The 138599-nt window shown below is 48.9% G+C and overlaps 8 protein-coding genes, 1 long non-coding RNA gene and 1 pseudogene across 18 annotated transcripts in view; 5 read left to right on the forward strand and 5 right to left on the reverse strand.

The window, feature by feature from the left end:
- Window positions 1-245: 245 nt before the first annotated feature.
- LOC125136429 (olfactory receptor 2H1-like) lies at window positions 246-5046 on the forward strand. Its single transcript, XM_047797237.1, has one exon. The coding sequence runs from the start codon at window positions 1142-1144 to the stop codon at window positions 2075-2077; it is 936 nt and encodes a 311-aa protein (XP_047653193.1). The 5' UTR covers window positions 246-1141; the 3' UTR covers window positions 2078-5046.
- A 4038-nt stretch (window positions 5047-9084) lies between these two features.
- Window positions 9085-38376, reverse strand: GABBR1 (gamma-aminobutyric acid type B receptor subunit 1). 4 transcript variants are annotated; one of them, XM_047797809.1, is made up of 23 exons: window positions 38050-38376; window positions 37539-37620; window positions 36648-36851; window positions 35714-35899; window positions 34341-34361; window positions 32688-32848; window positions 29224-29358; window positions 28683-28853; window positions 27531-27632; window positions 26692-26757; window positions 26073-26264; window positions 19921-20163; window positions 19239-19302; window positions 17714-17791; window positions 15776-15926; window positions 15185-15317; window positions 13773-13889; window positions 13576-13683; window positions 12868-12961; window positions 12053-12180; window positions 11385-11513; window positions 11039-11182; window positions 9085-10476 (listed from the first exon to the last, which is right to left on the reverse strand). In XM_047797809.1, the coding sequence occupies exons 2-23, from the start codon at window positions 37618-37620 to the stop codon at window positions 10303-10305; spliced, it is 2883 nt and encodes a 960-aa protein (XP_047653765.1). In that variant the 5' UTR covers window positions 38050-38376; the 3' UTR covers window positions 9085-10302. The 4 variants fall into 4 exon arrangements, with proteins under 4 accessions (XP_047653765.1, XP_047653766.1, XP_047653767.1 ...); XM_047797810.1 differs by lacking the exon at window positions 35714-35899; XM_047797811.1 differs by lacking the exon at window positions 37539-37620 and having other exon boundaries at window positions 38050-38099.
- A 17335-nt stretch (window positions 38377-55711) lies between these two features.
- Window positions 55712-68099, forward strand: MOG (myelin oligodendrocyte glycoprotein). Of its 5 annotated transcripts, XM_047797756.1 has the most exons (8): window positions 55781-55998; window positions 57385-57732; window positions 62778-62891; window positions 64435-64455; window positions 64794-64814; window positions 66541-66657; window positions 66946-66966; window positions 67265-68099. In XM_047797756.1, exons 1-8 carry the CDS (start codon window positions 55914-55916, stop codon window positions 67276-67278), a joined length of 741 nt encoding a protein of 246 aa, XP_047653712.1. In that variant the 5' UTR covers window positions 55781-55913; the 3' UTR covers window positions 67279-68099. The 5 variants fall into 5 exon arrangements, with proteins under 5 accessions (XP_047653715.1, XP_047653712.1, XP_047653710.1 ...); XM_047797754.1 differs by lacking the exon at window positions 67265-68099 and having other exon boundaries at window positions 66946-67065; XM_047797758.1 differs by lacking the exon at window positions 66541-66657 and having other exon boundaries at window positions 55816-55998; window positions 67265-67281.
- ZFP57 (ZFP57 zinc finger protein) lies at window positions 65948-88046 on the reverse strand. Of its 3 annotated transcripts, none has more exons than XM_047797749.1 (6): window positions 87930-88046; window positions 84883-84958; window positions 72510-73002; window positions 71332-71458; window positions 70812-70892; window positions 65948-69523 (listed from the first exon to the last, which is right to left on the reverse strand). In XM_047797749.1, the coding sequence occupies exons 3-6, from the start codon at window positions 72909-72911 to the stop codon at window positions 68250-68252; spliced, it is 1884 nt and encodes a 627-aa protein (XP_047653705.1). In that variant the 5' UTR covers window positions 72912-73002; window positions 84883-84958; window positions 87930-88046; the 3' UTR covers window positions 65948-68249. The 3 variants fall into 3 exon arrangements, with proteins under 3 accessions (XP_047653705.1, XP_047653704.1, XP_047653706.1); XM_047797748.1 differs by having other exon boundaries at window positions 87906-88046; XM_047797750.1 differs by lacking the exons at window positions 84883-84958; window positions 87930-88046 and adding an exon at window positions 74899-75048.
- Window positions 88047-88075: 29 nt separating this feature from the next.
- On the forward strand, window positions 88076-92893 carry POLR1H (RNA polymerase I subunit H). Its single transcript, XM_047797761.1, has 5 exons — window positions 88076-88248; window positions 88371-88526; window positions 88751-88851; window positions 89188-89297; window positions 92650-92893. Exons 2-5 carry the CDS (start codon window positions 88391-88393, stop codon window positions 92672-92674), a joined length of 372 nt encoding a protein of 123 aa, XP_047653717.1. The 5' UTR covers window positions 88076-88248; window positions 88371-88390; the 3' UTR covers window positions 92675-92893.
- Window positions 92894-94267: 1374 nt separating this feature from the next.
- Window positions 94268-94944, reverse strand: LOC125136878 (uncharacterized). Its single transcript, XR_007137236.1, has 2 exons — window positions 94594-94944; window positions 94268-94404 (listed from the first exon to the last, which is right to left on the reverse strand). It is a non-coding gene; the product is annotated as an uncharacterized LOC125136878 (long non-coding RNA).
- PPP1R11 (protein phosphatase 1 regulatory inhibitor subunit 11) lies at window positions 94922-98062 on the forward strand. Its single transcript, XM_047797760.1, has 3 exons — window positions 94922-95222; window positions 96331-96439; window positions 96808-98062. Exons 1-3 carry the CDS (start codon window positions 95154-95156, stop codon window positions 97008-97010), a joined length of 381 nt encoding a protein of 126 aa, XP_047653716.1. The 5' UTR covers window positions 94922-95153; the 3' UTR covers window positions 97011-98062.
- Window positions 97996-103898, reverse strand: RNF39 (ring finger protein 39). Its single transcript, XM_047797752.1, has 4 exons — window positions 103145-103898; window positions 101397-101419; window positions 101103-101194; window positions 97996-99385 (listed from the first exon to the last, which is right to left on the reverse strand). Exons 1-4 carry the CDS (start codon window positions 103508-103510, stop codon window positions 98808-98810), a joined length of 1059 nt encoding a protein of 352 aa, XP_047653708.1. The 5' UTR covers window positions 103511-103898; the 3' UTR covers window positions 97996-98807.
- A 6871-nt stretch (window positions 103899-110769) lies between these two features.
- Window positions 110770-110867, forward strand: LOC125137092 (uncharacterized; annotated as a pseudogene).
- Window positions 110868-129591: 18724 nt separating this feature from the next.
- Window positions 129592-138599, reverse strand: part of TRIM31 (tripartite motif containing 31) — a 13411-nt gene continuing 4403 nt past the window's right edge. The window contains exons 5-10 of the mRNA XM_047797751.1: window positions 137970-137992; window positions 137303-137418; window positions 134691-134765; window positions 133347-133412; window positions 131447-131626; window positions 129592-130354 (exon numbers count right to left, since the gene is read on the reverse strand). Coding sequence (XP_047653707.1) covers window positions 129828-130354; window positions 131447-131626; window positions 133347-133412; window positions 134691-134765; window positions 137303-137418; window positions 137970-137992 — 987 coding nt within the window. The 3' untranslated portion in view covers window positions 129592-129827. The remainder of the gene's footprint in view (window positions 130355-131446; window positions 131627-133346; window positions 133413-134690; window positions 134766-137302; window positions 137419-137969; window positions 137993-138599) is intronic.

Consider the following 138599-nt stretch of genomic DNA (forward strand, 5'->3'; position numbering starts at 1 on the left):
ATGGGGCACGGGGTTTCTTTTGGGAGTGATGAAATATTCTGGAAGAGATACTATTGGTGGACACAATTTATAAATATACTAAAAACTGCTAAATTATACATTTTAAAAGGGTGAATTTTATGGTATGAAAAATATATCTTCAGGAGTTCCTTTATGGTGCAGTGGGTTAAGGATCCAGCATTGTCACTGCAGTGGCTCCAATTCTTTGCCCGGGAATTTCCACATGGCATGGGCGCGGCCAAAAAAAAAATAATAATCTGGTCACCTCTTCTGGGAAGCTTAGCTTGATATGTGCACCCAAACTGTTCTTTCACATTCCTGACCTTTTCCTCTAATTACCTCAGTATGTTGGTATTACTGGCCTTTATCTTGGAGTCTTTAACAATGTTCCCTTGAACTTAGTGGTTCACGGAGCCACCGTCACCTCCTGCCTGTAAGCTTCCCATGTAGGGACCAGGCGTGTGGACCAAGCATGTGGATGAGTTTCCCCACCAGGACTGCTGATCAGTGACTCAGGCAACCAAACCAAGCTGTCTGTGGACAGGTCACTAGATGCAAAAGGAAAACACATCTCATAGCTAAAAACATTCCATCTCTGATAAGCTGCCCTGCAAATAAGCATAAAATATATGGGAAAAATTAGGTAGCTTTAAAAATTCATTGGACCAATAGAGAAATGATCGACTCTACAGAGGTCACTTATACTCAGAAAATTTATTCAAAATATATTACCTTCCTAGTCTTGTGTTAAATACATAAGGTAGAATACAGCCCTTAGAATAGTGCTCCAAATTTGGTAGAACTCAATACACAGGCGCTGGGTTAATGAATTAGTTAATTCATCTTTTACATCAGCCTCCTTTAAATTCAGCCAGTGTGTCTGAGGAACCAGTGTGAGGCTCCACCTGTTCCCAGCGCATTCAGTTTCCTCAACAGTGACCTGGAGGAAGAGGGGATGAAGGAGCTGCTGGCGATGTGCCTGAGGCGGTGATGTGCACGCTGAGGATGCCGGGCGAGAGGACCGGGAAGAGAAACGTCTGCCTGCTGTGACCTGGCAAGTCCCCAGTGGGACTTTTCATAAGATAACTTGACACACTCCCCCGACAGCCCTCATCCCTCTAGGTCTGGACGGGAACAGGCCATGGTCAACCACAGCTCCCCGGCAGGCTTCCTCCTGGGCTTCTCTGAACACCCAGAGCTCGAGAGACTCCTCTTCGCGGTTGTCTTCGCTTCCTACCTCCTGACTCTAGCTGGCAACACACTCATCATCCTGCTGTCCACACTGGACCCCAGGCTCCACTCCCCGATGTACTTTTTCCTCTCCAACCTCTCCTTCTTGGACCTCTGTTTCACCACGAGCTGTGTCCCCCAGATGCTGGCCCACCTGTGGGGCCCACAGAAGACCATCAGCTTCCTTGGCTGTGCTGTCCAGCTCTTCATCTTCCTGCTCCTGGGGACCACTGAGTGTGTCCTCCTGACAGTGATGGCCCTTGACCGCTATGTGGCTGTCTGCCAACCCCTCCACTATGCCACCATCATGCACCCCCGCCTGTGCCGGCAGCTGGCCGCGGTGGCCTGGGTGATGGGTCTGGTCCAATCGATAGTCCAGACACCACCCACACTCCGCCTGCCCTTCTGCCCCCACCGGCAGATAGATGACTTTGTATGTGAAGTCCCTTCTCTAATTCGACTCTCCTGTGGGGACACCACCTACAATGAGATCCAGATGGCTGTTGCCAGTGTCTTCATCTTGGTGGTGCCCCTCAGTCTCATCCTGGTCTCTTACGGTGCCATCGCCCGGGCAGTGCTGAGGATCAGCTCTGCCACAGCATGGAGGAAGGCCCTGGGGACCTGCTCCTCCCATCTCGCTGTGGTCACCCTCTTCTACAGCTCAGTCATTGCCGTCTACCTCCAGCCCAAAAGTCCCTATGCCCAGAGGAGGGGCAAGTTCTTTGGTCTCTTCTATGCGGTGGGCACGCCTTCGCTTAACCCTCTCATATACACCCTGAGGAACAAGGAGGTCAAGAGGGCGCTTGGGAGGTTGCTGGGGCAGGACGAGGACTCCAGGGAGAGCTGAAGGAGAGATGCTTCATGTACTTTAAAAATGAGAGGAGCTTCTTCACGGTTTTGTCAGGAAGTTTGTGCTCCTACCCCCCCTCTTCCTCACACCCATCACATCGCAGAAATGGATAACACCCACGTGTGTGTGCGTACGTGTGAGTGTGGGTGTATGTATGTGAGAAAAAGACAGAGACTGAAAATGTGTTAAGGGGAGGTATGTATCTCTGTGTGAAACAGATGAATCAAATGTAATACTTTCTGTTTTTAATGGTCTTCACCTCCATGATGACGTCCCTAATTTTTTCATCTCCGTTTCAATATCACGTCTCATGTCATCACTATTTCTTCACCTCCATTTCTATTTTCTACTGTATATTCTTTACTTCTCCCCCAAGCTTTTTCCACTTCCTCATGTGTGTGTTTTGCATTCTCACTCTATTATCCCCTCAAATGACAGCAGGGAGTGGGGGAAGCTGAAGCCTAAGAAGAAAGTCAGTCCAGAACACACGGTGTTAGGACTAAAACTCACACGGTGTTAGAACTAAAACTCAGGCCCCCGTGACTTCCAGCCGGGCAACTTCTCAAATACATGCTGTTGTTTTCATACGGTCATCAAACATTTCAGTGTCCTTAGGCTAAGAGCCAGAACAGAGCCTCAGGAAGAAAGCTTAACTTTTTTCTTTGACAGCACTCACAAATCACAGAGAAACAGCTCAGACATCAACGTTGATGCCTGCGGGAGAGCTTTGACAATGCAGACTTTGGTGCCATCTAGTGGCAAAATGGGGGTTTTGCATCTGGCATCCCAGACTCCTAAGGCCTCTCCATGTCTGTCATCAGTCCTGTGCTCTTGTTCAGAAAGGTGATTATTATGGTATTATCAGATATTTATATACAGGTTTTGATATCCCAGCGGCCATTTGAAGTAATTTACACATATTGGCTGATTTAATTAGAGTGTTTTAACAGAACACAGAAGCAGATAATATTGTTATCGTTTTTCAGATGCAGTGTAAGTAGCCGCTTAAAAATGTCAGAGATTTGGACCCAGGTGGCCTGATTCAAGTTTACTGAGATTCAAGTTTATCAATCAAAAGATTGATACAAATAGTGTCTCCCCAGTCCTGGTGAGAAGTCTCAACCTCTCAGTAAACTTTGAGGAAATAATTTCAGTCTAGAAATATGTCTAATTTGATCCCCTAGCTGAAGGAAGTTTGCTTCCTTCCCTGGAATAAGAGTTTATCAAATGCTCCACCTGAAGTACCCCATGAGAAGAAGAAACACAAGCCTGCTCGGAGGAAGTCTCGGTACAGCGCGTGATGGGCACGCCTGGCCTCCTTCATTCACTAGATCTGACTCCTGGAAGCAAGGCCTGGAATGTTGCGGAAAATTGGCCCCCAATTAGGTCTAGAAATGAATGAATGTCTCCAGAGAAGGTGTAAAGTGTCCTGGGTTCCTAATCTCACAGATGCTGTCTCCCAGCTTTCCCCTGGCAATGACAATACCAAATTCTCTTGGGTGCGACGCTGATGAAATAAGAAAAAAGAAAATTTAAAAAAAAAAGAAAAGAAAGAAAAAGGAAAATCCGAGTTTTGTTCTAGTCCCAACGCAAAATAGCTTTGATTCAACATTTACTCTGGCATCAGCACAGAACAGCAGCATTAACTCTATTTTCAACCTAATCTTCATTTTTGCCTCCATGTGCTAATCTTCTTGTCTCCTCGGCCTCCTAATTAGATTGTACCCTAATCTCAATAGGGATCCCCATTTTCTATTCAATACTAATCTCAACCACACGAGGAATGCTAACTCTAATTCCACTTCTCAAATCACTTATGTAACACCTTCTTCTTGTGACCACCTCTGTCCTCTTCCCCTGGGACCTGGAAACCTCTGCTCTTTGTGCCGGTTCCTCAGCTCCCTGTGCCCTGGGGCCTTAATGTCCTCAGACTGCAAAGTCCTTTCCAGATAGACTCACATGGAAATACAGCAGAGAAGTCAATGAAGCAGTGTAAAGAATTTCTTTTAATGAAAACCGACGTGTTGAATAAATGTTTTAACAGGCTTTAGGACTGATGCCTTATTCTGAATCCTTTCAGCCTGTGTGGACAGTTGTCTACTCTAGAAGAAAATCCAGCCTGAGATTGTTCAGTCACAACCCTCAAAGTGTCCAAAGGCCATCACGTTGGTCAGAGACATAACTGCCACGTAAGTAACTGCTACACAACTGAGTTGGGGGCAATTAAGAGGCCAAAGTCATACAGAATGAAAGAATAAAGTGTTTGGGCAACGTGGGTGGGCATCAGAGAATTCTCCTCACAGGGTTGAAACACAGCAGAGGGAACAAAATTAATAGACATATTTGCTGATTTACTGTGGGGAAGTGCAACGGAGCAGGGCCCTGTGGGGGTCCTGAACACAAAAGCCTTTCTGCGTCCCTTATTTCTTGTTTTTGGGAAATGGGCCTCTTTCCGCCTCCCTGAGCTTTCCTGAGTTCCAAAGGGCAGGTTCACGCAGTTGCTAATCAGGAAAAGGAGGGGATGGGTGACCAGGGAGGAGCAGCCAGGAAACAATAGCACAGCCTTGGGGTGGGGTCTCGGTTCCCCCTCAGGGTGTATACATCACAATATCTTCCGGTTCTGCAGAACTAAAAGCCCCAACAAACGAAAGCAGTTAACTCCTTGATGTAGCATCCTTCACTCCAGAAGGAAGGAGGCCCCCAGAACCAGTCCCAGGGCCACTAAATGCCAGCTTTGAAGAAGAATGCAAGTGTACATCTACCCTGATCCTTATCTGTGGCTTTATGATCCACTCCCAAACTGTAAGACTGATAGGGATGGAGTAGGAACAGGTAGTTGTGGAACAGGTAGTTGTGGAAGTAAAGGACCCATGGATAGAGAGGGAAACCTATGGGACATTGGGAGATCACTGTAAGTTAACAGTGGCTCTGGAAGGCCATCAGAGCCAGGCAGGCTTGCTTGACTAGAGGCGGTGCCAAATTGCCTCGGGTCATTGGGTGGGGGATGGGATAAGGCCTGCTTTCAGATTCAGACCAAGGGCAGGGGTTTGAGGACTGCCCCTCCTCCGGCTGATTTGAATACACACCTTTGATACTTAGGAGGAGCCACTCCTCACCTCCCAAGAAAGAGAAAGAGGTGGTCCTTTCCGACCCCCAAGCTCCTTGGATAATAAAACTGTAGCCTACTAATCCTGGGGGCCTTCTTGCCTGCCTGCTTGCATCTCTCACAAGCGTCCTATCTTTTTGTTTGTTTGTTTGTTTTAGGGCTGCACCGGCGGCATATGGAGGTTTCCAGGCTAGGAGTCAAACTGGAGCTACAGCTGCCGCCTACACCAGAGCCACAGCAACACCGAATCCCTAACCCACTGAGCGAGGCCAGGGATCCAACCTGCAACCTCATGGTTCCTCATAGGATTCATTTCCGCTGGACCATGACGGGAAATCCTTATGGATTTTTTTTTTTTTTTTCCTGCACCCGTGGCATATGGAAGTTCTGGGGCCAGGGACCAAACCTGCTCCATAGAAGTGACCCAAGCCACTGCAGTGACGACAGCCGGATCCTTAAACCTCTGTGCCAGAGAACTCCCTGGCTTATGAACTGTTTTAACCTAAAAGCCATTGAAAACCAGCAGCTGCAGGAAAAGCTCTACAACAGGGCACAAGTTTTCTTTCTGTAAATATACATTTATAAAGGCATCTCCCTCTCCTGTACCAGGAAGAGGAGGACTCTTTAATCTAAGGAGAAGGCACAGGCTTAAATCTGCAAAACAAACCTTACTAACAACCCTGGTTTACCACTTTTCCTGACCATTTTCCCCAAACTTGCCTCCACCACCCAGAAGCCCCAAACCCCTTGTCCTTCGTTTTGCCTAAAATGGTCTCTAAGCTCCGGTTCTAACCACCCCATTGGGTTCATCACTGAATTTCCCTGTGTTTTCACGATGCACGTGTTTTTCTGTTTTTCTCGTGTTAATCTGCCTCCTGCTGGCCTCACTTACAGGGCCCCAGCTAAGTCAAGGACCTGAGAGAGTGGAGAGAAAAGATGATCTTTCCTCCCTCCGCCGCAGAGAACTCTGTGTGCTGCTAAGTGTCACTTTCCGCACCCCATGGTGTCACAGCCCCGCATGGCACCCACCACAGAAGCCTCCACGAGGTTCCCCGCAGTGGCTGGCTCAGCTCCCGTCATGGTCTCTAGCAAACCCTTCCTTGCTCCAGGGGCTGTGTATGTGGATGCCCCTTTCATTAAGTATTTTGAGTTTTTTGGTGGTGGTGCAGTTTTTCTGGTTTGGGGGGGGGGTGCTTTTTTTTTTTTTTTTTTTAGGGCCTCACCTGTGGCATATGGAGGTTCCCAGGCTAGGGGTTGAATCTGAGCTGCAGCCACCAGCCTACACCACAACCACAGCAACAAGGGATCCAAGCCGCATCTGCAACCTACACCACAGCTCACGGCAATGCCGGATCTTTCCCCATTGAGCAAGGCCAGGGTGCGAATCTGCGTCCTCACTGATACTAGTCAGGTTTGTTACTGCTGAGCCACAACAGAGACTCCGGGGTTAAGTATTTTGAACATCACCCATCTTTGGGGGAGCGGGGGGAGCTGTCAGATATGAAGCCCACCCTCTCATCCCCTCCACATGGACCGTGAAGTGCAACGTAACATAAGTCTGTGCTTCAAAAACCCAAGTGTATAACCTCTATGCAGAGGGGCCTACATTGCAGTGGATGGAGGGAGGAAAGCAATGGGCAGAAGGGGCGGGGCGTGGGACTGCCAGTGGTCCTGAAGCGTCCAGAAGAAACCAAAGACCTTGGGAAGAGACTGAAAGGCAGCGACTAGACAAGATTGGGTGCGAGTCTGGGAGGGCAGCCAGGGGCCAGGCCAGGCGCCGTGAACACTTGCTTTGGAGAAGGCGGACCAGATGGGGTGGGTCCTTCTCTCCAAAGAAAGTGATGGCGAGGTATTTATCCCACCCCACGGGCTCTTTGCACAGCAGACTGAGGGTCAGCCCACCAAGAGGTGGGGGCCATGTCTCCTCTCCTTGAATCTGGGCACAGCCTTATGACTGCCTGGCCAGTGGGATACAGCAGAGGTGGTGCTACGGCTTCAACCTAGCTGGCTCTCTGGTTTGTGTGTGTGTGTGTGTGTGTGTGTGTGTGTGTGTGTGTCTCTCTCTCTCTCCCTCGGGACACTTACTTTCCCATCAAAACTTGACGATTGCAAAAAATAACAAAAGTAACATAGCAGCAAAGAGCTCACAAAAAGCTCCGTTAGTAAGTGACTGGGGCAAAGAGGCCAAGTCAGGGCAAAGCAGGGGGCACCGAGGCCTGGCAAGCAGCCTGGGGCCCAAGGGCTCCACAGTGGGAAAGCAATCTGAAGCCTGAGGGTGAAGCCCATCCTGACTGAGGCAGGGCTGGAGGGGCTGAGGGGGTGCCCCCTCCCAGAACTGAATGGTGGCTGCAGCACATGGCAAGACCTCCCCTTCACACCAGGGTCTCTGCTGGCCCTACCATTTGACTTGGTCCCTTTGCTCCTGCCTGGCCCAGCCTTGGCCCCATAGAACTTCGGTCCCTTTGCTCCTGCCTTGGCCCCACAGAACTTCGGTCCCTCCGTGTGTAATCTGCAGCCCCACTAAGTTCAGACAAAGTTCGAGGAGGTAACTCTGGTCTTTTCGGTTCTGCCCAGGGCTGAGATATAACTCCTGCTGCTGCTTCTGAAGCCAACTCTTTTTTTTTTTTTTTCTCTTTTGTCTTTTTAGGGCCACACCCACGGCGTATGTAGGTTCCTGGCTAGAGGTCTAATCAGAGCTGTTGCCGCCGGCCCACACCACAGCCACAGCAATGCCAGATCTGACCCGAGTCTGCAACCTACACCACAGCTCATGGCAATGCTGGATCTTCAACCCACTGAGCAAGGCCAGGGATCGAACCCACAACCTCATGGTTCCTAGTCAGAATCATTTCCGCTGCGCCACAATGGGAACTTCCCAACTGTTCATTTTCCACACTACCGGCTTACCTACTCCACAGGCTTCTTCCCCTTTCCTCAAGGATACTCCATTGTGGGAAGAGGGGAAACTCGAATCAAGTCCTATTGGTCTAATGTGAATAATCCCAGTGCACGGTTTCCCAGCTTGGGTCCAGAATTAAACCTCTGAAGTTCCCGATTCCCCATGCTCTCAGGCAACTTCAGCAATTGGCTCTTAAACAGGACAATGAAATGGCAGGGCCCATCCGATCCTTGCAGCTCTTTCACAAAAACGTGAAAATCCCCCCCCCCCCCAAAAAAATTATAGTAAAAGAGAAAATTGAGTTTCAAAAAGCACTTCAAGAGGACACAAAGAATTAGAAAAGTCTCAGGCAAGGTTTGGTTTGGTTTGGTTTTCCATTGGCCAGTCAGCACTTTCTTTCATTCAGATAGCAAGTTCCTTCCAGCGCTCAGAGTTCTCCAAGACTTGAAAGGCTGGAAATGCTCAGGGGCCATCTCCAGTGCTGCCACCTAGCAGCCGTAATTTTCTTGTTATTCTTAATTCTGGGAAGAAGAGCCCTCACAGCTGTTCAGCCACATGCTCCAGGCTCCCAAAATGTGCCCATCACTGTCAGAGAACTCATTAAACAGTAGTGATGGTGGCTAGTGTTTACCCAACACACCCCAGGAGCCAAGAACCATGTGCAGCCACCCCTCGGGGAGAGACTGGTGACAGACCGCGGTGGTGATGACGACGACTCTCTTCTCAAAGGAGGACTCGGGGGACAGAGAGGAAGGAATTTTTTTGGCATGTGGTGGAACCCGAAGCTCTGGCCGTTGGACGCCAGGGCCCACACACTTACCCTCTAATGTCATCTCTCACTAATGGCACCCCATCGAGTCCTGCTAAGCCCTCCGTGGGGCAGTAAAACACCTCTTCCTTCTCGCCACTTCAGTGCCTCTTCCTCACCACGGAGCCCGCCGAGCCTCCCTCCTCAGACTGAAGCCCACTCTGGTCAGTGAGGGACGAGGGGCCGAGCCACTCTGTTCACTGGTTTATTGGGACGCGGGGAGCTCCTTCCCCAAGAGACAGCAGCCCCGGCCGCCCCACAGGCCCATGTGTCCATCTCAGCAGTCAGGGGCCTTCCTTTGGTCAGGAGCCTCACCAACTATCCACTGGAAACAGTTCCCCAAACCTGCCCCCCATTTCTTCTCTCTTGCCCCCAGAAAAACCCAAAAGCAAAGGGAGCATTCTTGGGAGGGATGATCTGCTTGTGGACCAAGGTGGTCCCTGAGCACAAAGGAGGGGAGGGAGGCTGCGAGCAGAAACCCAGCGTGACCAGGAGAGGATGCGGACTGTGCCGCCACACGTGAACCGGGGAAAGTGCTAACATGTGCAGGGTGAGTGCACACACCTCTGCCAGAAAAATCCAAGGATTGTAAGGTGCAAAGGGAAGAGGGTGCCCGAGAGCACCCGGGAAAGTGCATGGATAAACCTGATGTGTGCACATAGGGAAGACATGCTAGACAAATGGCACACGCCGCCCACACACGCCCTCACAAGGGCACACCCGTGACCATGAGCAGGGCATGCACAGCCATGAGTGACAGGAATTCAGCAGAGCACACGGGCCTCGGCGGGGGCTGTGAAGAAAGCACATGTGAAACACATGCCTGCACAGGAGCCGGTCTGGGGGAGGGGAGGACACAGGCGAGATGGAGGCAGGGTGGACAGAGAGGGGGAGTGCGAGAGCCTTGACCAGAAGGAGTGCCCTGGAGAAGCAAAATTCAAGAGGGACAAAACCTGTGGCTGTGCAGAAGGGCAAGGAGGATGAAGGAGATGAGGATGCGGGGAGACATGGGGAGGCCCCACTGGGGCAGAAAGAGCACTTTGGGGAGATCCCTGCTGGGTGGGAGCAGAGCACAAAGGCGAGGGAGCTGAGGGGTTGCAGTGGCAACAAGGGGAGGGGGGGATATATCCTAGTGAGGCTGCCAAGGAGCCAGTGAGTGAGACGCTTCAAGCCGGGTCCACGCTGGATTATAAAGTAGGGATGGGAAAGGAGATGAACGAATGAGCGAGAACACGGCCTGGCTCCCAGAGACCCGGACAGCCCGGGGGGCGCAGAGGGCAGGTATTTACAAGAGATGGGATGGAGTAGCGCGTTCTTCCCACCTGGGGTGGTGACCCCCGCTCCTCCCGCCCCTCCCCGCTCCCTCTCCTTCCCTCCTGGCCTGTCCCACCCTCCCCGCACCCCCTCCCTCACTTGTAAAGCAAGTGGACTCGACTCCCATCACAGCTCAGCCGGTCGGGGGGCTCGGGGGGGCCCCTGGGCAGGCCCCCCGAGGGGTCTGGGGGTGTCGGAGGGTGGCGCCGGGAGCGCAGCTGCTGCCGAGACTGGAGCTGATGGCGCAGTTCAGAGACGCGCTCCTCTTTCTGAAGGAAGAAAACAATTGGGCGAGTGGGAGAGAGGAAGTCAGGAGAGGGTGGGAGGAGGGGAAGAGGGGCGGAGAAACGGGGGTGGGGGGCGTTGTGGGGGAAGAACTAGGAGAGAACGCAACACAGGGCGGCATCAGCTGAAGGGGGGGGGCGCGGAGAGAAGGGGGCTCGCCCAGGCCTCCTTCCCGCAGCCTGCCCTCAGCCCCTCTTGAATACCCGGGCCCCTAACTGCAGCCGGGGGCACCCTGGGGACCTGCTCAGGTCCCTCTCCCTGAAGGGCCCACTCAACCCCCAGGACAGGGCCCCCGGCCCCGCCCCCGCCTCCAGCAGGTCAGCCCACAACGCAGGTCTCGCCCCAGAGCCCCCAGCGACCTGCTGAGCCCAGCACTAGGGTTTTACCTAAGGCGCCCTTTCCCTACCCTCCTCCGCTCACTCCCTGGCAGCTTGTCTCCTGAGACCCTCCCTCCATCACTCACAGGCACCTGAACCCCGATCTCAGAGCAATCTCAGGCTCTGCTCCCTCGCCTCCGCATGCCACCACCCTGCCTCCGCCACACACCTCGGCAATGATCTTCTCCAGTTCACGGTTCTCCTTCTCCAGCAGCCGGGACTTCTCCTCCTCGTTGTTGTTGGTCGAGGACCCTGTCTTCATGGTGTCCTGCGCCTCCGACTGCCACTCCCCTCGGGTGATCAGCCTGCGCATCTGGGGACAGGGGTTTGGGGCGTGGATGGCGAAGCAGGGGCTGTGTCAGCAGTTAGCTCACGGCGGGTTGCGGGTAGAAGGAATGAAAATAAGAGGGACAAGCCAGGCCCAAAACAAGGGATGATGTGGGAGCAGGAGACATAGGAAGAAGGGCTGGAGGGGACATGGGCTGGGGAGGGTGGGAGAACACCCAGAACCGCACCTTGGGCACGAAGAGCACGACCAGGGTGATGTAGGAGGAGAAAACAATGGCGAGAGAGGCAAAGGCGAAGGCCGCGTCCTGCTGGCTGGACAGGATCATGGTGACCGGGGCGGTGATGAGGCACAGGACCTGGGGGCCGAGCATGTTTGGGGTCACATCTCTGCAGGCTCACGGGAGCCAGGGGCTTCTTCCTCCAGGAAACAGTCTGGGAGGGCGGGTTCCATTTGCAAGGACCCAGAGTCAGGCTCATCCTCCCTCCACTCTGGGTTGATAAAAATCCCAAATACCATCCCAAAGCAGGTCCAGCTCCAGTCAACCCTTCCCTCCCAGCAGGAGCTCCCAAGAGTCCCTGACGGTCAGTCCCCAGCCTCCCTGGCAGGAAATCTCCGTTCAGATCATAGCCCGTGAGCCACAGACAAGTAACAGAACCTCCTCCTGCTTCCTCACCGAGCTAGTGAGGATGCTAAGATCCACTTCACCGGCCTTTGTATGAAGATTAATGTGTGCCTCACAGACTGTAAAGTGCTTACAGATCTCAGGCATTGGAAAAAAAAGGTTGAAGACTTCCACCTAACCGACCCCAGATCTGGCACCTGATTCGTCCCAGGCCGCCCCACCCGGGTTGCTGCGTCAGTTCCAGACCCAGGGCCAGGTGACCAGGAGCTCACCGCCACGTTGTAGATGGCCATGCCCACAGCCCGGTGGTCATTGATCTTCTCAGTGGACACACTCTTGGTCTCATAGGCGAGAAAGATACCCAGCAGCAGCAGCAGCCCCTTGTAACCGTAGAAAATGCCTAGGACGCAGGAACGGGTCACCTGGACAATGGGACCTCCACCTCCTCTCACCGCCTCCTCTCTAGGCCCCTCACAGCTGCTGCTCCTTCTGATAGCTCCGCGGGGCAGGGGGGCCTCCTCTCCACTCCACCCTGTCCCACCCAGCACACCCCTCCTGCCCACTGCCCCCAAGGCCCACCCGGCCGGCGCAGACCTCACTGTTTCTGCGAGGGACCAAGAGCCACGTCACACGGGAAGATGGTGGATGTGAGCGCCTGCAGCCAGCAAGGGCCTAGGCCGCCCCCAGGGCCTCACCCCTTCCCCTCCAGGAGGGAAGACGGCTTTCCACGAGGAGGGAGGTGTGCCATCTGTGCTCACGGGTCAGAGCTGTGTTTAAAAGGCCAAAGGCGGCCTAAACCCCCAGAGCAGCTGGGTCTTACTCCAGGGAGCTGACTGCAGACGAGGAAGAGCCATCCCCAGTGGTCCCTCTGATGACCGCAGGCCCTGCCACACCCCCTGCTTTGGACCCTCAGCTTCTCACAGCAAAAGACCAAGTCTCCCCGTTCTCAGAAAAGATGAGTGCAGTGACAAAGAAGAGGACGTCGGAACTGGGTTGACATAAGCTCTCTGCCTCTTTTTCCAAAGCCCCTTCTCCCTCCAGACCTACTGTCCTGGCCCACCCACCCCACCCCCCACGCCCCACACACCAAGCCACGTATTCATCTTCTTGGAGCTGCAGTGCTCCAGCTGGGGCAGAATAGACACGTCAATGTCTTCCTTCGGTTCCTCTTTGGCAAAAGTCTAAGGAGAGACAGTGAGGATGCTAATATCAGTGAGGAAAGATGTTTGCCCTCCTCCCCTCCTCTTGGTCCCTCAGTTCTGATGCCAGACCCCACTCTTGATCCAGGAGCATTTGCCTGAACACCTTGGAAGTGCTCGTGCCCTGCTTCATTTTTTTTTAGGGCCCCACCTGCAGCATATGGAGGTTTCCAGGCTGGGGGTCTAATCAGAGCTACAGCTGACAGCCTATGCCACAGCCACAGCAACTCGGGATCCAAGCTGTGTCAGCAACCTACACCACAGCTCACAGCAACCCCAGATCCTTAACCCACTGAGCGAGGCCAGAGATCAAACCCACATCCTCATGGATACTAGTCGGGTTCGTTACCGCTGAGCCCCAACGGGAACTCCATTCCCCACTTTTTACGATGCCTGAAAGTCTGCCCATCTTTCCCAGATCCCCACCCCTCCCCTTCTTCAGGTGAGCCCCCCTCTCATGGGGCTCCTTGGGGGCAGGAGGTAGAGCCGCTGAGGTGTGCAGGGCTGGAAAGCACCTCCCACGGCGGCTCTTCTCCTCAAGGCCACACCCAGCCCTGCCCGGCCGCCTGACCCCAGCGCCGCCTCCCCAGCAGTACCTCAATGGTCCGGTGCAAGGGGTCCACGATCTGCCAGATGGCGAGGGTGAGGACGTCCATGCCCACCAGCAGGCCCACCGTGGCGTACAGCTTCCAGGGCTCCAGGGTCTGGGCGAACACACAGCACGGGCGTGTCGGGCCTGAGGGGGGTCGTCCAAACCCGAGAGCCAGGCGCCCGGGGGCGGGAAGCTGCTCACCTTCCTCCACTCCTTCTTTTCCTCCTTCTTTGTGAAGACCGTGTGGACCCACCAGATCTTGGTGAACATGGAGCCGTAGCCCAGACTAAAGCCCAGACCCAGGAGCCAGAGGCGGGCCTAGGAAAGGAGAGAGGGCAGGAAAGAACAGGGCCGGGAGGCAGGTGGGGCTGTGGCCAGGCTGGGGCGGGGCTGCAGGAAGGACAGCTGACACGGATGCAGGATGGCAGGATGCAGCCAGGAGCGGCCAGGGAGGGGTAGCGGCCGGGCAGGGCAGAGTCTCCCCATCTTTCACAAATTCCTCCCTTCCACCCTCTACTTTGCCACCTGTGTGACCTTGCCAAAAAACCCTGGGTTTTAATGCCAGTCACTTCTGGCGGGTCCCCAGTGCCGACAGGTTGCAGCCCGAACACCTCCGGCTGTGGCACAAGACCCTTCATACTTGGTCCCACCCGCCTTTCCGGGCTTGTCTCCCCCAGGCCCTCACCTGCCCCCCGCTGCAGCCATGCTGAACTGCTCGTTCGCCCTTGACCTACTCTCTTTTGAGTCTTTTCTACCCACAGGACGTTCCCCTGCCCCTGGAATAACCATCCATTATGTCTCCAGCCGACAAAACCCCCCGCGCCCTTCAGTCTCCAAATGCCGCCTCTGGCGAGGTCGGCCCAGCTGCTCTGGGAGCGGCTTTCTCTTTGCTCCCACAGCAGACCCCTGCTCCGAGACCTCTCAGACGTCACTGCAGCTAATCGTTTACCTCTCCCCCAGCACGGGTCTCGCCGGGACAGAGAGCCTCTGAGGAAGTGCCTGTGCGTGCAAATGCCACATGCACAGATGCACCACCAGGGCGGGCACGGGCCAGAGCAGAGGAGTAAAGGTGAGCAGGGAAAGGACACGTGTCTCCCACCACCGTAACAGAGAACCACACAAATCTCACTGCTGAAGCCAGCCCTCCTCCGCAGCCCAAGAAACTTGCATGTATCTAGGGTCCCACAGGGTCTCCTCCTGGTGTCAGTGGTCCCCGCCCCCAACCCCTGCTCTCCCTTCTGTTGCTTCAGATCCCCGCCTCCGTCCTTCCAAACCGCAGCTAAGGCTCCCACGGGAAGATGCCAATTCTTGCTCTCGGCCCCCATGCCACAGACAGGCCACCATTGTCCAAGGGTGCTTTGTGCAGGCCCCCTTCCGTGGCCTTCAGTACCTCCCGCCTCTCCTCTGCAAGGCGTGCCATGGCAACCTTGGAAGTGACAGGCTAGTGACAGAATGAAAAAGTCTGGAGGCACAGAAAGAAGGGACGGAGCCAGACAGAGACCAGAGGGGCCATGTCGGGAGAAGGAGCAGGGACAGGGCGGGGAGAGAAGAAGAAGGAAAGGCAGGGCCTGCAGGGCCCAGAAGGTACTCCTGGGGGTCCGGAGGGTCCTCACCTGGCAGACGAAGGGGAACTGGCCTCTCCCGATGTGGTAGCCATCCAGGCCGAGGGGGAAGACGGCGGCCAAGGCCAGGGAGCAGCCCACGGCAGTCAGATTATTCAGGTTGGGCTGGGAGTTCTGGATGTAACTAGGGCAGAGGCGGGGAGGGGGGGAGAAGAGCAGGCTCGCCCCTCCTCTCCGGGGAGGCTCCAGACCCCAGAGGCCCCGCAACAGCCTGACCCCCACCTCAGGGCCGGGGGACAAAGGCAGGCAGGCTCGGAGCAGGCAGCGGGGGCCTCGAGAGCAGGCCAGCTGGGCCACGGGCTGGCGAGGGCGGCACTCGCTCCATTTAGAGCCCTGCCCGGCGTCCCCTGGCCCCTGAGGCTTTTTCACTTTTCTGTTAGCCGCGTTGGAGCAGAGATGGCAGTTAGAGCTGGTCTCCCCCTTTTCGTGCCCAGTGGTCACTGGGAAAGCGGTAATTCAGAGCGGAGACCTCAATGACACATGGCCCCGGGGGTGACATGGGTGTCCTTGTCACTCCCTTCAAGCAACACGATTGCCTTGGAGCGGCAGACAGAACAGGGAAAGGTCAGAAGAGAAACTTACCGGACGTGGGAGTTATAGATGTTAAAGGACAGACAGACAACAGCTAGGACGATGCCCAGGCTGGAGAGGACGGAGACGGAGATAAAGAGTTTCTGTGACAGGAAGCGGAACGTCTTGATGACCAGGGTCTGGTCAGCTGGGGGGGACCCTCCTGCATGGCACAGGGGAGGGGGGAGAGAGGAGGGAGGAGGGAGGACAAAGGCATGAAGGTGGGACAGGGAAATGCGGGGAAGGACAAAGTTGCTGCACACCCGGCTCTGAGTGCTGAGGACAGGAGGCCCTAACTGCCCTGACGAGGGGCTGCTGCAGGCAAAATGCTCTTTGATGCTGGGGTTCTTAGGAAGCAATCAGAAATGAGACAAGGCATTCCCTGGTGGCACCACATGTTAAGGATCTGGCATTGTCACTGCAGTGGCTTGGGCTACCATGGGTTCCATCCCTGGCCCCATGCCTCAGACTCGGCCAAAAGAAAGAAAAGAAAAAGGAAAGGAAAGGAAAGGAAAGGAGAGGAGGAAGGAAGAAAGAAAGGAGATGAGAAGATGGAGCTACAGGCTGGGCTGTATCTGCAGGTTTTTTTTTGGTTACTATTTGCTCTTTGTGTTTCTCCATCTTTCTTACAGTAAAGGAAAATGGAAGGGAGAGAAAGGGATACTGAGAAATAAATTTTATGAGGTCTCTTATAACAAATCAAAAGCTGCAAAAGACAATCATAAATTCATAACGTTAAGGTGCCTCAAAGTACCTACTGGCCTCCTAACCTCAGGAGGTTGAAAAAAAAACTAATCTGATTTTAGCCCTGGCAGGGTGATATTCCCAGAGGTGTTCTTAAGTTATTATTAAAGGGGAGCTCCAACTTGTCAAAGAGTTCACACACACAAAAAAAGACTAATTTCAATTAGCTTAGCTTAAAAAAAAAAAGCGTAATTTAGGGCATACAGCATTTATAGCAGTACAGGACACTGTCCTAAATTCAAATTATTAAAAAAAGAAAAAAAAAAGTCAAAGCTCCAGCAGTGCTGAGAACTACTAGACGTGAGCTGGGAGGGCAGAAGGCAGCTGTGTCCATGGCCGAGCCTGCCCTCCGTCCTTAAGATGCCAAGCCATGGAGTTCCCATCATGGCTCAGTGGTTAAGGAATCCAACTAGGAACCATGACGTTGCGGGTTCAATCCCTGGTCTCGCTCAGCGGGTTAAGGATCCGGCGTTGCTGTGAGCTGTGGTGTAGGTCACAGACGCGGCTCGGATGTGGCATTGCTGTGGCTCTGGCGTAGGCCGGCTGCTACAGCTCCGATTAGACCCCTAGCCTGGGAACCTCCATATGCCGAGGGAGCAGCCCTAGAAAAGGCAGAAAGACCAAAAAAAAAAAAAAAAAAAAGACGTCAAGCCTTTGCTTGCTCACAGGAGCCCTCCGTTTGCCCACCGTGGGTATCCTCCCCGTTGCCTATTATTTGGCCCACGAAGCAGAGAGAACACACTTGCTTCCCTTTTCTCTTTAAAAAGCACCTTTTAGCAGAAGACAATTAAATGAGGTTCTGCATCCTCTCCTACGGTTTAAGCAACAATTTCCTGACAAAGATGAAGAGGTAACTGGAGGCTCAAAGTAGCTGTTCAGATACATCAAGTCAGCCGAACATCTGGGAAACCCAAATGGAGCTTCCATTTCCCACCCCTGCCTCTGATCCGCAGTCGTCCCAGCAATGTACTATTTTTAAGAGTGCATTGCTACCAACTGCCTATTCCCTCGCCAAATACGCCAGCCTCCCCCACCCACGTCTTGGAGGTTTTATTCTCTTTCTCTTAACTCCAGCCCCTAGCCCTTCCCCCTGGCACTTTTCGACCTAATGGCAGCTACCATCCCACCTTCACTCAAACACATGACTCTTTTTCTTAATTGCTCAGAGTGGTTGAAGGAACAATATAATAAACAGGATCCACGTACCAATCCACTTATCCGTTTTGGACCAGGAAAGGTCATCCTTGGTGCTGTCATAGTAGCCAATCTTCTTGTAGCTGCCACCTGGACAGATGGCCATAGAAGGTGTGACCCATGGGTAGCTAAAGAGTCGACCCCAAGCATCCTCAACCTCCCACCTCCCTAAAGCAGTCCTTCGTGTCTGTATCCGATTTTCCCTTTACCTGAGCCCCTGAAGGATACTTGGAAGGACCTGGGAGTCACCTGAATCAGCAACCTGACTTCAAAGCACTATAGGGTGGACCCCAAGGCAACGCAAAAAAATAAGAATATCTTATATGCTTAACACCCTTCAGCGATGAAGGCTCCACAGGGTGTCTGCCGCCCATTCCACGGGCTCACACTTCTCAGCAAGATGTCTCTCGCTGTGATTCTGGCTTCTAAATCTTTAAACATGTTTCTGCTTACTCTCCCTCTCATGATAGGAAGAATCACAGGATCTTTTTCCCCAGAGGCTTTCATTTTAATTTTAGAAATTTCTCTTCCGTTGACTTGGCTTCTAATTCCTTAGACAAGTTTGCATCTGCCTCTTAAAAAGCCACAAAGTGAAATTCAGTCACTCCTAAGATTTCTCGAGCTGCCCCAGTTACCATAACTTTTCCTTCTAAAGGCAGCTCACACCCCTTTGACCATGGCTGAAGTCCATTCCCTCTTGACCTGGTTACAAAGAAGATCTGAGAGGATGTGGGAGGGAGGGAAAAGGAAAGAAGGAAACTTTTCACGGGAGGCCAAGAAATGGTTCTTCTGGCCCTGCTGAGAGCAGGATTGGAGTTGAAAACTAATTCAGAAGTTTTGCAAATCTGTTAAGTGTGCTAAGTTATCAGAAAATACCATCTACCATCTAAAGAAGCCAAACTATATGTACTACAGAAAAATTAGAAATAATTTGTTCACATATCAAGGAAATGCAATGGATTCCCTTTAAAATCAACTCAAGCCACTGAAAGAAAATTTCTCAATTTTGTTTTTATTTTTATTTTAGGCCTGCAGTTGTAACATATGGAAGTTCCCAGGCTAGGAGTCGAATCAGAGCTGCAGCAGCTGGCCTTCACCACATCCACAGCAACGCCAGATCTGAGCCTCATCTGCAACCTACACCACAGCTCACGGCAACACAGGATCCTTAACCCACTGAGTGAGGCCAGGAATCGAACCCACATCCTCATGGATACTAGTTGGGTTCATTTCTACTGCACCACAACAGGAACTCCTGGAAATTTCTCAGATTAAAATGGGAGCCACTGGAGGAAGGGAGTAGCTGTTTTCAATTTGCATCCCTTCTCAAGAGCACAACCACTGCAACTCCAAGAAACCCACCCATAGCTAAGCTTTTTATCATCATCATCACTGTTATTTAAAAGCTTGATGAAAACAGTTAAAAGAATGGGCAGAAGGTAGGAAGGTACCAAGGCAATTTTTGACGTCTCCTGGTCCCAACCCAGCCCCAGCCCAGCCCCTGACCTCCCCGTCCCCCTCACGCCCCAGCGCTCACCCTGCAGCTGCTCGATGAGCGTCCATGCCATCCGAGAGCCACTGGCATCAAAGACCACATGGCCCTGAGGGGGAGAAACATGTGGAGGAAGGCAGAAGGGATAAAAGCAAGAGCGAAAAGAGAACATCAGGGACTCTTTGAATCCTTATGTTTTTGATGTAATTGAGCTTCTGAATGAATTCTATTTATGGCATCTGCCTGCATATAGGACATACCCCAGATGCCCATACCCTAGATTTGAGAAACATGATTCTTTTGAAAAGAAGCTTCACCCAGGAGATTTGAATGAGAAAAATCCCCAGATAGAGCATCAGGGGACTGGCTTCTGGATGTGTGACCTGAGCAAGTCACCAAATCCCACCCAAATCAATACCGATTTCCCTACTTTTAAAAGAATAAGACAATCTTTCAGGCTGTTTCCTCTTTTAAAATCCTATCATTTTCATCTGACTCGTAAATATCTGGATGGAAAAGAAGTAAAGGGAGAGGTTGAAAGAAATGGAATAAACCAGTTCCTTTCCAGGTTTCTGGGGAGTTTTCTGGCTTGGGGGTTCCCTGGTCTGAGGCTGCTTACTGCAGAGAGGTCGCTAAGATGCAGAAGGTATGTTTCCAAGAGAAGGGGCCTCGGAGAGGCCTCTCCGGATGGGAGGGCAGGGTGAGGGAGGGGGCCGCTGTAACTCACAGAGACGCCCTCGAAGGACGAGGAGTTCATTGCCCGATAGATCTGGTCAGTTATGGTCTGGTTGTTGTAGTTAAAGTCTTCCAGGCGCACTCCCGAACGGCCACCCCCTCCAGACGTCTTGTTCAGAGCCAAAGCCAAGGCCCAGATGGCATCATAGGCCAGAGGTGCCTCCTGGAAGCCTCCTGTCTCCTCAGGGTGTCTTTTTAGTCTCTTGGTCAGTTTCTCCACAAACTCCTGGGATGTCTGCGAAGGAAAGAAAAAGGAGGAAAAGGACTGGAGGAGGTGGGCTTCTGATTCTGGCTCCGGCACTTGGACTTGAACAGGTGGTTTGTGTTAAGGCTGTCAGACTGAGCGTATGGGAGTTCCTGTTGTGGCTCAGCGGGTGAAGAATCCGACTGGTATCCATGAGGATGCAGGTTTGATCCCTGGCCTCACTCATTGGGTTAAGGACCTGGCACTGCCTCGGACTGTGGTGTAGCTCACAGATGCAGCTCAAATTCAGTGTTGCTGTGGCTGTGGCTGTGGCATAGGCTGGCAGCTGCAGCTCCAATTTGACCCCTAGCCCAGAATTTCCATATGCCTTGGGTGCAACCATAAAAAGAAAAAAGAGGGAGTTCCTATTGTGGCTCAATGGTAATGAACTCGCCTAGTTCCATAAGGACACAAGTTCAATCCTCACTCAGTGGGTTACAGGATCCAGCATTGCCATGAGCTGCAGTGTAGGTTGCAGACACAGCTTGGATCTGGCATTGCTGTGGCTTGGCCTAGGCTGGCAGCTACAGCTCCGATTCAGCCTCTAGCCTGGGAATATCCATATGCTGTGGGTGCAGCCCTAAAAAGACCAAAAAAAACAAAACAAAACAAAAAACAAAACAAAACAAAACAAAAACAACTAAGCATATGTACTTTCAACAGCTTTAACTGTATCCTGGGTTCAATGGCCTTAGTGTACACAGCTGTGAGCTCAGAACTGCAAATAGAGAAGTTCCATAAGCAGATGCTCTGCAGAACAAAGGGCAAAGGACAGAAAGCAGAGAGAGAGAGCAAAGCAAGAGACGTGGCTACCCCAGCCCTGGTGTGCTCGCAGCCTTCAGACTTCCCCCAGTAGAGCTGATGCAAGAACAGCTCCTCCAGTTCTGAAAGAGCCCAGAAAAGGTAACACCTCACCAGCCTTCATCACTCTGCTTGTTAACCGGAAGGTTTTTCTTTGGTGTGCTACTTCCTGCCATCCCTGTGTGCCTTCAGTTCTCTGTCTCTTGGAGGGTTTTCAGAAGACCGGGGACTGCAGAAACATCCTTCACATGTTTGAAGTCCATTATTCAATCCCTATCCACAGCCCTCCCTACTCTCCATCCTCTCTTCCCAAGAAAGCCAAAAAGAATAACAGCTCCTTTAACTCTGTCATGATCAAGAGATCCGAATTTCCACGGCTGGCAGTAACACTGTTTGGCTAAATGACTGTAAGCAATTCGCTTCTGTTTTTGGAAATGCCTTCCATATAATGGGGGATCACTCTGCTCTTCCTTACCTCCCAGAAACGAGGAAAGGCTCAGCAGCCGCCCCCTGGCAAGACACGGGTAATACACAGGGCCAGGGCCCAATGCAGTTTAGATCTGGCATGTACGGACATGCTCATACTCTAATGAAGGAAAGAAGCGATAGATGGAGTATAAATATAAATCTGTGCTCCCAATGCCCTGCCCACTTTTTCTTCTAGTCAACTTTCTGGAGCCATGGGGGAGTGGGAAATGCAAAGGACAGGCAGAGGGGTGCAGTGGAAGCAGCCTGGGCTTTGACAGCAGGCAGGCCTGGGCTCGACTCCCCTGGAGGACAGGACCGGGTTCTCCTCTGTTCTTAATCCTCAGCCCCCAGCACTGCGGCCGACCCGTAATAGACAAACAGTAAGTGTCCGTTGGATTAGGGCAGTGAGCATACTCTGTCTGGTACCGTAATGGTGGACACCTGTCATCCTACATTTGTCCAAACCCACCGAATGTACAACACCGAGAGAGAGCCCTCTGTAAATGAAGGACTTTGAATGATATATCAGTATAGGTTCATCAACTATAACCACTCTGTTGGGCAACGCTGATAACGGGGGGAAGCTGTGAATGAGTGGGGTGGGGGGAAATCTGGGGACTCTCTGTATCTCCCTCTCAATTTTGCTGTGAACTGAAACTGCTCCAAATTGTCTTTAAGAAAAATGTCTATGGGATGGATCAGTGGAAGGATGGATTCTAACTAATCCACCTACCTGCTATATAATCTCAAATAAGTTATTAAACCTCACTAGTTGGTTATCTGTCTTTACAATGGGAATGATATTAACCACCCTGAAGAGTTATTATGAAGATGAAATAATGACATGTATGAAAAGGTGGATATAAAGGAAGTTACCTTTTCTTTTTGTGAATTTCCCTCTCTCTCAACCTTATCTTTGTTACTAATATTCAGATCTATCATCCCAGCTCAATATTTCAGGGCCGGTATCTCCAACTGTCTGTAAGGGATTTGTAACCATATAATCAATAATCTGAAATTTTAAATATCTAAGATTAAGTTCTAGTTTTTCTCACTCCCAACCCTCCCAGGATGAGACTAAACCTTAGAATCACCTTAGACTCTTTCAAATGACTAAGTCCTCCTAATTCTTTTGTTGATATGTTTCATTAATATCATCCTTCCTTATACAGAATAATGTTAATAATGATAATTAACATTTATACTGTCCTAGTAAGGACATAGTACATACTAAGGTACCTTTTTTTAAGGCACATATATCAGCTTATTTAATTCTCAGATAATCCAATGGGTAAATACTTCTACATGCCCATTTTAGAAAGATATAAGGGAAACGAGGCACAGAAAAGTTTCACTGGCCTGAAGTTATACTGCTAGTATGTGACAGAGCTGGGATTCAAACCCATTCAAAGTCCATACTCTTCCCAACTACCCTTCATGGCCTCTGAAATGTTTCTCTCCAAGAGCCTCTGCTCAGCAGACAGCAGTGAAGCTGGGACTTTCAAGTAATCCTCAGCCTCCAAGTTCATCCAACCTTCAGTTCAGAGTAAACACTGCCTCTGAACATCACCCAGACGGGCAGGGAATCACCTGCTCTGCGTGATGCCAGCCCCTGCCCAGATCCGCAAATTCTCTGCGGGCTCCAGGTCCTCGCCACTAACACACTTGGCCACTGGGAGCACCACTCATAAAGTTACCCCCAAAATCTCTCTCCCCTTTGGGTCATCAAAAGATGGTTGCAATTTTTCAAATGGAAATGCTTCGAGGCAGCTTAAGGAAAACCAAAAAACAACAAAAATTCCACAACCCATACTTTTTTAAAAAACTTATGGTTTCCAAAGGAGACAGGTTGCGGGGGTGGGGGTGGAAATGCTGTAAAACTGGGTTGTGGAGTTCCCGTCGTGGCACAGCGGGAACGAATCTGACCAGGAACCATGAGGTGGCAGGTTCGATCCCTGGTCTCGATCAGTGGGTTAAGGATCCGGCATTGCCATGAGCTGTGGTGTAAGTCGCAGACATGGCTCAGATCTGGCATTGCTGTGGCTCTGGCGTAGGCCGGCAGCAACAGCTCCAATTCAACCCCTGGCCTGGGAACCTCCATACGCCATGGGTGAGGCCCTAAAAAGACAAAAAAAAACTCAAAAAACAAAAAAAAAACTGGGTTGTGATGATTGTTGTACAAGCATAAATATAATAAAATGCATTGAGTTAAAAGCCAAAAAAATACATATATATATTCCACAACCTGTAGAAATTAGTGAATCGACCAAGTGCAAATCTGTGATCCTAATTGTTAACAGTCCTGTCTGGTTGTCTCTATGCAGGGGAACACATTCACAACAGTGACCTAAAATGTGTATCTCGAGGAGCTTTTTATTTTGCATGGTACCCAGGTCTGAGGGGACCTCTATCCCAATCAGAATTTACTCACCACCTTGTCCCCAGGCATGCCGCTCACACCTGACTCAAGCACAGCTCCAGCCCCGAGCTGTGTTTCTCCAAAACCATCCTAACCCGCGCTCCCACATCTAGCTCTTAAAGGCTCTATCTCTAAGCCAGGCTTTCTCAATCTCTGCACTTTTGACATTTTGAGCAGGATAATCCTTTGTCGTGGGGACTGTCTTATACACTGCAGGGCGTTTAAAAGCCTTCCTGGCCTATTCATTAGATATCAGCTGTGACAACCAAAACTGTCCCTAACACTCCAGTCTCTGACTGAAAACCACTGCTCTAATAGGCCTCAAAGCATGGTTCCCCAGACCAGTAGCATTCACATCCCCAGGGAACTTGTTGAAATGTAATTCCCAGTCCCCACCCCAGACCCACTGAATGTGAACCTCCAAGGGAAGAGCCCAGTTGTCTGTAGACTAACGAACCTTCCAGGTGGTGCTGATAGAGGCTAAAGTTTGAGAACTACTGATCTAAACATAAGGCCATCCTTACAGAGGGAAGGCAACCCTGCTCCTTCTCTAAATCTCCTTGGCTCACCCCTTGTTTCTGATCCACTTCTCTTGTTCCTGTTTGATTCATCTATAACCTCTTCTCTAGTCAACTGTGAAGATGGCTTCCACCCTCTGAAAAACCTTGGCCTCTTCACCTGGCATTTTAGGCTACCAAGCAAGTCAAATGATACCTCTAAGCCTCAAAGACGGGCACCATCTTTCTCTAGAGACCAAGAGCCAGGAAGAGCCCCTCCAACTCATCCTGCTCCAAAGCCTAGAGGTCCCCCTCCACCCCCAACCAAGTCCTCTGGTTCCCTGCTGTAGGGCAGAAGTCACAATTGGCAGGTCCTGAGCTCAGGGCAACAGTAAAGTTTCTGGCTTTGGTTATCAGCTCCTCGACCTCCCCAGGTTCTCAAGGACAACTTACCTCTCAGGGATTCTACAGAGAAGTGACCTTGCAGAATTTTTCCATTGTATTTTTCAACCAAGATCCCTTGGAAATGTCTCAGGATAGTATCCGTGATTAGAGTACACGTGACAACTGACCCTTCCATCACAATCCACTGGCAGGATGAAGCTCCTGCATCTCCCCTCTCCCCTGCTCAAAAACTGCCATCTGCTAAACAGTGTTAGAGTGAGACTTCAAGGTTTCCCATGGGAGGGCACAGTGGTTTGGAGTGAGATTCAACTAGAATTCAATTCTGGCTTCACCACTCCGTAGCTGGTGACCTGCAATAAATCATTTGACCTCTCTGAGTCTCTATTTCCTGGCCTATTAAACAGAAAGGAAAAATCTACATCAGAGTATTGCTATGAGGATCACTGAAATCATGTATCTGAGTGCCTTGCTGACTACATAAAAGCAATTATTACCACAGGTTTTTAAAAATAAGATACTCAGGTGGCTTTACAACCATTCACTCGCCCCTAGCATGCTCTGCACAGCAGGAATTCCAGACAAGAGGCTACACTTGGCATAATTAGCAGACACGCAAGTTGCCCTATCAAGGGCGCCCCAGATTCTGGTTCTCTCTAAGATGTAGTGCTCCACAAGAAAAGAGTCTCCTCACCACTCCCACACCCTTCTCATTCATGCCCCTCACCTGTAGGCTGACTCCCCCAACAGAAAGTGTGCCTTTTAGCCCCAGGTCCGTCACTAACCAGCTCTCTAGGACTCACTGATTTCAAAAGTCCCTTTTACATCTAAAATTCTGAAAGAGAATCATTAAAAAGCATCAGAAGCCAAGCTAATTGAGTATTAACCAGGAGTGAATATTAAGCATCTCTAAAGTGCTCTGAAATCACCAAGAAAATAAAATGAATTTTTGCCCAGGAACAGAGCTCCTGTAAAGGTATGCTGGCGGATACGGCATCTATATTATCATTAACGCCTCTCCCTCATTTGCCTTCTTGCCAGCTGCTCCTTGTTTCCATGGTAACAGCCCTGCAACTCATGGGGGCCCTCTGAACACACCACTCCCCTTACTCTCTCTTTCCTGCCCAAGGAAGTCACAGCAGAGGCGGAATCCACAGGAAACACAACGCAAACAAGTTCAGGGTGGGCAGAGGCCCCTTGCCTCCTGCACCTCCAAACGCCATACCTGCTCCCCTCCCCTAAGAGTCCCACCACCCCCACCCTGGTCTCCTCCGTCTGCCCAGGTGCCAGCTTCTAAGCCCTCACGCACTCACCATGTTGGAAATGCTGCGGGTGTTGGCAGGGTTCAGCATGACAATCTCAGTGGTGATGTGGCCTTCCACCGCCTCGGTCATCTCGTCCACTGTGCAGTTGATGGACGGGTCATAGATCTTGAACCAGTTGTCAGCATACCACCCAATGAGGAACCAGACATACTTCTTCCCGAAGAGCCGCTCCTTGTACACCTGAATATGGGGCGGCGGGGGAGAGGGGGCTGGGTCTTTGTTCCATGTCCTTGTCTTATCTCTCAGGATTCAGAGAAAAGCGGAGAATAGAAAAGAGAAATCTACAAGTCTTGGGGTAGCAGGGAAGGCTCGACTACTCCTCTTTCCAAATGCCTCCCCGTGCCCCAGCCTCCGTTCCTGAGTGGCCTTTTCCAGCCAGACAGGAAAGATGGGATTCACAGGCTCCTCCAGAAACACAAAGCGAGAGGGAAAGGAGACCTGGAGAAAGTGTCATGTGTCTGAAAAGCCAAGATACGGAGTCAGAGCCAACAGGCAGGGATTTCCTATTAATCCTCACCTCCAGTCACCTGCTCAGGGATGCAGAGAAGAGGTCCCAGGAGACACCCAGGCCCACCCAGGCCCCTCCCGCCTCAGATTCCAACTCCACCTCACAAAAAACCTTCCGGGCTTCAGTCTCATAGAAAAGTCCCACGATGATTCGGGCATCCTGGCGCTATGGAACAGAGAGAACAGAGCTCCTGAGAGACGCCGGGAAATGCCAGAGGGGCTAAGCCCAGCACTTTCACAGCTTTGATTTCCTGTCCCAAAGTGCTTAGTGCAGGGTTCTGCTCAATGCATAGTGGATAAACTAGAAGATGGAGCTAAACTTCCCCAGGAGATGCTACTGCCTCGCAGATCAAAATTATGTGACTTGATGCAGGTGTTAGCTGATGCTATGATGGTGATCAAATTGCAATATATAATTGTACCAAATCAACACATTGTACTTTTTTTTTTGTCTTTTTGTCTTTTTGCCATTACTAGGGCTGCTCCCGCAGCACATGGAGGTTCCCAGGCTAGGGGTTGAATCGGAGCTGTAGCCACCAGCCTATGCCAGAGCCACAGCAACGCGGGATCCGAGCCATGTCTGCAACCTACACCACAGCTCACGGCAACGCCGGATCCTTAACCCACTGAGCAAGGCCAAGGATCGAACCCGCAACCTCATGGTTCCTAATCAGATTCATTAACCACTGAGCCACAATGGGAACTCCAACACATTGTACTTCTTAAACTTATACAATGTCTTATGTCAATTATATCTCAATACCCAAAACAAAAACAAACAAAAAACACACAGCCTGTCCCTGCCTCACTCTCATTTTCAACCCACCCCTGTTGCCCCAACCCAGACCCTTTGCTGGCTGTACCCCCACCTTGACCCTTTCACCCCTCACCCCCACTCTTCCACCCCCCCGACCCCCCAACCCCCGGCCACCATCCTACCTTAAGATTTTTGACAGGCACAGCTGGATCTGAAAAGAAACTCTGACGGAAAGTTATCTCGATTCCAGCCTCCTTCACCCGTTCCTCCAGGTCATCCAGAGTCTTGAGTGGGGGTGAGGAACAAAGAGGAAAAACAGAGGGCGCAAAGACCAACGGCGTTACCCAGACTGCATACTCAGAGCAAAGGAACAGTGCTTCTGAGCCTGCCCTCAACAGCTTTGTCCCCAGTGGGCGGAATTCAAAGGAAAGCATCTGTCCTCTTAGGATGTGGCTTCCAACTGGGAAGGGGCTTGGTGAGCCCCTCCTGAGGCTCTATGTCCAGGGAAGTCACCCCGTCATCCCACTCCCACCCACAAATGGAGGAAAGGAAATCAGAGGCACCAGAAAAGGGTGAGGCAGGGTCTGCTATAGCCAGGATGATGTCAACCTCAAGAGGCAGGTGGGCAGACAGACAAAAGGATCAGAGAATGTCCTGAGTCACTCAGAGAAGGCTGGGGGAGGATTAATGGCCCACTGAACATGCAAGTGACTAGAGGACCCAAAGAATATATAAAAGCGAGGGAGCAGGCTGTCTCCTTCGGTACCGAGCCAGGTGCTTCCCCTCTACCCCCACGAAGCTTCCCCTTCCCCCCACCTCTCCTTCCACGTCTGCATCTCTGAGTCAGTTACAGACCATGTACACGCACATGTCTGTCTGCCTCTCTCTCCTCTCTTCTCTCTCTGTCCCCCCTCTCTATTCCCTCACTCCCCATCTTACGCGCACACACACACACACACACACACACACACACACATACACACACACCACCTTCCTGGGGTGCCTCTGGAATCTACCCCCACCCCAGCTTCTTTTCTCCTATTCTCTCCCTCATCTTGCCTCTCAAGTGAACCTGGGTCATCTGGGATCTATCTGTCTGGGGAAAAAAGCATCAAAGCAGGAAAAAAAATCTTAAAACCAAAACATTGGAGAAGATCCTGGAAACTCAACTCATTCATTCCTCTGGCTACAGGAAGAACGTGCACTTAACCCACTTGGCACATAGCATCGGTATGCGTCCATAAAGCATCAGGGTCTTCACCCCCAGTGAATCCGGGTCACGTGTCTCTGCACTGGGATTTGAGTGGAGGCCCCATCCCCCGGCCCCTCCTCACCGAGGTGAAGACCTCAGTGGTCTGCTGGATGGTGGCGATCTTCTTCCAGCCCCACTTTTCGAAGAGCTTCACCCTGGTCGGATTGTGGAGTGTGGCGGACGGATGGGTTCGGAAGAACGTGGGAAAGCGTTGCCGGTTTGACAGGGCCGGGGAGCTGGAGCCGTAGGAAAGCTGAGGGAGATGGGATGGGGTGGAGTGTGCCCAGGACCGCCTGGCTAAGAGCTGCTGGCGTTCCTTCAGCCCTTCCCTGCCTCCATGTTCCCCTGACTCAGCTCCAGGAAAAGTGGTTCCCCAAAGCCCACACCCCCCCCCCTCCATCCATCAGGCTGCTCTTCCACTGATGTGACTTCCGCTCCTTCTGATGGCGAGCAGGTCAGCAGCAGCCCTGCTGGAAGGCCGCCTAGCTCAGGTCTGCAAAGGACCCTGAATCTTGGAAGCGGGTCCCCTGCAGTCCTCTTAAATATAAGCCCACAATACACCCCCTCTTTAGGACAGCCCAAGAGGGGACAGGCCACCTTCTGGCCCCCAGGGGGCTGCTTACCACAATGAGGTTCCACATCCTGGCAGCCTCGGCCACGAGTGTGGAGACGGAGCTGCAGCCGGGCATGAGGATGATCTTGATAGGGTCGTTGTAGAGCAGCTCGTACAGGTACTTGGTGGCTTGGCCTGGGTCACACTGAACAAGGACAGAGGGGATGAGGGACGCTCTCTCATGGCTCCTCTGCCCCAGCAACTCCTACTCTTTTCTTTCTCCCCAGCAACCTAGTTACTCCCCCAACTACCCATCCCTCCGCTCAAACCCTTCCGTCATGATCACCATGTCTTATCCTCCCGAGTCTCCTTTCCCCTATTCTTGAAACACCCTTCCTCTCTTATCCGCCCCTCCCCTGCACACCCCTCCACTACATATGCAAATTCTGCCCTCCCTCCTTCCGCGCATCCGCAGACATCCCCCAGCCCACCTTCCCTCTCTCACCCCTCCCCTTACCCCAGGTTTCTATGCTCTGAACATCTGTGAGCAGAAAAGAGTCTGCAGGAATATGAATAAATATTTCCCCAAGTCCCCAGACAGCCTCCTTAAAGCCATATTATGAAAAGTCCTCCCTCACCTCGCAAACTCCCTCTCCCTCCCCACCTGCCTTTTTTTTTTCCTCCCGCTTCTTTTCAGGGCTAGAGATAAATAAACAGAAGAGAACAGGGACAAGCCCACCAGGGGCTTCTGGCTCAGCAATCCATGCCCTCCCACTGGGCCCTGACATTTGACAGGTTCATTAGAAAAAAAGAAGACACTGGGGGCGGAAGAGGGAGGGAAGAAACAGTGGAGGGAAGAGCTGGGGAGAATAAACAGAATGGGATGCTCCAGAAACCAGATGCTTTTAGGGGTGCCTGAAAGAGAGGAATGGAGCTGGGAAAGTAAACAATGCCGAGAGCTCCAGGGAGCTCCAGGGGCAAGGCGTGATGGGAGGAGGCGAAGTGGGGGAGGAAGAGCTAGCCCCGGGCTCCCACTGCCTGTTCCCCTCCTGCTGAAATATGACATTTCAGAAGCTGCTGGAGCCCCAAAGGAAGTGGGGAAGAAATGGAAGCCAGTGGGGAGCCAGGGCAGAGGGGACAGACAGGAGGCACAGGGGACTGGGGAAGGTGATGGGGGGGGCAAGTAGAAGGAAATAAAGAAGACCCCCTGGTGCCTGCTCGCTTCCCACTGAGGCCTGACATTTGGGACATGGTGGGAAGTTGGAGAAGCAGAAGGCTGGCCCTCAGGACCAACTCTCTCCTGCCCACCCTCCTCCACCCCTGCTAAGGGCAGTGCTCAGTGTCTGCTCTGCTCGACTATGCATGCCTCCCACTTGGGCATCTCTGTGTATCTTTACCATTCCCACAGCCCATCTTCCTGCATCTATTGCTCCAGAACCTGCCCCCAGCACCCCTCCCTTTCCTGTCTGAAGGGAAGGTTAATAGGAACAACGAGGACATATAAGAACATATAAGATACAGACAAACAGGCAATGTAGGCTACCTGTGGGGGTAGCATCTCTTCTGTTTCCTCGTTCCCTCTTTCACAGCCCCTTTCCCCTTCCGAGCCCTATTCAGCCCTATTCATCACGGCACATTTCCTCAGCCTCGTGATTCTCACCCCCTCCCCAGTAGACTTCCTCTGCTCTCCTCCCTCTCCTCTGCTCTCACAAGGAGCAAGGATCCAGATTTGCGGGCAGGAAACGACACATTCCAGTTTGTCTGCCTTTCCATCTCCCCCTTGATGCCTCTGCTATTTTCTCCTCCATCTCCCTTCTCTCAGGTCCCCATCTGCTCCCCAACACCTCCAGGGAATCACCTGTCATAGTGGGTGAGCTTGAGCTCACGCCCAGGGCTCCCCTAGCTCCCATAAATCCTGCACCCACCCCTCCCTGGCCCTCTCCCTGTCCTCCCACCCCCACCCCCAGAGCCAGTTACCTCTCTGGCTTTCCTAAGCCTGACTCCTCCATCGGATTGGACCCTCTTTCTCTTCCTGCCTCTCCTACCCTAACATCTACTTCTCTTCCCAGGAGCATCCTGGAGTTAGCTACATAGGATTTTTATTGGTAAAAATGCAGATACTTGGGATTCATCCCTGACCCAGGAGTTAGATTCTGTATTTTTAATAGACTCCTCTGGTGAGGTGTAGGTACACCGAAGTTTGAGAATCACTGTAAAAGTGTCAGAAGGGATTTCGAGTTCCCTCTCTGAGCTCCTAAGAATCCTTGTGCCCTCGTCTCCCCAAGTACCCTAACTTCAACTGCACTTCTGCTCCCTCCTCCCTCACACACTTATTTCTAGGTGCTGACTGCTGTTCTAAAGCATGAATACTCATGCCCAGTCCACCCCAGGTGTACCACCAGGTCCCCGCCTCTGCTGGCTTTCACTCTCCCCCAGCCCCTTAAGTCTCTGGGGCCTCCTGTGACAGAAGATAGATTTGAGGTCCCAAATCTCCTTCCTTCCCTGTGCCACATCCTTCCCCATACCTCAGTCATCCAGCAGGGGATAGGGAGGGGAAAGGGACCTTATAAGACTGACTGTCCCCTACTATCCCCAGACCCTAATTTTCTTACCCTCCCCCCTCCCTCTTCCCCACCTCCCTAATGGACATCCCACTTCCCTTCTCACCTCTTAGAGGCCATATTGCTGTAAGGAAGACAAACTCAAGAGCCAAGTCCCACAGGATCCCCCAGGATTTCCCCGATGTGCCCACCCCTCCTCCTAGCCCCCCTCCCCCACTGCTATTCTCTCCCCATCTCTGTCTCTTCCCTGCATCCTAACTCCTCACCATCCCCACACTCTCGGTGGGGCTCCTGTGCAGACCTCTCAACCTATTCATTTTCCTAGTGCCTCTGCCCATCCATTGACCATTGGCCTTCCTCTACCACAATATGCCATATGGTCCCACAGTCCAGGAATCCTCAACGCGGTTGGGGACCAAGGGGCAAGAGTCAGGTGGAGACCACAGCTCCCTGTTTGTCATGATAAATAAACAGGAGCACTCAAGTCCCTCAAAATTTTCCTCATTGGGTCCCTATTCCTTTCAGCTCCAACCTGCTGCCAGATTTACCTTGTTACCATGGTAAATGTAAACCCCCGATCCAGCTCCCCGCCTCATTCCCTCCATCCCCCAACCCATCCTAGGGTTAGTTTACTCCCCGGAGGAACAGCATCGGCTGGGGCTGGTATCCTAAACCCATCACCAGTTTCTCCCACCACTCCCCAACCGGCACTTGCAGGGGTCTCCTGGAACAGAAGCGGCTGTCCTGCAGCCTGATTAGCCACCTTGAACCCCTAGACCCTCATCTTGAACCTCCAGCCCCTGCGACTCTCCCCAGCTCCCACCCCCCCCCGCCCCCGCCCCATCTCCTGCTAGTCACACACACGGGAGGGGTCTGCCTGGCAATCTCAGAAGCCACTCCGACTAAGGCACGTGCAGCTGGCCTCCGGCCCCTCAAGGCCCCATCTCCCACCCACTCCCATGTCCGGGGCTACCTTGCTGTCGTGGTGGATGAGCTTGAGCTCATAGTCCGGCAGAATGTCCCTGCGGCTATTCACGTCCTCCAGCGCCATCTCCACCGCGGGCTGACAGGCCTGGCCCCCCGGCCAGCCCCCGCTCATGGGAAACAGCGCCCCGATGTACACTGCGCGCCGTTCTGAGGAGGGGTGCGGGGGGACCCGCGGGTGAGGCCGCGGGAGATGAGGGGAGTGGGAGGCCCACACCGCAGCCACCCCCGCCGCCATCACCACCAGGATCGGTAGCGGCCACCCCACCCGGAGAGAGGGGGCCCCTGGACCCATGGCAGGGGGCGGGGGTAGCTGTATGGGGAGGAGGAGGCGCTCAGGGGGGACACTTTTCCTGGGGAGGGCTGCTGAGGGGATGTCGGGGAGGCGCCTCCATTCCTGGTCTTGTGCGGAGGAGGGGGATAGGGCCTCGGGGAAGGAAGCAGGGAAGGTTGGCTTCCTATAGCCCCCACGGCTCTGGCTCCCGCCACCTCCACTGCCACCGCGGACTCTCCTCGCGGACTGACTGACCGACCGAGGGGAGGAGGAGGAGGAGGAGGAGGTGGAGGAGAGGCAGGGCTGGGAGGGGGCTCTGACGTCACGGGCGGCGCGCGGCAGCGGGGGTGGGGGGCAGGGTTAGGGAGGGAGGAAGGGGGCGGGGATGGAGGCGAGCGCCGCGGTGGGAACCACAGACCAAGCCGAGGGGAGGGGGAGGGGAGGGAGGACGCGACCCCCAGGGCAACGGGGCCGGACGAGGACGGGAAGGGTCCCACCTAAGGGGACCTTAGGGGAGGAGGAAAGAGGGGAAGGGGCGTGCCAGGAGGGCGGGGTGGGCGGAGGGAGCCGCGGGAGCTGAAGCTCTGAGGAGCGAGCGATGGAGAAGGGGAGGACAAGAGTGGGACGCGAGAGAAAAGGGGCCGGCGCCTGAGCGTCTTCGAAGGGGTGTGAATAGATGGGGTGAAGGACTGAGGGTGGTGAGGGAGAGGGCGATGCGATCGGTTTGGGAGAGAGAATTGTGTGAGGAAGAAGGAGGGCTGGAGACAAGGTGGTGGTGACGGGGGTAGAGGAGGGGGGCCAAGGAGCTGGGTCGACCGAGGCGGAGAAGGGGTGGTGGGAGAAGAAACTGAGATAAAAGAGTAGGGACAGGGCGTAGTTAAAGGAAAGGATGTGGGAAGGAGCTGGAGGAGGGAGAGTGAGGCCTGGCCATGGGTGACACGGGTGGGCTGAAGGAGTCAGCAGGTGAAATCCTGGGTAGGGGGCAGGTAGGAAAATGTTCCAGAGAAGGTCGGAAGAAACCCCACAGGGGAACAAGCTGGAAGCTCAGGGTCTCCCAGCACCCTGCCGCCCCCTGCTGGGGCTCTGCCATTTGGCAGCAGCGGAGTCAGGGAGGAGGCGGAGCCGAGGGGAGTGCAGCCAGGCAGGGAGATGGGAGGGACGGCAGCCCCGCAGAAAACCGGGACTGGAGGCTGGAAACAGGTAGGAAAGGAAAGGGCCGGCCGCGTACTGGGGTGGGTGGGGGAAGGTGGGGGAGGGTTGGGAAGAAAGAGAACCCGTAGCCTAGGGGCAAAATTCCCCGGGGGTGGGGGATGAAGAGTGAGGGGTTAGGGGATTTGCAGTGCACGCGAAGAGGGTTTCCGATCTCACCTGAGTGTGGCGTTCGATTCACTGGCAGCAGGAAAGACGGGGATCAGAGAAGAGTTACCAGTGGCGCCCAGCTTCCCAGGCCTGATCCCCAGCCCCCTCCCACACCTGTCCATGCCGAAGAAGACCGCGGGGAGCAGAAGCCTGCGTTTCTGAGGGGAGGGTGCCTGGGGATAAGAGCAAGGTGGGGCTGGGGGTCAGGACTTGTTGGTTTTCTTCTTTTATTTTTCATAGGAAAACAGAATTTGGGACAGGAGTGCCAACAGCTAAGACATGGGCAGATCCCGGTTTTGTGGAGCCTAAATATTATAAAATTGGGGGGGGGGTAAACTCTTTAAGAGAAAAAAATACCAATGCAATTGGTTTTAAGCTATTACTATTAAAATATCTTACTTTTGCAATTTTTACAACCTATGACCATGTGAAACACATTATTAGGACCCTCTACATTATTCGAGTACAAGAAGCCTGTAGTAAGCAAGGAACATTGGAGCTTAAAATTCATTAGTTTCATAATAAATGCACCCCTGAATGGGACTCCCACTTTCCAGAATGGAATGGTAAACTACAAGCAGAATAATTAAGTTAGGTGAGGAAAGCCAGGGCCTCGTGAAAGAGTCTACAAAGGTAGGAGAAGCATGAGGTATGCCTGTATCCCAGGAAAGAAGGCTGCAGAGGGAGACTCTAGGTGCCTAGAAAGGGGGGAAGTTTGCAGAACTAGGTGGCAAAAGAGGGGGTGGTGGGTATAAGGTGGATTTCCTTGGGGATGACGGAGGCTGCCTGGGAGGTATAGTAAAGGACTGTCCTCTTCCCATCCTATCCCTGGCTTGTCCTTAATGTTCTGACAATGCCGCCCCCACTGTCAAATCTTTTTAATTTTTACCCTGATAATTTTCCACCCTAGATATTCTTTTCAACCTTATTGATTTTTGTAGTATGACATATAATTTCTTTCTTAGTCTTTACCATAAGTCAGGTATACAATGAATGCAGAGGGATCGATTCCAGAAGGTGATGCATAGAAAGTTCTAAGTGTCGAGAAAGGAACTGAGGCTGAGAAAACTTGAGTATGTAAAACCTTAAGAAGGGTGGTGGACAGTGAGGTTCATAAAGGAAAGGAGAAAATGTGGGGGAAGATATTAAAAAGAGAAAAGTAAAGAAGCCCCCAACGGAGGTAAAGTGGTAACGGGGGACTGCAGGAGGAAGTTTGAGGCAGGGCGAATGGAGGAAAAGGTTGGGCCTTTTTGGGGCCTTTGCCTCCCCCAAGTCCCCCACTTTGTATAGCACCCTGCTTTTCCCCATCAGCCATTCCCACCCCACTCCCATCCTTTGACAAGCATCCTCATCAGCTGCATGCACACAGCTGTTCCCCTCACCCTGGCAGTGGGGCTTGGGGGTGCTCCACTGGCCCTGACTACAGATGGTCCGGGAGCTGCCCACCAGATGGAAGTCGGGGTCACACCGAAAGTCCACCCGGGCTCCGTCCAGAGCTGGGAGGTCCCCACCCGTCAGGAAAACCTTCCCATTTTCCAGGGTCAAGTAAGACTTGGAGCAGATTCGGACTGTGGAAACAGGAAAATAAAGAGAGAGGCGAGTTGGAGAAGATTCCTTCCCCTTAGAGAGCAAAGAGGGGGTTCAGATTTGGGTTTGGGTCCACAGGAAATCAAGTGTAAAAAGGATTCACTTCTCTAGCTTCCTCTCTTCTCAAAACCCTGTAAGCATCCACCACACAATCAAAAAAAAAAAAAAAAAAGGAAAGCAAGCTAGCATTTCCATCATAGGAACCCAAGATGGAGCTATAAGCACATAAAATGGGATCTCTTCAAAGTCAGGTACAGTGGGTGGTTCTCTGGCTTTGAGATGTGTGGATGTATGTAACTTTAGATGCACAATCAGATTTGCCTTATTATAGTTGGCTTATAGTCATGTTAAAAACTGGGTGTTATTGGGGGCATATGGTCTCTGCGTTGGAGACAGATATTCAAAAATGTGATGAAATCATTTTAGGATGTTTCTGCATAATCTGTCACTAATAATCCTCAAAGAGATCAATTCACAAGATGAATAGCCAAGTTATTTTCTCAAATAGTGGCCTACTGAAGGGAGGATGAAATGAAGTGTGCTGGCTGCTAACTTTACAGCCTTCAACGGCACACAGCAAAGTCCCTGTACATAGTGGTCTTTCAGCACATATACTGGTAAATTTCGTTACACTGGATTTAAAGTGCTGACTTGCAGGCAATAAAGCTAAGTTTGAGGCAGGGAGAAGAACTGGCTTGGAGAGGGGAGGGGCTTTGCGAGGCTACTCACCACAGCGGCTGGGTGTGTCCATATCTGTCCAGGAGCCGTTGGCCAGGCACTTGCGGACCTTGGGCCCCACCACCTCGCGCTCCCCCCGGCACACATACTCAATCTCATAGTCCACGGGCAGGAAGTTGATCGCCTTCACCTGGTCCCGAGTCAGGCCCCTGTACCTTATGCCCCCTTCCCAGGGCGGGTGTATGATCTGGCAACCTGCGTCCAGGGGAAGGCGGAGAGAGAGGGAAGGTGGGGGAAAGGAAAAGGCGGAGTCAGCAGCCGGAGGCAGCGGGGGGCGCAGGGCGAGGTCAGTGGGCAGGTGGAGGACAGAGGGGATGGGATGGGGTGTTGGAGGGTGGGAGTGGGGGTGGGTACTGGAACCCTGGGCTAAAGGACATAGCAAAATGAGCCAGGGCTAAGGCTCATCAGAGCGCCCACAAGTGGGAATAGAAGGGTGCTGGTTGGGATAATGGAGAAAAGTAATTAAGAAATCGTGAACAGATAGACTATGCGAGTGAACTTGGTAAGACAGGCTAAAGGAGAATCTTAGCAGAATAAGGAGGAAAGGAGAGGGGGTCTTCTAATGCCACCTGGGCAGCAATGTGGAAGGAGGGAAAAGGCGGAACTGAGGTAGCAATGTGGGGCCAGGGAAGAGGGATGGGTTGAGGAAATAACGTGGTGTCACAGAGAGGTGGCCTGGTAGAGTAATGGGGGGGCAGAGAAAAGGCGTGCTGGGTAATGACGGGGGGGTGATGGAAAGGAGGTCAGGAGTAGTAAAGTGGGGCCGAGCAGACGGGCTGGCCAGGCCAGGATGCCATGTAGGGCCGACCGGATAGCAGAGCGGATGCAAGGAAAGGGGGAGTGGGGTGGTGGGGTGCCCGAGGTCGCTGGAGAAGGGTGCACCTTCTGAGGTGGCGTTGGGGGTCTGCGCCCCGCCCGCGCCCGGGGGGCGGAGGAAGAGCGGCGCCAGCAGCAGCAGCAGCATCTGAGTGAGAGGCGGCCGTGAGGACGGGACCGAGCCCCGCCAGTGCCGGTCCGGACCCGGGAGGCGGCCCGGCCTCCCTCCGGGCCGCCTCCCGGGCTCCGACCCGGCTCAGCCGGGGGACCGGAGAGCGCCCCGCGGAGGAGGCGGGGGCGGAGCCCGGCGCGGGTGGGGGGAGAGGAGGAGAGAGAGCCTGTCCCCACCCTCCTCCTGCCTCCCTCGGCCCCCCCCACCCTCCCGGGACTCCACCTCTCACCACCTCCTCTCCCCCGGCCCCCGCGGCTCGCCTGAGCCCGGCTTCCCCACGCTCCCGGGCTCGGCCGCCTCGCCGCTCCCGGTTCCTTCCCCGCCGCTCCCCCGGCCCCCGGCTCTTGGCTCGGCCCTCCCGCGCGCCCCTCTCCGGCCCCGAGCCCCCCCGGCCCTGGCTCTTACCTCGGCGCGCCGGCCCAGCTCCCCGGCTCTCCCGGGCCTCAAGGCCCCAGGCCCGGCCGCTCCTCCCCGCTCCCCCCCTCCTCTCTCCTCCACCTTTCCCCTCCTCCCGGCCCTCCTCCCCGCGAATCCGGGCTCCTGCCCGGCCAGGGTCTCCCCCTCCTCTCTCGCCTCCCCCAAACCCCACCCCCGTCTCTCCTTCCCCGGGGCGGCGGCGGCCGCGGGAGCGGGGAGCCGGGAGGGAAGGAGGCGGCGCCGGGGACCGGGAAGAGCTCCCGGGCGGAGGGAAGAAGGAGGGTGCAGGAGGAGACGGGGCGGGGGGAAGCGAGGGGGAGACCGGGGAGAGGGCACCTCCCACAACCCGAGCCCCGGGAGCCGCCCCGGATCGCAGCCCCGCCCTGGACCGCCCACCGCGCCGGGGGGCGGGCGGCGGAGGAGCGGGGCTCCGAGGCCCGAGAGAGGGACACCCGTGCACGAGCACACGCGCGGGGACCCGCGGGCTAGACGACTGGAAGCTGGGGTGGGGGCGAGGGAGCCCGAGCCAAAGGCCAAGGAGCTGACGCTGAGACGGGGAATCTGGGATGCAGGTGGAGAAAGACGGCTGCACAAAGAGGAGGGAGCCTGGTTCGGGGTGAGATGAGAGACTGAGGCCGAAGGCCGGATGAGAAGGAAACGAGGTGGGAGGGAAAGGAGAAGCCAGGGTCAGACAGGGGAGGGGGTGAAGGCCCGGAGCCACCTCAGCGCGACAGGAGTTGGATGGGGAAGAGACAGCTGGTGACCAGAGAGCTCTGCTACTCGCCTGCTTGGGGGAGGGAACGAGGAGAGAGGATTGGAAGCAAAAGACGAGAAGAGGAGCATCAAGGAGAGAAATTAAAGTAGGAGGGGAGGAGAAGAAAGAAAGAAAGCAATGAGCAAAAAGAGCCTCCAAGTGGGCAGGAGCCAGCATTATCTTCTCTACTCCAGCAGGGCCTAGCAATCAATATTTCTTGACTAAGGGAGAACTGGAAGCTCTCAAGACAGTCGGGGAAGTGCAGGCCTTTTGACGGTTCCGGAGGCTCCTGGCTATTGTCTGGTGGTGGAAGGTGTGTGCCTGTGTCTGTGTCACGGCGTGCACGCGCGTGTGTATATTGTTCATGGGAGTGAGTTTGGGCTACCAGAGGAGAGAGAGGGCTCCTTCTGGGGAAAGAGGCAGGGAAAAGCTTCTGGTGGGGAAAAAAGCCAAATACCATGAGGCTGATTAGAACTAATTCAAACATTTATTTTCTTTGGCCTTGCCCGGGTCACGTGGAAGTCCCTGGGCCAGGGATGGAACCCAAGCCACAGCAGCAACCCAAGCCCGGAAGCCACTGCAGTGACAACACCAGATCTTAACCTGCTGCCCCACAAGAGAACGCCTCCACCTTCAAGCATCTTGTAATGACTCCTTTACTGTGCTGAACTGAAATTCCCAGGATATAACCTACCTACATACATAACTTAAAAAAAAAAAAAAAGTCAACATGCTTCTCTGTCTGTAACATTAAAAAAAAGTAATTTGTAGTAAAAGAGTGTTTAATGTGTGAGTGTTGGAGTCATAACGAAGTAGGCAGATGCTTGCACTTATCCACAGAATCACAGGGTTGGAACTGCTACAAATGCAGGCTGATACAGGTGCTGAGTCGGTGACTCAACTACCTCCAGCATGTTGCCATCAATGAAGTGACTTAACGAAATGTTGAACAAACCCTTGGTAGCAAAGTCAATCTTCCCTGAATTTACACAGAACTGTAATTGCATTCCTAGAAAGTTCATTGCATATAAGACTTTTTTTTAACTGTATTAAACTCTCAGCTCAGATAATTAAACATAAGTTTTCACCTACATGAATGTCCTAGGGGACATTTGAGCATGTGGAGGAGGCACAGTTCCATGCTGCAGGCTAGGCTTTGAAGAATATCATTCCCCTGCCCTGCCCATAAGAGCCCATAGTGCCCCCCCCCATCATGGCAATTTCAAAAAGAAAGCCCACAAATCTTCAAAATGTTCCCTGGGAAGAGGTTGAGAACCTTAGAGCTAGAAAATGGGGAGAAGAGAAGAAGGAGTGGGCAGAATTTCTAACTGCTCAAAATGATAGCGACCCTTCCTCTGAGTGACCTGCTGTTCTCTCAGCAAGGCAGAACCAAAACATATGGGGGTCAACTAAAATTAAATTATTGACAGCACAACAGCAATAACAAAACATCCTATGGATGAGAAATTTCCCAGACTGCTTTGGAAAGAAGAGCTTCCTGACTGTGCACTTCCTGTCTCTGGGCTGGTTCAGCTGTCTGGGCATCAGGATACTGTCCCTTGATGCTCTGTGGTCCCGGCAAGGCCTTTCCGTGTCTGAGGAAGCACTTTCCCAGGGGTCCACAACAAGCTCTCCAGGTCCTCATCCAGTCTTCCATTCTGGAACCTTGTCTCTGGCTTCCCTGACTCCTTTACTGTGATGAATTGAGGGGGATAGAGGGACAGACTCCTCCCTGGAAAGGGGAATCTATGACTCTATAAAACTGAAAATTATCTTGGTGGCATTTATCATCACACTGCTGGTGCTAAATCAGAAAAGGAAACCACCGTGGGAGTTCCCTGGTGGCCTAGCAGTTAAGGATCCGGCTTTGTCACTGCTTTGGCCAGGTTCCATCCATCTGTCCTTGGCCTCATAACTTCTGCATGCACAGATGCGGCAAAAAAAAACCCTAATACCCACATCAGAGTATTGATTCAATAAATTGGAATGTATCCATTCACAGGGATATTTATAAAAACATATTTAAAAGAGTATCTAGCAACAGAAGAAAGGCTGGGGGAAAAATGTAATTGTAATGTATACATGTAAGGATAACCTGACCCCCTTGCTGTACAGTGGGAAAAAAAATAATAATAAATAATTTTTAAAAAAAGAGTATCTAATGACATTTATGTGGGAAAATGTGAGAGTTAAAAAAAAACAATACAAAATGTGTACAACTGTGGTGTATATGTGTTTAAAAGCTGAAAGAAAATACATCAAAATATTAGCAGTGATTGCCTTTGAGGCCATGAATTATTGGATAACCTTTTTTTTGGTTATATTTGTTCAATTTTTATTCAACTATTTTACGTGTTACCTTTAAAATCCTTTTTTAAAGTTTGGATTTTTTTTTTTAAACCTTCCTAAGGACATGGAAGCAAAATAGCCAGTATCAGTGGGCAGAGGCATCTGAAGGTGTGGACTAAGCTCAGGTTAACAGACTGAGAAAATATTCCATTCTCAGGAATTCCCATTGTGGCTCAAGGGTTAGAAACACAACTAGTATTTATGAGGACTCAGGTTCGATCCCTGGCCTTTCTCTGTGGGTTAAGGAGCCAGCATTTCCATGAGTTGTGGTGTAGATCAGACGTGCCTCAGATCTGGTGTTGCTGTGGCTGTGGTGTAGGCTGGTGGCTACAGCTCAGATTCAACCCCTAGCCTGGGAACTTCCATATGCCATGGGTGCAGCCCTAAAAAGCCAAAAAGAAAAAGAAAAAAGAAAAGAAAATGTTCCATTCTCACAGTTTTAGGGAGTATTTCTACTCCTGGAACTACAAGACAATTTGGATTTTTAAGGATTTTAAAATAAACAAGTATTAAGTTTAATTAAATATATATAATTAAATGTATACCAGGTATGGATATCTACACATAATTATTTTTACCAATTCAAAAACATATGCACCATAATGCATGTATGAAATTGATTGGTAGGGTTTTTGCTTGCCCATTTTGCTGGAACAGATTTGTCTCTTCCGATATGTCCAACTCAGATATCTAGAATGACTGTCACTTATTCTAAGCATGCTAGCACACTGTCCAAAAAATACTCCGAGTAAAAAGACACATCACTCAGGTTTTTCTGTTAGAAACCACACAATGCTGAAAACTCCATGATTTAACATGCATATGCAGGTCTCAAGCCCATATAAAGCACAATTACATTTCTGCAGTAAAATGCATGACTATTGACATTAGGTTGAGTAAATAAAAACTAGAAATAGCTTCGCCTCTGGCTTTGCCACAAAATGGATGCAAGTCAGGCCAGATTTTTCCACCAAATGAGTTAGAAATAAAATTTTTGGTTTTCAAAGCATTGTGAACTTTGGAATTACAGGAAAGGGTGTGTGAAACTGATTGTAAAAACATGGGAAAATATTTACCAACACATGCTTTTAGGAGTCAACACATCTAAAGTGACAGACTAGAAATTCTTTTATTATTATTATTTTTTTGAAGTATAGTTGATTTACGGTGTTGTTTTAGTTTCTGGTATACAGCAAAGTGATTTAGAAATTCTGTTCATGGAAATACCATAAAATCACTATTGAGGATCCCCATAAAGGCCCTAAGTGGAAACTATGACCCTAGAGTTCCAGTCGTGGCTCAGTGGAAACGAATCTGACTAGTATCCATGAAGCCACAGGTTCAATCCCTGGCCTTGCTCAGTGGGTTAAGATCCAGAATTGCCATGAGCTGCAGTAGCTCCAATTGGACCCCTAGCCTGGAAACCTCCATATGCCAAGGGTTCGGCCCTAAAAGACAAACAAACAAACAAAACCCTATGACCCTGTATTACAGTGGTTTAGACAGGTCCACCCCATTCATGTTCGAGCAGAAGGGAAAGCCCTGAACAGCTGGGAAGCAAGCTCTGTTTTTAGCAATCTAGAGTAAACAAACACCTGCAGAGTTTTAACTCTTCCTTCTCTATTCTTCCAAGCCTTTGCTCTGAAATTTTAAAAGCTGGCGTGACTCATACACACCTTCAGATGCTTTCAGTATTTATTACACTTAGATCAGCACAGAAACATAATACCTTATTGGTGCATAATTTACAAAGAACTCACATTCTCTCTCTTAATCCTTTCAATGGCTTCAGGGTGATAATACTTCCTTTACCGGTCAGATGAGAAAATTGCTGTTCCAAAAGTTTAAATGGCTTGCCCAAGGTCACAGGGCCAATAAAGAGCAGAGCTGGGCGACAAACCCACTCTCTTCCTCTCTCTCATTCTCTGTGCCCCAGGCGAGCTGGCTGGATTGCATTCTTTAGGCTTGCTTGAATACTTTCAACTCGGGGACCAAACACACTAGCTCCTCAACTGGAGATGCCCCCCCCTCCTCCTCCCCCTCTTCCTCCTCCCCCTCCCCCTCCTCCTCCTCCCCCTCCTCCTCCTCCTCCGTACCACATACCATCTTCACTTCATTAACAGCTTAGATGCCACCTCCTCAAGGAAGCCTTCTCTGAATTCCTCAAACTAATTTAAAGCACCACCCCACCCTGCTAGGGCTCTCCACACATCCTATTTGCCATTCAAAGCACTTCTCTCACTGGTAGTTAAAATAATTATGGAATCTTTTACTTAATATCTGCCTTCCTGACCATAAGCTCCTCCATGAGGGCAGGGAAGTACCGCCGTATACTGTATACTCAGGGCTGAGTACTGCACCCTTTTATTCCCTCCTACAAGAGCAGCACAATGCTTCTTACTCAGTTGGGAGCTTAAAAGATCAATCAACAAAACATCTTCTGGAGTTCCAGTCATGGTGCATCAGCAATGAATCTGACTAGGAACCATGAGGTTTGGGGTTCAATCCCTGGCCCCACGCAGTGGGTTAAGGATCTGGCATTGCCATTAGCTGTGGTGCAAGGTGAAGATGCGGCTCAGATCCTGCATTGCTGTGGCTCTGGCGTAGGCCAGCAGCTGTAGTTCCAATTGGACCCCTAGCCTGGGAACCTCCATATGGCATGGGTACAGCCCTAGAAAGCAAACAAAAACAAAAAATCTTCTGACTCAAAGGTCAGTATTCCCTCCACTGTAAAGAATTATCACACAACTTTCCAAGCCTGTTAACCTCTGGGCAGTCTCTGTTATTTGCCAAAAACCCTCTAGGTGTTGGTGAAATGGGTCCATTCTTCCACAGGCCTTAATGGTGACACATTCGCCACACATATTTTGTCCTTTCACCTGTGAGTGACAGGATCATAATAATTGCATTTATTTTATTATAACCAGTTTGGGGCTGTGTGCTTTACTCATATGGTCTCACTTACTCTTTATAACGTTCTCACACATAGATATCATCATTTCTATTTTGTAAACGGTGTAACTGAAACGCAAATGAATGTAACAATTTGCCCAATGTTTCACACACAATAAGGCACGAGGAGAACACTTGATGATGGCACTTCATGAGGGCACTTCTCTTACTGCCCAGGAACCCTTTCGGTTAGCAAGCAGAAGCTTCCTTACTAGCGTTAGACCTGGAGGACCTCTGTCCATCTCCTACCACCCATGAGTCCACCAGTGGCATTACAGGTATAATTTCTGGTGCATGCACAAGTTTTCACCCACATGGTAGCCCTAATGGTGACCCAAGACAGTCTACTATTACTAGTAGAGCAAGATGCTACCAAGAAGATCGTTTTGCTGCCCTTCTTGCTGCCCTCAAGGAAATGTGTTTCCAAAGATCGGTCTCCCTGGCCCTTACTCCAAGATCCTGCTATGAAATAGACACAAAGGTGGAGAATTTCCAACCGTATCTGGAAATTCATTCTGTCTGGATGATTACAAGAAGGGCAGGGGAAGGGGACAAATAAACAGAAGAGGGAGACCCAGTAAACCTTAGGAGCAGGACAGGTGACCCTGTTATCACAGGTTGCCATCAGGCAGCCGGTAGGCAAGACAGGGTGTCTTCTTTTATCTTCCTCCTGCCCCAAATCCTAGAACAGATGCCCTTTGAAGTCTCCCTCCCTACTTCCCAACAGAAGCCACTGTGGGGAAATTGTTAAATAGCAGGAGGGAGGTACCAAGCAAGTGTCCCCGAATTTACTAGCTTCTTACCAACATGCCACTAAGGGAACTGGTGGTTACATAGCTTCTGACTCTACGAGGGAAGCGCACAGAGCAAACTGGAGGTTGATATGTGGGGAGGGGATGGATGTCCTGCAGGAAGGAGGAGGAAATGGCTCAAAACAGAGGCACAACTAGGATGCGCTGAACACTTACGGCAACTTTTTTTTTTTGGCACTTGAGGAATAATTTCTTACGCTGGGCACTGAGGGGTCGTGCAAGCTCCAAGTTCCATCTGCAAGTTATTTCAGCCTTAGAGAATACAAAGGTTGAAGGGGTTGGGTTTTTCCCCCAAGGATTTGGTTTGCTTAATTTATTGGGGGTTGGGGGACAGGGTGCTGGATATATCTTTCTTCAGGTGAGCTTGATAAATATAAATTCGGAATATTTTGAAAAGATTTAGAATAGAATCAATTTAGACTTCAAGAGTTCCCGTTGTGGCGAAGTGGAAAAGAATCTGACTAGGAACCATGAGGTTGTGGGTTTGATCCCTGGCCTCGCTCAGTGGGTTAAGGATCTGGCGTTGCCGTGAGCTGTGGTATAGGTCGCAGATTCGGCTCCGATGAGACCCCTAGCCTGGGAACCTCCACACGCCTTGGGTGTGGCCCTAAAAAGCCAAAAAAAAAAAATTAGACTTCAGATTTACCCAACAAAATATGAACTGTTCAATGCACAGTTTGCAAGAACATTTTTATTCCATACTGTAAGGCACACCTATACATTTTGTTCATTTATAAGCAGTCCTTTTTACAGGTATTTTTTTGGTGGAGAAGAACAAAGGGAGTCAAGTGTTAGGTTCCCTTCCTTGGTGGGGGTGGCTAGGTGTCGGCGAAGGGGGAGGGAAGTGAGAAGACAGGAAATACAGGAGGCTGTCATTACTTCCTTTTCTCAGTGATGAGACAGCTTCATAGACAATATGATTTATGAATTGTTTTCGATGAAGGAAGGCAGAAAAGCATAGGTAAAAGAGAAGAGGATTTCTTTTTAAAAAGAAAGGAAGAAGAGGAAGCAACCAACCTGGAATCAGAGCGTCCGGTCTGCGGCAGTGCCCTAGCAAACAGCAGCCGTTATGAGCCGGTGACTGGACTTCTCAGACCCCTATCTTCTACCTACAAAATGGAAGAAAAACCCTGTACTCGCTCATTTGCTTCATTAAATACTTATGAGGTTCTGACAAGATAAAGTGCTCCGTATGGCAGAAACGCTGACACAATATTAGTACCTAAATTGTTGCTCTTAGATGGTTTCTATTTCTGAACGCTGCTACTGCACCGGGGCCTGGATTGATCAAGAAGTACTCAGAAATAGTTGGCTGTGGTGGGGTTTTGTTGTTGTTGTTTTTTTGTTTTGTTTTGTTTTGTTTTTCATTTATTTAGTAATCTTTGTGGAGGAAGGCACAATGCCAGGTACTTTGAGGGGTAAACACATGAGGGAGATATGGTGTCAGCCTTCATGGTGCTATGGTCTTCTAAAGTGAGTTTAAAACTAGAATCCAGAAAGATAGTAAAATAAATTCCTGCTCTAACCTTGTTAATTAAAATCAAACAGATAATATATATTTGTTATGAATATTAACTAAAATATCAAGTTTCCAGAGTTTCTGCTGTGGCACAATGAGATTGGCAGTAGCTTGGGAGTTCGGGGACACTGGTTCAATTCCCAGCCCTGTTCAGTGGGTTAAGGATCCAGCATTGCAGCAGCTGCGGCACAGGCCACAACTGTAGCTCGGATCTGGGCACTCCAGATATATATGCTGCGGGGCAGACAAAAAAAGGAAAAAAAAAATAAAATATTGTTTCCTTACTTTGGGATAGAATTATTTACACACACAGAGTAGTGACTAGAAGACTAGTGGAAGTTACAATTTAAAGTATGTTTATTGGAGCAGTTTCCATCATGGTTCAGCAGAAACAAATCTGACTAGCATCCATGAAGATGCAGGTGCAATCCATGGCCTCACTCAGTGGGTTAAGGATCCAGTTTGCTGTGAGCTGTGGTGTAGGTCACAGATGTGACTCGGATCTGGCATTGCTGTGCTGTGGTGAAGGCCAGTGGCTACAGCTCCAATTTGACCCCTGTCCTGGGAACCTCCATATGCTTCAGGTGTGGCCCTAACAAGCAAACAAAACGAAGCAAAACAAAAACTACTTTAGAAATGGTAGAGAAAACTTAGAGAAGCACTAGGCCATGGTTTCTCATAAAACATCTAAATGTAAAATCAAGCCTATTTATTTCTACCCCCAGCTGCAGCAGAAACCCCTGGAAAAGAACGCCAGTCTAGTAACCTAGAGTCCAGGGTTCCAGTCTGACCCTGAAAATAGACATCTGCTGACCTTGGGCCCCTCACAACATACCTCTAGCCTCAATTTCATCATCTGCAAAAAGGAATAAAACCATTTGATGTGCTTATGTTGCATATTATTGTGAGAAACAAATACAATCATAGAAAATGTTTTGAGAAAGTTTAAAACTCCACAAGAATAAAAATTAGAATCTCCTCCACTGGCTAGCGTTTGATGTTGGTGCATTTCACATCACCAAGTTCTAAAATTGAGTTTGTTGATACATTAATATTTCAATAGGTATAAACTCTGTACAACTTTTGGCAAATGACAATGGCATGTCCTTCTCTAAGTATTTTCACGGGGGTAAATCCCTACTGGACCTCCCCAGTATCTTCCCTGCACTTGCTGTGTCCAACCTCAGAGCAATAACTTACATTGACCACTAGATGGCACTATTTGTAAGAAAGGTTTAGCTCCCTCCCTCCAAAAGCTGAATGTTTTTCCCAACTAAGGAGGCTTTCCAGGTTTGTTTGTTTTGTAACTTGAAAAAAAAAAATTATAAAGGCCATATGCTCACTGTGAAACTATATCAAACCATGTATAAAATAAAAAGGGAATGCCTCATTTCTGGCAGTTTCCTAGCCTTGATTTGAATACAATAGTTGTGTAGCCCTGATTAATCCCAGTTAGACAGAAAGCTGTGCTGGGCTAATAGAATAATTTGATATCTCAAGGCCACACCGGAAGTACAACCATAACCAACACAAAACCACCGTACCCACATCTACCTCACCCCATCCCTAGATACACACAGCTCCATTTCAACTCCACTCTCACCAATTTTAAGGACCCAGTCCCCTTTATCATTTCCTGGCTTCTTTCAAAATCCTTGTCCTTCATTGAAGGAATAGCATTAACAGAGTAGCTGAGCTGGTTATTACTAAGTCAGTAACTGATCAATGGTTTCAAGAAGCATATTAAAAATCCTACAGTCAAATATATTAACATAATAGTTTTTTCTCCCTCTATAACATTTTTTTCTTTTTGCCAAGATAAAACTATAACTACACTTGCCTCCTTATCAGGTCACTTGGCAACACCAACCTTTCAGGATGCTGCTGGGAAACAAGGGCAAATGGAAACCAAATTGCTTCAGTTGGTCAAGATGGCTGTCCAAAAGCTCATTCCACAAGAAAGACTAAGTCTGAGTCAATTTGATTGATTTTTTAAAAATTTCTCACCTTGCATTTGGAAGATCCTTGAGCAGCTGGGTGCTGTGGGTCCAAAAGTACTGCCTGGAATAAACACAGAGATGGGTTGCCATTGGTGGGAAAAACTTAACAGCCTTCCTTTCCTGGAGCAGAAGAGAAGATGACACAAGACTTGTTTGGGTCTTGTGTCTGTGAATCTGGCCATGGGGAATAATGCTAAGAGAAGAGCCAAAGTTCCCTTGTGGTTAAGGATCCAGCATTGCTGCTATGGTGCAGCTTGCAACTGCAGCATGGGTTCGACCCCTGGCTGGGGAACTTCCACTTGCCATGGGTGTGGCAAAAAAAAGAAAGAGAGAGAGAGAAAGAGAGAGAGAGAAAGGAATGAAGAAAGGAAAGGGGGGGGGGGAGAAGAGATGCTGGCTTCAGGTAACCTACCTTTGGCCCCTGAAAAACAACCAAAATCATTTATCATAGATCATCCCTACCCCTCAAAATAGCTCCCTCCAGGCTATCAGACATCTGAAGTTCCTCATCACACAAAGCCTTTAATCCAGGATTCAAGATCAAAAGTCAAAAATACTAACCTCTAAGTGAACAAATCAGTGTGATCTATATCCAGTAAAACTGTACATACTGACCTAGAGGGATTACAGCAAGAAGGTGCCTGAAAGGGGATCCCACAGCGTGAAAGAGAGGAAACTACAAAGGCTGGAGATTTGAAGGTGAAGATTCCACTTTGTCATTCATTCATTCTTTCCACAAATTTATTCTGTTTATTTGTTTGCTTGCTTTAGAACCGAACCGCAGCATGTGGAGGTTTCCGGATTAGGGGTCCGTTCATAGCTACAGCTGCCAGCCTATGCCACAGCCACAGCAATGCCAGATCCGAGCCACGTCTGCAACCTACACCACGGCTCATGGCAATGCCGGATCCTTAACCCACTGAGCAAGGCCAGGGATCGAACCCACAACGTTATGGTTCCTAGTTGGATTCGTTCCTGCTGCGCCACAACAGGAACTCCTCCACAAACTTATTCTATTATGTATCCCTCATTCTTCTAGCCTAAGATGATGCAGGGAAAACATGATGAAGTCCTGCCCTCCTGGCCTGACTTTCTACGACCAGGCCACTACACAATAGGTGTTAGGATGGTTTTTGAGAGCCAGACACAGACCTAAGCATGTACTTTGTCTCATTCAGCCCTCACATCGACCCCCATGAGGTGGGTGGTAAAACTCCCATTTTACAGTTGTGTATCTGTCCAAGGTGACAGGTCCCCTCACAGGGCAGTAAACTGGAGTCTGACATGTTTGTCTTCAGCTGCAGGGAGCTGGAACTTGCATCTGAGCCTGCCAGCTTCCATATATGCTATTTAATGTGAAAATTTGGAGTCCTCCATATATTCTGAAATAGGGATATTACAAGTCCTGAAGGATCTGTAAGAATTCCAGACTAGAGAATTCTCACTCCACATAGTTTCCTAGGGGGGAAAAAAAAAAAAAGACTGTAATTGCCAGGCTCCAAAATGATGGGCAAAATGATAGACGCCCAGCTCCAAAATGGCCACCACCACGTTTTCCTTGTGTGGGAGCAATCGCAGTGGCAGGCGGGCCGTCGCAGGTGGCTGCTCTCAGGGACTGGCCCAAATGCCAGAAGGGCCACCTGGCTCTTCCCTCTGCTGAGCTATTGGCCAAAGAATATTTTAGGCCTCCTTAGTCCAGGCTGGACTAAAGCAGAGGAACGAAGCGGACAGAGGAGGAAGGCAGGTAACCAAGGGCAGTGGGTCTGAAGAAAAAGAGCAAGAAAAGCTTTGCCGTTTGTAGCTGGAAGTCACTGCGCTGTTCGCAGGCGCCACGCTTCGGCCTAGATTAAGTGTACTCACAGCCCTATTCTCCGCCCCCAAAGCCTCCTGGCAACCAATTCTCGGCGGGGAAGCCGTGACGTCAGCTGTTGCCGGGCGGACTTTGGAGTGCCTCCTGGGCCTTCACCTGCAAGATCCTTAGGGGATGTCGTCTCAAAGTGAGGGCGGCTGGGAGATGGAAAGGAGGCGAGGAGCAGCGGGGAAAAAAAGATGGGAGAAGAGAAGATATATTCTGGAGTTTCTGTTGTGGTGCAGCAGAAACGAATCCGACTAGGAACCTTGAGGTTGTGTGTTCAATCCCTGGCCCCGCTCAGTGGGTTAAGGATCTGCCGTTGTGGTGAGCTGTGGTGGAGGTCGCAGATGCGGCTTGGATCTGGCCTTGCAGTGACTGTGGTGTAGGCCGGCAGCTGTAGCTCTGATTAGGCCCCTAGCCTGGGAACCTCCATATGCCTGCGGGTGCGGACCTAAAAAGCAAAAAAAGAAAAGAAAAACGAAAGATGTATTTTTGCAGGATCCTACAGCAAGGGAAAAACGTTAGAGTTACCTAGCCTAACATCCCATTCAATGCTGGCTTGACGTCAGGGAATGGGAAGCTCACTCCCACACTCCTCCGCAGTTGGCCTATTTTGATGGAGAGAAGATTCTCTCTGTATTGAATTAAAATCTGCCTCTGAAAACTTGCACCTGTTCTACCACCATGAGGACCTGCGGAACAGCTTAATGCCTCTCACACAGGACAACTTATATCACATTTTGGTCAAAATCAGCACATATGCATTCCCATTTGGCGCGTGGGGAAGGGGAGGGAGCAAGCCTAAGTGTTGACTCGCCTGATTCATAACAAGCTGAATGCTTTTCTTTTTGAAAAAAGAAAAAAAGAAAATATTGGTGAATTTCAGAATAATAACAAAGAAGACACAAAATGAAAAAAATAGTTGATGAATAAAACTTCGGCTCTGAGGACTCTCTTGCTAAGTAGCTGCATCGGCTTGATTAGGAGCAGTGTTCTCATTTCTCCTGCAGACCAATGAAACCCAGGCTAAGTGGATAGAAAAGAGACATTTCACCATCTATCAGTCATTGAGTCTCCATGGAATTTGCAGGCCAGTTGGAACCCACAAATACTATGAAATTAGGGTCGCAAAAGTAAATAGCATTTTCCTCCATAAACTTATACATACCACTAGAGGGAGTTCCAGGAGAAAAATTACTGTGTGTGAAGGTTAAGGACAGAATTTACTGTTTACTGTGTCCTTTCACGGTTCACATGGATCCTTTCATGTAATTCTGGTCCCAGCCCTAGTGAGGTGGATTTCATTACCCCCACGTACAGATGAGAAAGCTGAGGTGTCCACCTGTCAAAGCATACAACTTTGTGCACAGTGATTTTTCAATGTTTATTGAACTGCAATTGCACATGCTCTTTTTTTTTAGGGCCACACCTGCGGCATATGGAGGTTCCCAGGCTAGGGGTCGAATCAGAGCTACAGCTGCCGGCCTACACCACAGCCACTGCATTGCAGGATCCGAGCCTCGTCTGCGACCTACACCACAGCTCAGAGCAACACTGGATCCTTAACCCACTGAGCAAGGCCAAGGATCAGACCTGAAACCTCATGGTTCCTAGCCACTGCGCCACAGTGGGAACTCCTGCACATGCTCTTTGAACCAAACTCCTCCTAAGTAGAAAGCAGCGAATTTCCTGGGCATTCCACCGGGCAGTTGCACAGAGCCCATGCTTAGGAGAGGACACTGTGTTTGGGCTTTAATATTCTGTCATTATCTTGCAATTCTTAATTTTTAAATTATTTTTTTCTTCTAAAATTCTTAATTTTATCGTTCAATTTGTCTTTGTTAGTGAAGTCCGACAGGGTAATAGACCATGCACCGAGAGCTTGGAGCCTAAGACCAAGCTTAGTCTCCCTTCTCAGCCTCCCCAGGACTGGTTTTCAGATGCCTTCAATTCCCCCCCACCCCTCACTCCACCCCCAGGAACCAGTGCCACCCTCTGTGCCACCGTCTCCTGGCAGGGGCCTGGGCCCAGAGGAGGGGTGGGGTCAGGCATACACATCTGTCTTGCCAAGTTGAGAGGCAGGACCCCAGGCACTTGGGAAGGCCTGCATTCACCCACCTCCTCAAGGACCCTTGTGCCTGAAAGAATGTAACATTAAATAGCAAAAAACAAAAACTAAGGAACTATAACAGATCAAGAATGAAACTACGGAACAAAGGAAAGGATTTTTTCCTGCTATTTGAACAAGAGTTTTCTGAGTTTGGTCCGAGAGTTTTATTCTGTACCAGGCCCTTCAAATTACGTAGCTGACCTAATAGACTGATATTTATTGTCAGATTACATGCAAAAGCAAAACGATTGAAAATAATGGCCTGGGAGTTCCCGTTGTGGCTCAGTGCTAACGAACCCAACTAGTAGGCATAAGGACACAGGTTCGATCCCTGGCCTCGCTCAGTGGGTTAAGCCAGCGTTCCTATGAGCTGTGGCATAGGCCGGCAGCTATAGCTCCAATTCGACCCCTAGACTGGGAACTTCCATATGCCATGGGCATGGCCCTAAAAAAAGACAAAAATAAATAAAGTAGCATTTAAGTGCTGAAGGAAATGTCCAACTTGACCAACCACACATGGCCTTCTCAACCTCTTTGACGCATCCATTCCACGCTCCATGCCTAGCAAAACCCAGACATGCCTATACCCAGATTTCTATATGGCAATACCACCAGCTTCATTTTTTTCTAGTGGCCCCTGCCTGTACCCCTTGCCCAGAGGCCATGTCATACAAGAGTCTGCTTGCCCTGGTTCCAGAAATTCACTCCCTTCCCAGAGATGAGAGACAGTCGAGGCCATGGCAGGGGTTGAGCTGAGCTCTTCCAAGGTGGGGCTAGAATCTCAGTTCTGCCTCCCCTTGGGGCATGGGCTTGAACAAGCGACTTAACTTCTTTTGTGCCTCATTTTTCTCACCTGTTAAAAAAAAAGAGTAATAATAGTTTAAGGTTTGTTTTACTGTTACAAGAATTAAATGAGTTAGTACATGTAAATCAGTAACTCACTTGAAACAGTGAGTAGCACAGGAAAGCCTTCCAAGTGTGTTTTGGTGGGTTGTGTTGTTGTCGTTGTTGTTGTTTTTCCCAGAGACGCTATAACTTCTCCAAAGCGGCTTTCATCAGCTAGTTCCTGAACCTGGCCTCCCAATCCCACTCCACCCTGATCTCCTATCCAGCTTTTGACAACTGAGTTTTGAATAAGAGTTTTCTGTTTGGTCGCAGAGTTTTATTCTGTACCAGGCCCTTCAAATTATGTAGCTGGCCTAATAGACTGATATTTATTGTCAGATTACATGTAAAAGCAAAAAGATTGAAAATGATGGCCTGGGAGTTCCCGTTGTGGCTAGGGCTAGAAAATTTCAAGCACCTATGACCCTCAAAACCTGCCCAGGAAAGCCTCTTGTGCCTGACTTTCTTACTTGAATCTGAACTTGCATCATGAAGGAAGAGCATCAGCTGGATATGTTAGGTTCTAGAAGGAGAGAATCCCCACTTGAGAGGAAGTGGGGCATGTACAGAAACCCCTCTTCCCACCTAGGTCACCCCTCTGGACCTTGACTGTTACACTGATGACTCCAGAATAGCCAGCCTGCTTGTGCCCAGACTCCAGTTGCCTTGCAGAGAGAAAGAATACACCACTCCCAGACTCAGCTGACCAGAGTCTGCCCTTCTAGCCCCTCATGACCTCAGGCAAAAGCAGAAAATGTACTTCCAGGCATATTACTAGCCTCTGAAGAGTGCTGCCATAGATATAGATATAGGTATAGATAGTCTTTTTAGGGCCACATCCTCAGCGTATGGAAATTCCCAGGCTAGGGGTGGAATCCGAGCTACACCTGCCAGCTTATACCACAGTCACAGCAACATAGGATCCAAGCCGTCTCTGCAAACTACACCACAATGCCAGATCCTTAACCCACTGAGCAAGGCCAGGGGCTGAACCTATGTCCTCGTGGATACTAGTTGGGTTTGCAACTGCTGAGTCACGACAGGAACTTCCCCTATATAGTTTTTTTGTGATATTGGATATGGTCTATGTGTGTGCAGTCCGAGGCAGGAACCACTAGCTGTATGTGTTACTGAGCATTTGAAATATAGCCAGTGCAAGAAAGGAACTGAATTTTAAATTTCATTTAGCCTTAATTTATGGCACTTCCCCCCGCCTCACCCACAGCATGTGGACAGTCCCAGGCCAGGGATCGAGCCCATACCACAGCAGTGACCCAAGCCATGCAGTGACAAGGCTGGATCCTTAATCTGCTTTGCCACGAAACAACCCTTAGTCTTAACTTCAATGGGCACTTGGGACTAGTGATTACAGTGTAGGAGAGCCTGGCTTTAAATGGGCATGGCTTGAAATCATCCATCCTGACTTACTTTTTTTCTTGATAAGACATCCTTATTTTATGATTGAAAATATATTTTTCAATCAGAGTTCCTGTCATGGCTCAGTGGTTAATGAATTCGACTAGGAACCATGGGGTTTCAGGTTCAATCCCTGGCCTTGCTCAGTGGGTTAAGGATCCAGCGTTGCCATGAGCTGTGGTGTAGGTTGCAGAAGCGGCTCGGATCCCGCATTGCTGTGGCTCTGGTGGTAGGCCGGCAGCTGCAGTTCCACTTAGACCCCTAGCCTGGGAACCTCCATATGCTGCAGGGGCGGCCCTAGAATAGGCAAAAATACAAAAGAAAAAAAAAAGTATATTTGTCAAAAGTGGTGCTGATGCTGGTCACATCCTTCAGTAATCAGCTGAGTCTAGGGGTAAGGAAAAGGGTCATATTTCTATCCTGGATCACACTTCCCTCTGACACAAGAAAGTCCGAGGCAGGGAGATGTGTCCTGGTTTCCGGTCTGTCCTTGCTGACTTGGAGGATTTTTCTTTCTTCATGCTTGCCTCTCCAATCACAAGCGACCATCAACACTTGACATGTGACTCGTGGCTTTCCTAAATGTATTATTTGGAAGGGAGATGCTAACAAAGCCCAAGTGACCATCTGAACAGAAGAAAGAGCGTTCAGATTTGCAGTGGGAGAGAGGGAGGTCAGATGTCAAGAGAAATGGCCTGTTAATGACAGTTAGGAGACCACAGAAATGGGAAACTAAGCCTACAGGTTGCTTCTTTTAAAAAATTCAACACAGAGCCCTCTCTTTGGCGAATACCTGGAGGAAAGGGGCTGAAGGGACCTTACAGGACACATGGAGGTCCAGCGAGTGATCCATCCCAACAGGTCAGATCCTAGAAGCTCCCTCAAAGGCTGGATGGCTGGGAGGGAGCGGGGGAGGAAGGCCCAGTACCAGGCAGCCTCCGCTCCGTAGCTCTGAGTGGGGGTGGGAAGGCAAACCCCGGTCATCCCCTCACTCTGTAGCCCTTTTGTGTAAGTGCCTGGCAAGGATGACGTGGGGCTGTTCCTGGGAGCACAGCTGGGCTCTGCCGGGAGGAGGCAGGGCCCTGGGAGCTCTGCCCACGGCATCCTCCCCTAGGGCTTTTTCAGCAGCAGAGGACACGCGTCCAAGGGCCTCTGCTTGGCCTGACCCTGCCTCGGGGGCTCTCTGTCCCCACTGACACTGAGATGGCAAGTTTGTTGAGCACCTCTCTGCCCAGCTGCCTCCCCTCCCTCCTCCTCGTCCTCCTCCAGCTGTCTTCCAGCTCTGCAGGTAAGGTTTCTCTTTCTTCCTGACCTAGGGAGACCCAAGCACAGATACCCTAGTTCCCTGGGCTCACCTCCTTCAACTCATCCTCCAGGTGATATACAAGTTATCTTTCCAAACAGAGATGTGCTGACGTGGTGCCCTTAGACAGTGTCAGTGGCTCCCTACAGGCTTCAGAAAGAAAGCCAATTCTATTGTGTGACCTTGACTCAACGCTCTCCTTGAACTGGTTCTTACATATCTTTCCAGCTTCGATTTCTTACCTATCAAATGGGGAATATCATAATAACAGCCTCTTGGAGTTGCTGTCAGGGTTCACTGAAATGAAGCATATAACATGCTTGGCCGTGCTGGTCCCATGGTCAATCCCCATAAATATTGGCTGAGTTGTAGTGTCTTGTCATGATTGACATTTCTGTTCTACACAATCAGGCACTAATAAGTTTTTGCAGAGGAGCCCTACTCCCAGAAGACAGATGCCAAACCTCGGCGAGCTGCCTAACAGAGGACGCCCAGACCAGGCACTTGCTTGGGAAATCCTTACAGGTCTAATGGAGAAACCAGCCTCAACTTCAAGTAGCTCCAAGTCTGATGAGGAGCCGCATCCCAGAGGAAAATACTGGGAGCATGTACAGGGCAGGGTCCTGGAGTTGTAGCAAGATACAGAGGATGAGAAAAAGGAAATTGAGCCACCTCTTGGGTAGATCTCAGAGAAGAATGTAGGACCAGGATGTGAACAGGGACAGAGGGTTGAGAAGTGATGGAGAGGTGGTGGTGGAGGAATGATCAAAGCAAACCCTCTAAGAGGAGAATGAGGATCAGTTTGGCTAAGTCTGAACAGGGAGGCCCATAGGACAATCAAAATGCAAGATACTGGGCCACATTCCAAGGGGAGACCTAAAGGATGGGAGGACCACATGCTAGAATATTCTGTCCAGGGCCCTCATGGTATCTCTAACTAGAGACCTTTAAGAAAAATTGAGATTCCCCTGGCTCTAGAATCCATTTAAAAATCAAATGTCTTGGGAGTTCCCTTTGTGGCTCAGTGTGTTATGAACCCGACTAGCATCCATGAGGAGGAGGGTTTGATCCCTGGCCTCACTCAGTGGGTTAAGAATCCAGCGTTGCCCTGAGCTGTGTTGTAGGTGGAAGATGCAGCTCGGATTCCATGTTGCTGTGGCTGTGGTGTAGGCCGGCAGCTGCAGCTCTGATTTGACCCTTAGCCTGGGAACCTCCATATGCTGCAAATGCAGCCTTAAAAAGCAAATAAAAATAAAATAAAATAAAAAATGTCTTAATCTTTCTCTGTTTTGAAGGAGCCCTTGCCAGAACACACTTGTTTGTCAAGCTTCCCTCTGATGCTCAGTTTTTTTTCTCTCGTGTCTTGGACAGGACAGTTCAGAGTAATAGGACCAGGGCACCCAATCCGGGCACTGGTGGGGGACGAAGTGGAATTGCCATGTCGCATCTCGCCTGGAAAGAATGCTACAGGCATGGAAGTGGGATGGTACCGGCCCCCCTTCTCCAGGGTGGTTCATCTCTACCGAAATGGCAAGGACCAAGATGAAGAGCAGGCGCCTGAATACCGGGGCCGGACAGAGCTGCTGAAAGAGACTATTGGGGAGGGGAAGGTGACCCTCAGGATCCGGCATGTAAGGTTCTCAGATGAAGGAGGTTTCACCTGCTTCTTCCGAGATCATTCTTACCAAGAGGAGGCAGCGATGGAATTGAAAGTGGAAGGTGAGTAGAGCATATGATAGTAGGTACTGGCTTTTGGGTGGCCAAGATCTCCCTTTGAGTTTCAATCATCCTCTCAGTTGAGATGACACCCTTCAACCCAGACAGCTCACTCCTGGTAGTGGACTCAATAAAGATACACATTGATTCAGAGGAACTTATATGCACTCAATGTCCCATACATCCGATATTCTGAGTGGGAAAGAAACCAGAATCAGAGCCCATGCCCAAGAATAGGGAAGTGACTCAGCAAATACTGTTATCCATACAGTGAATAGCAGGCAGCCATGAAAAAGATTGTTTTAGGGGGAATTCTCCCATGGCTCAGTGGGTCAAGGATCTGGCATTGTCACTGCAGCAGCTCTGGTTACTGCTGGGGTGTAGGTTCGATCCCTGGCCCCGGGGAACTTCCAGCCAAAAAAAAAAAATTGTTTTAGGGCCATACCACATGGCTTGGAGGCATTCCACAAGGTATGCGATAAAAGCAAGCTACAGGATGTAGGGAATAAGAACAACTTTATGTTTGAATATTTTATATACATATATGTGAAATAAACAGATATCCATAGGAAAATATGGCTCACTTTGGGGGAGAGGAGGAAGGGTGGTCTGTGATCCAACCAAAAAAGAAAAAATCATAATAATCCACATGATCATATCTATCCATTTATGTAAAAGTATACTAATATGTCCATTTGTGGGTACACATAGAGAAATTTAAATTTTTTTAAATAGAAAAATGATAAATGGAGGCAGCAAATCCAATCTCATAAATTTGTGACTATTTTGTGCTACTAGAGGGAATGTGAATAATCTGAAAGTTAAAGTATCCAATGGACTTTTCCCTTTCTTGTTCTGTTGTGGAAAGCTTTTGTGTGTGTTTGTTATAAACAAGGGCCTTATTCCTTTTTTTTTTTTTTTTGGTCTTTTTTAGGGCCATACCCGCAGCATATGGAGGCTCCCCGGCTAGGGGTTGAATCCGAGCTGTAGCCACTGGCCTACACCATAGTCACTGCAATGCCAGATCCTTAACCCACTGAGCAAGGCCAGGGATCGAACCTGGATGCTAGTCAGATTTGTTTCTGCTGAGCCACGACAGGAACGCCACCTTATCCCTAATGAGTCAAACTGATCAAATCCTATTACAATTAATTCCTCAGTTGATGTGTTTACGGTGTTTTATTAGGTGAGGAACGTTAATGAAGAATATATTCCTGGAGTTCCCTTCGTGCCGCAGTGGTTAACGAATCCGACTAGGAACCATGAGGTTGCGGGTTCGGTCCCTGCCCTTGCTCAGTGGGTTGACGATCCGGCGTTGCCGTGAGCTGGGGTGTAGGTTGCAGACGCGTCTCGGATCCCGAGTTGCTGTGGCTCTGACGTAGGCCAGTGGCTACAGCTCCGATTCGACCCCTAGCCTGGGAACCTCCATATGCCCCGGGAGCGGCCCAAGAAATAGCAACAACAACAACAAAGACAAAAGACAAAAAAAAAAAAAGAATATATTCCTGCTGAACACGGTCCAAACGAATAAATAAGCAGAACGAATGTCGAATATAGTCACAGAAAGAGATGTTACCTGTAGACTTTACCTCCACTGCTTCCTTTTTCTAGAATTGCATTTTCAGTATGTCTTGTATAATGGATGACATTGGAATTTATTTATTTTGGGGGTTTTGTTTTATCCCAGAATGGTAGGTGAAGTGGGTGGAGGGAGAGCTTTGAAAGTTCATTGCTATTTAAAGGAAGAACAAAACTGTTCTGAAGCCAGAGCCTCAGGTCATTTTCCTTTCCCTGCTCCCCACCTGCAGCGCAAACATCGGACAATTGATCACTTTTGTATCTCAAGGGCCTCTGTGGCTGTGCCGGGACCAGAAGATGGCATTGTATGCAGGATAACAAAGCGCTGTTTCTAGAGATGCATTTCAGGGATAGGAAAATAGCTCTGTGTGTCACAGAATGTTCTTCAGACAGCTATTTTCTCGGGGTGGGGGTGGGGATTTTTACCTGCAAGGAAGTCTGATAGTGAGGACCTTTCCAGTTTGCAGATCTTCCTCATTCCTGGTCAATAACGCCCTACCTCAGCGCCCTAGCTCAGCAACTGCCTTCTCCGGGACACTCCCCAGCCCTCCCACCCACCGAACAAACAAAAAACCAAAAACCGCCTGGGGAGAAACTTTTCCTTTAAGTTGGTTTCCACGTTCCAATCTCCTTCCTCCCTTCTCATAATCTGCATGCTTAAGAGTCTTTTAAAAAGAGTGTTTTAGGAGTAAAACCCTCTTTATGAGGGACCACCCACATAGCCTGGGAATTCGGGAAGCTGAGACAGACAGTAACTGTACGAATGCCAAGTTTCAGGTGTCATTACCTCCCCTCGTTCTCTAAAGAGTTTCTAATCTCTTTCCAAATTTATATTTTTCCTGTCATTTTTGTGATTTGTATTACTCCTTGTCTCTAATCCTTTCTTTAAACTGTTCACACACAGAAGTAAGAGAGATTATTGTAATGAGCCAGGTTTCCATCCGCTGATTGTAGTGATTATGACTCAAGGACGGATAACCTGTTTCACTTGACCCCACTCGTCACCATCTTCCGCAGCCAAATTACTACCCAAATCCTAGGCAGCGTTATCATGTCATTGCTAAATCCTCAATTAAAAAAAAAAAATCACAACCAAAATGCTATTGTCGTATCTTCAAATTTTAACAAAAAGTCTTTTTCTTTTTAGGGCCACACCCATGGCATATGGAGGTTCCCAGGCTAGGGGTCGAATCAGAGGTACAGCTGCCGGCCTACACCACAGCCACAGCAACGCCAGATCCGAGCTCGTCTTCAACCTACACCTCAGCCCATGGCAACGCCAGATCCTCAATCCACTGAGCAAGGCCAGGGATCAAACCCGAATCCTCATGGATCCTAGTCAGGTTCGTTAACCGCTAAGCCACGAAGGGAACTCCCAAAATTTAACAAAAATTCTTATCAATACCCTGTGCTCACATTTTTCTGATCATTTTATAAATACATTTTTACAACTGGTTGGCTTGAATCCAATCCAAACAAGATCCACAGTTTGGTGTTCGCTCTGTAGATTATCCCACGTTAGAGATTCTACTGATTTCATTCCCATGTTGTTTAACATGGTGTTCCATACACTGTATTTCCTGTAAATGCGGATATTAGATACACAAAATCAGACTCAAGTCTGATTTATTTTGTCAAGCATCCTTCATAGGTACTTCTATCACTTTATATCAGAAATCTCATAATATCTCCTTTTCGCTCCTGTTGTGATTTTAACCCTTTTTTAAAATATAAAAGGTGTACAAAAAAGGCACTAAAGTATATAGTCACTAAATCAGGAAACCGGGGATAAGAACTTTAAAAGTAGAGTTGGCTGCAGCTCCTGGGGACACAGTAACGGAAAAGAGCCTGAAACTGCAGCTTGAAAGGTGGTATTTATACCTAAGAAACTAGTTTGATGTTGTTTGTTGAGACTTAATACCTAAACTGATGGCAGTAAATTTATCTATGCCCCAAGCAGAGAACGAGATGAAAGGGAGTCTCTACGAAAGTCTCCAGGAGCCTGCTTATAGAGACTCCACAGGGAGTCTTTGGGGCGCTGAGGAGCCGAGTCTATAGCAGAAAATAGTTGGTGCCAGCAGAGCAGATTAGCCCCTTCCTCATTACCTGCCGCACTCTGCTTCTGCTCAGTTACTAAATCCTGCAGATACTACTTTCTCAGAAGAGGGGTTCTTAACTTTTCTCCTTTTTTCTTTTTTGGGCTGCCCACAGCATATGGAGCTCCTGGGCCAGGGATCAGATCCCAGCCACAGTTGTGACCGATGCAGCAGCTGCAAGAACACCAGATCCCTTAACCCACTGTGTGGGGATGGGACCTGCATCCAGCACAACAATCCCATTGTGCCACAGTGGGAACTCTGTGGCGGACGGGTGGCTTTGGTGGTTGATTTTTTTTTTTTTTGGTCTTTTTGCCATTTTCTTGGGCCACTCCTGTGGCATATAGAGGTTCCCAGGCTAGGGGTCCAATCAGAGCTGTAGCCGCCGGCCTACGCCAGAGCCATAGCAACGCCAGATCCAAGCTGCGTCTGCAACCTACACCACAGCTCACGGCAATGCCGGATCCTTAACCCACTGAGCAAGGCCAGGGATCGAAACCACAACCTCATGTTTTCTAGTCGGATTCGTTAACCACTGAGCCACAACGGGAACTCCCCTGGTGGTTGATCTTTTCTTTGTATCATGTACCCTTTTGTCAGACTGAAGCCGATGGACTCCGCTCAGAAGGATATTTGAAATGCATGAAACATATTTGTACTGAAAGACAGTTATCAAAATAGGAAAATAAGATATGAGTTGGCCTCGATAAGAGTGTAATTCCAAAACGATGAATGTAAGCAATATTTTGAGATTTCTACACCAAAATGTGACATGAACATATTTGTGATTTTTTGGGATGATAAAATCTCAGGTTCTGTTCATATAATTATGCTGCGTTGTCTACCAATATAATTAAAAGAAACACTAACTTTCAGTTTAAAGGTTATTGAAAAGAATTATGTACTTTTTTTCCTAAGTTCACAGATGCCCTTGACTTCCTATACCTCCACCAACTGTCCCAGTTCAGGCTCATGTTGTTCTCACTATTTCACTATTGCCACGGCCTCTTCCTTGACCTCCCTACCAGCCTCTCTCCTCCAGTCCTGCAGTTAGGAAACCAGATCTTGCCACTCTTCAGCATGAGGTCATTCAGGGTACCCCCGAGGCCCTGAGCACGAGATGAAAGTCCCTTCTGTGGTCCTCAAAACTCTCCAAGACCAGCCTGATATACAGGCTGGACTCCTGTCATTCTAAACCACTGGCCCTTTCTGGAAACAAACCCACTTTTCCTTTATGCCTAAGCTCAGGTGTCAATTCTGAGTCATCTTTGAATCTTGGTGATAACCGTTCCTTTCTCCAACCTGACTCATGGAGCCTCGGGCACTGTGCTGGGTGTTGAGGATACAGCGCTGGGCACCTGGTTCTGCTTTCAGATCCCTTCTACTGGATCAACCCCGGCGTGCTGGTTCTCATCGCGGTTCTGCCTGTGCTCCTCCTGCAGATCACCGTGGGCCTCGTCTTCCTCTGCCTGCAGCGCAGACTGAGAGGTATAGGCTAGAGGGAGGCTGGCTGGGAAGCCTTCCTTGGAATTTATTTTTGAGAAACTTCTGGGTTTTGAACTCCATGATGACATATTTTACATCTTACCAAATGAATTTAAATAGGACCTTGCATTTCTCTATGTGATAGGGCTGATATATAGTAGCCCCATTTTACAGAGGAGGCAACTGAGGCTTGGAGTGGTTCAGTGATTTACTCAAGCTGACACAGCTTATAAATTGGCAGAGCTCAGGCCTAAACCCCCATCTTCTGGCTCCTGTACTGTACCTAGCAGCTCATGAAAGTGGGAGAGTGTGAGCTTCAGAATTGGGCAGGTCTGTGTTATTAGGAAGTTTAAATAAAGACACTGTAAGAAGAAAGGCTGGGGGAAAAATGTAATTGTAATGTATACATATAAGGATAATCTGACCCCCTTGCTGTACAGTGGGGAAAAAAAAAACATTAATAAAAAAAAAAATAAAAGCTATGAATATGCAAAAAAAAAGACACTGTAATTAGGAGTTCCCTGGTGGCTCAGCAGGTTAAGGACCTGGAATTGTTACTGCTGTGGCTCAGGGTCACTGCTGAGGCATGGTTTCAGTCCCTGGCCCAGGAACTCCTGCATGTTGGAGGTGTGGCAAAAAAGAAAAAAAAAAGAAAAAAAAATGCTGTTAAGTACAAGTTCCTACCACAGAGCAGATGTTCAAAAGCTGTTTCCTTCTTTTGCATTCAATGCTGAGGACTCAGGTTCAGCTGTCGACAAAGCTCCTCTCTTGCGCCCAGAGCTTCTCTCCCACCAAGTGTTCTCCTCGAGGGCTTCCACCGAAGGACCACTAATTCCCCTCCCCTTCCTAAGAAGGGGAAGCAGCAGGAGGGCTTGGGGAAGGAGGGGGAGACTGGTGGGAATTCTCTCCTCTCCATCAGTCTCAAATATCCAGTTACCTCTTCTCCCAGGTGAGAAAGGTCTTCAGCCCACATGGCTGAGCAGAAAGAACCTGATCGGTGGAGGTGGACCGCTTGGGTTTGGATCGAGGTCAGGCACTGAACTTCCCAAGCCTCAGAGGCCTCATCTGAGTCAAGTAGAAATAACCCTGTCCCTGCTAAGGCAGAAAGAATTAGAGGACATTGTTATGTAAAGTGCCTAGAACCAGCCAGTCACAACAAAATGCAAAATGCGCAGTTCCTTTCTTCTTCTTTCAGTTGGGAAGTAACTTTAGATTTACAAAGGGACAACCCAGTGGGAGTGGAGTGACATTGAGAACTGAGAACCATCTAGACAAGCTGCAGAGCAGCAGGGGCGGTAATAAAACCTTAGGTTGTTTGGGGGCATCAGTGGACATTGCCGTCTAGGTTCTCCGCCTTCTTTACCCAGTATTTAACCCAGACAATAGCCAGGGAATGAACATGAACTCATGGTTTCAAATGTGGTGCTCTTCGCACTCTAAATTTGTTGCCAGGCTGCTGAGAAACAAAGGTGTGGAGGGCATTGGGTGTGGAGGGACCCCATCTAGCCTGAGCTAGAACTAAAAATGTTGCCTTTTTCTATTTTAGGAAAACTTCGAGCAGAGATCGGTGAGTTCCAGGCACCTTCCCTCCCCATGCCCCCTTTCTGGTCTTTGGGCACAACTGAAATGGTCACCTTCTCAGAGCACCTCCGCCTGTCCCAGTACCTCGTGCTCCCTCCTTCACAATGGAAAGCTCCTCTAACCAGTAGTTTGTAGTCTCTTTCCTCTTTCCTGCCTTCAGCCAGGACAGAAGTAAAATCTCCCGCTTGCTTCCCTCAGTCACTCACAACTATGAACAATTTTAAGTAATTACATAGCACAGGCTCGAAAAAGGAGCAAGCATCCCTTTGAGTGCCCTGCTAACTCCCTTTCCCCTTTTTCCCTTTCCCTTTGTTCTTCTTTCAGAGAATCTCCACCGGACTTTTGGTAAGTCCTGGGGTACCCAGCCACCCTCACCAGGTGGGCTTGATGTTTCACTCAGCAGCTGTCACCTGGGGAAATGACGCCTCCCTCCTGGTTGGTTTCCTCCATCCCTTGTTCCTTCTTTGGATGTCCCCTTTGGCATCTAGGACTGGTTAGATAATAGCCTTTCCCGTGCCTGGCACTCTAACCGAGGGCTTTCCAAATGTTAACTCATCCTGTAGGAATTACAAGCACTTTATGTACATTATTTCTTTTTTCAGGAATCACAAAGGGGAGGTAAACAGATCCTTTGCACCTAAACTTGATGTCTAGTTGGGGAGGTGATACATATAAAGTACATCTATCTCTGGAGTTCTTGTCGTGGCTCAGTGGTTAATGAATCCGACTAGGAACCATGAGGTTGCGGGTTCTATCCCTAGCCTTGCTCCGTAGGTTAAGGATCTGGTGTCGCCGTGAGCTGTGGTGTAGGTCACAGATGCGACTTGGATCCCACATTGCTGTGGCTCTGGCGTAGGCTGGTGGCTACAACTCTGATTAGACCCCTAGCTTGGGAACCTCCATATGCCTTGGGATCGGCCCTAGAAAAGGCAAAAAGACAAAAATAAATAAATAAATAGACAAATCAAGTGTTGCCCCAAGGACCCGGTTTCTGTACCTTTTGTTCACGACGGATGGTCCAGCGCCTAAAGACAATGCCCTCAACAGAAGGGCACCCAAGTATTTGTTGAATAGATGCTACAGAAATTTTAAGATGGTCCCTGCTCTGAGCAGCCTTTCTGAACAAACTCTCCTCCTGAGGCTGCAGGTGCCTGGAATCCAGCACACTCAAGCATTTAATCAGGGTGCACGGGTTCCTATCGTGGCTCAGGGGAAACGAATCTGACTAGTATCCATGAGGTTGCAGGTTCGATCCCTTGCCTCGCTCACTGGGTTAAGGATCTGGCATTGCCATGAGCTGTGGTGTGGGTCACAGATTCAGCTCGGATCCTGCATTGCTGTGGCTGTGGCATAGGCCAGCAGCTGTAGCTCCAATTTGACCCCTAGCTTGGGAACTTCCATATGTCGTGGGTGTGGCCCTAAAAAGACATCAACAACAACAAAATCAGGGTGCAGAAAACCAACACACAGGCTGCAACTCAAAGCAGAGTGATAGGAATTTGTTTTATAGGTTTTAACAAAAGCTGTAACTCTTCAACAGTCTGGTGAAGCCTCATGGACCCCCCCATCCCAGAATGTTTTGAAATGTACACATAAAATATAACTCATAGGATTACAAGGAAAACCATAGTTTTGAAATAGTTATCGAAATGTAAACAAACTCGTGATAAAGTTTAAATAACAAGAATACTCGTTAAATAATAAAATGCAGCAGCAGGTCTAATAATTTGGTAATTTCAAAATATTGATACAGTATTTTGAGATCTCTGTAACAGTTTTAATGGGAATGCGGGTTCCATTGGTGATAAAGCCACAGGTCCCCCTGATAACTGGCTTGTTAGCTATATTTTTAGTAGAAGAAAATACTAAATTCAGTTTGCAATTAGTGGAATAAAAATATAGTGCTTTTCTCATCTAAATCCATGAACCCCCTGGCTTCTATCCACAAACTATCTCAAAACCCAAATTATGAACCCACCCCATAAAAAAGAAACCCAATAATAAATGGAGGGGTAGGTGGGACACGAGGGGAACAGATGTTAATCCTGTTTGTTCTGTGGCCATGATTCAGATCCCCACTTTCTGAGAGTGCCCTGCTGGAAGATAACCCTGTTTGTGATCGTGCCAGTTCTCGGACCCCTGGTGGCCTTGATCATCTGCTACAACTGGCTCCACCGCAGACTAGCAGGTGCAGTGGTGGGGCAGCAAAGAGGAGCACTGAACAACAGGGACCAAGCCAGCCCTAAATGGGAAACATAGAGAGGTGGATGGAACCTGGGCTCAAGATCCAGAGCTGGCATTTCCTTCCTGCTCTGTCCCCAGAGCCGACCCCAGGCCACCAGAGAATCTAAGAGACCCACTTACTGAGATGGGTGAAGACCCTCAGTGGAAAGGGGGCAGGGGCCGACTGCAAATTCCATGGGGAGAATGTGGGAGCCATCTTCCAACCTGGCACCTATTTCTCTTTGTTTTTCAGGGCAATTTCTTGAAGAGCTCAGTAAGTTTTCTTCTCTTTCTTATAAGCTGAAAACAAACCACTAAGAAAGCAGCAAGGGGAAGAGGGAGCTCTTGAGGATTAAGGTCCCAGAGGAGAGGGGCTGGCTGGGTGGGGGTGGGGAGCCTCCTCATGCGAGATGGAAGCTGGGGGCTCTCCCCCTCCGCTGCCTGATGGGCCCCACCTTCTGCCCTAAAGCGGGAAGCCCTCCCACTGGCCTCCTTTCCCACTCCCTGCAGCAGCTGCCCGTCCTCAAAGTAACTGGTGACGGACTTTTCAAGTTATTTTCTCCTCATTCTAGGAAACCCTTTCTGAACCCCTTCTGGGAGGGGTGCTGAAGAGCCTGGTTGGTCCAAGGGTTGGTCCTTGGGGCTGTCGCATCCAGCAAGTTGCACACTCATCGGCCTCTTTGCTGTGGGGACATTCCCATTTGCACTTCCAGGAATTCGCTGAGTTCCAAACAGGATCGATTTCTATTTCTCTTCCTCCTCCATCATCTACCTTGTCTCCCCTCCCCCAGCTCCTCCCCTCCTCTCCCCCCTGCGCTACCACCTGGAAGCCCCCCCTGGCTATAGCCTGGCAGCTGCTCTTCTCTCCATCAGAGGACACCGGTGCCAGGGGGTAACACAGACAGGAGGCTCTCTGCCATGAACCAGAGACCAGGAATCTCCTCGTTGCCAATTACAGCATGCCAGCTTTGCAAATGGCAGTCATTTCGTCTAAGACCTCAGCCCTGGTGGGCAGAGCTGAGAGGTGCGGAGGGTTGAAGGGAAGGAGCAGGAAAAAGTCCAAAACATCCGAGAGAGCCAAGCGAGCTGCAGAGTGAGGACACGGAGAGCCCTAACCAAAAACTAGAGGAACCCAGAAAATGCTGGCCAGAGCTCCATCTGGCTCGGGGAGGCCGGGCAGCCTCCTGAGGAGGCGGAAGGGAATGGGGATGGAACCCGCCAACCCGCCTGCTTTAGTGCTTCCCTTCTGCTTCCACAGCTCATCCGCTTTGGTCCCTCAGGCTCTCTCCCTCCTCTCATCCTTCTCCCATCTGCTTCCCTATTGCAACAGCCACTGTTTTATTTAACTCTTACTACTTGATGGTCTATTCCAGACAAAGAAACAAGCTAGGTGCTAATTCATAACAATATAAGTTTCCGTGTGCCACTTCTTGTCCCTTTTCCTTTCTGTATTGCCTTCATTGTCCCCCTGACCTCTCTTTCGCTACCCCAGTCTCCGTACATTGGAGGTTGGGCCTCAGGAAAAACAGCTGGGAAAGACCTCAGCAGAAAGATCATCTATTTCCCTTCCAAGACCTTCGCTGCCTTGTTTGCTTTCTTCCCTCTGTGTGCTGTCTTCCCTCCCTTCCTCTCCTCTTCTGGGAGTATGGATCCAGGAGAAAGGTCCATGCCCCTGCCTGCGGTAGGGGAGGCGTCGGGAAAGAAGCCAAGCCACTGACCCAGGATTGCCCAGCATTTGTGGGGGCTGCCCAGGTACAGCCCCTTGCTCCTGTAGCCCCCCCAGTGACCCAGAAGGTCCTCTTTCTCCCCAAAGCAGACGTCGCAGATAGGGCACCGGTAGATCTTCTGCTTCCAGTGAGTCTGCTGGTGCCTGACCAGCCCAGAGAACAAAGTGAAGGACTTGCCACAGTGGAAGCAGCGGTTGGACTGCTCTATGAGGTGGGCCTTGTGGTGGCTGGAGAAAAAGGCTTTTTTGCTAAAAGTCAAGTGACAAGGAGGCCTAGAGAAGACCTTGAATCCTGAGGGCTTTTCTGGATGTGAGTCGGACTTGGTCTTCAGGCAGGCACCTCCCGTGAGGGCTGCCTGGGTCCCGGTCACAGGTTCTGGGCTTGTCATCCCTGGGGCCTGAGCCTTCCCAGTGGTCACCTGGTTCTTGGCTGCAGGTGCCTGGTTCCCATCTGGACACAGTTGGGTCTGAGCCTCAAGACCCTTGGTTTTAAATGTGGGTCCTTGGCTCTCGGCCATTGGTGCGTGGCTCCCAGCGGCCAGCCCCTGGAGCCCAGCTGCAGAATCTGGAATCCTCACAACATGTTTCTGGTTTCCAGACACCAGCTCCTGGCTTTGGTGTATCTTCTGGTGGCGTTTGAGCTCAGACTGGTCCCGGAAGCACTTTCCACAGAAGGGGCACGAATGGGGCCGGTACCCCAGATGGACCCGGCGGTGACGGCTCAGCCCGGAGGCATCACAGTAGGTCTTGTCACAGAGGGAGCAGCAGAAGGGCCTCTCCCCGAGGTGCAGGCGCCTGTGGTAGCTGAGGTCCTTGGGGTTCCGGAATGACTTGCCACACTGGCTGCAGCTGTTAGTCTGCTTGGGGTTGTGAACAAACTGGTGGCTGTGGAGGTTGGAGCGCTTGCTGAAGCACCTGCCACAGATGTGGCAGGAAAAGGGCGGCCCGGCCCAGGATGCTGGGAACACTGGCGTCCTGTCCAGGGACCCAGCTGGAGCGGAGGATGGGCCTGCCCTGCTGTAAGCCAGCGAGACCTTCTTGTCACCGCTAGTGTCCTCATTTCTCAAACTCTGGCTCTGTTCTAGAAGTTCCTCCTTCTTGCCTCCTATGGGGAATGAGGAAGAATAAGAGGATTCACCATGACAACCCCAACACAAGCTCTCCATTCAGTCCAAGCCACTTCTCTTTCTGCCCCCACAACATCCTCCTCACCCTTAGACCTCAGAGGCCAGAGATAAGAATAAACTTTGGGGTTTTCAAATTAAAAGCAAATAAAAATGTAACTGAAGTCTTCCAACAATATCAGAGATCAAAATTTTAACCTATAACCACATATCTTAAAATCTATTTCCTCTCAGAGTTCCCAACATGGCGCAGTGGAAATGAATCCGACTAGGAACCATGAGGTTCCGGTTTGATCCCTGGCCCTGCTCAGTGGGTTAAGGATCTGCCGTTGTGGTGAGCTGTGGTGTAGGTCACAGACATGGCTTGGATCCCGTGTTGCTGTGGCTGTGGTGTAGACTGGCAGCTCCAGCTCCGATTCAACCCCTAGACTGGGAACCTCCATATGCTGCGGGTGCAGCCCTCAAAGGGCAAAAAGACGAAAGACAAAAAAAAAAAATCTCTTTCTTCTCGTTTTCAGTCTGGCTCATACTTACAGACACCCCAGGTACCCACAGGTGACATCATAATATGTCGTGCAAATTGGGACACTTGAGTGAAGGGAAGGTGAAGCCAAGGCGTGTAAGCCAGAATCTTCCTGGCAAACCAGGAGATGTGGTCAGCTCAGACTTCAATTTCTCTCCAGCCCTTATTCAACTCTCAAGAACAAGTCTCCTATAGTCCAGCTCAGCATCAAGCTCATCTCTCTTCTCTTCTCTTTCTTTTCTCTTGGAAAGGACCTTTTTTGGGGCGGGCAGGGGGGCATATAGAGTTCTCAGGCCAGGGATCAGATCCAAACCACAGTTGTGATCTACACCACAGCTGTGGCAACACCAGATCCTTAACCCACTGTGCCAGGCTGGGGATTGAACTTGTGCCCCAGTGCTCCGGAGACACTGCCAATCCCATTGCACCACAGCAGAAACTGCTCTTGGGAAGGACTTTTTAACCAAAGAGCTGTCATGACAAAAGCAACCTACATGTAGTCTGTCCATCCCTAGAAACTGAAGACATTCATTTGTCCTGTATGGCTTAGATACTCATCTTCTAGAAGTCAAGGGACTCTAGCAGCAAGCAGATGATGTCAGGTTTTTTCAGCTCCAAGTCTGACCAGGCTGCAAGGATGCGGGCTAGGAGTGCACCTGCAGCGCCCGATCCTCGTAGTCAGCTTTCCATCCTCCCAAGGCAGGTCCTGGCCCTTTCCACCTCCGTCTCTCCCTGGCCATTCTTACCCAGATGAAGGCCTTCTTCCTTTGGGGGACGGAGATCTGCTCTCCACTGTTTCTCTTCTTGTTCAAGCTTGGCGGTCAGATCTGGATTAGACAGAAAGATTCTGGTTGGGAGTGAGAAGGAGAAGAACTGAGGTCCCAGGCTCGACCCCTTCACACCTTCTGTACTGTTGCTTTAAGAACCATAATCTGGGACACTTAGGGGCAGGGAGGGTACACTCAAAAGGCCAGCTTCTAACAAAGTGTCTGGTACATAATAGAAGTGACTCAGTAAATACTGGTTGGATGAATTGGTAAATTTGCATTTTGAGAACACTGTCATCACGTTACAAGTGCTATCTTTGCCTTCACACAAGCTTTTATTTCTTCTTTAACCCTGAGCCTAGTGACCCAGATCTTTCACACCTGGAAGGTATAGAATCAAGGAACAGTGAAGTTAACTGAACTGATCTGCCTGCCCAGGGAAACCAGAGGTCCTGGAGTCCTGGAACTGGATGCTTGTGAAGGAACCCCAGCTTCTTACCCACAGACATCAGGTTTCTGAAGGTCTCTGACATAACCTCCTGATAGAGGACCCTCTGACCAGCATCTAGACATTCCCACTCTTCCTGGGTGAAATTCACTGCCACATCCTCAAAGGTGACTGGCTTCTGGAAGAACAGGAGAGATTCTGGGGGTCTATACATACAGACAGACATCCAGTCTGAAGGTTCAGAAAACTAAGAGAAGGAGTTCCCTGGTGGCTAAGTAGGTTAAGGATCTGGCATTGTCACTACTGTAGCTCTGGTTACTGTTATGGTATGGGTTCAGTCCCTGGTCTGGGAACTTCTGCATGCCACCGGTGTGGCCAAATAAAAAAGAAAGAAAAGAAAACTAATGAGTTCGCACCGTGGTGCAATGGGATCAGAGGCATCCCTGGAATGCTGGGACACAGGTTTGATCCCTGGCCCCACACAGTGGGTTAAGGATCTGGTATTTCTGCAGGTGCATCGAAGGTCACAATTGCAGCTCAGATCTGACCCTTGGCTCAGAAACTACCAAAAATAATACTAAGAGGAAAAAGAAAACCATGGCAGGAGGGAAAAAATACGAAAAGGCAGGTATAAAGCTAGCAACTTCATTTTTTTTTTTTTTGGCTTTTTAGGGCTGTGCTTGCGGCATATGGAGATTCCCAGGCTAGGGGTTGAATCAGAGCTGTAGCTGCCGGTCTACACCAGAACCACAGCAGTGCCAGATTTGAGCCGCATCTACGACCTACACCACACAGCTCATGGCAACACCAAATCCTTAACCCACTGAATGAGGCCAGGGATTGAACCGCAACCTCATGGTTCCTCCTAGTTGGATTCGTTTCCACTGTGCCACGACGGGAACTCCAAAGCTAGCAACTTTAATATAGAGACAGAAAAAGAAGGATGGAGAACAGGGAAGAAACATGTACAGAGGGAGGGGCGTGTACTGAAGTATATAACTGAAGAGTAAACAGGAAGGAAGCAAAGGAAAAAGGCTGCCACTTTGGTGAATTCCAGCAAGTACTCCATGAAGGATGCCAGGGTGGTGTGCAGTCTGACAAAGGCCTTGGGTCCCTTCTCCTGGGTGTTGGAACATTCTGAGAATCCATCTGGTCTGTAGATAGGATAAGGGAGGACAGAGCTCCTGGAGTCCAGGATCTGGTCCCTCTCTCTAGCTTGGTCTCCTCACCCTCACCCACGTGGTCCACCAGCACTCTCTCTTCACAGCTTCCTGCAGGGTCTCCTCGTCCATCTGAGGGAGCAGCTTCTGTACAGGTTTGATTGGCTTCAGCTGGCCCAACGCCTTCTCTTCCAGGTTGTCTTTCTCTAGCTGTACCAGCTCCTGGTCTGGCCCCCATGGCTCCTTCCTGGGGCCATCTACCTCCCAGTGACCGGGCAGGTGGAGAGACTCTGCAGAGGCCCCAGGGTTTGACATGGCTTCCCATGCCAGGAGTATCTGCTCCAAGGGACTGTCTTCCTTTTCTGTTCTGCTGTCCAAATTCTCTTCTTTTACAACCAAGAACACCTTCGGTTCCCTCCAAGCCTGGGCCACAGAATTCAGGGACCCGGTCCCCCCTGGCTCAACAGCCATTGTTCAGGAATGCCAGGTTGAGGGTCTGAAGGTGTCTGCCTTCTGTTCCACCCTGCTTCCGGCCGCTGGCTGGTGTCCACCTCTAGGAAACCTGGGATCAGAGAGGAACAAAACAGATCAGCCAGAGGGGAGGGAGGAACAAGAGCTTCCTTATTTGATCAGGGAACACCAAAAAGTTACCAGCTTTGTACCTAAAACCTCTCAGCACCGCCCCACAAATTACTATCCTCATTTTAAGAAACCTAAAGTACAGAGATGCCAAGTAACATGATACGCCCGGTCCACAGCAGGGTTAGGATTCAAAGCCTGGATCCTGCATCACCGAGGACATGACTTCCGCTGTCCCAAAGCCCTCTCTAGAGCAACAGTACAGTAGTAATCTGGAAAGAAAGCATGTGCCTGAGGTAACCAGCCCTAGATCTGTCACAAACTACCTTATATGAACTTCTTCATTCTGTTCTGGTTTCCCTGGAAAATGAGATTAAAGAAGACTCTCTAAAATCATATCTAGGACCAAAGAATATAAGATTCTGGGGCTGCCCGCTCACCTTGGAAAGTTCCTGCTCTGAGCAAACAGGGCTAAACTCCCACCTCTTCCTGCAGACAGCCCCCCTCCCCTCCTCCGCTCTGCTCTGGGGCATTCACCCACCCTGCCTCTCTGCCTCCGGGAGATGGAATGAAAAGAATAAAGACAGAAAAACCTGTTGACTTTTTCCTTTCACTTTTTTTGGATGGCAGTAGAATTGAAAATACCAGCCAGGAAAAGGACATTTGACAATGTAGTTAACTGGGCTTCTGAAAAGAAAGCTGAAGGAAAGGTGCATTCCTGGGAGGTTAAGCTGAGCCTGTCCTTGCTCACTTCCTTCCTTTCCTTTAAGGCCATCCACGGTCACTGTGTGAGGTGTGCAGGTCTGGGTTATCCTCCTCCTCTCCAGCTGGGCACAGTTCAGGGTCCTCGCTGTCCTGCTCCCCTGCTCCAGGAGCCACCTCCGTCAGTGGTCCTCAAAAAGCATGTTGGGGGTGGTAGCCAGAGGCCAGATTCTGAGCTGGCTCTCTGGTTTTGGGGAGGGAGCATGACTAGGGAGACTGAATTTCTGGCGGTTGCTGCCTGCCTCTGGCACTTTCAGCTCCTACAGTACTTTCTACACCCACACGCCGCACAGCGCAAACCTGCCCGCCCCAGAGTAGAAGGAGGCTGGATAGAACTCAAGAGATTTTTGGCGCAGGCCGGTTTATCTGTTCCGGGGCCTGTCCCCGCCCTTCCAGGATATCAATCCCTCGAGGGCAGTGTCGCCATTTTCCAGTCCTCCGATCCACCCAATCTCTCTCTGACCCAAACCGGTCCCCATTTCCCAATTCTGAGATCACTTAAGTGCCAGGCTCCGTGGGGTCCGCCCTGGCCGCCCCAACCCCGCTGCTGCAGCCGTTGTAGTTTTCTGCCCTATGGCCAAGCAAAAGGGCCCTGGGGCACTTGCCCTTCTCACTCAGCCTTCGGGTCTCTGCGTTGTCCCTCAAGAACCTTTTCCAGCTCTTGCCAGCCAAGTCTCGGGCAGACAGCGCTTGCCTCGGGCACCCGCGCGCCCAGACCCACACTCCAGCGTCGGAGCCCCCCGCGGACAGGGACTGGGCGTTTCGCTCACCACTGCGTGGCACGCTCGTTAACACCCGCTGGATGGGGTTTACGTGCCCTTTGACTGGGAGGGCACTGCCTGATGCCCATCTGCCCCGAACCTTCGCTGCGCGATCCCGACTTTTTCAGCACGTGCCAGGAGCCCCTCCTCTCCGCGGAGTCCCCACCGCGGTAGGAACGGTCGGCGCACCGGCCCCGGCTAACCCAGGTTTCGTCAGGGGCCCCAGAGGGTGGAAGCTCCTCCAACATTAGGGGCCCAGTGGTCCCCTCGCCTGCCGAGGACAGGTTCGGGGGAGTACTGGGCAAAACTCTTTAGCCTCCAGCACCGCGAACTCAACTCCCAGCTGCCCTACTCACCGGCCGCGTGCCGAGGACGGGGGCTTCGGGACGCAGGGCTTCCGGGGTGGGGGCCAGCGGCGAACCCGCTCCGACCCAGCGCGGGTTTACAGGTCGCCCGCGACCCCACCCCGGCCCCGCTCCCCCAGCCGGTTTCCGCAAGCCCACCGCGTACCCTGCCGGGTTAAGCTGTGGACCCGCCAAGGTCAAGAGATCACAACCTAGGAAATTTAAAAGGAAGAGGACCGGCCCCGCCCCACTAGCCCATCCCTCCTACCGGTTGTAACCACTAGTCCCACCTAGCGCTAGGATCTTATTCCCAATCTCAATTTATTCTTGGGGAAAAAAGGATTAAATTACCTCAATTGAAACACAACCAACAACCACCATCACCTAGAGCCCAAAGGAGAAAAATGATTCAAATTTACCTATGGCCCAGCTACTTGGATTCTCTTCTTTGATTTACTTGGTCCTAGATTATAAGGATAATGACCACTTGATTGAGTACACTTAAAGTCCCATGTCCCACACAGACCAAAGTTGGGGACATAATGGATCTCTAAGTTTTATGAAAATGTTCTTGTCCCTCCTGTTGAAGCAGGAAGAATTATGATTGATGCCTTTGGGGTCACATGACAATCCCTGTAGCCAATCACTGGCTACACTAATGTCAAGCACTATAGCCAAGAGGATGGTGCCATAATTGGTCCGACTTGTGCTGGGGTAAGCAGTTCTCTAAGAGAAGGGTGGGATTCTGGTTACCTGAAAAAGGCACACTGGACAAGCAAAAGCATACAAAGCCCCACATGTACAGACTTTATGTATATAATAAATGAGTATCTGGATATGTTACATGCACATCCCAGAAAAACTGAGAAATCTATTGGCTAAACCTCCTCTCAAAAGAACTTTCTGTTAATATGGAAGATTTTAAAATAGTTCATTCTCAACTAAATCAGGATGTATTAATTTCCCTGGAATCAATTAAATGATTGAGAAAATAAATGGTCTCCGACATGTGACAGGCGATAAGTTTTATTTTCTCCCACCATACCACTACTTTCTCCTTTCCGCTACAGGGTTATTAATAAATGTATGGGTCATGATAGATGAGATACAGTTTATTCACTATTGAATAACAGTAGGCGAGAGGAGAATTTTAGAGATCCTGCACTAAATAGCATTGCTGATCTGTTTACCATCCCCCTTGAAGGATAAAATGCCCTCTTGTTCAGTCTTATTCTAATTTGTGGTGCTACTCCAGTGAAAGACTTTATAATTCGTTCTATTTAAAACAACACACCAGGAGTTCCCATTGTGGCTCAGCAGATTAAGAACCTGACTGGTATCCATGAGGATGGGGGTTCAATTCCTGGCCTCGCTCAAAGGGTCAAGGATCTGGAATTGCTGTGAGCTATGGGGTAGGTCACAGATGTGACTTGGATCCCATGTTGCTGTGGCTGTGGCATCGGCCAGCAGCTGTGGCTCTGATTCGACCGCTAGCCTGCAAATTTTAATATGTCATGGATGTGGCCCTAAAAAGAAAAATAAATAAATAAAGTAAATCATACCATCTTGTAAAAGAAAGTACATAAAACACACCATCTTGTACACTTCACATCCTGAGGCTCAATTTTCAAGATACTATGACTTTTATGGTTAAAGATAATATCAGGCATGTTTTAATGAGTTCAAAGTTTTAGCTCATGTACCTGACTCAGTATGAGGGCTATAGTAATTATCTTCTTCTGTCTCCTGCCCCTGTTACCTGATAATCTTTTTCTGTTTTGGACTTTCTAACCCTTAACTCTTAGGTCAGCTCAGCCTAAGACTCAGACTTGTTCCATCCTAGTGGAACTCATTCAATAGTTCTATAGCCTGTCAGTTTTCTATTCCTATTCTGGTGTTTAATCCTGAGTCTTGCAACTGCTTATCTTGTCCCTTTGGTACGCCACTCAGTTCCTTAAATTGGTTCCATTGGCTCCCTGCCTGATCTCCAAATTCTTAGGACCATTGTTTTTCCTTGGCCTCTTGTTTTCTATGTACTACATTCCTACCCTTGAACTATTGATCCCTCTTGCTGTCAAATATCTATCAGGTCTTCTGCCTGTTATTGGCACCTTCTTCTTTTCATTCCACCCTTAGCTCTTCATTGAATTTAACCACATGGAGCTCTTTATGACTCAGCAAAAGGGATCTTGCAGATTGATGGGTACAGAAGCCAGAGTGCAGGGAGTTGGTACAGACTTTCTAAGCAACTTGGCTTTGATGGAGTGCAAAGTAATAGCATATAAGCTTATTTAGATGGGAGAGATTTGAGTACATTTATAGGCCAAAAGGAATGATGCAGTTGAGAGGGAGCAACTGGATATAGAGGAGAGAGAAAGAATAGCTAATAGCCAATGAGAAAGCAGAGAGGCAGCCATCTTCCACTATGAGAATATGGAAATAGACTAAGGGGCAGAGCAGAAAAAGAGAATGAGGAGATGCAAGGAAAGATGCAGAAACAAAAATTGGTGGGCGTACATACCACCTGGAACCCAATCCCCTGTGATGTCCAACTATGCAAAATATTTTAAGATACTTTCTATTGATTTTGCTTCTCTTTATGCTAGCTCAAGCAAGTTTCTAAGGCTTGCAAACAAGAAACTTGGACCTCGACATTACTGTATTTGAACTCATCACTTTTCAACATTATTTTTAAAAGGCAGGCTCTTAATTCGAGTCTATTATTAGAAACTCCAGAGTCCCTAGTACATCTGGAACCCACTACTCAAGACTTGTTTCCTCAATCTCTAAACAGATGACATTGCCTCCTGCTTAACAAAGAAAATAAGAAGCCACATGAAGGAAATTCTGTATTTTTTTTTCCCTTGTACATTCCCTCCTGGGAATTTCTGCTGCATTCACATGGAAAAAGCTTCTGAGGGAAACAATATCAGCCATGCATGCTCGTCCAGTAACAAGTTCTTGGTTTCCTTAATCTTCTTACATAATTTATCAATCCATTTGGCATCTTTCATTTTAGATAGAATGAATCATCATTTAAAAAAACCTTCACATGGAAAATCCTAAGGTTTGCAAGCACAAACACCAAGTTTGTTGCTTGGGTTAAAGTTACCAAAGTATTTGAAAATGCAAAACTCACAAATTATTTAGCCATTCTCTTTGCAATTGCTCATAAAATCAGAAGCCATCAAGCACATCTATCAAAGGTTGCCTCCTCAATGTTTAAGTCCACCAGTCTTCTTTGTTCCCCAAACAAAATATTTTATTTAACCGATATCAAATTCAAGTCTATCTCTAAGGGAAAACCTCACAATGAGAGTAGGGTGGGACATGTGTGAAATGGACTGGGTAGGCTTCTCAGTCAGCTGCACTTCAGATTCAGGTGGGGCTGGTTATTGTCTGAGATGTTTCAGTATATATCCCTATAGATTCTGGAGGCACTTTTGGCTACAACTTTCCATGGTCTCTATTATGCTAGCTCATCCCAGATCCTGCCTACCACAATATCCTGTGCCAAGATCTTTCTTTCAAACAAGCTCATATAAAGGATAAGCACTTGGCAAAACCTGCTTTATTATCAACCTAAATTTTCCCCTTGCTATTTTTCCTTGTCTACCAATGGACCTCTTTTCATTTATCTTTCTTTTGCATTTTAAACCAGAACTGTGAAGTTTCCATGCTTCTGTTAGGAGGGCAAGAACTTACAGTACAGCATAAGAGTGGGTGAAGAGGACTCCATTCTGGCTCAGTGGTAATGAATCTGACTAGTATCCATGAGGACGTGGGTTAAATCCCTGGCCTTGTTCAGTGGGTTAAGGATCTGAGGTTGTCACAAGCTGTGGTGTAGATTGCAGACCTGGCTCAGATCCCGAGTTGCTGCGGCTGTGGTGTAGGCCATAACACCAGTTTGACCCCTAGCCTGGGAATTTCCATATGCTGCAGGTGCAGCCCTAAAAATGGGGGTGGGGAGAAACGGATAGAAGGACAATTTATAAGGCTGTGTGGCATTTTATGCCTATACAGCACTTTCTTTCTTTCTTTTTTTTTTTTTTTTTGGTCTTTTTTGTTGTTGTTGTTTCTATTTCTTGGGCCGCTCCCGCGGCATATGGAGGTTCCCAGGCTAGGGGTTGAATCGGAGCTGTAGCCACCAACCTATGCCAGAGCCACAGCAACGCGGGATCCGAGCCGCGTCTGCAACCTACACCACAGCTCACGGCAACGCCGGATCCTTAACCCACTGAGCAAGGGCAGGGACTGAACCCGCAACCTCACGGTTCCTAGTCGGATTCGTTAACCACTGCGCCACGACGGGAACTCCAGCACTTTCTTTCTTATCTCATTGGAATGATTAGGTGAAGAAGGTTTATTATCCCCATTGTGGATCCTGGGGATAAGGGCTTCCTCACATCAGGCAACCAACATATAGGAGAGCTGGGGTCCAGAACAATCTCTCAATTCCAAACTCGAAGGCCAAGAAACTTGGACTTTTGTCCAGAAGACAACAGGGAAGGGAACTCTTCTAGAATCTTAGACTCTCCAGAGACTTTAGTAACATCCCTGTCCTCCCTCTCTGGGAAGCCTTTTGTTCAGACTTCAATGAAACTTTATTTTGTGCCAGGTATCTTGAAAAGAGGGCATGTCAGTGACCTTGTTTAAAAAGCAGTGGAGAAAATGTTCTGGGAAAGTGGGTAAAGGGAGAAACATTTTAAATTTTATTGGAAGAGTATTAAAAAAATTAAGTGGATAAAAGATATTTTAGTACCTGAACTGAAATATTAAGAACAAAGAAATGTTGGAGTTCCCGCTATAGTACACTGGGTTAAGGATCCTGTGTAGGTTGCACCTATGGCTTGGATTTCATCCCTGGCTAGAGAACTTTCATATGCCTTGGGTGCGCCCCTCCCCCCCCCAAAAGAAGACAAAGAAAACAACAAAGAAAGCTTGACTAAGTGTGTGCACCGAAGGGTATAAGAAGATATAGTGGAATATTATCAGCTGATTTTGTATTTGGGGCTTGGTTCTCTGGGACACAGCTCTGTTTCCAGTAGTTTATAAATGTCTTTATTATTAGCAATTTTTTTTTTCCACCCCATGGCATATGGGGTTCCCTGGCCAGAGAACAGATCCAAGCTGCAATTGCAATCTCATGCCAGATCCTTAACCCACTGTGTCAGGCTGGGGATCAAACCTGTATCCCAATACTCCAGGGATACCACTGATCCCAATGAACCACAGCAGGAACTCCATCTTTTAACAAATATTCATTAAGTCAAATATATACCAGACTCTATAGAACATATTTATGGGTGTAAAACCACAATGGAATGGAAACCAAACAAGTTGCAGGACCAGGCCTGCCATATGAATGTACTACAGCCTATATACCTTGGAGAAATGTTTGCACACATGTACCAGAAACATATTAAAAGAATGGTTACAAAAGTACCATTTGTAGAAGAAACAGACAAACAAAAAAACTGGAAACAACCCAAATAACATCAATAATAGGTAAAGTTGCAGCATATTCATGTCATAAAATGAACTCCACCAAAAATATACATTTAGATTATTGGTGTATAATGCTAAAACCATGAGACTCAAAAGTAAATCATATCGATTTATATTAAGGCCCTAAACAGGCAACCATGAACAATTATGTCATTTAGGAATACATATATAGATGGTAAAAACTACTAAAAGAGGACAATTACCACAAAATTCAGGACAGTGATTGCCCCCTAAGGATGAGGGAGAGGGATGTGAATGGGGAGAGGCCGCAGGGGCTCCTGGGACATGGTAACGATCCACGCCTCAGCCTGAGCAGTGGACCCTGGGACATCTTTTTACTGTTCTTCCAACAGTAAACCCTTTCATTCATATATTACATTTCAAATTGAAAAGGAAAAAGATTATATGACAAAAGAAAAGCATTAAGTGTGACTCATGATTGAAGCAACAGTGCCCAGGAGTAATTATGGTATCATTCACACACAGTACAAGGAAATAAAAAGGTAAATAGAGATCGTGAGGTGGAGATGATGGGTTCAGGCTTGGCCAAACTGAGCCCTTTACTACAGAGTTATTCTGGGCAAATGAGGTATAATATTGCCCTGAGATCACCAATTGCTTTTATGCTATGTATTTTTTTTTTTTTTTCCAGTGGCCACACCTGAGGCATATGGAAGTTCCCAGGCCAGGGGTCAAATCTGAGATGTGGCTGCAACCTATGCCACAGCTGCAACTACAGTGGATCCCCCAATCACTGCACCGAGCAAGGGACTGAACCTGTGCCTCCCCAGCAACCCAAACCGCTGTAGTCAAGGCTCTCAATCCACTGCACCACAGCAGGAACTCCTATGCTAGATTTGAAGGAAAAAGAGAGCAGCTGAGCTCACCAACTTGTGTGTCCAGCATTGACTATCTTCATTGTAAACAATGACTAACAGTTGTGGATTAGGTTACTTTTCAATCCCACTCAACTCAAAGCGTTTATCATTATCCTATTGATTTGAATTACTAAGTCTTTTGTCTGTTGCATCCTGATGATCCACATCTCTGCAAGGTATCGAATCTAAAGCTGGGACGTGGTGATGGAAGACCAGAGAACAAACAAGACAAAAAAGTCTGCATGAGACAATTTTTTTTGCCCCACCCTGCAGCATATGGAAGTTCTCAGGCCAGGGATCTGAGCCACAGGGGCAACCTATGCCATAGCTGCTGCTACACAGGATCTTTAACCTACTGCACCAGACAGGGTCAGAGACAACACCAGATCCTTAACCCGCTGTGCCACAGTGGGAACTTCCTGCATGAGGTAGTTCAGGTGGGTAGGAATGAGATTTTGGCATGTGTCCTGGTCAAATTCTGGAAGGGGCAAAGAGAGGGCTAGATCCCGAACCAAATTTAAGCAATTTTAGCCACTCCATTTCCACACAGAAGTTGTCTACAGTGCTTTTTGAATCTCTTCATGGGATTAGGGAGCCTCTTAAATATACAGCAAACTAAAGTGATATTAATGTAAGGTGAACAGTTATGTATTATACCCACATATTGTCAAAGACAGAAAACTGATAGTGGGACTAAAGTCTAGAACACAGGAGTTATGTTTATCTAGCACCAGGCTATACAACATGGCAGTCACTTGCCACCTGTAGCGATTTAAAATTAATTCAAATTAAATAAAATTAAGTGTTCCTCAGTTGCACTAGCCATATTTCAAATGCTCAATAACCACATGAAGAGCAAAGATGTAGAATAGTTATATCATCACAGAAAGTCTACTGGACAGTGATCTAGCAGATAAAGGATGTCCTGCTAATACAGAAGGGTGGGCATCAGCATTTTCACATCTTAAGTATAATATTCCTTAGATCACCCAGTTTCCATTTCTGATTCTCTACTCTCCTACACGGACCCCCAAATTCCCTAGCCTTTGGATGACATCTATTTGAGAGAAGGTAAATTTGGTTACCTCTGAGTAAATCCAAATGTTGGGAAGGTCTTGCTTAAATGGGTGACAGAAACTGACACTATATGGAGTTGGAAGAAACATGAGGCTACTTACGCTCCATTCTCTGACTCCTTTCTCCTCACCCTGCTCACTAGACCAGGTTAGGTGTTCCTCCTTTGTACACACCTGTACCTACCTCCATCATAGCCTATTTTATTATCTGTTTTTAGAGTGATCTATGCAATATTGGTTATATTCTAGCCAAGGGCAGGGACTTCTCTTTATTCACTCCCAGTAACTAACAATGCCTGGCACATAGAAAGCTCTCAAAATTAAGTTTCTCCTACAAATACATTGCATGATCAAGTTAGACTATTAGGGCCTGGTCAGCAGTTCCTGGATACAAGTATGGTCCATATAGCAACCTACTGCAATCTCATCAAGATAACCTTTGAAATTGGGAGCAGCGGGAATGGAAGGGGTAGATTAGCATCATTCCTTATTCACCATCATTGGCCAACCCAGCTCTTTCCAAGTGGAAAACCCAACATTTATGAAACATTTAATATATGCTAATGTTTAACAAAAATGAAATTCTCCCATAAATGCTATGAACTATTATTATCCCCACTGTACAGATTAGGAAGGAACATCAGAAAGGACAAGCAACTTGAACAAACACAAGTGAACTAAAAATAGCGAAGCTAGTTTTAAAGTCCAGAACTGTTTGGCACTTCTGTATCACATATAAATGGGAACAGTCACTGAACCTTGTGGAAGAGAACCAGCATTTAAAAAAAAAAAAATTCATTTAAGGAGCTCCTGTCATGGCTTAGAGGTAATGGACCTGATTAGTATTTGTGAGGACATGGATTCAATCCCTGGCCTCACTCAGTGGATTAAGGATCTGGTGTTGCCGTGAGCTGCAGTGTAGGTAGCAAATGGCTCAGATCTGGAGTTGCTGTGGCTGTGGCACAGGCCAGCAGCTGCAGCTCCAATTTGACCCCTAGGCCTAGGAACTTCCACATGCTGCAGGTGCGGCCCTAAAGGATAAAAAAAGAGAGACAAGGCTTTATCATGAAAGAATTGAAACTTCACTAATCTTTTATTTTTCCTATCTGACTCCTCAAAAAGGGTGGCATAGTTAAGAATTTTCTTTGATATGGCCTGATAATTGTACTCTTTTCATCTCCATTCTGAGTCTTTTCCACAAGAATATTCACTTTAAGCAGACTTCTACTGGATGGCTGGAAAAGTGGGTATGCAATAACACTTTCATACTCTTTTATCTCTTTCTTTACACTCTCATGCTTCTCATGTGTAGGACGCTTCCTCTGGACTTTCCTCGAGATTCTCTCCTTGAGTTTTTTCTCTACAAGTTCTCTCCCCCGAATCATGCGTTCCTGGTGATCTTTAATTTGCATCTGTTCCCTCTCATTTACCTGTTTTCTTCTCTGTGCATTCTGGATGTTATGCTCTTCTGGCAAAATTCTGGGGAATTTTATTTCACTAGGGCATGTTGGTATTTGTCTAAATGTTTTATTCTTAAACTCTCTGACCTGTCCTGCTCGATGTATGTGCCTTTCTATGTGTCTCATCTCTCTCTCAGGAACCAAATAATACCGTCTTTGTCTCTCTATGCTTTGGGTTGTTTCCTCCTCCAATCTCTTCTTGATGTCACTGCCTGTCTCTTGTTCTTCCATCATTTCCATTATTTTTTTATTATAATAAGACTCTGCTTTGGCAAGCCAGTAGTCAAGGGAAAGAGCTTGCTCCCGACAGAGTGTTTCATACTCCTCTTGATATTTTTGAATTATCAGTTGTCTTGCTGCTCTTGTATGCACGCCACCTAGGTTCTGTCAAAGTGAGTTACAGGATTTTATAATGTGACCATCTTTTTTCTTTGAACATACTTAAACAGGAGCCTACCCTTATTCCTGACACCAAGAAAGGAACTATGACCTTTTATTTACTTTGGAGTAATAGTGATTTTACTTCCACCACTCTTAGGGGAGCCTGTGAATTCTGAAAGTTGGACTACCCATCACCAAAATCAATTAAGTTTTGTTTTGTTTTAAGATACAGTGTTGGGAGTTTTAAAAATAATTCTTTGTTTAGAGTTCCCGTCGTGGCTCAGCAGAAACAAATCTAGCTAAGGACCATGAGGTTGCGGGTTTGATCCCTGGCCTTGCTCAGTGGGTTAGGGATCTGGCGTTGCCGTGAGCTGTGGTGTAGGTCGCAGATGCGGCTTGGATCCTGCAGTGGCTATGGCGTATGCCAGCAGCTGCAGCTCCGATTCAGTCCCTAGCCTGGGAACCTCCATATGCAGCGAGTGTGGTCCTAAAAAGCAAAAAAACAAAACAAACAAACAAACTCAAACAAAAAAACCCCCAAAAAACAACTTTCTTTTGCAAGGAAAGGTTTAACTGGAAAACATTTGCCAGTGTGGACACACTGCCAGGTGTCACTTGAGCAGAAGGACTTTAAACCTAACTTTCCTTCTCCTAGTCATTTCAAACTGTATGATAAGAAAATAGTTTATTTACCAAGATTTTTTTCTCCAGAGGGGACTGTTGACCTGCAGCAATCCTAGGGTCTTTAGATACTTTAGCCCAGGCCAATCTGTAAGATATAAAAGCAAAGGTAGATTAGAATATGGAAGATATCAGAACAAATCTGCACACATCCTGCCTGGACCAATAGATTCAATTGGTTTGGCCAAGCCCAAGGGTACTTCCCTCAGAAAGAGAAAACTTGGTAATAGGAAGGACTACAGCAGGACCATTTCCCACCGGGAAACTACTGCATTCCTATAGTGAAGAATAATGAATACTCTTTTAATAAGAACCTATAGGAGTTCCCGTTGTGGCGCAGCAGAAACGAATCCAACTAGGAACCATGAGGTTGTGAGTTCGATCCCTGGCCTTGCTCAGTGGGTTAAAGGATATGGTGTTGCTATGAGCTGTGGTGTAGTCACAGATGTGGCTCAGATCTGGCATTGCTATGGCTGTGGCATAGGCTGGTAGCTGTAACTCCAATTGGACCCGTAGCTTGGGAACCTCCATAGGCCGTGGATGCGGCCCTAAAAAGTAAAAAAAAAAAAAAAAGAACCTATAAATATCAGCATATACAGTCATCCCTCAGTATCTTTGAAACCCTCAATGTCCCTTGGTTCAAGGACACCCTCCCCCCCCCCCCAGATATCAAAATCCATGTGTTAGTGTCATATAAGATGACATAGTATTTTCAGATACCCTGTATACATCCTCCTGTATACCTTAAATTATCTCTCCATTACTTATAATACCTACTACTATGGAAAAATTTTGTAAATAGTTGCAAATACAATGTAAGTAGTAAGTACAACGTAAATACTACGCAAATAGTTGCCAGTACAGGGCAAATTCAAGTTTTTCTTTGGGGAACTTCTTAGATTTTTTTTTTTTTTAATCTTCCACCCACAGTTGGTTGAATCTGTGGATGGGGAATCCTCAGATACAGAGGGCCAACTGTAATCCTTTCATATAAACTAACAGCATACTTCTCCTGTGGATTCAAGGCGAACCATTCTGAATCTTGCAGCAGGGATTGGGAGAAGGAAGAGACAGGCTTCTTGGTGAAGCAATGCCCAAGCCCATCTCTGACATATTGCTCAGTCCCATAGCTTCCGTTGTCTTCTGAGATAATTCTAGGCTTTGGTATTATCAGTTCATTCTCTTTGTGCAGTTTCTGGAGCCGGGCCCTCTCTGCCTCTATCACAACATACAGCATCTCTGCCCTATAATCTTTCGTTCTGAAATTCTGCTATTTGATGGTGAAATTCTGTTCTTATTTGATCAACCACCAGTCTTCTTGCCTGCTTTACTCTGCCAATCATCCTTTACCCTAAATCCATTATGAGGCCATTCTCTGTTGACCTCCTTGGGATGAGAATTTGTGGTTACTCTGGGTTTATTTATAGGACAGGTTGATGGCAACACAAGTGAGCACTATCAGGTTTTGTGTGTCATCTCCGGCCTACTGTGAGGTATTAGCTAAGCCACTGAGGATGCCTGGCATTTCATCTCTATGCCTTTATTTATACAAGTTATGGTTTAGAGCATGGGCTTTGGAGCCTGACAGACCTATGCTTGAATTTTAATTCCCAGGTGTGTGATTCAGGGCAAGTAACAATCTTTCTCTAAACAGTTTCCTCGTTGATAAAATGTACCTCTTGGGGTTATAAAGAACAAGTGACAATTAGATTAAAGAGCCTGGCACAATGCTTAAAATACAGTAAGGTCTCAATAAATGGCAGTTGTCTATCCTCCATAGGTCAAGCTCCAGACTATTAAGTCTGCCCAGTCTACTCTATGCATCAGTGAGGTTTTTTGTTTTTGTTTTTTTGGCACCCCGAAGCATATGGAGTTCCTGGGCTGAGAACAGATCTGAGCCACAGTTGCGACCTAAGCCCCAGCTGAGGCAAAGCTGGGTCCTTAATCCATGGTGCCAGGCCAGGGATTGAACATTTGTCCCAGTGTTCCCAAGACGCTGCCCATCCCATTTTGCCATAGAGTGGAACTCCTGTATCAGTGATTTTTGCCTTCCGATGAATACAAAGTAAAAAATAGAAGTAAAAAATATAACTTCTACAATTTATTTGAAAATCAGTCATGGGAGTTCCTGTTGTGGTGCCTCAGAAACGAATCCAACTAAGAACCATGAGGTTGCGGGTTCGATCCCTGGCCTCGATTAGTGGGTTAAGGATCTGGCCTTGCCCTGAGCTGTGGTGTAGGTCACAGACATGGCTCAGATCCTATGTTGCTGTGGCTGTGCCATAGGTGGGCAGCTGTAGCTCTGATTCAACCCCTAGCCTGGGAACCTTCATATCCTGTAAGTACAGCCCTAAAAAGCAAAAAAAAAAAAAGCAAAAACAAAAAACAAAACAAAACAAAAAACCGAAAAACAAAAGAACAAAACGAAACATAGCTCCAGCAACAGCAAAGCCAGATCGTTAACCCACTGAGTGAGGCCAGAGATCGAACCCACAACCTCATCGTTTCTAGTCGGATTTGTTTCTGCTGTGCCACAACAGGAACTCAAAACACAAAAAACATTTTGATGCTGAAATTTAAACATATAAAGAGTGGGAACTATGATTTTTAATCTACAAATACCATGATCTCTTTTTTCTTTTTAAGGCTGCACCTGTGGTATATGGAAGTTCCCAAGCTAGGGTCTGAATCAAAGCTGCAACTGTGATCTACACTATAGACAAGGCAACAGCCACCAAAGCACATGAGCCAGACCGCGTCCTGCAGAGCCCTTGCTTGGGTCGCAAGGCCCAAAGAACGCTAGAATTACTCCCAGAATATTTCGCTTTGTTTTCTACCACTGTCCAACAGCCACAGTGAAGTGCAGATTCAGGAACGGCTGGAGTTTGCAGTTCTCCAGTCCAAATAAATAAATTAGTACTCTATAAGGTTGGTCCGACTTTTCAGGAGAAACGCTCCCCGCGACTGGGTCCTGGTAAAATTCGAGACCAATAAAATAAACATCCCAGGACTGAGTCCTGAAGGGAAAAAATAACCTGAGGCAGGCGCAGCTTCGTCACCTATTTTCGTATCCAACGTCACAGAACCAGGCTGAAGGGGGCGCCACAATCTTCTCTCAGAGCCGTTCCTCTCCCTCTCCAAGCTCTCCGGACCCCAGTTGCAATTAATTATGACGTCACAGCCAATCGAGAGCCGGGACGCGTGGACTCTCTAGCCCGCCACGCGCTCGCTGCTCCGCTGCCCGCGCGGAGCCGGCGCTCTAGCCCGTGAAGTTGACTTGATTCTCTCGCCTGCCCCAGGAAAGACCCCCAGCCTAGTTGTACCCGACGCGGGATAGGGATTCCGGAAGTTTGGGCTCCTTAGTCACAGAGGCACAAGGTATGCGTAGGAGGAGATCTCGGGTTCTGCATGCTTACGTCCAGGGACAGAATAGGCATGACCTCTCTGGGGAAGGGGCTACTCTCTTTCTTTTGTTAATAAACTCCTCATCCCCTTCCCAGCCTTCGACCACCCATCTGTCATGGACCTCGCCCGCACATCCTCTAGCTTTCAGTCGGACCTGGATTTCTGTCCGGATTGCGGCTCTGTCCTGCCTCTGCCCGGGACTCAGGATACGGTCATTTGTACTCGCTGTGGCTTCTCCATCAACGTGCGGGGTGAGGTGCTGCTACGCCGCGGCTGGGGCGGAGGAGGGCCCATGGGGATCTCAAGATCGATTGGATTAAAGACGGGGACCCGAAAGCACAGGATCAGGCACTTATACTTTTGGTCGGCACGAAACCTGATGGGTAGAATATAGCTTCCTGGCCTAACAGAGAGGGATTAGTGTGGTGTCAGCCCCCTCCGCTGTCTCCACAACCAATTCTTACTGCCCGCGCAGACTTTGAGGGGAAGGTTGTGAAGACCTCAGTTGTGTTTCACAAAGTGGGGACAGCCATGCCTATGTCGATGGAGGAAGGACCTGAGTTCCAGGGACCCGTGGTAAGTGAATCACGTCGAGGACTGGCCCTGTAAAGAGGGTGGGAACGAAACGGAGGGCTCAGATCTGGAGAGTTTTGTACACAACAGGAAGAAGAGTCTTTAAAGCAGTAGTGACTGGGGAGAGTTCTCTTGTGGTGCAGCCGGGTGTTAAGGATCTGGCCGGCATTGTCACTACAGCGGTTTAGGTCTCTGCTGTGGCACGGGTTCGATCCTTGGCCTGGAAACTTACACGTACTGCAGGTGCAGCAAAACAAAAACCAGCAGTATCTGAGGAGTGTGGTAGCTTGATGTCTGTGAGAAGTAGGGGGAATTATTAACCTACCAGTTGCTTCCCAGGTTGACAGGCGCTGTCCTCGTTGTGGTCATGAGGGAATGGCATACCACACCAGACAGATGCGCTCAGCCGATGAAGGGCAGACTGTCTTCTACACCTGTACCAACTGCAAGTGCGTATCCTTTCCCTCCATTCTGCCCCTTCTGGGTCTCTTTGCTGCCAAAATCCCGTGATTTAATTTAATTCCAGTAGTTTAATTTTTGTACTTTTTGGACTGGTCGCATCCTTCATTTCTGTACAGTTCAAGTAATAGGTTTGTGGCCGTTTTCTTCCTTCCTTCCTTCCTTCCTTCCTTCCTTCCTTCCTTCCTTCCTTCCTTCCTTTCCTTTCCTCCCTCCCTCCCTCCCTCCCTTCTTTCTTTCTTTTTTTCTTTTTTTTTTCTTTCTTTCTTTCTTTCTTTCTTTCTTTCTTTCTTTCTTTCTTTCTTTCTTTCTTTCTTTCTTTCTTTCTTTCTTTCTTTCTTTCTTTCTTTTTTTTCTTTCTTTTCTTTTCTTTTCTTTTTAGGGCCACACCCCGTGGCATATGGAGGTTCCCAGGCTAGAGGTCAAATCGGAGCTGTAGCCTCTGGCCTCACCACAGCAACAGCAATGCCAGATCCCAGCAACACCAGATCCCAGCTGCGTCCACAACTTACACCACAGCTGACGACAATGCCAGAGCCTTAACCCACTGAGTGAGGCCAGGGATTGAACCACATGGTTCCTAGTTGGATTTGCTTGTGCTGCTGTGCCACGATGGGAAGTTCTGTGGTCTTTTTAAATTTTAAATAATTACTCTTTTCCTATCTTTTTATACCCAGTGAATTAAACCTTTTATGATAGTTAAAAGGAAATGAGTATTGGTTTGTGATCAGTGTGTTATGTTGGACTCCTCCACTGCCCTCAAGGTAGTTTTACTTCGGTGAGAGTCAGTCATGGATGATTTAAAGAACATGGGTTCTTTATTTTTATTTCTTTTTTTTGTCTTTTTGCCTTTTCCAGGGCCGCTTCCCGAGGCATATGGAGGTTCCCAGGCTAGGGGTCTAATCAGAGCTGCAGCCGCTGGCCGACGCCACAGCCACAGCAATGTGGAATCCGAGCTGAGACTGCAACCTACACCACAGCTCACAGCAGTGCCAGATCCTTAACCCACTGAGCAGGCCAGGGATCGAACCCGCAACCTCATGGTTTCTAGTTGGATTCGTTAACCACTGCACCACGACAAGAACTCCCAGAACATGGGTTCTTTAAAACATAGTTTTAAGAATTCCTCTTTGTCTTTGGTGTCCTGCAATTTCACTACAATCTATCAAGATGTGGCTTTCTTTTATTTATCCTGTTTGGGATGTGTTCGGCCTTCCAAAAGTGAGGGTTGACCTTTTTTTCCCCATCAACCTTGGAAAATTATCAGCTGTTATCTCACTGAATATTTCCCTCATATGCTCAATTCTCATACTCTTATTAGAGTTCTAACTAATTAGCTCTTTATTAGGCCTTATCTTCTATCCTCCATTTCTCTCACCCTGTCTCCCATATTTTCCATCTCTTTTCTCTTTATGCTGTTTCTGGATAGATTTTTTAGTTCTATTTGATTTTTTTGTGGCCATGCCGGCAACATGTGGATATTCCTGGGCCAGGGATCAAACCCTAGCCCCTGCAGTGACAGTGCTGGACTTTAACCCACTGCACCACAAGGGAAATCCTGATTATTTTTCAAATCATCTTAGTTATTTTTAATAATTCCCAATTCCTTAATCATATTTTAAGTGGTTCTTTTTATTCATAAAACATATTACATGTAAACATTAAACGTGATATTTATGTTCTGTGTCTGTTAATTCTCAAACTCACCGTTTTAGTGGGTCTGATGCTGCCATCTGTTATTTCTGCTGACTCCCTCATGGTGCTGCTTTTGTTTTGTGCTTTTTTTACTATAAGCTCAGATTTTTAAAAGTTTGAACTATGGGAATTCTTTGAGGCTTGTGGTGAATGCTGTATATTCAGCATTTGTGTTTACTGTTTAGCTGCCTTGAGGCAGTACCAAGGCGGAATCACTAAGTTAATTTTCAGCTATGGGAGCACCTAGGTAACATTGGCTGCAAATCCAGTATAAAGGCCGGGTTATGGTTAGAAATTCTCAGGGGACTTTTTTTTCCTCCCTCTACCTAGTGAGACAGATTTCTCTTCAGCAGAGAAAATTTTTTTTTCTTGCTCACTTTTATACAGAGGGGTAAGCCCTTTGGGGAGCTCAGACTTATGCAGACAGAGTATCTCCTATCAACATTGCAGGTTCATCTCTGGTTCTTCCATGTGGCTGTCAAAGCAGCAAGGGCTTGGGAGCTGGGAGGAGGATGGTTTCCTTTTCTCGTCTGTGCCAGCAGCATATGAAGTTCCTGGGCCAGGGGTTGAACCCATAGCGCAGTTGTGACCCTGGTCACAGCTTCACCAAGAGGGGATTCTTAACCCACTGAGCCATCAGGGAACACCAAGGGCTTCAGTTTTAATTTACCTTCTAGGTTTCTGGTTTTACATCACTTCACCCAATGTGAAGATTGCCTTTATTTTCTTGACATCTCATTAATGGATTAAAATATTTATGGTTATATCTTTTGAGAGCATTTTTTCCCCAGTCTGACCTATTTATTTTCTAACTTTTTTTTTAATGGTATTATTTTTTCTGTGTATTCTATTTCTTGGGCCGCTCCCGCGGCATATGGAGATTCCCAGGCTAGGGGTCCAATCGGAGCTGCAGCCACCGGCCCACGCCAGAGCCACAGCAACGCGGGATCCGAGCCGCGTCTGCAACCTACACCACATTTCACAGCAACGCCGGATTCCTAACCCACTGAGCAAGGCCAGGGATCAAACCTGCAACCTCATGGTTCCTAGTCGGATTCGTTAACCACTACGCCACGACGGGAACTCCTCTAACTTTTTTTTAATGAGTATAAGTTTTTAATTTTTATGAGGTCTGCTTTATCTTTTTTTTTCTTTTCTTTTATGGCGAGTGCTTTTTTGTTTTCTAAGAGATCTTGGCATCCTTCATAATTTGAAAGCTAATTTCTTAAAATTTATTTGTCTTTTTTTTGGGGGGGGTGCACCCATGGCATATTGAAGTTCCCAGGCTAGGGGGAAAATCAGAGCTGCAGCTTCTGACCTACACCACAGCCACAGCAATGCCAGATCTGAGCCACATCTGTGACTTATACCGCAGCTCACGGCAACACTGGATCCTGAACCCACTGAGTGAGGCCAGGGATCAAACCTGCGTCCTCATGGATACTAGTCCGATTTGTAACTGCTGAGCAATGACAGGAACTCCAATCCCAGCATTTTTAGTTGTCTTGAATTTATGGAGGGTTGTTTAGAGGAGCTAGTCTTCCACTGTCATAAATGAATCCTTCTTTGATTATTTAACTGTCTCACCTTACACTGCTAGACTCTCTTCCTTTGGCCAAATATAACAAGTTCTTTCGTTCTCTATAGGTTCCAGGAGAAAGAAGACTCTTGACTTTTTTTTTTTTTTTTGAACGACTTAACAGTCCCTCCTTCTCCTCTTCCTTGGAAAGTGAAGAATGTTGGATTCTTAGATCCTCTGTCCATTTCCTGACTGCAGTGTTTTTCTCCCAGAGGAAAAGCAGATCATCACATGGGGATTACTGTTGTCCCCAGAGTGCTCCTACCCCTGTTGTTTCTTTATTAAAATAATATTTTTCTTTTAAGAACCAGACATATATGTGTTATTTATAATGTGTCTTGTTCCAAAAGAAATTTGTTAGCTTACAGAAATATATTTGTCCTTTCAACAAATATATCAGCTGCAAAAGAGAATATAAATTAGTACATCAAAAAGAAAAAGAAGGACCAAAAAAAATGGAGCCAGGAATGAGGCTAATATAAAAAAGGCAACTATTAAAAAAAAAAAAGTTTTTAAAAAGGCAATTGTAAGTATTCCCTAATTATCTAAATTTATTTGGAGTTAAATCTGACACCAAGAGATACTGGTGGACATTTTAGAAATTGTTTTTTTATTACTCTTGAGATAAAGGTTGTGTGTGTGTGTGTGTATTCATTGTAATAGATTCATGTAAAGAAAAGTAAAAAAAAAAGAAATCAAGAGTTTTGTTTTTTCTTTATAGGCCACACATGTGGTATGTGGAAGTTCCCAGGCTAGGGGTCAAATCTAAGCTGCAGCTGCCATCCTACGCCACAGCCACAGCAATACCAGATCTGAGCAGGGTCTGTGACCTACCCCACAGCTCACAGCAACACTGGATCCTTAACCCACTGAGCGAGGCCAGGGATCAAATCTGCATTCTCCTGGATACTAGTCAGGTTCATTACTGATGAGCCACAATGGAAACTCCCAGAGATTTCTTTTTTTGTTTTAATGGGTTTAATTCTATATACTGAGTTGCCTTGCTTTTTTTTGGTTTGGATCAAAAACATAAAAGGGAAACAAATACTTAGTCCAGGAACATTAAACATTCAAATTTCAAATGTCTGGGAATCAATATTCCTGCAGTTCTTGGTTTAAATAATGGTAATGATTATCTTGTAATTGTGTGGCCCTTTATATATTAGGAGTCTCAAACATACACTTATTTGACCCCACAACACCTTAGAGGAATGAGCGGGGCAGTCTTCTCCACACTACGTTTAACCAGTTGTGGTAGCTGACTTTCCTGCCGTACTCCTGAAATCTAAAAAAAACCTGTTCCTGTTTCACCCTACTTTAAACTTTTCCCTAGTCTATAACGCTGACTGGGTAAAGTCCCAGTTTCTTAGCAAAGCACACAGGGAGGGCCTCCCATGTGGCCACGCCCACCCATCAGTTCTCATCTGGCACGCCCCTCACGTCCCCACAATACAAAAGTGAGTTTCCTTCGGTGCAAGCAACTACGACTTTGTAGGTTGTTTTCTTTACCTAAAAAACCCATTTGTCTTCTTGTTCTCTTTTTACCGCTCTTTTTCTCCCTGAGAAACATGCACATATTTTTTGTCTCATCATAAACTGGTCTGTATTACAATTTATGACCATTTCTGTGCTTAATCTTACTCATCTTCCCCCCCCCAGGACAAATGTAGGCAGTAAGTAACTCAGTTTCATAGGCAAGTCTTACATTTATGTTAATAGTCCAGTGACTTACATTTTTGTTAGTATTTATGCCAGTCTTTCCCACTAGACCGGGAGCTAAAAGGCAGAGTCTTGAGGGTTTTATGCTCCTCCATCTTCAAGTTCTGATACAGTGACAGGAAAAAAAAAATACAAGTTTAAGGGACATTAAGTGCCCTGCTCGAACACCTGCAGTCACGGGGCGAGGATTAAAACCCAGAGTCTTAATCATGTGTGTTTCCAATTGCCCGTGGGTCCCCATTCTCTAGTTCCCAGACGAATCAATAAGGAAAGGAGGACAGGCCATGTAGTACCATTGTCATTGCCCCTTGGTTTTCCTCGCTCTCCCACACACCCCAAGGGATATGGGGTTATGGGGGGTGATTGGGGGCTCAGCCACAGGACGTTTAAACCAGGTGCAGCGTCCACTTTGTAGCTGCAAGTCATCGCTACCCTAGCCGTTCGCGGTGGTGCAGGCACGGGTTCTTGCCGTTGATCGCCCCGTCCCTGCTCCCACACCTCAGGGACGCCTCTTCCGCCAAATTCGTGTAGCCTCCTTGCGGCGCCTGCGCACTGTCACATTACGGCGGAACTAATCCCGCGACCCTGCGCTCTGACGCCTTTAGTGCCAGGAAGGGAAAAGGGGGACCACAGAACGCGTCACACCCGGAAGCGGAGAGCCGGAAGTGGGGTTGGACAGGTTATCCCCAGGGGTGGGGCAGCGGAGGCCCAGGAGGAGGGGGAAAAAGAAGGTGGAGGAACCTGGCTACTAATCTGAATCCGATACGGATTCTCTTAGACCTCAGAGACACAGAAAAGAGAGAAGGGTGCCTCATCCCCCTTCCTCCCCTCCTTCCTCTCCTCAGCCTTAGCCATGGCGGAGGCAGGGGCCGGGCTGAGTGAGACCGTCACTGAGACAACGGTTACCGTGACAACCGAGCCCGTGAGAAAGGCGGGGGGCGGTGCTGTTTAGGGGTCGGGGAGCTACCGGGAGGGAAGGGATAGGGCTTTGGAGAGTTGCTGGAGGGGCTGGGCCTGGGGATGTGGGAGGAGTGGGGTTGGGAGAATCGCAAGGTATTGGGGATTTTTGGTGTGTCAGAGTTGGTGCAGAAGGCTGGTCGAGAAGCGTGTTATATATAGAGTTAGGATGTAGGTGATGCTGCTTGGGGGAGGGGGGCTTGTAGAAGTAAAGAAAGAACGGGAACTTGGAGATTACGAAGCAAGGGAGGTGCTGGGGGAAATGAAGGGCTGTGTAAGAAAGCATGGTTGGAGGCCAGCTGTAGGAGAACTTGACTGGAAGCATGCTTATGAATAAGTATTCGTTGAAGGGATGAATGTGAAAGGAAGCAGAAGAATGAGGGAACAAGAAAAGGGAGATGAAGATAGTATTTTGAGAAACCAGCGGAGATGTAAATAGAGAAAAATGTAGCATTTTTGCCAAAACAGGTTAAGTTGCTTTCATTCGGAAAAGATTGTATGGAACTTCATAAGCCTTGAATTAAGGGAGTTTAGAGTAATAGTAATTGGGGCTGTCAGGATGGTGGAGAATAGATGGATAAGAGGTGGAGAGTGCTGGGCTTGAGGATGAGACAGGTGAGAACAGAGTTCTTCCTTTAATGGGAAAAAGAATAGGGGGTCTGGAAAAAGAAAGAGATCAAAGAGTAGGCATCGGTGACTGAGGAAATAATTTCCATGTGTTAATACCACCAAGGATGATTTGGGGAGGAAGATGGAGAAACAGCGAGGATTATATTTTCCTTTGAAGATTTGCTGGGACCTTCCCTAGGTTAGGAATTGTGTCTTCTCTGTATACTAGTGGTTACCAAGAACAGGAAATAACATGTCACGATTCCTCTAGGGACACCCTGAGGTCCAAAACCTGTTCTATTTTATCTTCTCCCAGCCCTCAGCTCCTCTGGCCTTAGGTCCATGATCCTGACTGAGCTGGGAAAGGGAAGAGAGGAGCCCCCCCGAGCCCCCGCCCCGGGAGGTAGGGGGAAAGGTTAGTGGGAGGGGATTCGATAGGTAAGCCCATCCTTCTTACCTTCCAGGAGAACCGGAGCCTAACCATCAAACTTCGGAAACGGAAGCCAGAGAAAAAGGTAGAATGGACGAGTGACACTGTGGACAACGAACACATGGGGCGCCGCTCATCAAAATGTGAGTAATTGTTGGCCCACAGTAACCCTGCAGTCCTGGCTCCCCTGAGCATATCTTCTACCTTGTCACATCCACTGGCCTTCCTGAAGCCTGCAGGTGCTCACAATTCTGTCGTTGTCTTGGGGATTCTCTGGTGTCAGGGAGAGAAGGTTAGAGTTAGAGGGAAGGAGGTCAGGAGGGGCTTGAACTGGGATGTGCTAAGGCCTGAAGTCAGGACATATCTGAAATGGGAGAAATGGAGCTTTAGATTCCTGTCTGGAAAGGACAAGGTAGTTGGGTGCTTGAGTCCCAGGATGTGAGTCGGGGCTGCTGGATCCTGGAAGGTAACTCTTCCTCCTTTTTAACTGGGCTCCTCCCTTCAAATCCAGGCTGCTGTATTTATGAGAAACCTCGGGCCTTTGGCGAGAGTTCCACGGAGAGTGATGAGGAGGAAGAGGAGGGCTGTGGTCATACACACTGTGTACGGGGCCACCGCAAAGGACGGCGTCGTGCAACCCCGGGACCAAGCCCCACCACCCCTCCGCAGCCTCCTGACCCCTCCCAGCCCCCTCCAGGGCCAATGCAGCACTAAATTCCTCTCTCCCCCACCATTCCTGTGTCTGTCTGGCCCTGAATGTATTCATGTGGCTCCTTGGGGACTAAACCCATGTTTGATCCCTTCTCCAGCCCCTTCCTCCCCTCTCCGGATAGAAGGAAACAGGAGAGGAGGGTGGACAGAGATCCCGGAATTCTGATTGCTGCTATTCCAGAGCCCAGGCTTCTGGGTTCTCCGAGTCCTCATTTCTCTTCCCAGTACCCAGCTTCCTCTCTCCAGGGATCCAGGCATCTTGGTCCCAATCTCTTCCCTTTGTTCTCACTGCCAAACTGCCTGTCCTGGGATCCAGTTATCCTGGCCCCATGCACTCTCCACTTGAGTCCCAAACAGTTAAACTGGGTTTCCAACAGCCCCAGCTTTCACTGCCAGGGTCCTAGTCAGATTCCAGGCAACCTCGGCCCAGCTACGCTTGTTACCCCTGGCTTAGAGCTCTTCCACTGCTGTCTTTACGTAATGCTAACTCTTAGTCCTGGCCTGTGGGATTGTGAGGTCTTATGAGAGACCTCAGGGCGCTCTTTCCTTCCTCTCCTGCCCACTCCCCTCATGCCCTTAAGAGAAGTTAGGAGGGAGAGAGGACTTTGTCATGCTCACCTTTAATGGGTAATGGAGAAAAAAATAAAAAAAGTCATATCCTCTCTCCTCTTCCTTCTCACATGACCTAGGGTTTCTGACAAAGCTGGCTTCAAGATCAGTCACTTGCAGCCAACTGTTGGCCTTTGGTCTTCCAGGTTAGGAGACAGATCCATCAGGGTCCCAGGGAGAGGAAGGAAAAGGGAGGGAGCAAAGAGATGGGGGTTTGTCCCCTGTGCTGCACTCTTACCCCTTCCTTCCTAAGCATTGGTGTCTCTGCCAGCCCAGGTGTCCAGCTCTCTTGGCCCTCTGCACCCCTTCCCGGGATCTGGATGTCATTTTCCAGGCCTCTTGCCATGCACAGTTGCAGAGATCAAATCCATACCACCACCACTGAGATCTCATTTATTGCCACAGATGCACAAAATAAATAACCCAACATCACAAAACGTGTTAAATACGGGCCCATTTATACATATGGGGAAAGATGTGGGACTATATACAAGGGTGAATCAGGGATGTCAGGGAGCCGTTTCCAGGTTGACAAAGGAGAGGTAGCACCGTTGGTTCCTTGTTGTAAGTAGGTCCAGGAGGAAGTTTTAAGAAGGTTCTTAGTGGGGAAGAGGCTGTAAGCATACAAAGTCATCATGGTGGAATAGACCTGGCCTGCCCCTCTCTCCCCAAAAGGGAGTAGTAAGCTTCTCAGAGGGGCCGAAAGCCGAGGCCAGAGTCAAGCCTCTTGTTGTGGGTAGGCGAGAAGCCTCAGAATGAATGAGGCAGGGAAGCCCAAGCCTCAGAGCTGTGGAGAGGGCACTGGTCCTTCTTTGCCGAGAGGAGAGGCAAGAGTGGGAGGTAAATATTTTCCCGGCGGGCCCTCTGTGTATGGGCTGTTTGCAGAGCCTGTTCCCCACTTCAGGCCTGGGGTGGAATAAGATAGAAGGGGTCGGGGGATCGGTCGGGAGGTACTGGGGTAGCCATTGGGGAGAGGCATCCTAAGAAGGAGAGGGCTGGGGTGGAGTCGGCTTTGGGTGTAAAATGGGAGGCCGGTCGAGGTCCTCCTAACTGGGAGAAGAGAGGCAACGTAAGTGGGAGGGGGTTGCTTATCAGTTCTCCCGCAACGGAGTGGACTTGACCCCTGGAACGAGTAAGGATTTTCATGCCTTGATTCGGGCCAAACCAGAATGGGGGTTGCGGGCGAGCTTCTCAGCCTTCTGCAGGCACGATGCGGAGAGGGGCGCGGGGGTCGCGGGTGCACAGCAGCGGGAAGACGCGCTCCCCCAGGGGGCCGGAGCCCTGGAAGGCGAAGAGCAAGTCGAGGGAGTGGCCGTCGTAGAAGGCCACGCGGCCCCGCTCCCAGTCCAGGTCCACGCGTATGCGCCGCGGCGGGGGCCCCGCGCCGCCCAGCAGGGTGGGCTCCGGGGCTGTGAGCGCCCACAGGCGGCCGCCGCGACCCTCCACGGCCCACACGGCCCCGGCGGGGCACAGCCCTACTCGGCCCTTGCGTCGCACAGACTCCCCGGCCGCGCCCACGGCGTAGAGGCTCTCCCCGTCGTCCTCATCCTCTCCCGAAGAGTCTCCGGAGGCGGCGTCCGCGGTCTCCACCTCCCAGCAGTGGCGGCCAGCCCCGAAGCCCTGCGCGCCCAGCACCGCCGGGAGCTGATCGAAGCGCGCGGGGCCGTCGGGGGGCACCGGTGTCCCGGGTGGGGCCAGTCGGACACTGCGGCGGTCCGCGGAGATGAGCAGGCGGCGATGTGCGGTGCCAGGGTCCAGGGTCAGGTCAGCTGGAGAGGGGAGGGCAGGGGAGGACCGTGTGAGAGGGGTTTCCGAGTCAGAGGCGGGATGGGGCGGAGAGGGCTGCAGCAGAGCACAAAAGGGTCCAGCAACAGCTCAAAATACAGCTGCAGGACCAAAGAGGGATATGAAGAGCAGGCCTGCAAGACCCAGCCTGCACTCATGGGCCACTTCCTTCTGGAGAATTGGTCATGGAGAAGGCCCCTGCTGGCCAGGGTGGGGGGACACAGTGCAGAGATCAAAGGAGGGGTTCCCTGGTTGGTGGGCCTGGGTAAAGAGTGAGGCTGATCTGACTTCTAGGGAAGCTGAGCACTGACACCTCAATCTGCAGCATCTGGGGCTGGGCGTGGGAGCTGGGTCAACAGGATGGGCATGGTGGAGCCAAAGAGAAGACTGATACCAGATACCAGCACCCCAAGTGACAGGGGAGGGCCAGAGGAGGAATCCAAAGTATCGTGAGAAACCAGCCCACCACCCACAGGAACAGAAGGGAACAGGCAGGACTGCTTCTATAGGGAGGGTGGGGCTGAGGAGTGAGAAGGTGGTGATAGCCAAGGGGATCTGAAAGAAGGAGTCATGGCGTTCCCATTTTGGCACAGGGGAAACAAATCCAACTAGGAACCACGAGGTTGCGGGTTCAATCCCTGGCCTCACTCAGTGGGTTAAGGATCCAGCATTGCTGTGAGCTGTGGTGTAGGTTGCAGACATGGCTCAGATCCCGCTTTGCTGTGGCTGTGACATAGGCCAGCAGCTGTAGCTTCGATTCCACCCCTAGCCTAGGAACCTCTATATGCCGCAGGTGCAGCCCTAAAAAGCAAATTAAAAAAAAAAGAAAGAAAAAAGGAGTCATTGGCTTTGTGTATATGGGGTCCTTTAAGGAAAGATTTCTGAACTGGGGTGCTAGGAGCAATCTGGGTGGGGTGAGATGGTGGGTGAGATGGTGGGTGACCACGAGGGTGAAACACTTTCTCTAGGCAGTTTAAAGAGGAGCAGAGGGCAGCCTTGGGAGTGATGGAGGGAATCCCCTAGAATCTGCAGAGAAGTCTGTCCCAGGACTCCTGCATCTCCTTGTACCAGAGCCCCAGGGACAGGGAGATGCAGGAGTCCTGGGACACTTCTGGAAGGGCATGATGAGAAGCAGTGGCAGCAGAGAGTCCCCAGAAGCAGCTGACCTCTGGGGGTCTTCTGTGTGAGTGTCTGAACAGGTAAGAGGGGAGAATGGAAGGATGGACCTTGTTAAGGGTTGAATTGTATCCCCCCCCAAAAGATATGAAGTCCTCTAGTACCTCAGAAATAAAATGAGATCATCAGGACAGACCCTAATCTAATCTAACTGGTATCCTTATAAAAAGGGGACATTTGGACCCAAGGAGGAGTCTGTATAGAGGGAGAATGAGGTGAAGATATGAGGAGAATGCCAGCTACAGGCCAAGGAACACGTGAGGCTACAGGAAGCTGGGAGAGCATCCTGGACCAGATCCTCCCTTTCAGCCCCCAGTAGGAACGAACACTGCCAGCACTTTGACTTCTGCCTCTAGAACCATGAGACAAATTTCTGTTGTTTAAGCCACTCAGGGTGTGATGCTTTGCTATGGCAGCCCTAGGAAACTAATATAGACATCAAAAAGAACTTGATCATATTTGAGAGAGAAAAGGGGACCAAACGAAAACAGACTCATTCAGTTCCCTCCTTTCTGCCCTCCTTACCTGTCAGTCTGTGAAGCATATTTTTGACCACTGGGTAGTCTTCCGGGAGCTCGTCCTCTGAGTTAGATGACCTGGGCGTTGGGGCATCAAATCTGGATAGATGAGGAGGAAGGGTCAAGAAATTGGTAGACACCGTCTACCCTTTGATATCCCCCCCCATCTCTAGAGGAGGAAAAGGTGAGGCCACACCCAGAAGACCTGTCTTCGAGTGGGGACAAAGATGTGGGCTCTGGGAGAAGGTGATGGATGTGGCAGCTGGTAGTAGAAAGGAAGAAACACTAAAATGGAACTCACCTTCGCCATGTCTTCCTCATATCCTGGGGTGGGCAGAAAAAACATGGATGTCAGCTCTGGGCTTCTTACTGGGGGGAGTGCTCCCGTCCCCCACCTCCTCAGGGCCTGGTTAGGTGAGGTCCCTCCCCACATCTCAGAGTGAGCTCACCTTTTTAGTCCCTGTGCTCCCCGTTCCTCTCGTGCTCCCCCTTCTCCTTTCATGACCTTTCCTTCTTCTCAATCACCATTTTATCTTCCTAACTCCACCCCCCACCATCATCCTCCCTTCCCCTTGCCCCAAAGGCTCTCAGTTCCCCTTCCCCAGTCTCATCCAGGCCTTTTCCTTGCCCCCAGAGTCGTTACCTTTCCCTGTTTCCTGCCCTGCCTCCCCCCTCTCAGTGGCCCTTACTTATTCACTTTCCTGAGGGTGTATCCCAGATAAACATCCCTCTTCTCCATCACGCAGACCAAACACATACCCAGGGCCCTTAGGCTAAGAGTTTGTTTATAAAAGCCTTGTAATAAAGCCGCTTCCCCTCTTGCCATGAAAGCCCAATGACATTTATTGGGCCCTTTGTTCTGTGTCTCTCTACCCTGACCGAGGAGGCAGCTGGGCTTGGATGAGTCCCAGGTCCCACAGATCTGCAGGGTACCATGGGAGCCAGTAGAGGGCGCTGGATGCTCCCCCTCCAAATACTAGGATTCCCTCTTCTCCCTTCGCTGCCCAGTGGGTAAGGCTGGAGCAGACCAGTAGGATGGAGAAGGGAAGAGAGGAAGGCAATTTGCCTAATAATGCCAATTACGCCTCGACTAATTAGGTATATGTGGACTTCAAAGGGTGGAAGCAAGATTCGAGACCGGCTCTGCTGCTGGGGAGAAGCCAGTAAGGAATCCAGGACGCCTGGGGGTCGGGCAAGGGAATGGGGTTGGTTGACCGCCAAGGGAGTGAAGGCCCAGGAGCGACGCGAAAGAATGAGTGGGTGGGCGGGTGATTGGGTGGGATGTGGAGAGGAGCCAGAGGTCCCAGCGGCTGTTCTCCCCGACTTTGCCTCCACCCATCGTCGCCTCTCCCCGGGGCCCTGGGAGGAGCGGAGGACAATCATAACAAACAACACGGGAAAGCCTACGCCAGAGCCCGGGCATCTGCCCCAAGATGCAGCAGGGGAGTTTGGATCCCTCCTTCCCTCTTTTTGACAGCCCCCTCCTTCCCCACCCCTCCACTCCAGCTTTTTCTCCGCCCTCCTTCCTGCTCCTCCTCCCCTTGGCCAGTTTTGATCTTCAACTTCCCAGGCCCCCAGTTCGCTCCCGCCCCGTCAGCTTCCTCCCTCCTCCTCCCGCCCACCGCCGGCCCCCTCGGCTCTGCCGCGGCTCCACCCCGGCGCCGGGCTTCCCCTTTCGCCAGACTCTAGTTCCCGCGCTCTTTGCAGAGCCTCGGGGGTCTCCTCTGATTCTCTCTGGTGGCCCAACCTCTTCTCTGCCTCTCTAACCCCTTCGCTCCAGCCCACCCAAACAAGACTCAGGCATCCGTCCAGCCCCCTTCCCCCTGGGCAAAGCGTCAACTCCTTCCCAGGCCGGTCCTGGCACTTGACAGCCGCCACCCTCTCGTCCTCTGCTTCTCTCTCCCCAACTCCATCTTCTGCCTAAACTTGCAGAAGGGCCCCGACTCGGGAGGCACCATTCCCCACTTCCCCAGGAAGCCCGCGGATTCCCCCACCCCGCCCCGGCTTCCAGCGACAGCTGCGAACTTGCGAAGCGCACCCCTGCCTCACCTCTCCCTGCTGGTCCAGGCAGCCCATGGTGGGGATGCGTCCCCCTCGGCGTTTCCCCGTGCGGGCCCCGGGCTCGGCCAGCTTCTCCCGCAGTCCTCGGCTGATGCGCACCTCCACCGCCAGCCGCACATTAGACCTCAGGCAGCGGCGGGGGCACGGCAGGCCGCAGCAGGGGCAGGCGGTGGGGGGCGTCTCGGGGCCCGTCGCCGGCGGGGTCCCCCAGCAGCGGGCCAGGCACGCGCGGCAGAAGCTGTGCTCACACGCCAGGAGCACCGGGTCCTCGAAGGGGCCCCCGCACAGCGGGCACGTCGCCAGCTGCTCAAGACGCTCCACCAGCCCCGGGCCCAGTAGCTCCGGCGCCTCCATGGGGAGCCAGCGCCTGGGCGCCGTCCCTTCCGCGACCCCCGCGAACGCCTTCGAGCGCGCAGCTGGCTGAGCGCCTCTGCTGCTGGTTGCGTTGATGCCCCTCTCTCCGCCTCCCGCATTAACTTTCGGACGTTTTCTGGCCCTCTCCTGGGATCGCCACTCTCTTCAACCAGTCTGTCTCTGCCAATCTCCCTTCCACGTCAGGCTATATAGGGAGGGAGGAGGCGCCCCCGGGAGGTAAACATCAACCCTTGCGTAACACCCCATCTGGTTCTCCCGCTTCTCCAGTAAGGTTTTGGCGGAGAAGGGTGGGAGGGACACCTAGGTCTGGAGCCAAGGAGGTGGTAGCTAGGGGGCGCTCTGGGGGCAAGGGAGCAACGTTCGGGGTGGGTAGCCCCAGTCACCCCGTAAAAGCGGGAATCTCACCTCCTCCTCGGCCTGAGGTGTGCAGGTCGGCAGGCAGGGTGCCCAGGCTCGCTTTTGGTATGTGTGCCCACATCGCCAGGGCGTGAGTCATTCCAGGTGGCTGACACACCTACATCTGGGGGCTGGGGGCCCGGAAGCACAGATCCTGGTTTGTGTGGCTTTGGCAGGCCTCCGAGTGTTGGTGTGCAGCTGTCATTCCAGGCGCCTCTCTCCGTTCCATCCTCCTACTTTGCCTATTAAGGGCTTAAGGACACAGAAGCTTTGGCTTAAGGGGTAGGGAGCAGGCGCCCACACTCCCACCTCAAGGAGTCAGGGTAGGGCTCTGTCACTTCTACCTCTGGCTGGCTCCTCCTCTCTTGTTACTTGCCATCTCTCTCTTTCTAGTTTTTCTCTCTTTCTCTGTGTACCTTTTATTTCCACGTTTTCTCTCCTTCTTTGGGATGTACCCAAAGATGATCTATTTTCATTCTTTTGGTAAACTGGCATTGCCAAATACACAGAGCAAGGGAATGACCTGAAGTGGAGCCATACCCAGATCTGATTTATGGCCTTGCTGTGACTCCACCCTGCCTCTTTTTAATTTCAGATCCCTAGAATCCCCTTCTGCTTTCTGATATATATATATATATATTTTTCAGATCTTTCCTCGTGCCTTCTTCCTTCAACTCCGTCTCTCTGTCTCTCTCTCCTTCCCTCTCCTCTTCTCCTTCCTGTCTGCTCCCTCTTCTTACTGGTTCTCTCTCATGCTAGGCCTTTCTGTCTGCGTTGTGAATAAGTAAACATTCAGTCCTGATCACACACACTGCTGTACAAACAAGCGTTTGCATCCATCAATGTCCAAATGCCCCCAAATGCACAAACTCACAGGCAGATAATTCATACATTGCAAAAATCACAGATATGTCCCAAGAGTCTCATACACACTGAATATCACTGGGACAGACATCCAGGATTATTCAGGGACAGATAGACATACTCAAAGAAAGAAAACATCCAAAGAGATACTCTGTCATTAGTTTTATTGTCAATAAGAACAATAATACAATGGCAGTAAGTCTTTATGGAGCAGGAGCATGTTATTAGGCAACCCCTCCAGGCATCCTTCTTCCCCCTTACTTATCAGGGAGACATTCAAACATGACACCCTGATAAACAAACTATACAAATAAATACATGTGCACTCATTTCAGAAAAACCTGCTAGCTCCATGCTCATAAAATGCATGGCTTCCCAAGGAAAGACTACAGATATGACCAAAATCTATTTTGTAGAATGGGCTTCCATGTTACGGTATGTAGCATAATGGTCCCCTAGAGATGTCCTGATTCCTGGAACCTATGAATACATTGCCTTACATGGCAAAGGGGAATTAAGCTCACAGATGGAATTCAGTTTGCTAATCAGTTGAGTTTAAAGTAGGGAGATTAGGAGTTCCCGCTGTGGCTAAGCAGAAATGAATCTGACTAGTATCCAGGAGGATGGAGGTTCAATCAGTGGGTCGGGGATCCAGTGTTGCCATGAGCTATGGTGTAGGTCACAGATGCAGCTCAGACCCCAAGTTGCTGTGGCTGTGGTGTAGGCTGGCGGCTGTAGCTCAGATTAGACCCCTAGCCTGGGAACTTCCATATGCCTCAGGTGCAGCCCTAAAAAGCAAAGAAGTAAAAAATAAAGCAGGGAGGTTATTCTAGATCATCCAATCATCCTTAAAAGTAGAGGCGAGAAGCAGAAGAGGTAGAAGCATGAGAAGTACTCAGCCTGATGTTTCTGGCTTTGAAGATTGAGGATGGGGAGCCAGGAGCAGAGGAAGTGGGTGGCTATTAGAAGCTGGAGAAAGCAAGGAGATGAATTCCAGATGGAACCCAGCCCTGCCGACACCTTGGTTTTAGCCCTGGAAGACCCACTATAGAATCAGAGGGCTTTGATAATAAATGTGTGTCGTTTCACACATTTCAAACAAAAGTTTGTGATAATTTGTTACAGCAGCAGATAGGAAACCAATACACTTGCTTTCCCTGTCTCTCTGGGGCTCTTTGGGACTGTCTGCACTTGTCTGTTTTTGCCCCTTCCAATTTGTCACTTTTTCTGGATTTCTCTCCCTCCCTGGGCCTTCTAGTCTGTCCTCCCACCCTACCCCCCGCCCCCAGATTGCTTCATTTTCTTGGCTCTCCAAGGCCTCTTGGACATTGGGTTCTTTCTGGATCTGGGCCTGGAGTATTAGAGAAATGCCTCCCAGTCTCACTGAGAACCTTGTATTGTGACCAGTCCAAAAGCCTTTCTGTGACTCTCAAGTTCTTGTCAATGGTTTGCATCTTTGGTTGCACATTAAAATCATTGGGGGAACTTTTAAACTCCTGAAGTCCAGGAGACACCTCAGATCAATTAAACAGAATATCTGGGGATGAGTCCCAAGAATCAGGAGTTTTAAAAGCTCTCCATCTTCTCATTCAGGGCTCAACTCAAAGGAAATGTCTTTCATCATTGTGTCTCAAGTAGGTTTCCTCCAAGGTATTGCTTGGGGTCTCTCTACCCAGATTTATTGACTTGTGGTATTTATCACTATCTGAAATGATCTAGTGATCTGGTTTGGTCTGGTTCTATTCAGTGGAAAGTAGCTTTATAGGAACAGGAACCTGGACTTCATGTATACTGCTGCTTTCCCAAAACCTGGAACAGTGCCTTGCACACAACAGGTCTCAATAAATATATACCCAGTCATTGAATTGGCCATCACCAATTGGACAAAGTGAAGGGTCTGAATTTTTTTTTTTTTTTTTTTTTTTTGCCATGCCTGCAGCATGTGGATATTCCCAGGCCAGGGATTCAACCCACACCATAACAACGACCCAGGACACTGTAGTGACAACATCAGATCCTTAACCCACTGTGCCACAAGGGAACTCTGCTAAAGGGTCTTTCGACTTACTCTGCTTTGATCTTCAAAATGCCAGACAAAGATACTCTTATATTTCTCAATCAACAGTCATTCCTCGCTGGCAGATGCCAGGCACAGTGCTGGGGATTCTCACGTGATATGAGACAGGGCGTTCAGCTCACGATCTTGTTGTCACTTGCTTTCCTTAATCAGAGGATGAGGATTTCTGCTAACAATACTTGCGCTCAGATTTTAAGTTGTGGTTGCTGTGAGTTCACACAATGATTCTAGGACAGATAGTATAAGGAAAAGGCATTTGAAAACAGACACTGCCAGGAAATGTCTCACTTCTCAAGACTTTCTCCCTCCCTCGCCAGAATCCCCAGCTACTCTACACCTGATCCTCTAATTCCCCCTTGGGGTTTTCTACCTCCAGAGAGCCAGATGGGTGGAGGTGATCTTTGGTGTGTGTTGGCTTGGCTTGGCTTGCTCCAGTTGACCGTGACTGGATCCTGCCTCTCTGTTAGCACCACATCTTCTTAATATAGGTGCCTTCCACATAACTGTTCCCACCCCTTTCCAACTCTGTCCAGGATGACTGCTCGTGCGTGGTGTTGTGGAATGTTGCAGCCAGATACCCACACTTGGCACTGGGGATGCTAGAGTGGGATCACCTTACTCATGCCTTCCTTTCTTATCCTTACCCTCCTTTTTTTTCTCTCTCTTTGCTTATTCTTCAGTCTGTCTCTTCCCCCATCAGTGACCTCCCCATCTCTTTAAAGAGTCTACAAGTCTTTAGGAAACTTGGAGAGGGAAAGGTAGGTATGAAAAGCTATTTGGGAAACCGATGACCAGTTAGCCATGGCCCCTGCCCTTAGGAAGTACGATAAGGCAAGCGAAGTATATTCATTATCAAGCAAAATCTGCCATTACTGAATTAGGGAGAGTGAGAAGGCAAATACAATATATCCATCATCAACTGAGATCTGTCATTACCACGCTGTAAAGGTGCACTGAGGGAAGAAGAGTGAGTGGAGGATTATGTTTACAGATCAGAGAGGGCATGGAAATGATTTCAGGAGGGCTTTCTGGAGAAGGTAGCTTGTAAATGAAGGGCGGGTTGGGTTGGGTGGGAGAGAAATGAAAAAGCCTGAACCAAGAAAGTCAGGCATCTTTGGGGAAAAGACCAGAAGTGGGAAAAGAGGCCCAAGGGTAAGGTAAAGTTGACCATAATTCTTTCTCAGTTCCCACACACCATGCCCATTAAAGAGGTTCTTTAATCTCAGTTGCTTCTATAAAAACTCTTTTTCTTAAAGACTGCTGCTCACAGAGTGCTTTCACATAACTGAAAGGCCTGTTAGAGCATGGCAGCTTTCCTACTCAATGGCTCCAAGAGCTCTGGGTATAACATCAGGAAGGGGGAACTTGAGGTAGAGACAGAGGATGAAGAGTCAATCAGATTAACCCAAGAATCCTGGTGCTCAAAAAAGTGACCAAAATTATAGGACTGTCACCCCCATACCCCAACCCTATAACAGCTGTGTGGCTGAGAGTCCAACCATTTTGCAGTCAGGACTCCAGGATTCTAGCCTGGTAAGGGATGTGCCCAGGCTCAAAGAGCCAGTTAGAAGCAGAGCCGGGACTGAATTCAGATCCACTGCCTGCAAATCCTAGGATCTTTCCCTTAAACATTACTTCCTCTCTTTTGAGACTTTATTTTCTCTTTTCTGTCCCTTCTGGGAGCCTCCCTCTCCCTTTAAATCCCTGCTCAAGGCTAATATTTTCTCCAAGATGTTGCCCCTCTTTCTTTCTTTCTTTTTTTCTTTTCAGGGCCACACCCAAGGTACATGGAGTTTCCCAGGCTAGGGGTCCAATTGGAGCTACAGCTTCTAGCCTATACCACAGCCACAGCAACACCAGATCTGACCCGTGTCTGTGACCTACACCACAGCTCACAGCAATGCCGGATTGCCGACCCTCTGAGCAAGAGCAGCGATTGAACCTGCATCCTCATGGATGCTAGTCAGATTCATTTCTGCTGTGCCACGACAGGAACTCCCGCCCCTCTTTCAAGTTCATTCTGGATGTTCATTTATCCTCTATCCTTCTGATAATCCCCCATCAATGTCACTGGCATTTAAATTTTTTTTGTCTTTTGTTGTTGTTATTGTTGTTGTTGTTGTTGTTGTTGCTATTTCTTGGGCCGCTCCCGCGGCATATGGAGGTTCCCAGGCTAGGGGTTGAATCGGAGCTGTAGCCACCGGCCTACGCCAGAGCCACAGCAACTCGGGATCCGAGCCGCGTCTGCAACCTACACCACAGCTCACGGCAACGCCGGATCGTTAACCCACTGAGCAAGGGCAGGGATCGAACCCGCAACCTCATGGTTCCTAGTCGATTTGTTAACCACTGCGCCACGACGTGAACTCCTAAATTTTTTTTTTTAGTGGGGGAGGCACTCCACGGTATATGGCGTTCCAGAGCCAGGGATCAGATCTAAGCCACAGTTGCGACCTACACCAACCACAGGTGTGGCAAGTTCGGATCCATAACCCACTGTGCCAGGCCAGGGATAAAACCTGTATCCACAGCCAGAACTTCTTTATCCATCCTTTAAATCCCCCCTTAAACATTCAGTAGTCATTCTTCTCTTCTCAATATTCCCGAGGCCTTCTTATTCCCTGATCCTTTAGCAGGGTTCCTGTAAAAGCCCTACATTCATTCATCCCTTCATTTAATCATCCAGCAGCTATTTGCTAAGCACCTCCTATATGTTCCAGGAGTTAGGATACAGCGGTGAGCAGGCCAGCCATGGGCCCTTATCCTCTGGCAACTTAGAGTCTATTGGGGAAAAATGAACAATAAGCAAGTAAACAAATATATTAACATGATCATTACAGATGTGGTAAGTGCTCTGGAGAATATAAAGTGGGTAGTAGAAGAGGAATTAACTGGAGAAGGCGCAAAATGCTTTTAATAGGGTTTTTTTTTAATTTAATTTAATTTTTTTTGTCTTTTTTTTTTTTTTTTTTTTTTCCCTTTTCTAGGGCCGCTTCTGCAGCATATGGAGGTTCCCAGGCTAGGGGTCCAATGGGAAGTTGCAGCTGGCCTACACCAGAGCCACAGCAACGCAGGATCCGAGCCACGTCTGCAACCTACACCACAGCTCATGGCAACGCTGGATCCTCAACCCACTGAGCAAGGCCAGGGATCGAACCCGAAACCTCATCATTCCTAGTCGTATTCGTTGACCACAGAGCCACGACGGGAACTCCTTAATAGGGTTTAGAAAATGCTTCTCTGAGGAGGTGGCATCTGAGCTGAGCCCTGACTGATGAGAGGGAGCCAGAGTGAGAAGAGTTGGGGAGAGCTTTCCAGGCAGCAGGAACAGGAGGTGCAAAGGCCCTGAAGTACAGAAGATCTTGATGGAGATCAAATACTCTGCACTGTATAGAATAGTTTAATATGAGATTGGAGAAGTACGAAGAACCAGGCTGTGCAGGACCACAGGGACTCAGACAAGAAGTTAGGTTTTGTTCTAGGAATGGAATGCCACTGAAAGGGAGTTCCTGTTGTGGCGCAGTGGAAACGAATCCTACTAGTATCCATGAGGTTGTGGGTTTAATCCCTGGACTCACTCAGTGGGTTAAGGATCCAGTGTTGCTGTGAGATGTGGTGTAGGTCACAGATGCGGCTCAGATCCTGTGTTGCTGTGGCTGTGGTGTAGGCTGGCAGCTGTAGCTCTGGTTAGACCCCTGGGAACCTTCATATGCTTTAGGTGCAGCTCTAAAAAGCAAAAAAAATAAAAATAAACATAAAAAAAGAATGCCACTGAAGGCATTTACAGTGTCTGTATTTAGACACTCACTTTGTCCTGCTTGTCTTTTCTCTCCATTTCTTTTTCTGACTCTCATATTTATATTCCTTCTTCTCGTATTTATATTCAAGATGAGCATCTCTTGTGCAGCACATACACTAAAATTGGAATGATACAGAGAAGATTTGCATGGCCACCTGTATAAGGATAACACACAAATTCATGATGCATTCCATATTTTTAAAAAAGAATGTATATATATGTGTGACTGGGTCACTTCGCTGTACAGCAGAAATTAGCACAACCTTGTAAATCAACTATACTTTAGTCGAAAAATACACAAAAAAAGAAAAAAAAAAGATGAGCATCTCATTTCCATGCCCACTTCCCGTGGGGGAGAATGAGTCTTCCAAACCACCATTGTATTAACCAGTCCAGTGCACCACGTGGAGCTACTCTGAGTCTGGTCCCCGCCTCTGAAACAAAGTTCAAAGCATCAGTGATCTGTAGAATATTAGAATTGAAAGGCTCATTAACCCCTACATTACAGATAAGAAAATTGAGGCCCAGAGGGGTGTCCTAGCTTGTCCAGGGGAAGCCTCTGTGGACTGTATCCCTCAAGAGTGCAAGAGCAGGTTGCTTCCTGTCGCTTAGATGTTTATTTCGACTAAAAGGATCTTAACTGACCAACTTTTTTTTTTTTTGTCTTTTTGCCATTTCTTGGGCTGCTCCCGAGGCATATAGAGGTTCCCAGGCTAGAGGTCTAACCGGAGCTGTAGCCACCCGCCTACACCAGAGCCACAGCAACTCGGGATCTGAACCGTGTCTGCAAACTACACCACAGCTCACGGCAACGCCGGATCGTCAACCCACTGAGCAAGGGCAGGGATTGAACCCGCAACCTCATGGTTCCTAGTCAGATTCGTTAACCACTGCGCCACGACAGGAACTCCTTAACTGACCAATTATTGTATGTCCATAGTTGGGGCCCAACTTGATGAGGAATAGAAGGAGCAAATGGCAAGGTCTTCACCCAGCCACACTGGGGTGTGATGGTGTGCACAACAACCACTGCCCTCCTGCAGCTTAGGGTCTGAGGGTGAGAGAGATCCTGACCAATCACGTGCCATGTACAAACTGTGAGATGCAGGGAAGAACAGGGTCATGGGAATTCTACCAGGCAGGCCTCCGTGCAGGAAGCAAAAATCACTCTCAGTATTTTATTTTTGGGCAGAGCACACTTTTTAAAAATTAAAGTATGAGTTGATTTACAATGTTTTTTCTTTTTTCTTTTTTTGTCTTTTTGCCATTTCTAGGGCTGCTCCTGCAGCATGTGGAGGTTCCCAGGCTAGGGGTTCAATCGGAGCTACAGCCACCGGCCTACACCAGAGACACAGCAACGGGGGATGTGAGCCGCGTCTGTGACCTACACCACAGCTCATGGCAACGCCGGATCCTTAACCTACTGAGCAAGGCCAGGGATTGAACCCGCAACCTCATGGTTCCTAGTCGGATTTGTTAACCATTGAGCCACGACAGGAACTCCTTACAATGTTTTTTCAATTTCAGTTTCCATCCCTGGCCCGGGAACTTCTGCATGTTTTAGGCTTGACCAAAAATGTGTGTGTGTGTATACACATACTTTTAATATATTTTTATATATACTGTATATATATTACATGTGTATCTATATCTAATATATTTATATATACCATGTATATGTGTGTATACATATATACACATACTTTTAATATATTTTTATATATACACTATATGTATATATCTATATTTATAGTAGACAAAATGTATGGAAGTGTTGGTCACTGAAGCGTAAGGGAGAGGAAACCCAGGGGTGAATGCCCAGTTCCTGGAATGGACAACTGGGTTGATGCAAGAGCTATTAGAGAAATGGGAAAAGCTCCTAAGGAGCTTTGGGTGTTGAAACAGGATCACAAGGGAGGAGGGCAGGCCACAGTGATGAGCTATCTTACCTCAGTCAGACCACAGTGCACAGCCATTGCCTCTCTCCGTGGAATGTTTCCTAACATCTACTTACCCACTCACCTGCCTTCTCCTTCTCCTGCCCTCCCTGTCTTCTCCTCCATCATTTGCTTTTTTTAATTCTTTTCTTTTTAGGGCCACACCTGTGGCATATGGAAGTTCCCAGGCTAGGGGCTGAATTGGAGCTGTGAGCTACTGGCCTACACCACAGCCACAGCAATGCCAACTCCAAGCCATGTCTGTGACCTACACCACAACTCATGGCAACACTGGATCCTTAACCTACTGAGCGAGGCTAGGGATTGAACCTGTGTCCTCATGGATGCTAGTTGGGTTTGTTAACCACTGAGCCACAACGGGAACTCCCTCTCTGTCCTTCTTTCTCAATTCTTTGTTCATCATCCTATTTCCCGGACAGAATCAAAGTTTCAACCTGTGAGATGGGTAGAATATAAGAAGCTAGAAATGGAAAGGTTTTTCATGATCCTGTGGCCTACGCTTCCTAGTGGACCTGGTTAATCATTTAACTTCTTTTCCCAGGACCCAGGAAGGGGTGAGGCTGGGAGGAGGGAGAAGAACCTGGACTGAAGCAGCTGAGGAGGCATGGTTCTCTAATAGACAGGAAATGACTAGTCTGAATCCCTCATTTCGAACTGAATGGCCTTTGCCCATTCTAACTAAACTAAATGAGAACCTGCAGAGTATGAAGGAACATACACCCCACTTGGAAACTGTGGGGTTTTCAGGATCTGATTTCATTCTTGTTATTTTTGTGACTATACAGTAGAAACAAGTACACTTACATCAAAGAATTTTTTTGTCTTTTTGTCTTTTTAGGGCCGCACCCATGGCATATGGAGGTTCCCAGGCTAGGGGTCCAATCGGAGCTGTAGCCTCCAGCCTAGGCCACAGCCACAGCAACGCCGGATCCGAGCTGCGTCTGCAACCTACACCACAGCTCACGGCAACGCTGGATCCTTAACCCACTGAGTGAGGCCAGGGATCAAATCTGCAACCTCATGGACATTAGTCAGATTTGTTTCCACTGAGCCACGACAGGAACTCCCATCAAAGAATTGTTTTGAGGGTGAAAGAAAATAATTTATATTCATTTATTCGACAAATATTCATTAAGCACCTACTAGGTACTAGATACTGTTGGGAGGTGGAAACTCAGCAGAGAACAAAGCAGATAGAAATCTTCCCTCCCTTTCTAAAGGGGAAAAAATATACTGAACAAATAAATAAGTGAAATGTATGACAGGTATCATAAAGCAACATAGAGCTTGAGAGGAAGATAAAGATGCTGCATAAGACGTTCCCACTGAGGCACAACAGGATCAGAGGCACCTCGGGAATACTGGGACGCAGGTTTGATCCCTGGCTCCTTACAGTGGGTTAAAGAATCCAGTGTAGGTCGCAACTTTGGCTTGGATCTGATTCCTGTCCCCAGAACTCCATACGCCGCCTCCGGGCAGCCAAAAAAGAAAAGGAAAAAAAAAAAAGAAGATGCTGCACAGGGTAGGCAGGGTTATAATTTCAATAGGTAATATTTGAGCAAGGATTTGAAGCCAGTAAAAGAGTCAGCTGACTGCTTATATGGAGGGAGAGTGGCCCAGATTAAGGGAAGTTCAGATGCAAAGCCCTTGAAGCAGAAGCTACTGCTGTGTGAGATTTGGGGTGAAGGCCATGTGTCTGGAGCAGTGGGGAGGGTGATAGGAAGAGAGAGAGGTGATGGGTGGACGGTGGGTGGTGTTGAGGCCACAGGAGGACTTTCTTTGGTGCCAAGTAAGGGGAGCCTAGTAGGGAATGAAGATGATAAGAAGGGGCTGACTTCTGGACAGGAGCTGATGGAGAGCTGACAGTTTTTGCTGCTGGTTGGGTGTGGGATATAAGAGCAAAATAGGAGTTAGGAGGCACCCAGAGATTTGGCTCAAGCACGTGGGAGGATGGAGCTGCCAGTGATTGAGGTACGGAAGGCTGTGAGGAGCCAGGTTGGGTGGGAAGCCAGGAGTTAAATGGTAGACATGGGAAGTTGAGCTGCCGGTCACCTATCCGATTGCTTTGTGAACTGTGCAATCTACATGCACGTAATCCATACCTAATCTATAATAAGAATAGAAGAGGGTTTTATGTGAGCCAATTTGAGGACTATGGCCCAGGAAATACAGATTGAAAAGCGTGGATTACAAAATGGGCTGGGGGGGGGGGGGGTGGCGCTTATAAAGGAGCTGGCAAGAAGGAAGAGAGTTTGTTGAGTGGCATTGTTTGGGGTCCAAAATGGTTGCAGAGTTATAAGGGGAGCCCTTGAGACCATAAAGTTGCAGCCGGCAGCTACCAGCAGATATTGCTTTGAGAATAGCTGGTGGTGCTATTTGATACAGTTTGATACAGTTCAGAAAATTCAAGTTTTCCCTAAGGCAGGCACCTGTCTGAAACAACAGTCTCAAGGGCCCCCCATCTCCACTTTGGATGTCCCAACCACAGTTACTCTATTTTGGTTTTGAAATGCATTCTTTTCTTTAATGGTTATGGCAGATGTACAATGCATGCCTGATGGCCCATGAGACAGGCTGTTCTAGTTAACATAAGGTTCAAGCAAATCATGCATAAGCCAGAGTGACTTCCCCATACCTCCTATGTGAAATTTCTTCCACTGGGCCCTAGGTAAGCACCTGACGTTATGAGTAGTGACAGAATCAAAAGAATTGTTCATGTTTATATAGAAATTTATAATCTTCAAGTCTTCTCTATTTATTTATTTATTTATTTTTTAGGGCCACAGGTGTGGCATATGGAAGTTCCCAGGCTAGGTGTTGAATCGGAGCTGCAGCCCCCAGCCTACACTACAACCACAGCAATGCCAGATTGGAGCCACATCTGCAACCTGCACCCTAGTTCACAGCAAGGCCAGATCCTTAACCCACTGAGCTCATGGATACTAGTTGGGTTGTTTCCACTGAGTCACAACAGAAACTCCAAAAGCTTCTTATTTTTAGTATTTTTAATATTGCTACTCCAGGGGAGTGTGGAAATCCAGTTATGGAAGAAACCGGGGCCATGCTTACTTGCCCAAGGTCAAAGGCTATAGGGGGGCAGTGACAGGGCTGGGATTCAAGAGCTTCTTCTCCCAGCGTTAGAACCCTGACCCCTGACTCCCAGAGACAGAGACACAAAGAGAGTCTGCGACAGGAACTATGAGTCAGAGAGACCAAGTCAGGAACATGAAAGGAAGTGTGAGGCAGAGCAGGGGCACCCTTGAGGGAGAGAGCAACACAGAGAGTGACCCAGAAAAGCCTAATGAGCTGGAGAGCAGTCGCGAGGAGCCCCACGTGCGTCTCAGGTCTCGCCCAGATGACCGACTCTCCCTCCCTCCCTTCCTCTTCCCTGCTGACCTGTCGACAAAACATCCCTGGCATGCTGCTGGCATCCAGCCTACCAATTAGTTCAGGAGCCTCTCCCTCTGACTTCCTCCGGAGGCTCGGAGGAGCGCCCCTCCCCCTCCCAACACACCCCTGCAGCCAGGGTCCTGCCCAGCCGCGCATCTCTGCGAGGGAACCCGGCTTCCGGAGCCGGACCTGCCGGCCTCTGCGGCTCCGCTCATCAAGCCCCTCCCCGCGCAGAGCGAAGCATCTCACACCCTTTTATCTGCTCGGCCTAGCACCTTTGCAAGCGTCTAGAAACCCAAGCTTGGAGGAGGCAGCCACCGCCACGCCCCGCGGCCCCCGCCCCAGGGATGGTGTGTGTGTGTGGCCGGAAGGGCAGGGAGGGGCTTCAAGGAGGAGGGAGAAAATGACCCCACCGAGGCTCTTGGGGTAGGATTGAGGAAGCTGAGAAGTTTCATTTACATCTAGAAGGAGAAAGGCAAAGGCTTCTCACAGGGGGAACTAGTGGAGAAGAGAGGTCACCAAATGATTATTATTTTTTAATTTTTGTTTTTATTTTTTGTCTTTTTAGGGCCGCACCCTGGGCACAGAGAAGTTTCCAGGCTAGGGGTTGAATCAGAGCTGCAGCTGCCAGCCGACGCCTGGGCCACAGCAATGCTGGATCCCAGCCCTGTCTGCGACCTACACCACAGCTCGTGCAATGCTGGATCCTCAACCCCACTGAGCGAGGCCAGGATTGAACCTGAGTCCTCATGGATACTGGCCTGGTTTGTTACCGCCAATTAGAGCCCACCAGTTAAATGAAGGGGACTGGAGAGCAAAACAATCGCACCAGAAATGAGTTGGGAACAAAAACAGAGAGGAGAGAGTCTCCCACAAGTGGCTGGACTTGGGGAGAAGATTTGTCAGAACTAAGTTAGTTGGGAATGAGTTTGGAGAAGGAGCAATCATGATACTTGCGACTTTTCAGAGCACTTTTATATAATTTAATTTATTTCATCCTTGTGCAATAGATATCCATTTTACCAATCAAGAACCCGAGTCTCAGGGAGGTCAAGTGACCTCTGTAATAATTCCAAATGCTGTCTTTTATCCTTCATGCCACAGGTGCAGATCTTTCTGTAATTAGCATATTCAATAGAAAAGAGAAATTAGACTTTTAGCAAGTTGAAGATTTTCATCCAACAAATATTTATGGGGCCCTTTTTATGTGTCAGACAATATACAAAATACTGACGATGCTAAGACTGGCTGCCTTCAAAAGGCTGAGCTAGCTGGGGAGCGATGTGAGCGGTACAAACAGGGCAGGAAGGCAGCCCAGGTGACTGAGGGCTCTTCCCTGGGGGGAGAGCAGCTTTCACAGGGGAAGGGACACAGTCTGGTCTTGGGAGAAAAGGACATATTTCCCCAGTGGATGGTGGGAGGGGGGCTGGAGAGAGCCTTTGAGGTGTGAGCAAGCAGACACAGGGTCTGGGAGAGCTCTAAGGAGTTGAGGGTGTTAAAAGAGAGCAAAGGGGACATATGAGGGCCGCTGGATGGAGATTAGTGACATTTAATTCATGATTTATTTAAAACCATTGCATAGCTGGAGTTAGCGTTGAGAAGAGTCTTACAACTCTACTGCTTTTTTTTCTTTTTTTTGGTCTTTTCTAGGGCCGCACCCGAGGCAGATGGAGGTTCCCAGGCTAGGGGTCTAATGGGAACTGTAGCTGCCAGCCCACACCACAGCCACAGCAACGCCAGATCCTTAACCCACTGAGCAAGGCCAGGGATCGAACCCGCAACCTCATGGTTCCTAGTCGGATCTGTTAACCACTGAGCCACGACGAGAACTCCCTACAACTCTACTGTTAAGGTATGAGAGCGCTTCTGTGTTATGTTGGAGTAATAGGGATGTAAGGGAAGTAAAGAAACAGTCATTGAGAATGTGTGTGTGCCAGAGAGCATGCAAAGCACTTTCACATACATCATCTACTTTAATTCATGTAGCCATTAACAAGGATGAAGAAGACCTCCTTGGTTTGACCTGATCTCTAAGATCCATAGTTAAAAGAAAAAAATAAGTGCAAGATATTTTGCAGTATGAGTTATGATCCATATTAAAGACACACGGGGAAGGGTTTGGTCAGAGGGAACAGGCAGCACAGAGCCAGGGAAGCCCAAGAGAACAAGGCGTGTCTGGAGACAGTCAGAGGGTTGACCTTGACAAAGATAATGTGTATGGTGAGGATGTTTGTGCTTGAGGCTGGAGCCAAGAGGGACGTGGAGCTCACCATGCTAAAGGTTTGATATTAACCCTGTTCTCCAGGTGAGTCTCACGGGCATTTTTTTTTCCTTTCCTTTTTTTTTTTAAGAGATGGTTGTTGTAGAGTATTATAAGTGACAGGTATATAACAGTGATTCACACTTTTTAAAGGATCTACTCCATTGATGGTTATTATAAACTATCGGCTATATTCTCTGTACAATATATCCTTGTAGCCTATTTACTTTATATGTAATAGTTTGTATCTCTTAATCCCTTACCCCTTTCTTGCCCCACGCCCCTCCCCTCCCCTGACTGGTAACCAGCAGTTTGGTCTCAGAGAGGTTTTTTTTTAATTTATTTTTGTTTTTTTTGCCATTTTCTTGGGCCACTCTTGAGGCATATGGAGGTTCCCAGGCTAGGGGTCTAATTGGACTGTAGCCACCAGCCTACGCCAGAGCCACAGCAACGCGGGATCCGAGCTGCGTCTGCAACCTACACCACAGCTCACGGCAACACCGGTTCCTTAACCCACTGAGCAAGGCCAGGGATTGAACCTGCAACCTCATGGTTCCTAGTCAGATTCGTTAACCACTGAGCCACGACGGGAACTCCTCAGAGAGTTTTTAAGTGGGAGAAACACACTCTGACGAAGCACGTTAAGGAGATGGCTCTGGCTACTGGTGGAGAAGGGACTGGAGGAGGGGGAGGGAGACCCCGGGGGCTCCCAGGCTGGACCGTGGGAATGGAGAGGAGGAGGAGAAAGTGTGTGAAACTGGTTTGAGGAAGTGAGTGGGCAGCAGATCTCCACATGGCTGATGGGGAAAAAAAAAAGAAAACCTAGAAGGAACACAGGACACATCATTTTTCAGGAGGGGGATCGCAGTTATACCTGCATGAAAAAAGATAAACAACGAGTTCATGAGAAAACCCAGCAGCCCCACCCACTGCCACAGAGTTCAACTTTTTTAGCTGATTTGCTTTTTGGTATTTGTCTCCCTACCTGTCAACAGGATTATGCTATTACTGCACGCTCTTTCCACTTTAGGCATTATCTATTGATATGCTTTTATGAAAGAGCATTTAGTTATTTATTTTTGCTTTTTAGGCCCGAACGCTTGGGATATGGAGGTTCCCAGTCTAGGGGTTAATTGGAGCTGCAGCTGCCAGGGTACACCACAGCCACAGCATCATGGGATCTGAGCTGCATCATCGACCTACACCATAGCTCACAGCAATGCCGGATCCTTAACTCACTGAGTGAGGCCAGAGATCGAACCCAAGTCCTCATGGATACTAGTCAGATTCGTTTCTCCTGTGCCACAACGGGAACTCCAGAAAGAGCATTTTTTAAAACCATCAACTTCACTTGGTTCACAAACAGATATCCTTAAAACCCCCTCCATCCTCAATTTACAGCGATTTTAAAAATACATACACATACATTTCCATATGTATTTCCATATGTACATACATATGTATGTAAGTGAACTGAAATACATCCTGCCGGATCACATCAGACTAGGATTCAAGGGGACATTGACTAAAGGAGATTTTATTATGCCTGTCTGGTTTAAATTCTTTACCAGTGGATGTATATATTAATTACGTGTGTAGTTCAAGTGAAAAAAAGCGAATCCACCCAACAATAGTAAAAGGTAACTATCATTATCCACAGTTTACAGATGCAAAAACTGAAGCCCAGAGACTTAATTTGTTCAAAGTCTTGCAGCAAGCAAGCGCAACTGGTAAAAACCAGACTTGAGCCTGAAGGAAGACAAGGGACCAGTGTTGGGGCAGGACAAAAGGAAGTGAAAAAGAAAGCCAGAAATCTGGACCAGGAAAGGTGCCACCTGCAGCAGAAAAGGGTCATGAAGGCAGAAGGCAGGAGGTTGTTGATTGGAAGGGAGTGCTAAAGGGACGCATAGTTAGACAGAAACACTAGACTGAAAGAGTCAAGGTCATGGCCTCACGCCTGCACGTCCTTAGAGAGCATCCCCAGAGAACTCAGGTACCAGGCATCTGCAGTGAGTCACTGGATCCCAGAAACTGAGGGCAAGAGTGAGATCATCACCCTAAAAGACAGGGAGCAGAGACAACAAAGCCCTTAGGGTCCAGGGAGCTTAACCTGTCTGGTCAGAGGCCACTGTCACAAAAGCAACAAAGAATTCATATTGAATAGGTTTTCCTCAGGGCTCAAATGAGTAGGTAGAGGAGTCACTGTGAGGCTGTGACACCAGACAGGATGGCAAACAAAAACAGCCAGGCCAAGGAAACAAGCTGCTGAGTCTCTGTCCTGAGAGAATGAGGGATATCTGGGGATCAGAATTCTGGAAGAGGTCGAAGCCAAAGCCATCCAAGGCAGCTGGCCCCTCCCTAACCATGACTCAGCTTCACCAGTGCCCAGGGTCACTCCTCCCCTCCCATGACCATGGAGGGGGTGGTGGTGACTGTGAGGGCTGAATGTGTCAGCCCTGTAACCTGGAATTATACGGCTGTGTTGGGAGCTGGACACTGGAGATGAATTCAAGACTTGCTCTATTTGAAAACTGCTTGCATGGAACTGGATTCTACATGGAGAAGCACACATGCCCCAACCCCACGAATTCATCCTTCCCCCAATTCCCCACCCGAATACAGAGAAGGAGCCAAACAGCAGCATCTCACATTCAGAAGCTGGCTTGACATTCACGGGTAAAACTTGTTATTCTCTAATTAGGCATAAACTGTCTTACAGAACAATGACCTTAGACAAGTTCACTCTGAAATCATATGACACAAAGCAAGACCAGGTCATAATTCTGAGCACAGACAAAACAGAAAGGTCACTACACCACCCACCAAATACCAAATACCCCTTCTCTTCCCTTCTGGCAAAAAAACAAAAACCAAAAAACAAAACTGCTACTTCTTCTTTTTTTTAAGGGCCACACCCAAGGCATGTGCAAGTTCCCAGGCTATGAGTCAAATTGGAGCTGCAGCCTCCAGCCTATGCCACAGTAATGCCAGATCTGAGTCGAGTCTTCGACCTACACCACATCTCAGGGCAATGCCGGATCCTAAATCCACTGAGGAGGGCCAAGGATGGAACACGAGTCTTCATGGATACTAATCAGGTTCTTTATTGCTGAGCCACAGCGGGAACTCCCACTGCTGCTTATTTATCCTTATTCTAGGGGTTGATTGAGATGCCCAGGCATAGGATTTACCCTGCCTTCTTTCTTTCTGTTTTTGGTTTTCAGAGCTGCATCTGTGGCATATGGAAGTTCCCAGCTTAGAGGTTGAATCAGAGCTGCTGGCCTAGTCCACACCCACAGCAACACCAGATCCCTAACCCACTATGCGAGGCCAGGGATTGAACCCACATCCTTACAGATACTAGTTGGGTTCTTAACCCACTGAGCCACAACAGGATCTCCTACCTTGTTTCCTGACAGCAGCATTTTATCTGGAGCAAATCCCTACTTCCTTAGATCTGCCCCCAAGTTGCCTAACCAAAGCCCAAATCCTATCCTAGGTTTTGTTCAAATGTTCTCTTACTGGGATGTCCCACTGTCCCTTATGGCGTGTGTTCTCTTTTTATGCAGAGTAATAAACCCAACGTATTCAACTACAGGTGTGTTTCTAGGGGTCTTTGACTAGAAGACACTGGTGACATTCAGGGTTGCTTTTCTTCACTCTTAGCGTCTGGAACCTTCACTGAGGATCTGGACCCAGGCTGTGTGGGAGAAGATGGAACAAAGGCAGGAGGTGCTGTCAGAAGGGACAAAACAAAGCCTTACTCACTCAACAAATATATCCTGGGAACCCATATACACCACACACCTTCTAGGGTCCAAGGACAATAGGCAAATAAAGCAGCATCTGTGATTTTTCAGGAAGCTCTCTTGGGGGGCAGAGGTGGGAAAGACACATAAACAGATCATTATAATAATGATATGAAGGATTTGGAGTTCTGGTTGTGGCTCATCAGATTAAGAACCCCACTGATATCCGTGAGGATGTGGGTTTGATCCCCAGCCTCGCTCAATGGATTAAGGATCCAGTTTTGCTGTGGTTGTGGTGCAGGCAGGCAGCTGCAGCTCTGATTGGACCCCTGGCCAGGGAACTTCCATATGCCACAGGCGTGGCCAGAAAAAAAAAAAAAAGAAAAAGAAATAGAAAAAAAAATTCCTTGCATTGAGAATTCTTAAGATTTATTTTTTAAAAAACATTTTTGTATATATCATATATCAGTGTTAATCATATTTCTCATGTTGTACATTGCATCCTGAGTAGTTATTTCTTTTATATCTGGAAGTTTGTACCTTTTTGACTACCTTTCTCTTTCTTTTTATCCTCACACTTTTCAGGGGCGATAGGTGGAGTTATTATGGATTGGGTTGTATCTGCCCAAAAGATATGTTGAAGTTCTAACCCCTGATGCCTATGAATGTGATGTTATTTGGAAATAGAGCCTTTTTTTTGGGGGGGGGAACACAGTCACAGCATGCAGAAGTTCCCAGACCAGGCATCGAACCTGCACCACAGCAGCAAGCTGAGCCACAGCAGTGACAACGAGGGTCCCTGAACCTGCTGAGCCACCGAGGAACTCCTGGAAGGAGGGTCTATTCAGATGTAATCAAGTTAAAATGAGGTTATACTGGATTAAGGCAGACTAGATACCTGAACCAATATGACTGGTATCCCTAGAAGAAGAGAGAAATTTGAACACAGAGACACAGGAGAGAGGGCCATGGGGAGAGAGGCCAAAGACTGGATTAATGCATCTGTGAGCACAGGGGTGACAAGGATTGCCTGCACACACAGGAATCTGAAGGCAGCAAGGAAGAGCATAGTCTTGTCGACACCTTGATTCCAGACATTCAGCTTCCAGACTGGGAGAGTTTTTCTTGTTTTAAGCCACTCAGTTTGAGGTAATTTGTTATAAGAGCCCTAGAAAACTAATACAGGAGTTGAGGGGGTCAAGGTAGAAGGCAATACCATGGAAAGGTTATTATTTGTTATAACCACACTTTTTGTATACTTTATCTTTTCCAGGGGTTGGTTTGTTTGTTTGTTTATTGCTTTTTTAGGGCCTATTTATCTTTTCCAGGGGTTGGTTGGTTTGTTTGTTTATTGCTTTTTTAGGGCCGAATCCACGGCATTTGGAAGTTCCTGCAAATGCCAGCGTACACCATATCCACAGCAGTGCCAGATCCTTAACCCACTGAATGAAGCCAGGGATCGAACTCACATCCTCACAGATACTATGTTGGGTTCTTAACCCACCGAACCACAACAGGAACTCCCCAAGATGGCTTTTTTAAAGTGTGTTTTGGGTTGAAAGACGTGAGTTTGAGCATCGGTGTCATGTCTGCAACGTGAGGGAAGTAAAGATACTCAATTCAAGAGGTTGTGAGGAACAGATGCAATCGCGTGTATGAAACTATTTAGTAAACTTTTTAGGTCATACCCTCGGCATGTGGAGGTTCCCAGGCTAGGGGTCGAATTGGAGCTATAGCTGCTGGCTTATGCCAGAGCCACAGCAACGCCAGATCCCAGCCTCGTCTGCAACCCACACCACAGCTCACAGTGATGCTGGATCCTTAACCCACTGAGCAGAGCCAGGGATTGAGCCTGAAACCTCACAGAACTCCTGTAAACAAGTTCTTTTTTTTTTTTCTTTTTTCTGTCTTTTCTAGGACTGCACCTGCAGCATATGGAGGTTCCCAGCCTAGGGGTCCAACTGGAGCTACAGCTGCCAGCCTACACCAGAGCCAGAGCCACAGCAACGTGACGTGGGACCCGAGCCTTGTCTGTGACCTACAGCACAGCTCATGGCAACGCCAGATCCCTAACCCACTGAGCGAGGCCAGGGATAGAACCCCCAACCTCATGGTTCCTAGTCAGGTTCTTTAACCACTGAGCCATGATGGGAACTCCAACAAGTTCTTATTAGTACTGTTATCACCCTGTGGAGAAGCAGAAAACACCTTGAACTAGAGAATGGAAATCTAGGCCCTTGGCCTGAGTGACCATTTGACTTCCCAACCCTATCACTGTGTGAGTGGCCAGCACCCTCTTTGTGTTTGTCAGCGTCTGAAACAGCGCTCCTCTCCCCCAGGGACAGAAGAAAGAATGGTCACCGTTCAAGGTTAGGGACTCCATGAGAAGAACTCCGCAGATTTTAAACTATGTCACAAAGTACCTCTTCACTCACTAAGAACTGGGCAAGAAGGGTGGGAGAGGGAAGCCACGGTGAGTAAGAGGCTGCTTCTGCGCTGGAGGAGTTCACATTCTTCCGAGGTGGATGCTATGGGAGTGTGCGTGGTCTTCCTACGGGAAAGAGGCGGGATCCCGGGGCTGGGGAAGGCCTCCAGGTGGAGGGGAGCTGAAGCTGGTGCACCTAAATTGAGTGGGATTGACAAGAGCCCTTCGCTGGAAAGAGGACTTAGAAGATGGTTTCCTGATCATTATACAACTACAGATGTGGTAAATTCATTGAATAATTATTAAAAAAAGAAGATGGTTTCCATGGAATACATATCTATCAATCAACTACCTCATTCTAGGATCTGTGCTAAGGGTCGGGGGTGGGGGAGGGAGGGAGAAAGAAAGTGTGAAAGCAACATAATTCAGCCCGGAAAACTCTCTCTAGTTCTGGGAAGGAAGCTAAAGCTGCATAAAGAAGGAAACAACGGGATACAAGTGTGCGATGTCAACAGCCAGGGCTGTGAACACCGGACACAGGGAATGCGGACTGTGCCCGGGGATGACGCTGAATGAACGGCCGGAGGGGGTTACTTGCGAGTCCCGGTCCCTGTGTCCCCAGCTGTCACCCAACAGGCTGCTTATGTAATCGATGGCGCCTCGCGAGCGACCGGGGGAACTGGATGGGGGAGCCCGGCCGGAGCTGACGGCGCGCTCCTGGAATCCGCGCTGGGGGTGTTGGCCGTCCCCAGCCCGACACCCGGGTCCGCCCTCTCCCTGCGGAGCTGTGCGCGCCGCAGCCCGGAGGTCGGCGGGCGGGTCCCCACGCCTCCTGCAATGAGCCGGCTCCCTGCTGGAACCAGGCGGCTGCGAAGGCCCGGGAAGCCCGACCCATCCGCCCACCCCGCTCTCCGCGCGGTGGAAGAGGAGGAAACTTGAACTCTGGCCCGAACCCTGGGTCTTGCTCTCCGTAGGTCAGCTTGTCATCCTCTTGGCGCTGGGTTTCCAAGCCTCTCGCCCCTTTTCCTTTTTCGAGGTCACCCTGGAAACAGGAGCAGTCTTTCTCCGAGTTCAACTGTGATTCCTTAGGTGGCAACACTATAAAAAGATGTTTGTTGCCCTTGATGGTCATGGTCAAGGTTAGAGAGGAGGGTACCTCTGGTCCCAGATTAATTTTAGTTTCTGATTATGAGGAAGTAGAAAAGGCAGACGGATTCGTCTTTGAAAGGGAAGCTACACCCTCTCCCACTCCAGGCTAAACCAGTCTGGGGGGGGGGGGGGCAGCAGAATCTTTCCACAACTTTGAAAGGGTATTTGGGTTCTGAGTTAGGTTCACTCTCAAATATGGACCGTTGGAGACCCCGCTGAGAGGATGTCTTTAAAAAAATTTTTAGGTGTCAACTTTTTTTTTTTTGTCTTTTTGGGGCCGCATATGGAAGTTCCCAGGCTAGGTGTCCAATCGGAGCTGTAGCCTCTGGCCTACATCACAGCCCACAGCAACGCCAGATCCGAGCTGCCTCTGCGACCTACACTACAACTCAGGGCATCGCCAGATCCTCAACCCACTGAGCAAGGCCAGGGATCGAACCCGAAACCTCATGGTTCCTTTCAGATTCATTTCCACTGTGACACGACGGAAACTCCAAGTGTCAACTTTTTTATTACGGAAAAGTTCGACCGTCCATGAAAAGTTCGACCGTTCATGAAGTAGAGAAAATACTATGATGCCCTCTTGTGCACCCACCACCCCCTTTGGCAATGATCAATTCATGACGGATTTTGTTTCATCAGTTACTTCCCACTCGTCCTCCCCCCCTTTCCCAGTGTGTTGTTTTTAAGCAAATCCCAGACATATTTATTTTATTGATAAAACTTCAGTATGACCAAAACCTTTTTTTTTTTAAGGGCCACACCCGCAGCATGTGGAAGTTATCAGGCTAGTCCTTAACCCACTGATCGAGGTCAAGGATCAAACCCACATCCTCATGGATGCTAGTCAGTTTCCTTAACCACTAAGCCACGATGGGAACTCCCCCAAACCTTTTTTCACAGTACAATTTTCACATCTTTAAAATGCACAATGTAGGGTCCATGTTCAAATTTCTGTCTCATGTATTAAAAATTAGATTACAATTAATCTGTTCAAACCAGGATGCATACAAGTCCACCCCTGCATTTGGTTGATATGTCCTTTAAGTTTCTTTTAATCTATGGTTTCCCTTTCTACACCCCTCCCCCTTTTTCTTCTGGAAATTTCTTTCTTTTTCTTTTTTTTTTTTTGTCTTTTTAGGGCCCCACCTACGGCATATGGAGGTTCCCAGGCTAGGGGTCCAGTCGGAGCTACAGCTGCTGGCCTACTCCAGAGCCACAAGCAGCACCAGATCCGAGGCTCGTCTGCGACCTACACCACAGCTCATGGCGACGCCGGATCCTTAACCCACTGAGCGAGGCCAGGGATCGAACCCACAACCTCGTGGTTCCTAGTCGGATTCGTTTCTGCTGTGCCACGACGGGAACTCCTGGAAATTACTTTGATGAAGAAAACTGGTCATTTGTCCTTTGAATTTTCCCAAACTGGGATTTGCTGACTGCATCTCTGTAGCATTCCTTCTTAAAGTGATTCTGATAGATCCAGAACTCTGATGGATTTTAGTTAGGTTCATCATTTTTGGCAAGTATACATCAAATTGTTACTTCCTGTTGTATTACATTGGTGGTCATATAATGTTCGATTGTCTCTCTTTTTATGATACTAGGACTGATCAGTGGGTTTGGGTGTTGTTCAGCCTGATTCATCTTTCTTAGATTCCCCATCAGCTTTTCACACAATGTTTCTAGCAGCTGTTGATGGTTATTGCCTGGGTCCATTATTTCGTTAGGTGTTACAAATGAATGATTCTCTTCCATCCTTTCTTAATTTCTTAGCTGGAGTTTGTAATAAAGAACTGTCCTAATATCTAAAAATATTAGATACATTTGTATAAGAATGGTAGCATAAAAACTGAGTATTTACCAGTGTTCAGAAAGTTGTATGGGTTCCTAGCATCATTCAAAAATGATCAATGAGTTTATTTTTTAATTATCATAAGGAACTGATAGCATTTTTTGCATATGTGATGTTTCAATCAGTTGTAGTTATTATCCTTATTCATGCTAAAAACATCCCATCTTTCCCTTCAAATTGGCTCCAGAGTCTTTTTTTTTTAAGGGCCATACCTGAAGCATATGGAAGTTCCCAGGCCAGGCCTACACCACAGCCAGAGCAACACCAGATTCGAGCTATGTCTGTGACCTACACAGCAAGTACAATGTATGATCATTAACCCACCAAGTGGGGCCAGGGATCAAACCTGTGGCCTCGTGGTTACCAGTTGGGTTCATTACCACTGAGCCACAACAGGAACTCCAAATGCTGAGTCATTTTTGACATGACCCCAGTACCTTTCTCACAATCTGGTGTGACAAGGGTCATCTTGTATATTTCCTTTCTTTCCTTATCTTTTCTTTTTTTTCCACTCCTGCAGGATATGGAAGTCCTAGGGCCAGGAATCGAATCCACACCACAGCAGTGACCTGAGCCACAGCAGTGACCTGTTACACCACTAAGGAACTCCTGGGGTCACTATGTTTTTCTCTTCTTTTATGTCATAGGCATAAGAGAAAAATCTAATATTTTAGGTTGAAAATCTTGGTTCCTGATAATATTGGTGTAATTGCTTCTTTTCTTTATCCTACTATGTATGTGTATATAAGTACTTGTACATAAAATACATAATAGATTTGGAATAACCACAAAAATATTATTATCACCAAGATGATAACTTAAATATTTAAGTTCTATTTGCAGTTCTTTTTGTCATTAAGCTATATCCAACTGAGGATATACAGCAAAATTATTGCATTTTAAAGTCACCTAAAATAAATTTTCTCTAAGGAGTTCCCAGCTACAGAGTGTTTAAGCTACCAACTACATATACCATTTCATTTTTTTCTTCTCTTAATTTAATTTTGTTTGATAACAATATAAAAATATTTACATGATTCCAAAGCCAAATATACAAAACAAGGTACATGTAGAAAAGATTAGGAGTTCCCTTCACAGCTCAGCAGTTAAAGAACCTGGCTAGGATCCATGAGGATGTGGATTTGATCCCTGGCCTCGCTCAGTGGTTTAAGGATCCAGCATTGCCTTGAGCTGTGGCAGATGCGGCTCACATCCGCTCTGATTAGACCTCTAGCCTGGGAACTTACAGGGGTGTGCCCCCCCCCTCAAAAAAAGCAAAAAAAGATAAAAAATAAAAGACTCTCATTCCTTCCACCCGGTTTTCCTTTCTCCCCTTCGGTAACTGTTTTTATTAGGTTTTGGTTTATCCTCCTACTTAAAAAATAAGTATAGGCAAAAAAGGTATATGTACATTTCCCTTTTCTTAGGTAAAATGTAGCATACTGTGGGCACTGCTGTCTACCTTGCTTTTTTCACTTATGTCCTAGACATCATCCTGTAATAATACATAGAGAGTCTTCATTTGCAAAGTGGGTAGAAGGCAAGAGGGCAGGCCAGGCTGAACTGCCTGGGGAGACAATATCCATGGTCCAGCATGATGTTTTTTTCGCCGGATATATGCCAGGAGTGGGATTGCAGGATCATTTGGTAGTTTTATAGTTTGTTTCTTTAAGGAACCTCCATACTGCTATTCATAGTAGATGCACCAGTTTACATTCCCACCAACAGTGTAAAGGGTCCCCTTTTCTCCAGCATTTATTGTTTGTAGACTTTTTGATGATGGCCACTCTGACTGGTGTGAGGTGGTATCTCATTGTAGCTTTGACTTGCATTTCTCTAATAATTAGTGATGTCGAGCATCTTTCCATGGTTTTTGGCCATCGGCATCCCGTTTTTCAGATCCCAGGATAATGCCCAGATGGGCCAAGCCCATACACACACCCAGGAGCTTCTGGGAATGAAGTGGAGGAGGAGACAGCTGCCCCAAAGTCAGTTGTCCCGTCCCCTGTATCTGCATCTCAACCAGGATGCAGCTGGATGCTTTCTCTGTGCAGTTTTCAACCACCCCCTAGTGACTTACATTTGAGTTGTTTGCAGTCTTGTCCTGTTACAAAAGTGCTACAATAAATAGTCTTGTGTGGAGTTTTGTCCTGTATTTGAAACTTTCTTTTCAACCTAGGCATGTTGGGGGGAAAGGGGGACTGAAAGACCAAAGGAAAATTTAAAGCGGGATCAGAGGCAACAGGCCTGGATTAGGGAGCATGAAGTGTGCAAAGGGCTCCTGGAAGTCTAGCTTCAACCCTACATACCAGCTACAGCGCATCCCAAAGTGAGGGGGTAACGGGGAGGAGACCGAGAGGAAGGCAAAAGAACTCTAGGGACTCAAGGTGATCTGGGTGCCCGGAAAAAGAAGCCGGAAAAAGGGTAAGACCTGCCCTGGAAAGGAGGTGTGGAAGGTGTAGATGCGGCTGCTTGTGATGGAGTCGTAGAAGACGACTTCTCCGCCCTCGTGATTCACGTGGACCCCCACTTTCCTGGGACGGACTGAGAGTTCCTCCCGGGTGCCACCCTCGGTGAGCGCCTGGCAGTCGAAACCCACAATGCGCAGCACCCAGAAGCCAGCCAAGGGTTCGATCATCAGGGGGCCCCTCCGCGTTACCAGCTCCGAGGCCACGCCCACCAAGCAGCCCCCGCCTTCAGGCCCTTCAAGCTCCGCCTCCCAGGTCTGGCAGCCCGAGGAGAGGCCTGGCAAGCCCAGAACACAGCGGAATGGATGGAAGCGAGCAGGGTCAGTGGGTTCAGCACAGCGACTTTGAGGAACAGGGTCCAGCGTCACTGTCTTCAGATCCTGGGAAATGATGAGGTCCGGGTGAGCCGAGGCCGCATCCAGGGTCACTGGGGCTGCGGGGAAGATGAGGAGGGTGGTAGCCTCTTTCCGGGGTGCTAGCCCCAGGTCAAGTCCTCCAGACCCCTACCTCTTAGTTTCCCCTGAGGATGACTTTCTCTTCAAAGTCAAGGTCCTCTTTGTCCCCAGAGAAGTCCTAGCCCCTTCCCCCTCCTTGAAGTTAATCCTTAAATTTCACCATGTGCTGCTCTGTGGGTGCTCTCCACTGCTGGTCACAAGGCATCATTTCTACACCCAAAGCAAGACTATTTCCTCTTCCTTCCCCATCTCCTGTGGTCCTCATATCCAGAACAAGATCTGAACTTATATAAAAGATGTCAAGGCTCAGACTGTGCTGGAGTAATTTTCTAAAGTGCAGCCCCTCAAAGACAGGGATGGATGGAGGGGTGGGGCACGGAGGGAGAAAGTTAGCCCTCATCTCACCACACAGGCACAATTTTCATTGAATTTGGACATTGAGTTATCATTGAGTTATAGGTTATCAAGGCCAGAAGTCCTCCATCCACCCCCCACCCCTCCCCCCCCCCGCAATGGCTTGAATAGCCGTGGTTCCAGACTTTGCCACGGACTTAGGAACGAGAGACTCATGGTATCTTCTGATTTGCTATCTAATCTCACACCCTTATACTGTAATATTACTTAGTTTTCCCTTGCTGGAAGGAGGGTGGGGATTGGGAGGGATGGAGGATGTGGGAATGTGGGGAAGAGGAGAAAGAGTGTCTAGGCACATGGGGATGAGTAAGGTAGATTGTAACCTAAGCAGTTCTTACTGGTCTCTTAGATTCCAATCTGACTGAACTGATGCCTAGGTAAATAATTTACATTAAAAAAAAAAAAAAGACCTGAGCAATCAACTGTAGTGACACTCTTCATCCACAAGGGGACACCAGAGCCAAAGCAATAAGCAGAAGCCAAGCGCTGACGCTGCCCGATTGCCCTTTTTCTGCTCAAGAACACCCGCTCCCTTCTCCAAGTGTCACCACCATCATCGTCTCTGTTCTCAGTAGCCCGGGGCCTCTCTCCCCCCTTCCATTCCCTCAGCCCCACTCCACGCAGTCAGGCACTCTTGATTGCTCTCAGCCACTCACTCAGCGCCGCCTTGAGCTCTTCAGTCCACGCAGCTCCAGGGCTTCCCGGGTCTTCAGAGCTGTCTTCGTTTGAATAGAAAACAAATGAGGCAATAGAGGCCCGGCTTTGGCTCCGGAACAGGTTGGGCAGTGAAGGTGATAGTTTGAGCTTTGGAAGTAGTGGTTTAGCGTTTCCATCATCTTTAAGGAGAAGGAGAGGAAAAAAAGATGTCGATGGGAGCAAGGCAGCAATCATTGTCCATGGCCTGAAGCCACGGACTAACAGAAATTTTTGAGCTTGTCTTACAGAACAATGTTTAAGGGTACAGCTTGTTAAAATCCCTCTGCATGTAAACTGCCTTTACTTATTAAGTTCATTTTAGTTATCTTTTCCCTCTCTTTAATTGCATACTCTCCAAGCTTCATGTAGCCTATGTAATATATCACGAGGTATTAACCAGCGATAGATCAAACTTCTGACATATGGGTCACTTTTTTGGTCTTTTTAAGGCCGCTCCCAAGGCATATATAGAGGTTCTCAGACTGGGGGTCAAATCAGAGCTACAGCTGCTGGCCTGCACCACAGCCACCCAACACCAACGTGGGATCCAAGCCGAAGTTGCAACCTATGCCACAGCTCACAGCAACACTGGATCCTTAACCCACCGGGCAAGGTCAGAGATCGAACCTGCATCCTCTTGGATGCTAGTCAGATTCGTTTCTACTGAGCCACGTTGGGAACTCCTGACATATGGGTTACTTTGGTAGTGGGGGCTTAAGTTGCTTTTTAGGAACTTGGTGTCAGCTCTTGTCCCGTTCCGGCTGGCTAAGGCAGGTTGGGATCAGCAGTGCTAAAACTGGGCTTGTGCAGGAGTCTGATGAACAACTTTTTCGCATCAGAGGGTCAAAAATGATACCCTCAGATTATGCTAAGCAGCTTCATTTTTGAAAGTGTATCCCACAAAGAAGACTGTAACCTGGATCCACCTGCCCAAACAGAGGGGAAGGGGACTCCGCCTTTCCCATGCCTCAGGCCACCTTGTTTCATTATCTCGGAAGATAATCGAGACTCTTTCCTTCAAGGAGGTAGGTCTCCCACCTCCTCCCTTGGCGGCTTTGTGAATAAACCTTCTCTGCTTCAAACCTCAGCATCTCAGTATTTGGCTTGCTGTGCATCAGGCAAACAAACCTGGTTTGGTAACAAAAGTACACCCGAACAAGTTAGGGGTAAACTGATTGAATGGCACAGTATTTCCTGGGGTGGGGGGTGTCCCACTCTGGGAAGGGGGAGGGGAGATGGATGAAACGCCTGCTATCTCCATCCCCATATGCCCATGCTGTCCTAGCTCTTAGCATCTGAAACCTTCAAGAACATTCAACTCCACTGCCCTTCTTCCTCTCCCAACTCCCAGGCCCTCTTAACAGTCTAAGTCCCTCTTTTCTTTTTATTTCTTTTTAGGGCCGCATCTGCGGCATTTGGGGTCGAATCAGAGCTGCCTACATCACAGCCATAGCAATGCCAGATCCAAGCCGAATCTGAGACCTACACCACAGCTCACAGCAATGCGGGATCCTTAACCCACTGATGGAGGCCAGGGATTGAATCCGCATCCTCATGGATACTAGTCAGGTTTGTTTCTGCTGAGCTACAATGGGAACTCCCTCTAAACCCCTTTTTCTGCTCTGTCCCTATACCCCTCCAACCCAGGCTGGAACTGAGAGCAGCTCTTCATCCCCATCTTACTCTAGTCAGGGAGGGTGATGCTGTGTGTTGGGAAGTCCTTGTACAGTCTGCTCACCATCCTTCCTATGCGGCGCCAGTTCAGTGCATTCCCCTCTGGGCGTTTGGACTCCCTGGAGACTCCGAGCTTTCCTGACTGCACCACCCGAAGCCACCAGTGCTCAGAGGCTGGGCTCCTACCTGAAGGGCTTAACTCAGGCTCCAAGGTTGCCATCGGTGTAGGATTGCTTTTCTCTAACAGGCACCCTAGGAATGGGGGAGAGAAAACCAACTTTGGTCTCGATAAACAGAAACTTGCAAAATCCAAAACCAAACACCCTGCCACCATCAATAAGAACACGCATCAGTGGTTCTCAGTGGAGACTGCCCCCCCCCCCCGTCCCCACCCATGGGGAAGTGTGGGAACCATTCAGATGGTCCTAGTAATGGCAGAGGGTGGGCGGTGGGGGGAGGCCATTCCCTACTGGCCTAGAGTGTTTCCGGGGGCCTAGGACGGGACACACTCCACAGCACACCAGGCAGAGAGCACAGTGGGGACTTAACCTCTGCAAACACCAATAGCTCCTGTCATGGAGAACTGGGGGAGGAAGAGGACCAGGCTCCCTGGCTTTGGAAGGCATTATGTGGTTTCTGGTGTTGGCAAAATGTGTTCCAAGATTGTCTTTTTCAATTAGTAGTCACATGACTTGGGCAACTTAGCGCAGCTCCCTGGAGTGGCAGGGAACTTACTGTAAATTGCTGATAATGATACGCATCCTTGGAGAAGAGCTGTGGGATTTTTGAACTGTTAGCTGTGGGGTGCTTAGCACACGTGGGCCTTTAAGAAAGGGTACTTCTAGTGTTACCTCTCGTGGGGCAGAGCCATCTCTGATGACTTCGGCCTCGGCTGCTGTTACAGTGGGGCTCCATCCCCCGAGCTGTCCCAGCCTTACAACCAGAAACCCAGCCTATGGCTGGGGGCAGCGAATACTACAGAGACTGAGCTGCTTTTATCTTCTCTTTGTCTTACCTTTTCCTCCCTTACTCAGAGGCATGAAGAAATAAATATAAAATTTTCTATTATTTTTGGATACTTTTTTTTTTGGCTGCACCCACGGCATATGGAAGTTCCCAGGCTGGGGTCACGTCGGAGCTTTAGCTGCTGGCCACAGCCACAGCCACAGCCACAGCAACTTAGGATCTGAGGCGAATCTGTGACCTACACTACAGCTCATGGCAACCCCGGATCCTTAACCCACTGAGCAAGGCCAGGGATCAAACCCACATCCTCTTGGATACTAGTCAGGCTCATTACTGCTGAGCCACGACAGGAATTCCATTTGAATTACTTCTAAATGTGGGGATTGGTCATTGTTTTGTGAGTTACCTGAGTTCAAAATAATAAAACCTATCCATGTGCCTGTTCTTCTCAATTGATGAGAAATGGGCATCACCTATATTGGGCATTCATGTAATTGGAGTGACAGAATTCTTCCCCTTGGCTTTTCTCACTTTCCCCAAATGGCAGGAGCGACCATCACTTACAGCTCTTTATATAGTGCTTATCCAGGCCTTTGAGAAATCTGCTTTTATCTTTCTTGCCATCAGCCTGGCATTTGTCTGTGGAGAGAGAACAGAATGAGATGGAGAGAGCTCAGACAGGCTGAGCAAAGAACCCACAACCACCCAGCAGGGCACTGATTTCAAATGCTTCTGCAGAGTGGGGAGTCGGACTTGTCTCTCATCTTCTCAGTGGACCAAGAAGGTATGAAACTCTGAGAGATGCCCCTTCTGCTTCCCAAAATGGCTCTCCAGCCCAACACTGTCCCGTAGTGATACACTCCGAGCCACAAATAGCACTGAACATTTTCTAGCAGTCACGTTAACAAAGAGTAAAAAGAAACTGATAGGAGTTCCCGTCGTGGCGCAGTGGTTAACGAACTCGACTAGGAACCATGAGGTTGCGGGTTCGGTCCCTGCCCTTGCTCAGTGGGTTAACGATCCGGCGTTGCCGTGAGCTGTGGTGTAGGTTGCAGACGAGGCTCGGATCCCGCGTTGCTGTGGCTCTGGTGTAGGCCGGTGGCTACAGCTCCGATTGGACCCCTAGCCTGGGAACCTCCATATGCCGCGGGAGCGGCCCAAGAAATAGCAACAACAACAACAACAACAACAACAAAGAGACAAAAAGACAAAAAAAAAAGAAACTGATAAAAGCTCATTTTACTTGTATTTTCAGAATTAATGTTAATTATATTTTCCACTGCACCCGAGGCATATGAAAGTTCCCGGGGCCTGGGATCTTTGGCCCTGGATCCTTAACCCAGTGCTCCCTGCACACACACCGGGGCAGGGGGTAGGAATTGGGGGATCATGTGTGTGTGTGTGTGTGTGTGCGTGTGCACGTGTAAGACAAAACAGACCACGCTCATCTCCACCACAAAGTGCGTCTTCGTAGCCCTCGCCTCCCTGCCCATATCCAGCCTGTGCTGAAGTGGAAAGGTAGCGGATCCCTGGAAATTCTGAACTGGACCTAAACTACTTTATTTTATTTGCTTTTTAGGACTGCACCTGCAGCATATGGAGGTTCCCAGGCCAGGGGTCAAATCAGAGCTACAGCTGCCAGCCTACACCACAGCCACAGCAACTTGGGATCCGAGCTGCGTCTGTGACCTACACCACAGCTCACAGCAATGCTGGATCCTTAAGCCACTGAGTGGGGCCAGGGATCAAACCCGCAACCTCATGGCTCCTAGTCGGATTTGTTTCTGCTGCACCATTACGGGAACTTCAGAACTAAACTCTCTTAAACCTGAAGTGACTGTGACATTGTTGTGCGAGATACGATCACATCCTGTGGAATGGAAGAGCCAGACAAAGCAGAGCAGTTACTGGGGAAAAAAGCTCAAAACAACAAAATTACAAGCAGAAACACTGTTCTTTGTCTGTGTCTGGTGAGCGAAGATTCCTGGCTGAATGGACAGGGTTCTTGGGGCCTTGTCCTTGTCCTCTTCTTCCAAAGGCACATGGGAGGGGGGTGTGTGTGAATGGCTGGGGGGCTCTTGTGACATTTCCAGCAAGAAAACTCCATCCAGCTGTCTTTACCCCTGGCTTAGACAAGCACAGCCTTTGCAATGAAGGGGACTCTTACAAAAACATCTAAGCGCCTTCCTGGTCACAAACCCAGACAAGTTTCTGAAAACATCTAACTGAGTATCTAATGCCCAAGTCATCCACCTCTGCCTGGTGTCTGTCTCCCTGCAAGGCTGGAAGAGCAGTTTCCCCAGAATGTCATTGCCTTTTTGTTTGTTGGTTGGTTTGTTCAGGGCTGCACTCACAGCATATGGAGGTTCCCAGGCTAGGGGTCAAATTGGAGCTGTAGCTGCTGGCCTACACCACAGCCATAGCAACACAGGATCCAAGCCTCGTCTGCAACCTACACCATAGCTCATGGCAATGCCGGATCGTTAACCCACTGAGCAAGGCCAGGGACCAAATGTGTGTCCTCACGGATGCCAGGCAGATTCGTTAACCACTGAGCCACAGTGGAAACTCCTGAATGTCATTAACTTTGAATCCATTTTCTCTTCTTCTGTAGTCAGGAACAGTCGCAGCTCCAGTGTGACCCAGAGCAGTGAAAGCGACTTGCTGGAGGTCCCACAGTCTCTGCCTGAGGACCCTGGGACAACCGAGCACCAACTTCCTGACAGTCATTGTGCTGAGCAAGGGGACCTCTTGGGGCTTTCACAGGAGTCAGGGAGGCAGACAATCAATACATGATGAAGACAGAGTGTAAGAAATGCAGGGAAGGGAGTTCCCTTTGTGGCTCAGTGGTAATAAACCCAACTAGCATTCATGAGGATGCGGGTTCGATCCCTGGCCTTACTCACTGGGTTAAGGATCCAGCGTTGCCATGAGCTGTGGTGTAGGTCGCAGATGCAGTTTGGATCTGGCGTTGCTGTGGCTGTGGTGTAGGCCAGGGGCTACAGTTCCAATTCAACCTCTAGCCTGGGGACCTCCATATGCCACGGGTCAGCAGAGAGCCTGGCATTGGAAAGGTCCTGTGATCACCACCGTCATGGCTGAGTTCCCGCCCCATTTCCTTGGGGGGATGGAGGAAGAATCCTCTAGAACTGAGAAGGTGACAGCCTCTTCCTTACCTTGGAATTTCTTTAGGCTCTCTATAAGGGATTCATGCCGTAATTTGATTTCGTTGAGTTTTTTCTCCAGGTCCACTGAAACAGGAGGTGGGCTGAGAAATTTAAATCCTGCGCTCCTAAGAAGATATGGTTAAACTAGATGTGGGGATCAGGGGATGGGGTGCAGGGGAGGGGGTGCTGTGACATGGAGATGAGGATGCAGTGATGGAGTCTTGGGGGTGGGGCAGGAAATCAAAGGACAGTGAGCTGGAAGTCAGGAGGCCAGGGCCAGGGACATGGGGCCAGGGTGAGGTAGGGCACAGGGGGACATGGAACTGCAGATGGGACATGAAGCCAGAGAGAAGCAGAGAAGAAGGGGGCAGGGAGATGGGCAGGGAACCCAGGAGCCATCAATTGGAGCAGGGGGTCACGCAGGAGGTGGGAGGAAATAGGAGAATCTGCGATGAAGAAAGAGGAACCTGAAGAAAACAGCTCTTCTCTTTAGGAACCAGCCAACAAGCTCACACTCTCGGCTTGGGCTTTTTCCCTCTGCAGCCCAAGTTCCTGACTGCAGGTAGAGTAGGCAGGAATTTGGGAGGGAGGAATGATGGGTGTGTTTGAATATATGTGGAGCATTGTAAGATGAAGGAGTCAGTAGGCAAAATGCATTTGGGGTGGCCCGTCATACCTGCTCAAGACAGATTTGATGTCCTAGAAGAGAAAGAGAAACAGACAGACAGCTTCAGCACAGGGCTGATTCACGGGAGCCCAGGAGGAGGTGTAGACCCTGCTGGGGGTGGGGGTGAGGGTGGGGGTGGGGTAGAGCAGGTGGAATGAGAACACCCCTCCCTTCCCACCCTCCATAAAGGTTCTTCCAAGGAGCATCTGATAAGGGGGATAATAGACCTCGAGGGGAATTCACTGAGTTACTGGAACATACATTTTGTCTCTGAGACTAAACCAGAGACAGGAGAGGGGGGACAAGACAAGGGCTGGAATGGCTTTGCATCGTCTTTTTTGAAAGAAAAAAAAAAGGATGTCTGAACTGGTGGGAATGGGAGATGGATTCAGGAGGGACCTCAGCTTATTTTGTGCATCTGCTAAACCCACACTGTCCAATATGGTAGCCACCAGCCACACGTGGCTACTGAACACTTGAAATGTAGCTGGTATGATGAGGAACAAAATTTTTAATTTTATTGAAGTTTCGCTAATCCTATATTTAAATTAAAAAACAGACATTGTGTAAAAATATTTGTTTTCATTAAACACACCTATATTTGGTCAGATTACATTTTATTTCAACCATTAAAAATTT

The sequence above is a fragment of the Phacochoerus africanus genome, chromosome 9 (genome assembly GCF_016906955.1).
Source record: "Phacochoerus africanus isolate WHEZ1 chromosome 9, ROS_Pafr_v1, whole genome shotgun sequence".
NCBI lineage: Eukaryota > Metazoa > Chordata > Mammalia > Artiodactyla > Suidae > Phacochoerus > Phacochoerus africanus.

Coding starts and splice junctions, on each gene's coding strand:
- GABBR1 (XM_047797809.1), bottom strand. CDS start 37,620: ATGCTGCTGCTGCTGCTGGCGCCGCTCTTCCTCCGCCCCCCGGGCGCG. Junction 27,633..28,682: donor CCACTGAGGTCTTCACCTCG/GTGAGGAGGGGC, acceptor CCCCCACTCAAG/ACTCTGGATGACCTGGAGGA. Junction 12,962..13,575: donor CCTTGCACCGGACCATTGAG/GTACTGCTGGGG, acceptor GTCTCTCCTTAG/ACTTTTGCCAAAGAGGAACC.
- PPP1R11 (XM_047797760.1), top strand. CDS start 95,154: ATGGCGGAGGCAGGGGCCGGGCTGAGTGAGACCGTCACTGAGACAACG. Junction 95,223..96,330: donor TTACCGTGACAACCGAGCCC/GTGAGAAAGGCG, acceptor CTTACCTTCCAG/GAGAACCGGAGCCTAACCAT. Junction 96,440..96,807: donor GGGGCGCCGCTCATCAAAAT/GTGAGTAATTGT, acceptor CTTCAAATCCAG/GCTGCTGTATTTATGAGAAA.
- LOC125136429 (XM_047797237.1), top strand. CDS start 1,142: ATGGTCAACCACAGCTCCCCGGCAGGCTTCCTCCTGGGCTTCTCTGAA.
- MOG (XM_047797754.1), top strand. CDS start 55,914: ATGGCAAGTTTGTTGAGCACCTCTCTGCCCAGCTGCCTCCCCTCCCTC. Junction 64,456..64,793: donor AAAACTTCGAGCAGAGATCG/GTGAGTTCCAGG, acceptor TTCTTCTTTCAG/AGAATCTCCACCGGACTTTT. Junction 66,658..66,945: donor GCTCCACCGCAGACTAGCAG/GTGCAGTGGTGG, acceptor TTTGTTTTTCAG/GGCAATTTCTTGAAGAGCTC.
- RNF39 (XM_047797752.1), bottom strand. CDS start 103,510: ATGGAGGCGCCGGAGCTACTGGGCCCGGGGCTGGTGGAGCGTCTTGAG. Junction 101,420..103,144: donor GCCTGGACCAGCAGGGAGAG/GTGAGGCAGGGG, acceptor TGCCCACCCCAG/GATATGAGGAAGACATGGCG. Junction 101,195..101,396: donor ATGAGGAAGACATGGCGAAG/GTGAGTTCCATT, acceptor TCATCTATCCAG/ATTTGATGCCCCAACGCCCA.
- POLR1H (XM_047797761.1), top strand. CDS start 88,391: ATGGACCTCGCCCGCACATCCTCTAGCTTTCAGTCGGACCTGGATTTC. Junction 88,527..88,750: donor CTTCTCCATCAACGTGCGGG/GTGAGGTGCTGC, acceptor CTGCCCGCGCAG/ACTTTGAGGGGAAGGTTGTG. Junction 88,852..89,187: donor CTGAGTTCCAGGGACCCGTG/GTAAGTGAATCA, acceptor GTTGCTTCCCAG/GTTGACAGGCGCTGTCCTCG.
- ZFP57 (XM_047797749.1), bottom strand. CDS start 72,911: ATGGCTGTTGAGCCAGGGGGGACCGGGTCCCTGAATTCTGTGGCCCAG. Junction 70,893..71,331: donor CAGAAACCTGATGTCTGTGG/GTAAGAAGCTGG, acceptor TGTCTAATCCAG/ATCTGACCGCCAAGCTTGAA. Junction 69,524..70,811: donor GGAAGAAGGCCTTCATCTGG/GTAAGAATGGCC, acceptor CATTCCCCATAG/GAGGCAAGAAGGAGGAACTT.